At 46.7% G+C, this 144,179-nt stretch overlaps 1 long non-coding RNA gene and 4 pseudogenes across 1 annotated transcript, besides 2 other annotated features; 4 read left to right on the top strand and 1 right to left on the bottom strand.

Moving 5' to 3' along the window:
- Positions 25,305-25,990: an enhancer, noted in NCBI's record as "H3K27ac-H3K4me1 hESC enhancer chr15:21317525-21318210 (GRCh37/hg19 assembly coordinates)". NCBI's record gives its function as "activates a minimal SCP1, AML or CMV promoter by ChIP-STARR-seq in primed H9 embryonic stem cells {active_cell/tissue: H9 hESC(primed)}" and the evidence as "EXISTENCE:reporter gene assay evidence [ECO:0000049][PMID:30033119]".
- Positions 27,367-28,054: an enhancer, noted in NCBI's record as "H3K27ac-H3K4me1 hESC enhancer chr15:21315461-21316148 (GRCh37/hg19 assembly coordinates)". NCBI's record gives its function as "activates a minimal SCP1, AML or CMV promoter by ChIP-STARR-seq in primed H9 embryonic stem cells {active_cell/tissue: H9 hESC(primed)}" and the evidence as "EXISTENCE:reporter gene assay evidence [ECO:0000049][PMID:30033119]".
- Positions 35,048-35,343, top strand: RN7SL400P (RNA, 7SL, cytoplasmic 400, pseudogene; annotated as a pseudogene).
- Positions 56,597-57,373, top strand: BCAR1P2 (BCAR1 pseudogene 2; annotated as a pseudogene).
- LOC283804 (disintegrin and metalloproteinase domain-containing protein 21-like) lies at positions 83,181-85,184 on the top strand (annotated as a pseudogene).
- On the bottom strand, positions 88,350-134,909 carry FAM30C (family with sequence similarity 30 member C). The gene is made up of 4 exons (NR_145444.1): positions 134,427-134,909; positions 117,629-117,774; positions 92,793-92,826; positions 88,350-90,325 (listed from the first exon to the last, which is right to left on the bottom strand). It is a non-coding gene; the product is annotated as a family with sequence similarity 30 member C (long non-coding RNA).
- Positions 127,577-127,763, top strand: IGHD5OR15-5B (immunoglobulin heavy diversity 5/OR15-5B (non-functional); annotated as a pseudogene).
- Positions 134,910-144,179: the final 9,270 nt, after the last annotated feature.

Genomic DNA, 144,179 nt, shown 5'->3' with positions numbered 1-144,179 from the left:
TTCATTGGGTAATAAGTTCTCATTCTTAACTTATAATACTCAAAATGTCCTTTAATTTTTAATTTTTGATAGTCATATCATTATCCCTAGGTATTTTAGCTTCTATCTTAAATTCTAAAATGATTTTGAAACAGGAGAAAGTATTCTTTATTACTATATGTATTAAACATCATGGTTTTCAAATTTAACTGCAAATGTATCTTTTCATTGCTTCTTGATGACACCCTTCACCCTATCCATATTGTCACTACCAAGTGGTGATTACTTTTCAGGTTCACATACTTATTCTTTAGAAAAATCTTCTCTGTGCTTTATAAAGAATATGATTGTTGGCATTCAAAAGCCAGTGAAGTATACATTATTAGCCTGTTGCATAACTCATTTCTTTAAGAAACTAACTAATTACCCACATACTTATGTTTTTATTTCCTCATTATTTCTGGAGAAAACAAATACTGCTAACATGATATTTGTAAGAGAGAAAAAAGTCTTTTCTTGAAAAGTGCTGTCATTGTAGTACTAACTTATAGTATCAACTTCTTTATCAACTCCTTATACACTTTTTATTCTGAGAGAAATAAAAAAGCTAAAAGTGAAATGACTTTTTTACTCTCCATATTATAAGCACCCATCTTGGTCATTTAGGGTCTTTATAGTTAGGGTAAGTTGTGTCATACCGAGGTTACAAAATAAAAAATATTTTGTCTCTTTGGGCCTTTCCTTATTCAGTAATACTGTCAGTTTGGCTTTTTTTGTAGGTCAACTTATTGAACTCAGTATTCTGAAATAATATGTCTACTATCTTTTGATAAGCATTTAAAATATCAGATTTATTGTTACTCTTCTGCTTTTATTGGGCTGGAAGAATAATTGTTTCACTCCACAAAAGCCAAGTTGCAGAGAAAAACACATAGACATTCAACTGCAAAGCAGAGAAACTTGACTATTTTCTGCAATTTTAAAGTGTATATTGAATAAAACCATCTTTTTATTTTCTTTTTTGCTCACTGGCAAATATTAACAACATCAAGTGTATTATTATAATGTTATCTAGTTAAAAATCTCAAAAAGTTTTCATAATTACCATTTAAAAATATATAAATAGGTGACCTAATGTTAATTTTTATTGTCTGAGACCATGTCTGTTATTTCACTCTTTAAATTCAGTTAGTAATGCAGAACCTAGCACTTAGTAGATACTCAAAAATTATTTGCTGAATAAAAAAAGGTTAAACATAATATATACAAAATGTACTGGAAAAAATGCACCAAACAATTTTGTTATACCAGTTTAATGTAAATATTGCCTTTAAAAGATAATATAGTTTTCAGGTGTCTACAGTGATTTTGTAATATTTGTGCACATATAAAATAATATTTCCAAAAATGTAATCCAGTGGGGAAATATACTTTCTAAATTCTAGATTTATAATTTAGGGTTTAAATTATAAAATCATTAAATAAGACACAAGTGAAATATAGTCAAATATCCCCTTGGAAAAAAATTAAGTGGCCTCTAAAGTGAGGTATTAATATATGTAATTTTACAATCCTCTAGTGATAGAATTAAATACATCACCAAATTGATTATCTCCTACAGTGTTAAAAGAGAAGCACTAACAATGCCAGTGACCATGTAACATGGATTTAAGCTACAAGTCATAGAAATGTGATGAGAAGCCTCAGCGCTGTAAAACAGAGGGTGGAGGAAAGATTTTCCTCTCTCAAATGAGCTTTGCGAGGTATACTTCTTGAAGGATAGAAGTTGAAGTGTTCAGGACTTTTATGTCTATTCTACTTTGGCTTAGTTTACATGATTCTTAGTTTATTAGCCTAGAAATGGCCAAGAAAACTTAAGGTTCAATAATTAGTTATAAATATGAAATATCCCCAATTTTTAAGACAAAAACAACTTATAAATGTATTTGTCTGTAAAAATTGTGTATATTTTTACAGAACATCTATTTCTTTCTTTTTTTATTTTTTAATTATACTTTAAATTCTAGGGTACACATGCACAATGTGCAGGTTTGTTGCATATGTATACATGTGCCATGTTGGTGTGCTGCACCCATTAACTCATCATTTATATTAGGCATATCTCCTAATGCTATCCCTCCCCCCTCCCCCCACCCCACAACAGGCCCTGGTGTGTGATGTTCCCCTTCCTGTGTCCAAGTGTTCTCATTGTTCAATTCCCACCTATGAGTGAGAACATGCGGTGTTTGGTTTTTTGTCCTTGCGATAGTTTGCTGAGAATGATGGTTTCCAGCTTCATCTGTGTCCCTACAAAGGACATGAACTCATCATTTTTTATGGATGCATAGTATTCCATGGTGTATATGTGCCACATTTTCTTCATCCAGTCTATCATTGTTGGACATTTGGGTTGGTTCCAAGTCTTTGCTATTGTGAATAGTGCCGCAATAAACATACGTGTGCATGTGTCTTTATAGCAGCACAATTTATAATCCTTTGGGTATATACCCAGTAGTGGGATGGCTGGGTCAAATGGTATTTCTAGTTCTAGATCCCTGAGGAATGGCCACACTGTCTTCCACAGTGGTTGAACTAGTTTACAGTCCCACCAACAGTGTGAAAGTGTTCCTATTTCTCCACATCCTCTCCAGCACCTGTTGTTTCCTGACTTTTTAATGATCACCACTCTAACTGGTGTGAGATGGTATCTCATTGTGGTTTTGATTTGCATTTCTCTGATGGGTCTATTTCTTTAAAACAAAAGGAGGGGAGTCTCTCATTTACATTAGTTTTTTTCATAGCCTTTTGAACTTTGCAATTTCTATGTTTCAGAACCGATTTCTTACAGTTTTTCTATGCTAAACTCTGTCCTAGTCAGTTCTAGAGTGTATGAAGAACCAAATGATGTAATTGTATGCGACCTGGCTGTAGTGGAACAAATTTGACTCTAAAGTATGCAGGCTCCAATTTTCCTGTGTGGTTTTGGTAAGTATTCCTTACATAGGTTTTTTCTTTGAAAATCTGGGATTGAGAGGTTGATGAATGAAAATTAATCCTTTCACTTTGTTGTATATAGGTTTGCAATAATTAAGTCAGAGTGGAGTTTTAAGGTCATGGAGGGGTCTGATGACTTACAAATGGGCTCTGATTGGGCAACTACTCATCTGAGTTCCTTCCATTTGACCTAATTAAGCTTGTGAAATTTACACTAAGCCATGAGCTCATCTTTAAAAAGTTTTATTAAAAGATTTTCAGCTGTTCCAAATGGGACTTATTAGTGGAATGTGTTTTAAAGGATCATATCAGATGAATGAAAGGTATTTGATCCTTCGTTTCCTTAATAATAAAATGATGGTTTGGAAAAATAGGCTGCAGTCTAACCACAGTGCTATTATTAGGCTTTCATGTTAAACATAGGTCTAAGCCTAAGTATGTCAATACAACAAATACTTACTGTTTCATTTCTAGTAATGAAAAAAAAAAAAACAAGTCTTTCTGGCATAAGGATGATTTTCATCTGGTCATTTTGAAACATTTTTGTAAAATAAATTTACATCTATAAAGAACATTTTTATTTGTAAGGAGGGGTATGTCTCTGTGCACTGGAAGAGAGGGAGGACTAAATCACTGGGAAGTCTTATGATAAAGAAGCCATTGGCTTAAATCAGCAAAGCAAGCCGTCCCTTGGTTTAAGGTGTTTTTCCTGGCCATCCTGTCTTGACTAGAACTTTACCTACACCTTCCTTTTTGGTTTAGGCAAATTATAGTATCTAAAACTGAAGTCTCAGCTCTGTGTCTTTGAGATATAAATGTTCTACCATGTCTTCTCTGGAACCTGATAACTATCTATCTCTTTAAAATGCAAGTCTAGGGAGATGACTCATCAGAAAAAGAAGAAAAAAGAGGTATTTGGAAATTGTGCAAATTAAAGCAGCCCCTGATGCCAAAGTCTACACATTCCTGAGTGAGTCAGTTCTGGCCAGTTCTAGCTGGATCAAGAGAGCTCTGCTGGGCAGGCCTGAAGAGCACCTGGATGGCAGACACCTGAGGAGCCAGGTGCCTGAAACTTCCTCCACCTACTTGAGGAGCGCCAAAGCCCAGGTGCTGGCTGGACAACCCCTTCTGGCTGCCTAAGCAGATGGCAGAAGAAGGAAACAAGGTCAGAGGCGGAGTGTTGAACCCTGCCTCCCAGGTGGGTGGAAGATGCCTGTCGCCAAACTAGGGCCCAGCTTGCCAGGTGAGATGGGTGAACTGGTGATCCCCCGAGAGAGTGGACGTCAGAACTACATGTTCCCGGACTTCACCTCGGCCAGCGAAGGAGAGAGAGGGTTAATGTTAACTGCACGAGGCTCACTCTAGCCTTAAATTCTGTAATTCAAACCCTTCCCTTGGAGACAAAACAAACATGACAAGGAATTCTGAGGTCAGGGGAGACGAATCACAAGTTCCCTAGTGGGAGACTGAGGAGGCAGTGTCCTTCCTGCCCTTGGTCTACTGGCTAAGAACCTTCCTTAGCCTCACCTTTGCACATTGCACTTTCAGCTCTGTTTGCAATTTTCCTCCTTTAGTGCTGAGGGAATCCCAGTGTTCGATCCTGAAATCTATAGGTTCCTAATGGGTGGTTAAAAAAAACCTCAGCGAGAGAAGCAGAAAATGTTTCCTCTTCCTGAAAAACTGTAGAAAGGCAGGCACCATTCTGGGTGAGGACATGGTCCTTGCAAATGTCTTTGTGTTTTTTTTTTTTTTTTTTTGAGATGAAGTTTTGCTCTTGTTGCCCAGACTGGAGTGCAGTGGTGTGATCTCTGCTCATTGCAACCTCCGCCTCCTGGGTTCAAGCAGTTCTCCTACCTCAGCCTCCCAAGTAGCTGGAATTACAGGCACCTGCCACCACACCTGGCTAATTTTTTGTATTTTTAGTAGAGATGGGGTTTTGCCATGTTGGCCATGTTGGTCTCGAACTCCTGACCTCAAGTGAGCCCCCCGCTTCTGCCTCCCAAAGTGCTGGGATTACAGGAGTGAGCCACCGCATGCAGCCTGCAAACGTCTTTAAAGACAGCATGTTTCAGAGGCTGTGACAGTGCCCTGTGAACATGCCAATTCTCGCAGTCCCGGCAGCTCTGAGGAGCAGGCTCGGCTCCTTGCCAGGCTGATGGTACTGAAACTCTGCTCTCCAAGACATAACCTGATGGCCGTGCAAGATTTCTTAATCGACTGTGGACCGTGAGAGTCTGCATCTCATTTTAATTAAGATGGGAAAAGAAAGAACAAAAGAGCAACTCCCAGGTTATAGAGAAACTGGATTTTAGTATAATATTCAAGTGTAACATTGCTAATAATAACAAACCTTTCCCCTCCCAAACGGTAAACACTTGCACTGCCTATTATACAAAAATTCAACCACCCTCTCTGTTCCCCCGATATCTCCTGCCCAGTGACCCCCGTTTCATGCGGCCTCATGAGCCTGGCCAGTGGTGAATGGCAGTTTCATGGGCATGAGACTCCACGTGAGTGGGACTCAGCTGGGACCCCTCTCCACGTGGGAGCTGGAGAAGCCACCCTAGTAGCAGCTTAAAGTGTCCGTGATGTCCCTGCTGCTGAGCTAGGGGCCGCCTCTGAGCTGGTATCGGGGTGTGAGCTGCTGCTGGTAGTGGGCTCTGCCCTGAGTGCCTGGTGGCTGGTCAGAACGGCAGGCACACATGGGTGACTCCCCAGGAACTCAGGCCACCTCCCCACCACAGCCCTGCACCGTGTGCTCCAGGCATGTGCTGAGTGCCTGGTCAATCACCAGTGCCCTATTGATCCCAGTCTCCAGAGAGATCATTTAGTGTCACTCCACAGAGGGGGAAACTGAGGCCCAGAGAAGTAAGGTGACTCTCCCCAGTCACAGGGCTGGTCAGCAGTAGGATGGGAGGCTAGTCCCTTGCTGTCTGACTCCCTGAGCCCACCCATATCCCAAGGCAGCCAACCTCTGCCCGCCCTGGTTCAGGACCCGACTGGCTCCTGTGGTGGGTGATGTCTATCTTCCTGGCCTTTGTGCTCCCAGCCAACTGGGATGGAGCCTCCAGCTGGCATGACATGTTGTAGCTATGGACAGAAGAGTGGCTGTGAGGCTGCCAGGAATCTCACCAGGGCCCCCTCCCAGGGCCTGTCCAGAGTGAGGTCTGGGTACCCCAGGCATTGCCAGACCACAGGATCTGATGTTGACCAAGAGGCCATGGCCACAGGCTTTCTGAGGCTGGCCCCCAGGGAGAGTTCAATCCCACTATCCCAATTCCTGCCCTGGCCTTACCTCTCAGTCTCACCGAGCCGCTTCATGGTCCCAAACCAGGACCCAAAGTGCTGCTTGGGCTCAAGGTTGTAATTATATGCAGCCAACTGGAGCAGCGGACCTCCTTGCTTACTTTGAATTCCTGGGTCCAGAGGGAAAAACTGGGTGGTGACAGGGACTGGACAGGGATGCCACAGGGGCCCTGTGGGGGTGTTAGATTGGGTGGTGGCCAGTCTTTGCTCATAGGGGACACCCTTCTCCTCTCCAGTCCTGTCCCCACCTGTTCTCAGAGCTGGCTCAAACAGCAGCTCCTCCAGGAAGGTGTCCTTGGTTTCAACCTGGTACTCCCACCTGCAGGTCTTCCTGGAGTGTCTCCTCTTTCTCTCTGTCTCCCCATAAATCTAAGATGAGGGGGATGGATTTGCCCACCGCTACTCACCGTATGACTCTTGTGAGGTTGATCAGTCTCCCCTGGAAGGCCAACAGCTGAAGTCCATCAGAAAGGGTCCTCTGGCCCAGAGCCAGCCCCTGCCCACCCCTGTCATGCTGCACCCAGGGTGCAAGCCCCAGATCAGGTCTGGGTGACAGGAGGGGTATAGAGGGGCTGAGGCTCAGGGGCCTTCTAGCCTAACTTGTCTGGAGACAGTTGGGGAAACTGAGACCCCAAGCAGGTAGGTATGGCTCCGAGAGATTATTCTCGTTAACCTGGAACATTTTTGCAAGCTGTTAGGTATAGGAAGTCTGTCACAGGTAAGAGAAATGCTTTTTGAGAGCATGAGAGACAGCAGGGCTGTGACAATATTGAAACACCACCGTGCAGATTCACCAATTGCCACCACCGGGAGCCCCCTGAGAGTCATTGCAGATGCACAGCCCTCCCCTGCAACCCCTGGACCTCCCCATGGTCTGGCACCTAAAGGGTTATGCCTCATGGCAGGAATCAGGGCCCTCAGGATGCCCTGCCCACTCCAAGGTCTGCCTCTGCTCTGATTGGTCACTGACATTCAGATTGTCACCCAAATATAAGGACGTTAGCAGAAAGACTCATTCAATACAAGTGGACTCAGACATAGATAGGAATTGAGTTGCAAAAAGCCCCTTTTGTTTCTTTTATTTTGGAAAAAACTTTTATTGTGAAATTCACATATATATATATGGAAAAAAAACTGAATCAATGCAAAAGGATAGACAATGAACAAATGAATTCCCCTTCCACTCCAGATCCCCAACTCAGATCCAGACCTCCTGAGCCCACTTCCCCCATCTCATCACAGATCCAGACCTCCTGAGCCCACTTTCCCCATCTCATCACAGATCCAGACCTCCTGAGCCCACTTTCCCCATCTCATCACAGATCCAGACCTCCCCCACTTTCCCCATCTCATCACAGATCCAGACCTCCTGAGCCCACTTCCCCATCTCATCACCAGTGATTTCTTGGGCTCTGCATTAGTTTTCTATTGCTGCTGCAGCAAACAGCTACAGACTCAGTGGCTTCCATTTCCGTCTTATAGTTCTGGTTGCCAAAAGTCCTAAGAGGATCTCACTGGGCTAAAGTCAAGGTGCTGGTGGGGCTATGTCCCTTCTGGAGGCTCAAGGGATGAATCAGGTCCCTGCGTTTTCTAGCTTCTAGGGGCTCCAGCTTCTGGGTTTGTGGCCTCCTTCCTCCATCCTCAAAGCCAGCAACAGCAGGTGAAGTCCTCGCCCATCGTGCATCACTCTCCCTTCTGCCTCCTTCAACTTTTTTTTTTATATTTAGGGGGAACGAGTATAGGATTCTTACATAGTCAAAAAGCTCCTTATAGAGAAGCTCAGAACTTTCAATACAGCTTTGCCTTTTTTGCCATTTTAATTTTCCGTTTAATTTAAATGTATTCTCTCATTTGACCTTCATACTCTGTGGAGAAATATTCCTGTTTTGGCTTGTATTGACAAGTTGTTTTCACACAGCCCCCACATCACCCAACCAACCAGCAGAGATCCTCCTTCCCAAGAAACAGATAAAGAAACTGAGGCCCAGGAAGGCTAAGAGTCCTGCCAGGATTATTCACCTTTCAAGGTAAGGAGCCAGTTCCAGACCTGGGTTTGTGCAGCTCCAAGCTCCCCCGTCTTTCTACAATGCTAGATTTAGACTAAAGCAATCTAGCAAGTGTGGCCACACAATGGTCAAGTTGGATTTAGATGATGTTCTCTATAAATCCATTCTCCTCTCCCGTGTAAGCAAGGCAAAGTACTCCAGGCCATGGGGAGTCCCTGAAGACTCGATGAACTGCAGTGGCCACATCAGGAGGTTGCAGGTTAACCAGAACTCACCGACACAGCAGGAGAGCAGCTTGGAACCTGCAACCTAGCCAAAACCTAGTGCCTTGGATTGGGGGAGAAAACATGCAGCCATTCCTCTCTCTCTGCTGGCTAGAGGGGATTCTGGCTTTTCCTGCCAGAGCCACCCCTTTCCCTCCTCCTAAAGTTGATGGTGGTTCTTTAAGGAAAGGGAGAAGTGCACGGTGTGATAGGGCAGGAAGAGAAGAAAACGGAGGAGAGGAGGGGACTTTCCCATAAGCAGGCAGAAGAAAAGGCAGCTGTGGTGTGTGATGGACATGGATGCAGTGGTGTCCAATGTGGGGTCAGCCCTAGAGGAGAGACAGAGAGAGAGACAGAAAAGTGAGAGAGTCCTGACCCTTATTATTAACATGGGATCTGCCTGCAAATGCTGTTTAGGGTCATCGCCTCTTCCTGTACCACTATTTTTGAGAGTGATGCTCCTGAGCCCCACGACCCAGTCAAATTTGATGTCCCCTTGAGCCAGATTCAGTGCTGGGAGTCCAGTGTGATCTGCCTGGATCTTGCTGCATTGAGAACAGGCCAGATCTTGACCCCAATACAGGGGCTGGATATGAACAGGCAACAGCTGAGTTTCTGAGTCAGAAAGACTTGGTTAATTGCTAATTGCTTAGGCAAGTAATTTAACTTTGTTGCATCAGATTCCTCAGCTACAAAATGCACATGACAGTACTTATTCCTCCAGGTTGTGGGGAAAATGGAGATTCTAAGCACGATGTCCATTTCACAGAAAGATACCAATTTGGTGGCTTATTTCCTTTCTACCTTCAGAAGTGGCTATCCCTGCCACCCAAACAGACCCTTGACTCTCAAGTGGATGTCCCATTTGCACAGGGGGAGACCTTACAGCCTACGTTGAGTCTATACTTACCACTTAGTGAGCATGGTATCTGCTCAGGGGCCTCTGTGGGCATCTGTCTCCTCTGCAGCATCTTTCCTCCCCACTGCTGGGTCTGCACATGACCCCCTCCTTGGGTTAGGCCTCTGATCAGTGATGACGTTGGTATGGTGGTAATGGTCAGTCTTGGCATCAAATGAGCCAGTTTATATCATCAGCTATTCAATAAAATACTAATCTAGGTGTCACCGTGAAAGTATTTTGTGACATTGTTATGTACATATTGTTACAAATGTGCATGATGCATTTACTACAGCATAGAATTTTGCCTGGGTGCCACCCTGAAGTCTGTCCGACAGATCATAGCCATGTTAGTCCCACAGTCGCAGGGGCCAATTGATTAAATTATTTTATCTCCCTTGAGAACTAAAACTAAAATCCTAAGCCCCCCACCCAACTTAACAGACCCCCTGTTGGCCAACGGAACCTCAAATAAATCTTAAAATTCAGTTCTTGGCCATGACAGGACAGGAAGTCAGACATACCTCCCTGTACCTCCCTCCCTCTTATGGTTTAGACCCAACAACTGAACAGCATTGATGTTAAAATAGAGATCATGAGACTGACAGAACAGACTCTTTGTGGCAATAAGACCTCAAATTATAAACAGGACCTAGGGCCATGCCAGGCGAGGGTTAAGTCTTGTACCCTACTCTTAAAGAATTAACTAGATTCTAGCTACCACATGGGTTTTATTTTTCTCTAGCAGCCAAGCAAGCACTGGCTGTGAGAGATGGCTGTGAGAGAAGATTAAAACAATTACAACTCACCCAGTTCACAGATGCTGAGTAACTGATCTCCTGCCCCACTAACCTTAACGACAGCTTTCTCTGGACAAGGGACTGATTTCAGTAACTTTCTCCTGATAAGAGACCATCCTCCATGGACTGGTTCTGGCCAGTTTTAGAGGCTGTGCCTTTACGAGGCTGAGTACCTTCATGTCCCTGCTTCACTTTTTGATGTGTAGGGCCTAATTATAATACATTTAAATGTCAAGTCTCCACCCCAGAATGAACATGCATGTTTATTGAATATGCATGTGTTAGGACCTCTTTTATGAGTATTCTCATAAAATGATATAGCTCCTCTGATATCCTATTGAGTATGTATATGTAGCCAACTCATTTGGCTCAAATTCCTGTCCTCTCCCTCCCTCCCTGGAAATGCCTGCCTCTGGCCTTGGCTGTAGGCCACACTTCCCAGCCTGTCATAATGGCCACCTTGCAGGCTGCAAACCTTTATAAGAAATAAAGCTCTCTTTTCTAAATTTATAAAATTGTGTGATTTTTCAGTTGATCCTCTCTTTCTACACACACACACACACACACACACACACATGCAATTTATACAGAAGGAAATCTGGAGAATATATGTGGGAATGGATATTAAGTGTGTGGCACCATGGTGAAAGTAACATAAAGTTGGATTAGGCTAAATTTATTAATGTTGGCCCACTAAACAGAGATTCTGGACTCAGAGTTGTAGGTCAAAGCTTTAGAAAGGGCTCCAAGGGTTGGTTTGATCGGTTACTTGGTTGGTTGCTTGCTTGGTTGGTGGTGCTTGTTTCCTTGCTTGGTTGTTTGGTTGGTTTGTTGCTTGCTTGTTTGCTTGTTGGTTGATTGGTTGGCTGTTTGCTTATTTGTTTGGTGACTTGGTTGGTTGGCTGAAACAGAATCAGAGTTTACCTAAGGTACATAAAGTTGAGATGCCACAACTTCCTTGGTTTATGTGTACAGAAAGGTATGCAAAAACTCAGGGAGACTGGATTTATTATGTCAGACCTGCTCACTCACACTGAAGGGTCTACAGAACATACTCCTCACAACGATCATGAGAAAGAATATTGTGAGATGAGCCCAGTATCCTGGAAGAGCTTTGAGCTTGTGCTCTCAGTAGGCAAAATGTTACAGCAGGAACTGCAGCCACTGGACTGGTATCTTTAAGTAAAATGAGGATAATTGAATCCTGGGGTGGCAGGGAACATGGGCTGTCCTTAATCACCAAAGATGAGGTGGGTGTGGTCACCACAGTGGAAAGCAGTGTCAAAGCAGCAGTCAGAATGGTTTGACTCACAGACACCCATGGCATTGTGTAGTCCATGGTATCCACAGGGAGAGCTAATGGGCTGTACCAAAGTCTTAGTTGTTGTTTAAAAAATGAAGAATTCTAGGTCAACTGAATAAAAGACTAACTCAAATTAATGAAACACAGATCTAAAACCCTCAATCAATTCCCAGACTTGAGCCAGTTCACAGGCCCACAACCCCTTAAGTGAAGGGGAGGCTGGGTGATCTTGGGGAAGTACGCTGCTACATTGCCAAAAATTTACATTGTTAATCTTTTTCCCAGTCTTCCCCAAAGGGACCTACAGCCTTCTGCCAGGATGACTGTGACTTAAAGAAAAGAAAATTCTCAGATATTTGGGGAATTACTGGACACTGGCTCTCATTTGACACTATTATCACTATGTTGCCTAGGATGGATTCATGCTTCTGGGTTCGAGCAGTCCTCCTACCTCAGCCTCCCAAAGTGCTGGGATGACAGACATGAGCCACCGTGGCCAGCAGAGCTTTGAAACTAGAACATGGAGGTCCAGTGGTAAATATTTGACAAGTCTGGGAAGAGATTGGGCCAAGGCAATGTTGATGATTCCTTTTTTTTTTTTTTTTTTTTTTTTGCAACAGATTCTCACTCTGTTGTCTAGGCTGGAGTGCAATGGTGCAATCTCGGCTCACTGCAACCTCTGCCTCTGGGGTGCAAGCAATTCTCCTGCCTCAGCCTCCTGAGTAGCTGGGATTACAGGTGCCCACCGCCACACCAGGCTAATTTTTTATTATTTTAATTTTTTTGAGACAGAGTCTCACTCTATATCGCCCAGGCTGGAGTGCAGTGGCGCAATCTGGGCTCACTGCAAACCCCACCTCTCAGGTTCACGCCATTCTCCTGCCTCAGTCTCACGAGTAGCTGGGACTACAGGTGCCTGCCACCGTGCCTGGCTAATTTTTTGTATTTTTAGTAGAGACAGGGTTTCACCATGTTAGCCAGGATGGTCTTGATCTCCTGACCTCATGATCCGCCCGCCTCAGCCTCCCACAGTGCTGGGATTACAGGGATGAGCCACCATGCCCAGCCATACCAAGCTAATTTTTGTATTTTTTTTTAGTTGAGACAGGGTTTCACCATGTTGGCCAGGCTGGTCCCTGACCTTGTGATCCGCCCGCCTCAGCTTCCCAAAGTGCTGAGATGACAGACATGAGCCACCGTGCCTGGCCAATGTTGATGATTCTAAGCAGCCGCTAATGTGAAAACCATCCAACTGGAAGACCTGGCCTTTCCCAGAGGACACAGTCTGGGTGGTGGGCAGAGACTTCAGCTGACTTCCAAGGCAAGCAGCTCCTTGCTGCCCGCTTGCTGGGGATTTTACTTACGGGGCAGAAGCTGGCAAGTGATTTGGGGGCAGGAATTGCTTCCTGGATGGTATAGGATGAACCACACTCCCCAGGAAGGCACTCATCCTGGTGGCCTAACAGAAGTAGCCCTCACCTCAAAAGGTAATGCTGCTCCACTAGTTTTATGGGGTGACTCCTTCCTGTAGGTTCCTTCCAGCTTTACCAGAAACACAGAACATCTTTCCTGACAGGGCATTGGTTTTGTTTTTGAACAGAGAGATCCTTCTTTTAAAAAGTTAGTTTTTTCTTTTTTTTTTTTGTAATGGAATCAACCTAGGTCCTAAGCCTAGCAGGTTATTATTATTATTTTTATGATTATTTTTTGAGATGGAGTCCCACTCTGTGGCCCAGGCTGGAGGGCAGTGGCACGATCTCGGCTCACTGCAATGTCTGCCTCCTGGGTTCAAGAGATTCTCCTGCCTCAACCTACAGAGGAGCCGGGATTACAGGCGTGCACCACCATGCCCGGCTAATTTTTGTACTTTTAGTAGAGATAGGGTTTTGCCATGTTGGCCAGGCTGATCTCAAACTCCTGACCTCAGGTGATCCACCCACCTCAGCCTCCCAAACTGCTGAGAATACAGGTGTGAGCTGCCACACCCAGCCACAGGTTATTTTTGCTGATCTTCTCCCTCCTCCCACCCTCTACCCTCAAAGAAAATGTGGTACATCTACACCATGGAATACTACGCAACCCTGAAAAGGAACAAAATCATTTTTTTGTTTTTTTTGTTTGTTTGTTTTTGCAGCAACATGGATGTAGCTGGAGGCCATTATCTTTTTTAATTATTTTTATTATTTTTTATTTTTTCTATTCTACTTTAAGTTCTGGGGTATATGTGCAGAATGTGCAGGATTGTTACATAGATATATATGTGCCATAGCGGTTTGCTGCACCCATCAACCCATCATCTACATTAGATATTTCTCATAATGCTGTCCCTCCCCCAGTCCCCCACCCCTGCAACAGGCCCCAGTGTGTGATGTTCCCCTCTCCGGGTCGATGTGTTCTCATTGTTCACTTCCCTCTTATGGTGAGAACATGCACTGTTTGGTTTTCTGTTCCTGTTTCACTTTGCTGAACATGAGGGTTTCCAGCTTCATCCATGTCCCTGCAAAGGACATGAACTCATCCTTTTTCATGGCTGCATAGTATTCCACAGTGTCTATGTGCTGCATTTTGTTTATCCAGTCTATCACTGATGAGCATTTGGGTTGGTTCCACATCTTTGCTATTGTGAACAGTGTGGAGGCCATTATCTTAAGTAAATTAACAGAATGCTGCATGTTCTCACTATAAGTGGGAGCTAAATGTTGTGTATAGGTAGACACAGAGAAGGGAACAGATACTGGGTTCTAGTTAGGGGGAGAGAGGAAGGTAGAAGGACAAGAGTTGAAAAAACCAACTGTGGGGTATTATGCTCACTATCTGGGTGATGGGATCACTCATACCCCAGACCTCAGCATCACACATCGTCCGCATGTAAGAAACCTGTACATGTACCTCCTGAATCCAAACTGCTCCACCATTTGCACCAGCAATTCCAAGACTGGGCATCTACCCAGAGGAAAAGAAGTCATTCTACCAAAAAGATACATGCATGGTAAAGTTCCTTTTTTTTTGTTTGTTTTTTGAGATGGCGTCTCGCTCTATTGCCCATGCTGGAGTGCAGTAGCAATCTTGGCTCACTGCAACCTCTGCCTCCTGGGTTAAAGTGATTCTCCTGCCTCAGCCTCCTGAGCAGCTGGGATTACAGGCATGCGCCACCATGCCTGGCTAGTTTTTGTATTTTTAGTAGAGATAGGGTTTCACCATGTTGACCAGGCTGGTCTTGAACTCCTGACCTCAGGTGATCTGCCCACCTTGGCCCTCCAGAGTGCTGGGATTATAGTGCCCAGCCCTGTAAGGTTTGTCACAGCATGACTTACAATAGGAAAGTCATGGAATCAACCTAGTTGCCCATCAGTAGGGTACCGGATAAAGCAAAAGTGGTTCTTCTACAGCATCGAATACTACACAGCCATGAAAAAGAATAAAATCACATCCTTTGCAGCCACATGGATGTAGCTGGAGGGCATTATGCTTAATGAATTAAGAACAGAAAATCAAATACCACATGTTCTTGACTGGATAAAGCAATTGTGGCCCTTCTACGCCATGGAATACTGCACAGCCATGAAAAAGAATAAAATCATGTCTTTGCAGCCACATGGATGCAGCTGAAGGGAATTATGCTTAGTGAATTAATGCCAGGAAAAGAAAATCGAATACCACATGTTCTCCACTAGATAAAGCAAATGTGGTCTTTCTGCATCATGGAATACTACGCAGCCATGAAAAAGAATAATATCATGTCCTTTGCAGCCACATGGACACAGCTGAAGGACATTATGCTTAGTGAATTAATGCCAGGAACAGAAAATGAAATACTACATGTCCTCAACTGGATAAAGCAAATGTGGCCCTTCTACACCACGGAATACTACACAGTGATGAAAAAAATAAAATCTTGTCTTTGCAGCCACATGGATGCAGCCAGAGGGCATTATGCTTAGTGAATCAATATGAGGAACAGAAAATCAAAGACCACATGTTCTTCACTAGATAAAGCAAATGTGGTCCTTCTGCATCATGGAATACTACACAGCCATGAACAAGAATAAAATCATGCCCTTTGCAGCAACATGGATGAAGCTGAAGGGCATTATGCTTAGTGAATTAATGCCAGAAACAAAATCAAATACCACATGTTCTCAATTAGATAAAGCAAATGTGGTCCTTCCGCATCATGGAATACTACACAGCCATGAACAAGAATAAAATCATGCCCTTTGTAGTCACGTGGATGAAGCTGAAGGGCACTATGCTTAGTGAATTAACGCCAGGAACAGAAAATCAAATACCACATGTTCTCGCTTATAGGTGGGAGCTAAACATTGCCTGCACCTGGACACAATGAAGGGGCACCACAGACCCTCAGTACTAATAGAGCAGGAAGCAGGGGCGGGGGTACAAGGGTTGAAAAACTACCCTGAGATTCTTTGAATTTCAGGCAGAAAGCAGCAACTGGAGAGAGCTTTGGGTCACGGATTTTTCTGTTGCATTTTCTTGCTTGTTTGTTTTCTCTCTCGCTCTTTTTTTTTTTTTTTTTTTTTTTTTGAGATGGAGTCTCGCTCTGTGACCCAGGCTGGAGTGCAGTGGTGCAATCTCGGCTCCCTGCAACTTCTGCCTCCTGGATTCAAGCAATTCTTCTACCTCAGCCTCCCAAGTAGCTGGGATTACAGGCACCCGCCACCACACCTGGTTAATTTTTGTATTTTTAGCAGAGACGGGCTTTCACCATGTTGGCCAGGCTGGTCTCGAACTCCTGACCTCAGGTGATCTGCCTGCCTCGGCCTCCCAAAGTGCTGGGATTACAGGCATGAGCCACTGCACCTGGACCTCTTCTTATATATTCTAGAACTCCTCTAGAATTTGGGGTTTGTTTTTCTTAATTACAAGGAATCAAGTTGAATCATTAGTGCATATATAAATATGCATTTTATTTTTAGTACACATTATATACCTCAGGAATGTACAATGCTCAGTGCCTGGGTGACGGGATTATTCATACCCCAAACCTCAGCAACGTACAATATCCTCAGGTCACAAAGCTGCCCGTGGATCCCCTGAATCTATAATAATAATAATAAATAAAAAGTGACTTTGTCATTCGCAGGGAAATGCAAATGACATTCACTCTGCCTCTCAGGCCCTTGGATTCCCAAAATTTGTTTTCATCACGCCCAGGGGACACTCAGAATCTCATTTTCAGAACATGGGTTGTTTTTCTTAGAAACACTTTGCAAAACAAAATAGGAAGCAAAATCTTTCTCACTCCTTCCACTCCGTAATAGACAAAATAAAATGAGGGGTCAGGAATCCAGAGACTTTGACTGCAGTTGGCAGATTTATTGTGGTACAGACATGAAGGCAAACAGTGTTCTCTCTGATTCTACAAACCGTACAGCCCGGGCCGGCTGCCTTCTGCTTTCTGGATGGTGCAGGCATGAGCTCCAAGCCCAAATTTCACCGGAGCTCCAGGAATCGAGCCTGGCCCAGGCACTCACTGCACGGGGGCCAAGCGTGAAACCAGTGATCACTCCAGCAAGGTAACAGGACAGCTTGGTGATCCTTCTTGCCGGCCACAAAAGGTTATAGCCAGAATTCCACCGAATGTGGTCTTTCTGTGTCTCTCCCCAGACAGCGAAGCTGGACAAACCTGGGGGTGGGGGGTGGGGGGTGCTGACCTCAGTGGGGTGTCCTGGAGGGGCAGGAACCAGGGTTTACAGGGTGCAGATCCTACTGAAGCAAATGGACGTGGCATCCGCGGGCAGAGCTGGCTGTGGCGTCCCCCCTCTGCCTGCGGTGTCACCAAATGTACCCAGAGACCGCTTGTAAACCTGGAGGGTGTGCTAACGTCAGTGGGGTGTCCTGGAGAGGCAGGAACCTGGGAATCCAAGGTACAGATTCTACTAAAGCAAATGGACGTGGCATCCGCGGGCAGAGCTGGCTGTGGCGTCCCCCCTTCTGCCTGGGGTGTCACCACATTTCACCAAGAGACCCCTTCTAAACCTGGGCAGTGTGCTGACCTCAGTGGGGTGTCCTGGAGAGGCAGGAACCAGGGTTTACAGGATGCAGATCCTACTGAAGCAAATGGACATGGCATCTGCGGGCAGAGCTAGGTGTGGCTGGCCTTCCAGCCTGGATGTCCCCCCCCTGCCTGGGGTGTCACCAAATGCACCCAGAGACCCCTTCTAAACCTGGGGGGATGTGCTGACCTCAGTGGGGTTTCCTGGAGAGGCAGGAACCTGGGTTACCAGGGTGCATATCCTACTGAAGCAAATGGACGTGGCATCCTTGAGCAGAGCTGGCTGTGGCTGGCCTTCCAGCCTGGACGTCTCCCCCACTGCCTGGGGTGTCACCAAATGCACCCAGAGACCTCTCTTCTGAAAGCCCATTCATGGGAAGCCTCCAGGTCTCCTCGGTAGGCAGCATCACGTCTGATTTAACTGCGTTATCAGGTAATGCAGGCCTGTTCTACCTGTGTGAGTGAGCGCGTGGGTGCCGTGTGGGAGTGTGTGTGTTGATGTGGGTGTGGGTGTGTGCTTGTGTGGCTGTGTGTGCCTGTTTATGTGATGATGAGTGTTTCTGTGAGTCTGTAAGACAACGTGTGTTTCCATGCATGTTTCTGTGTGAGCGTGCATTCCTGTGTTTTATGGAAGTGTGTTTTTGTGATGGTGTTTGTGTGTGCCCCTGTGTTTATCGTATTTGTGTGTTTGTGAATATGAATGTATGTGTGTGAATCTGTATGGCAATGTATAAATTCTTTTTTTTTTTTTGAGACGGAGTCTCGCTCTGTCACCCATACTGGAGTGCAAAGGCACAATCTCAGCTCACAGCAACCTCCGCCTCCCGGGTTCAAATGATTCTTCTGCCTCAGCCTCCTGAGTACCTGGGATTACAGGCACCCACCACCACATCTGGCTAATTTTTCTTTTTTGATACAGAGTCTCGTTCTGTTGCCCAGGCTGGAGTGCAGTGGCGTAATCTTGGCTCACTGCAACCTCTGCCTCCCGGGTTCAAATGATTCTCCTGCCTCAGCCTCCTGAGTAGCTGGGATTACAGGCATACGCCACCACATCTGGCTAATTTTTGTATTTTTGAGTAGAGACGGGGTCTCACCATGTTGGCCAGGCTGGTCTGGAACTCCCGACCTCAAGTTATCTGCCCGCCTCGGCCTCCCAAAGTTCTGGGAGTACAGGCGTGAGCCACCTTGCCCGGCCCCGGTGTGTGAATTTTTATGTTTGTGTGTCCACATGATTATGTGAGTCTTTTTGTGACTGTGTTTGCATGAGTGTGTGACTGTATTTATGTGTTTGTGTGTGCTTGTGTGATTCTGAGTGTGTGTATGAGTGTGTATGACATATGTGAGTGTCTTTGTGGGTGAGTAGCCATCCACGTGTTTATATGAGAGTGTTTTCATGATTCTGTTTATGAGTGTCTTTGTATGTATACATGTTTGTGTGCTTTGTGAGAATGTCAATGTGCATGTGCACCCACGTGTGCAAAAAAACACACATTTTTGTAATTGTGTTTGTGTGTGTGTCCCTGCGTTTGTGTGAGTGTGCATGTCTTTGTGTGTCCATGTGTTTCTATGAGTGTGTTTTGTGATTCTGTCTTCGTGTTGATGTGTGTTTGTGTAAGTGTGTGGTTGCATTTGTGTCAGTGATTCTGGAGCAGGTGAGTTGATCACAAGCCTGAGCTGAGAATCCATGGAGCTCATTTACAACAGAAGCCAGGACCCTGTGCAAATCCTTCTGAAATATCCCCGGTTTACAGAGCTCCTAGGGGTGGGGAAGAAAAATTCCCTGACTTTTCGGCCTCAGGGAAAGAGAGAGACACCCCACTGGCCATACGCCTCTGCTGTTTCTCAGAAAACGGATGGGGCATCACTCTTTCCCAAATGACGGTGATTTTGAGAACGGTTCACCTTTTGAAGAGACGTTTCTGCCCTGGCGATCCATACATATTGAACCAAAATGAATATTTTTTAATTAAAAATTTTTATATAAATATACATTGTGTATACTTTATATTAATATATTGATATAAATAAATATATTTTATTAATATAAACATATGATTTTTATAGTTCATATAAATAATAAAGTTATATATAGTGTATATGTAAAATATACTTTTATTTGTAATACATAATTTTATAGATTAAATTTTATATACTAAGCAAAGTTATATGTGATATATACATGCCATATAACATCATTTATATCATATATACCTTTATGTAAATAAGTATATAATAAAATTGATCTTATATTTGTTAATACATAATTATGTATATATACTATGTAAAAATAAAATTATATGTTGTATGTGCATAATTATATTTCCATAAATACATGCTTAGGTGTGTATTTATACATGAATGCCTGTGTTTGTGTGAGTACATCAGTGAGTGCGTGAATGTGTGTGTGCACATGTGTGCCTGTGTTTGTGTGAGTGTAAGAGTGTTGTACATTTATACACACACATTTTGTTTTCTGGTTAATAACAAGATCTATCTTTGATTTAGGATATGAAGAATTCTTATAAGCAACCCCCCCACACACACAATTTGTATTTATCTTAAAATATTCTTAAAATATGGGTTCTTTTATTTTTGCACAAACAGACAAGAGTGTTTTTTCTTTCCAAAACTTTTATTTCAAATTCTGACCCTGAGGAGGAGAAAAAGAAGAAAACATTGTGTAACCTTATATACATTAGAAACATAGGTAGTTACTAAATGCAATACAGATTTTGACAACATGCATTTAGGAAAAATGAGGAATTCAAACTCGTAGCTGCCTCAATATTGAACTTTCTAATGTTTAATTTTTTTTAATTAAAAAGTATTCGTTTGGATTCAATATGTATGGATCTCCAGGGCAGAAATGTCTCTCCAAAAAGTGAACCACTCTGAAAATCACCGTCATTTGGGAAAGGGTGATGCCCCAGGTGTCTTCTGAAAAATAGCAGAGGCTTCCGGCCAGTGGGATGTCTCTCTCTTTCCCTGAGGCCGAAATGTCAGGGAATTTTTCTTCCCCACCCCTAGGAGCCCAGTAAACGGGGGATATTTCAGAAGGATTTGCACAGGGTCCTGGCTTCTGCTATTTATGAGCTCCATGGATTCTTGGCTCAGGCTTGTGATCAGCTCACCTGCTCCAGAATCACTTCCCGTCTTAGCTTCTGGGCTAAGACACCTCAAAACCAGCAAAGGAAAGTCCTCACTGGTCAACGTGTCCATCCCAACTCCCCCATCTCCCCTTAGGGTGGGTTTGGGGTTCGGGACTGCTTTACTGTTCCTTTCAAAGCAGACTGGGAGGTAAGATTTTATTCTGCTTCCAGAGGTTCAGGATTTCTGCAGACGGTCAGCAACTCTTTGCATCCTACTGGTAAAAGTTTTATATACTTTGTATTTATATAAATATGCATTGTGTATATTTTATATGAATAGATTGATATAAATATATTTTATTAACTTAACCATGTGACTTTTATATTTTTATATAAATAAAGTTATATGTAGTGTATATGTAAAATACACTTTTATTTGTAATACATAATTTTATAGATTAAATTTAATATATTAAGCAAAAATATATGTAATATATATAACATATAACATCATTTATATAATATGTAACTTAATGTAAATAAGTATATAAAATTATTATTATATTTGTTAATACATAATTATGCATATATACTATGTAAAAATAAAATTACATATTGTATATGCATAATTATATTTCTATAAATACAATTATATACTATATATAATTATGTACAAAATAATTGTATAATAAAATTATATAATAAATTTTGAAACGTTATAAATTATTATACATAGTATTTTATTGTATTAAATTTAGAAATGTGTTATATGTTTTATTATAATAAATGTAGATTATATAAAATTTTATTTATAATAAATTATCTTATGTATAATTATAATATGAGAAAATAATTATATATCATTGTATTATAATAAATTTAGAAATGTTATACATTATTATATATAAAATTTCATTATATTAAATTTAGAAATATATGCAATAAAATGGTATTATATTAAAATTTTTATGTAACATTTTATACATGTATAATTTTATAAAATGTTTTATAATATATAGAATATAAGTACACAGCATATAAGTACAAAAATATTTATATACAGCTACACGTAATATAAATACATCAGTGTAAGATGTTTTGTGTGTGTGAGATGGAGTCTCGCTCTGTTGCCCAGGCTGGAGTGCAGCGACACGATCTCGGCTCACTGCAACCTCTGCCTCCTGGGTTCAAGCGATTCTCCTGCCTCAGCCTCCCGAGTAGCTGGGATTACAGGCATGCACCACCACACCCAATCAATTTTTGTATTTTTAGTAGAGATGGGGTTTCACTGTGTTAGCCAGGATGGTCTCAAACTCCTGACCTCAGGTGATCCACCCGCCTTGGCCTCCCAAAGTGCTGGGATTACAGGCATGAGCCACAGTGTAAGATACTGGCTATTAAAAAATAAATAAATATATATATTGCAACAGCTGATTTGTCTGGAAGAGTCTGGTCAGAAGACAGTGTATTAAGAAGACTGTGAGTCCCCAGAGGAATATAAGAATATACATCATGTTGATATATTATATATAACATAAATAGCTAACTACATCTGTGTATATAGTATAAACAAAAGTACAAAAATATTTGTATATAACTATATGTAATATAAATATATCAGTGTAAGATATTAGCTATTAAAAAATATATATATAGAGAGAGAGAGAGCAACCAGTGATTTGTCTGGAATATTCTAGTCAGAAGACAGTGTATTAAGAAGACAGTGAGTCCCCAGAAGAATATAAGGATATACATCATGTTAATATATTATATATAACATAAATACCTAACGACATCTGTATATATAGTATAAACATAAACTACAAAAATATTAGTATGTAACTATATGTAATATAAATATATCAGTGTAAGATATTAGCTATTAAAATATACATATGTGCGTATGTATGTGTATATGTGTATATAAATATTATATATATATATATAGTAACAGCTGATTTGTGTGGAAGACTTTGGTCAGAAGACAGTGTATTAAGAAGACAGTGGGTCCTCACAGGAAAATAAGAATATACATCATGTTTATATTACATATAACATAAACAACTAATTACATCTGTATATACAGCATAAACATAAAGTACAAAAATATTTGTATATAATCATATGTAATATAAATATACCAGTGTAAGATATTAGCTATTAAAATATACATGTGTGTATGTATGTGTATATGTGTATATATAATATATATATACATATATAACATATATAATATATGATATAGCATAATAATATAATATATTATATATAATATGTAATGTATATTATATAATTAATATATAATATATAATATATTCTATGCTATATAATATATTATATATTCTATGCAGTAAAATATATAGCATATATATATATATATATATATATATATATATATATATATAGCAACAGCTGATTTGTCTGGAAGAATTTGGTCAGAAGACAGTTTATTAAGACAGTGAGTCCCCAGAGAAATATAAGAATATACATCATGTTTATATTATATATAACATAAATAGCTAACTACATCTGTATATATAGCATAAACATAAAGTACAAAAATATTTATATATAATATAAATATATCAGTGTAAGATATTAGCTATTAAAAAAAATATATATATATATAGCAACCGGTGATTTGTCTGGAAGACTGGTCAGAAGACAGTGTATTAGGAAGACAGGCAGTCCCCGCAGGAAGCATGGTGCAGGTGGGATCTGGAGGTGACTCTGGGCTGCCAGAAGACGCCCTACTGCTTTGCGGCAGACACAGGTGGAGAGGTCCTCTCTGTAGCTTCAGCGTGGACACTGTGTGTGTCTTGTTGTGGGAACACTTCTTTCTGCTTCCCTCTCCACTGTGACCATCACACTCACTGACCTGCCCTCCTCCTTCCTCTCGCTCTCTGGGGCCCCTGTGGAAAGAGGGTCTTCCCTCCATGCAGCAGGAACCCCCAGGACCCTCCCCATTCTCCTGGGTTCTGAACTTCAGGGACATGTGATCCTACCTGACCGGGCACAGGCTCTGTTCACCCTCAGGAACCCCTGTCCTCCCAGGACACCGTGGACTGGAGAACTGGCCTCCTGAAAATCCAGAGAGAACTTAGCACTCACAACTTCTTTTTTTCTTTTTTCTTTGAGACGGGATCTTGCTCTGTCCCCCAGGCTGGAGTGCAATGGCATGATCTCAGCTCACTGCAACCTCCTCCTCCCAGGTTCAAGCAGTTCGTCCTGCCTCTGTCTCCCGAGTTTCTGGGATCATAGGTATCCACCCCTGCAGCCAACTAATTTCTGTATTTTTAGTAGAGACGGTGTTTCACCATGTTGGCCAGGCTGGTCTCGAACTCTTGACCTCAAGTGATCCACCCACCTCGGCCTCCCAAAGTACTGGGATGACATATATTAGCATGATGTATATTATTCTATTCCTCCGGGGACTCACTGTCTTCTTGGGCAGTAAACCACTGTGCCCGGACTTCTCTGTCCACATCTACACACGTCTAAACCTCTGTAGATTCTGAATTGTTTTTCCTTTGCACAGAATGAGAGGAACTGAAGTCGGGAGGCCCAGCCCCAACATGGTCCCTCTGGCTCTGTGCTCAGGTGGTTTATGGCTGACAAGGACTTGGGGGGTTGAGGGCTTCCTATCAGCCCAGGAGACATTACCCGGGTCTGGGAAGCCTGCTCTGCACTTGTGGGTCTCGAATTGTCTGTTGCATTTACCTGCCTCATTATTTTTTCTCCCTGTCTCTCTTCTTACATATTTCTTTCGAATTTGGAGCTTGTTTTTCTTAACTACAATCAACCTGAATCATTACTGCATATATAAATATAAATTTTATATTGAGTAGACATTATATACTCAATCTATTACACATTCCAACACGGGCCATATCTAAGATGAATATATTTAATGTTTAAAATATGTTTACATTTCATATGGAAAAATATATTTATATTTAATATATATGTGTATATTTAATACAGGAAATACATATTTATATTTAATATATAAAATATATATTTATATTTGACATAAAAATATATGTTTATATTTAATATGGGAAATATATGTTTATGTTTAATATACAAAATACATGTTAATATTTAATATAGACAATGTATAGTTATATTTACTATCCAAAATACATGTTTATATTTAATATAGAAAATGTTTATATTTAATGTACAGAATACATATTTATATTTAATATAGAAAATACATATTTATATTTAACATATACAGTATTTATATTTAATGTATAAAATATGTTTACATTTAATGTGCTGAATATATGCTTATATTTAATGTCTAAAATGTCTATATTTAATGTATTGTATACATTAAATGTACCAAATGTATTCTTATATTTAATGTATACAAGATGTTTATATTTAATGTATATGTTTACATTTAATGTATAAAATGTTTATGTTTGATGTATAAAAGATGTTTATATTTAATGTATACAATGTTTATATTTAATGTACCAAATATATTATATTTAATGTCCAAGCCACCCAGCCAGCCAAGCCAGCCAAGCCACACAGCCAGCCAAGACACCCAGCCAGCCAAGCCCGCCATGCCAGCCAGCCAGCCAAGACAGCCAGCCAGCCAAGCCAACCAAGCCACCCAGCCAGCCAAGCCAGCCAGCCAGCCAGCCAGCCAGCCAGTCAGGCAGCCAAGCCAGTGGGCCGCCCAGCCAGCCAAGCCAGCCAAGCCACCCAGCCAGCAAAGCCAGCCAAGCCACTCAGCCAGCCAAGCTGGCCAAGCCACCCAAACAGTCAAGCCAGCGAAGCCAACCATGCCAGTCAGCCAGCCAAGCCAGCCAGCCAGCCAAGCCAGCCAAGCAACCCAGCCAAGCCAACCAGCCAGCCAAGCAAGCCAAGCCCCCCAAGCCACCCAGCCAGCCACCCTAGCCAGCCAAGCCACCCAAGCCAGCCAAGCCAGACAAGCCACCCAGCCGGCCACCCTAGCCAGCCAAGCCACCTAAACCAGCCAAGCCAGCCAAGCCACCCAGCCACCCAGCCTAGCCAGCCAAGCCACCCAAGCCAGCCAAGCCAGCCAAGCCACCCAGCCACCCAGCCTAGCCAGCCAAGCCAGCCAAGCCAGCCAGCCCCCCAAGCCAGCCAAGCCAGCCAGCCACCCTAGCCAGCCAAGCCACCCAAGCCAGCCAAGCCAGCCAAGCCACCCAGCCACCCAGCCTAGCCAGCCAAGCCAGCCAAGCCAGCCAGCCCCCAAAGCCAGCCAAGCCAGCCAGCCACCCTAGCGAGCCAAGCCACCCAAGCCAGCCAAGCCAGCCAAGCCACCCAGCCAGCCAAGCCAGACAGCCACCCAGCCTAGCCAGCCAAGCCACCCAAGCCAGCCAAGCCAGCCAAGCCACCCAGCCAGCCAAGCCAGACAGCCACCCAGCCAGCCAAGCCAGCCAAGCCACCCAGCCAGCCAAGCCAGCCAAGGAAGCCAGCCAGCCAAGCCAGCCAAGCCACCCAGACAGCCAAGCCAGCCAAGCCACCCAGACAGCCAAGCCAGCGAAGCCAGGCAAGCCAGCCAAGCCACCCAAGCCAGCCAAGCCAGCCAAGCCACCTAGCCAGCCAAGCCAGCCAAGCCACCCAGACAGCCAAGCCAGCCAAGCCACCTAGCCAGCCAAGCCAGCGAAGCCACCCAGCCAGCCAAGCCAGCCAAGCCACCCAGCCAGCCAAGCCAGCCAGCCACCCAGCCAGCCAAGCCTGCCAAGCCACGCAGCCAGCCAAGCCACCCAGCCAGCCAAGCCAGCCAGCCACCCAGCCAGCCAAGCCAGCCAAACCACCCAGACAGCCAAGCCCGCCAGCCACCCAGTCAGCCAAGCCAGCCATGCCAGCCAGCCACACAAGACAGCCAGCCAGCCAAGCCAGCCAAGCCAGCCAGCCGTGTAAACCAGCCCAGCCGGCCAGCCAATCCAGCCAAGCCACCCAGCCACCCAAGCCAGCCAAGCCAGCCAAGCCACCCAGCCAGCCAAGCCAGCCAGGCACCCAGTCAGCCAAGCCAGCCATGCCAGCTAGAAAGCCAAGACAGCCAGCCAGCCAAGGCAGCCAACCCACTCAGCCAACCAAGCCAGCCAGCCAAGCTAGGCAAACCAGCCAGCCAGCCAAGCCACCCAGCCAGCCAAGCCAGCCAAGCCAGCCCAGCCAGCCAGCCAGCAAAGCCAGCCAAGCCAGCCAGCCAGCCAAGCCAGCCAAGGCAGCCAAGCCAGCCCAGCCAGCCAGCCAGCCAAGCCGGGCAAGCCAGCCAGCGAGCCCAGCCAGCCCAGCCAGCCCAGCCGGGCAAGCCAGCCAGCGAGCCCAGCCAGCCCAGCCAGTCAGCCAGCCAAACCAGACCACCAGCCAAGCCAGCCAGCCACCCAGCAAAGCCAGCCACCCAGCCAAGCCAGCCAAGAGAGCAAAGCCAGCCAAGCCGGTCAGTCAAGCCAGCCAAGCCAGCCAAGCCAGCCAACCAGCCAGACAGCCCAGCCAGCCAGACAGCACAGGCAGCTAAGCCAGACAAGCCAGCCAACCAGCCAGACAGCCCAGCCAGCCAGCCAGCACAGGCAGCCAAGCAAGCCATGCCAGCCAGCCAGCCAAGCCGGCCAAGACAGCCAGCCAGCCAACCCAGCCAAGCCAGCCAAGCCTGCCAGCCAGCCAAGCCAGCCAAGCCACCCAAGCCAGCCAGCCAAGCCGACCAAGCCAGCCAAGCCAGTAAGCCAGCCAAGCCAGCCAAGCCAGCCAGCCAGCCAAGCCAGCCAAGCCACCCAGCCAGGCAAGCCAGCCAAGCCACCCAGCCGGCCAAGCCACCCTGCTGGCCAAGCCAGCCAAGCCACCCAGCCAGCCAAGCCAGCCAGCCAGCCAGCCAAGCCAGCCAAGCCAATCAAGCAAGCCAAGCCAGCCAGCCAGCCAGGCCAGCCAAGCCACCTAGCCAGCCAAGCCAGCCAAGCCACCCAGCCAGCCAAGCCAGCCAAGCCACACAGCCAGCCAAGACACCCAGCCAGCCAAGCCCGCCAGCCACCCAGTCAGCCAAGCCAGCCATGCCAGCCAGCCAGCCAAGACAGCCAGCCAGCCAAGCCAACCAAGCCACCCAGCCAGCCAAGCCAGCCAGCCAGCCAGCCAGCCAGCCAGTCAGGCAGCCAAGCCAGTGGGCCGCCCAGCCAGCCAAGCCAGCCAAGCCACCCAGCCAGCAAAGCCAGCCAAGCCACTCAGCCAGCCAAGCTGGCCAAGCCACCCAAACAGTCAAGCCAGCGAAGCCAACCATGCCAGTCAGCCAGCCAAGCCAGCCAGCCAGCCCAGCCGGCCAAGCCAGCCAGCCAAGCCACCCAGCCACCCAAGCCAGCCAAGCCAGCCAAGCCACCCAGCCAGCCAAGCCAGCCAGGCACCCAGTCAGCCAAGCCAGCCATGCCAGCTAGAAAGCCAAGACAGCCAGCCAGCCAAGGCAGCCAACCCACCCAGCCAGCCAAGCCAGCCAGCCAAGCTAGGCAAACCAGCCAGCCAGCCAAGCCACCCAGCCAGCCAAGCCAGCCAAGCCAGCCCAGCCAGCCAGCCAGCAAAGCCGGGCAAGCCAGCCAGCGAGCCCAGCCAGCCCAGCCAGCCAAGCTGGGCAAGCCAGCCAGCGAGCCCAGCCAGCCCAGCCAGTCAGCCAGCCAAACCAGACCACCAGCCAAGCCAGCCAGCCACCCAGCAAAGCCAGCCACCCAGCCAAGCCAGCCAAGAGAGCAAAGCCAGCCAAGCCGGTCAGTCAAGCCAGCCAAGCCAGCCAAGCCAGCCAACCAGCCAGACAGCCCAGCCAGCCAGCCAGCACAGGCAGCTAAGCCAGACAAGCCAGCCAACCAGCCAGACAGCCCAGCCAGCCAGCCAGCACAGGCAGCCAAGCAAGCCAAGCCGGCCAAGACAGCCAGCCAGCCAACCCAGCCAAGCCAGCCAAGCCTGCCAGCCAGCCAAGCCAGCCAAGCCACCCAAGCCAGCCAGCCAAGCCGACCAAGCCAGCCAAGCCAGTAAGCCAGAAAAGCCAGGCAAGCCTGCCAGCCGGCCAAGCCAGCCAAGCCAGCCAAGCCAGCCAAGCCAGCCAGCCAAGCCAGACAAGCCAGCCAGCCAGCCAAGCCAGCCAAGCCAGCCAGCCAAGCCAGCGAAGCCAACCATGCCAGTCAGCCAGCCAAGCCAGCCAGCCAGCCAAGCCAGCCAAGCCAGCCAAGCCAGCCAGCCCCCTAAGCCACCCAGCCAGCCACCCTAGCCAGCCAAGCCACCCAAGCCAGCCAAGCCAGCCAAGCCACCCAGCCAGCCACCCTAGCCAGCCAAGCCACCCAAGCCACCCAAGCCAGCCAAGCCACCCAGCCACCCAGCCTAGCCAGCCAAGCCACCCAAGCCAGCCAAGCCAGCCAAGCCACCCAGCCACCCAGCCTAGCCAGCCAAGCCAGCCAAGCCAGCCAGCCCCCCAAGCCAGCCAAGCCAGCCAGCCACCCTAGCCAGCCAAGCCACCCAAGCCAGCCAAGCCAGCCAAGCCAACCTGCCAGCCAAGCCAGACAGCCACCCAGCCTAGCCAGCCAAGCCACCCAAGCCAGCCAAGCCAGCCAGGCACCCAGTCAGCCAGCCAAGCCAGCCATGCCAGCTAGAAAGCCAAGACAGCCAGCCAGCCAAGCCAGTCAAGCCACCCAGCCAGCCAAGCCAGCCAGCCACCCAGCCAGCCAAGCCAGCCAGCCACCGAGGCAGCCAAGCCAGCCAGCCAACCAAGCCGGCCAAGCCACCCAGCCATCCAAGCCGGCCAAGCCACCCAAACAGTCAAGCCAGCGAAGCCAGCCAAGCCAGTCAGCCAGCGAAGCCAACCAAGCCAGCCAGCCAGCCAAGCCACCCAGACAGCCAAGCAAGCCAAGCCAGCCAGCCATCCAAGCCAGCCAAGCCAGCCAAGCCAGCCAGCCCACCAACCCAGCCAAGCCACCCATCCAGCCAAGCCAGCTAGCCAGCCAAGCCACCCAAACCAGCCAAGCCAGCCAGCCATCCAAGCCAGCCAAGCCAGCCAGCCAGCCTAGCCAGCCAAGACACCCAAGCCAGCCAAGCCAGCCAAGACACCCAGCTGGCCAAGCCAGCCAGCCACCCAGCCAGCCAAGCCAGCCAAGCCAGCCAAGCCAGGCAAGCTAGCCAAGCCAGCCAAGCCAGCCAGCCAGCCAAGCCAGCCTAGCCACCCATCCTGCCAAGCCAGCCAAGCCACCCAGCCAGCCAAGCCACCCAAGCCACCCAGCCAGCCAAGCCAGTCAAGCCACCCAGCCGGACAAGCCGGCCAAGCCAGCCAGCCAGCCAAGCCGGCCAAGCCTGCCAGCCAGCCAAGCCGGCCAAACCAGGCAAGCCAGCCAATCCAGCCAAGCCTGCCAGAGAGCCAATCCAGCCAAGCCTGCCAGAGAGCCAAGCCAGCCAAGCCAGCCAAGCCACCCAGCCAGCCAAGTCAGCCAGCCACCCAGCCAGCCAAGCCAGCCAGCCACCCAGGCCGGCCAAGCCAGCCAGCCAGCCAAGCCGGCCAAGCCACCCAGCCAGCCAAGCCGGTCAAGCCACCTAGTCAGCCAAGCCAGCCATGCCAGCCAGCCAGCCAAGACAGCCAGCCAGCCAAGCCACCCAAGCCACCCAGCCAGCCAAGCGAGCCAGCCATGCTAGCCAAGCCAGCCAGCCAGCCAAGCCATCCAGGCCAGCCAATCCAGCCAAGCCTGCCAGCCAGCCAAGGTAGCCAAGCCAGCCATTCCAGCCAAGCCTGCCAGCCAGCCAAGCCAGCCAAGCCAGCCAGCCAGCCAGCCAAGCCAGCCAAGCCACCCAGCCAGCCAATCCAGCCAAGCCTGCCAGCCAGCCAAGGTAGCCAAGCCGGCCAGCCAGCCAAGCCAGCCAAGCCACCCAGCCAGCCAAGCCAGCCAAGCCAGCCAGCCAACCAAGCCAGCCAAGCCAGCCATTCCAGCCAAGCCTGCCAGCCAGCCAAGCCAGCCAAGCCAGCCATTCCAGCCAAGCCTGCCAGCCAGCCAAGCCAGCCAATCCAGTCATTCCAGCCAAGCCTGCCAGCCAGCCAAGCCAGCCAAGCCAGCCAGCCAGCCAGCCAAGCCAGCCAAGCCACCCAGCCACCGAAGCCAGCCAGCCAGCCAGCCAAGCCACCCAGCCAAGCCAGCCAGCCAGCCCAGCCACCCAAGCCACCCAGCCACACTCCATCTGAAAAAAAGAAGCACTCCATCCAGCCTGGGCAGTAGAGCGAGAGTCCATCTCCAAAAAAAAAAAAACAAAACAAAACACCAGCCTGGCCAATATAGTGGAACCCCGTCTCTAATAAATATACAAAAAAATCAGCTGGGCGTGGTGGCACACGCCTGTAATCCCAGCTACTTGGGAGGCCCAGGCAGGAAGATCTGTTGAACCCGGGAGGTGGAGGTCGCAGCGAACCAAGATTGCACCACTGCACTCCAGCCTGGGCAACAGGGCGAGACTCCCTCTCAGAAAAAAAAAAAAAAAAAAAAAAAAAAAAAGACCAGCCTGGCCAACTTGGTGAAACCTCGTCTCTACTAAATATACAAAGAAATTAGCTGGGCGTGGTGGCACACACCTGTAATCCCAGCTACTCAGGAGGCCCAGGCAGGAGGATCGCTTGAACCCGGGAAGTGGAGGCTGCAGCAAGCCAAGATTGCACAACTGTACTCCAGCCTCGGCAACAGAGTGAGACTCCATCTGAAAAAAAAGAAGCACTCCATCCAGCCTGGGCAGTAAAGCGAGATTCCATCTCCAAAAAAAAAAAAAAACCAAAAAAAAAAAAAAAAAACACACCAGCCTGGCCAACATGGTGAAACCCCGTCTCTACTAAATATACAAAAAAATTAGCTGGGCGTGGTGGCACAGGCCTGTAATCCCAGCTACTCGGGAGGCCCAGGCAGGAGGATCACTTGAACCCAGGAGGTGGAGGCTGCAGCGAGCCAAGATTGCGCCACTGTACTCCAGCCTGGGCAACAGAGTGAGACTCCATTTCAAAAAAAAGAAGCACTCCAGCCTGGGCAACAGAGTGAGACTCCATCTGAAAAAAAGAAGCACTCCAGCCTCGGCAATAGAGCAAGACTCCATCTCAAAAAAATAAGAGAAACACCAGCCTGGCCAACATAGCGGAACCCTGTCTCTAATAAATATACAAAAAAATTAGCTGGGCATGGTGGCACATGCCTGTAATCCCAGCTACTCAGGAGGCCCAAGCAGGAGGATCGCTTGAACCCTGGAGGTGGAGGTTGCAGTGCACCAAGATTGCACAACTGCACTCCAGCCTGGACAACAGAGCCAGACTCCATCTCAGAAAAAAAAGAAAAAAGAAAAAAAGACCAGCCTGGCCAACATGGTGAAACCCCGTCTCTACTAAATATACAACAAAATTAGCTGGGCGTGCTGGCACACGCCTGTAACCCCAGGTACTCAGGAGGCCCAGGCAGGAGGATCGCTTGAACCCGGGAGGTGGAGGTTTCAGCGAACCAAGATTGCACCTCTGCACTCCAGCCTGGGCAACAGAGCAAGATTCCATCTCAGAAAAACAAAACAAACAAACAAACAAAAAAAAGACCAGCCAGGTCAACATGGTGAAACCCCGTCTCTACTAAATATACAAGAAAATTAGCTGGGCGTGCTGGCACACGCCTGTAACCCCAGCTACTCGGGAGGCCCAGGGAGGAGAATTGCTTGAACCCGGGAGTTGGAGGTTGCAGCGAACGAAGATTGCACCACTGCACTCCAGCCTGGGCAACAGAGCAAGATTCCATCTGAGAAAAAAAAAAAAAAGACCAGGTTGGCAAACATGGTGAAAACCCGTCTCTACTAAATATACAAGAAAATTAGCTGGGCTAATTTTAGTTATCACATCTGTAAAATGGCACTAAGTTACAGGGATATTGTCCAGATGAATGTGTCTGGTACATAGTAGCAATAAAAAAGACGTTAGCTGGCCAGGCATGGTGGCTCACGCCTGTTATCCTAACAATTTGGGAGGCCAAGGAGGGTGGATCACTTGAGGCCAGGAGTAGGAGACCAGCCTGGCCAACACAGTGAAACACTGTCTCTACTAAAAATACAAAAATTAGCTGGCGAAGTGGCTTGTGCCTGTAATCCCAGCTACATGGGAGGCTGAGGCAGGAGAATTGCTTGAATCTGGGAAGTGGAGGTTGAAGTGAGCTGAGATTGGGCCATGGCACTCCAGCCTGGGCGACAGAGCGAGATTCTGTCTCAAAAAAAGGGAAACATTAGCTAACATTACCCTCAGCATGGATATTCCTACCAGTCTGATGTTCTGTTTTAGGTACTTAGTACCATAATAGCCTCATTGTTGGAGCACTGACTATGTTCCAGGTACTACGCTAAGTGCTTCACAAGCATTGTTTCATTTCATCCTCCCAACATCTCTCAAATAGGTACTAGCACTGTCCTCACTATTCAGGGGAGAAGTCTGCAGTTCAGAGGGGTGAAGTGATTCCTCTAAGACTGCATAACTTGTAAGTGGCAGAGCTAGGACCTGTCAGACTCTAAGAGCTTCATACCACACCTACAGGAAATATCTAGCAGCCAGTTCCATGCTCAGTTTCTTGAAGCATGAGATTCCAGGCCCCTAATATGGCACATAACTGTGGGCAGTAGAGGCCTCAATTCTCCCATCTGAACCATGAGGAAGGTCCCCCCGCCCTGAATCCCCTACAGGGCTGAGAGGAGGGCTCTAGAAACCTTGAAAAGGACTTTGTAGACTCTGAGCTGGGCACCCTCAAAGGCTTGGTTAGGAAGGAGACAAGAGAAAGAATTAATCCACTTCCTGCCAAGGAAGCCAAGAGCTGAAGGAGAAATGGTCCGTGTCCTCCTCCAGGGCCTGCCCCTTAGCATGGTTCCTCCCTGTTAGGAGGGTTAAGAACTTGGCCAAGTCTCAGCTCCACTCATCTCTGGCTGTATGTTCTTTGTACTTCCCCTCTCTGAGTGTCGGGCTTCTCAACTGTGAAATGGGGGTGATAATGATAACAGCCTTACCAGGACTGTAGTAAGGACAAGCCTTGGCCCATCGGTTCATTGTCTTAGTCTGCTCCTGTTGTTATAACAAAATACCTCAGACTCAGTAATATATAAACAACAGAAATATGTTGCTCATAGTTCTAGAGGCCGAGAAATCCACGAACAAGGCGTCAGTAGATTGGGTGTCAATGAGGGCCTGTTCCTCATAGAGGACGTCTTCTATGTGTCCTTACATGGTAGAAGGGGTGAACAAACTCCCTCAGGCTTCTTTTATAAGGGCACTAATCCCATTTATAAGGATGGAGCTTCATGAAGTGATCGCCCCCAAAAGTCCCACCTCTTAATACTACCACATTGCAGATTATGTTTCAATATATAAATTGGAGGAGACACATTGAGACACATGGATATTGGTTGAATAATTATCTTTTTTTTAATTTTTTTATTATTTTTTGAGACAGAGTCTTACTCTGTTGCCTAGACTGGAGTGCAATGGCACGATCTTGGCTCACTGCAACCTCTACCTCCTGGATTCAAGTGATTCTTCTGTCTCAGCCTCCCAAGTGTCTGGTATTACAGATGCATGCCACCACGCCTGGCTGATTTTTGCATTATTAGTAGAGGCAGGGTTTCACCATGTTGGCCAGGCTGGTCTCAAACTCCTGACTTCAAGTGATCCACCCACCTCGGCCTCCCAAAGTGCTGGGATTACAGGCATGAGCCACCATGCCTGCCCTGAATAATTATCTTTTGACACCTGGTCTGCAATTCTCATGGAGTTTCCGGTCTGGAAGAAGAGTCTGTATGTAATGTGTTTGGCACAGGTAGGTGCCCAATGGGTGGGTAGATGGATGGATGGATGGATGGGTGGATGGATGAGATGAGTGACTTACTGCAGGTCTCACAGTTATAAAGTAACTCTTCCTGATAGCTCACACTGGCCACCAAAGACACATTAAACACTGATTTGAGAGGTACTCCGTGGACCAAATTACATGAGCAAAGTCTTAGAATTAGGAATTATTGCAGCATGGATGAGAGGCACTCATTTTATGTTCTCTTTCAGTATTTTTCCCAACAAGATCCTGAGAAGGAGGATCTGGATGGAGGTTCTGCCAGAGCCCCCTGGAGCAGAGCCAGGAGGTTGAGTAGGGAGTTGCGCCCCACAGCCCATATGAGCAGGCAGGAGCAGGCCAAGCCTGAGGGTTGGGCCTCAGAGGCCTGGTCTGGCCGTATTTGGTTTTCAAGGAACTGGAAGGCTTCTCACCTCCTCTGCTGTCCAGGCACAGAAGCAAAGCCACCCACAGTTGCTGAGTCAGGGAGGCCCCTAGGGCAGGAACAGAGGCCCCACAACGGGGTAACTTGAACACAGTGGTTCAGAGCCTGGTCTCTTAGTGTCAAGAAGATATGGTGCCGGGAACAGTGGTGTGTCCCTGTGGTTCCTGCTCCTCAGAAGGCTGAGGCAGGAGGATAAGCCTAGGGATTCTTGAGCCCAAGAGTTCTAGGCTGTAGTGTGCTATATTGATCGAGTGTCTGTGCTAAGTTCAGCTTCAATATGTGACCTCCTGTAAGCAAGGGTGTCTAAGGAGGGGTGAACAGGCCCAGGATGAAAATGGAGCAGGTCAAAACTGTGCTGATCAGTGGAGGGATTGTGACTGTGAATAGCCACTGCATTCCACCCTAGACAACATAGTGAGACTCCGTCTCTAAAAGCAAATAAATAGGCTGGGTGCAGTGGGCTCACGCCTGTAATCCCAGCACTTTAGGAGGCCAAGGTGGGCGGATCACTTGAGGTCAGGAGTTCAAGACCAGCCTGGCCAATATGGCGAAACCCTGTCTTTACTAAAAATATAAAAATTAGCTGGTCATGATTTCATGTGCCTGTGGTCCCAGCTACTCAGGAGGCTAAGGCAGGAGAATCACTTGAACCTGGGAGGCAGAGGTTGCAGTGAGCCGAGATCACATCACTGCACTGCAGCCTGGGCAATGAGTGAGAACCTATCTCAAAAAAAAAAAAAAATTAAATTTAAAAATGTAAGTAAATAAGTAAATAAATAAATAAATAAATAAATAAATAAATAAAAGCTGTGGGTTCAAATCCTGCTCAACAACCAATAGCTGTGTGCCTGGCCTACATATCACCTATCAGAGCCTTTGTTTTTTTAATCTGTAAAAACAACAAAAATAGCAGTAAAAACAAGCACCATTACTGAGTTCATTATGTACAAGCCTCTGCTAAGCACCTTACCTGCATTATCTTATTTAATTGTCATCACAGTAAACAAGTTTTATTATTGTCCTCGTGAAACAAAATACATGAGAACAGTGTCTCTCATCCATGCTGCCATAATTTCTAACCCAAGCCGTTGCTCATGCAGTCCCATCTACCTGGAGTGTATCTCTCTTTTTTTTTTTTGGAGACGGAGTCTTGCTCTGTCTCCAGCTGGAGTGCAGTGGCACAATCTTTGCTCACTGCAGCCTCTGCCTCCCGGGTTCCAGAGATTCTCCTGCCTCAGCCTCCCGAGTAGCTGGGATTACAGGCAAGTGCCACCACACCTGGCTAATTTTTGTATTTTTAATAGAGTCGGGGTTTCACCATGTTGGCCAGGCTGGTCTCAAACTCCTGTCTTCAGATGAGCCACCTACCTCGGCCTCCCAAAGTGCTAGGATTACAGGCATGAGCCACTGCGCCCAGCATGTAACCAACTCTTATGCAACCTTCAGTGTTCAGTGTAAGGTAACCAAAAAGTTACTTCCTGACTCTGAGACCTGGATTTCCAAATGAGGAAGCTGAGGCACACAGGGTGAGATCACATTCAAGTAAGAGACAGAGCTAGAGGCTGGGTGCAGTGGCTCACACCTGTAATCACAGCACTTTGGGAGGCTGAGGCGGGTGGATCACCTGAGGTCGGGAGTTTGAGACCAGCCTGATCAACATGGAGAAACCCCGTCTCTACTAAAAATACAAAATTAGCTGGGCATGGTGGCGCATGCCTGTAATCCCAGCTACTCGGGAGGCCGAGGCAGGAGAATCGCTTGAACCCGGGAGGTGGATCCCAGCTAGTCAGGAGGCTGAGGCAGGAGAATCGCTTGAACCCGGGAGGTGGAGGTTGCCGTGAGCCGAGATCACGCCATTGCACTTTACCCTGGGCAACAAGAGTGAAACTCCGTCTCAAAAAAAAAAAAAAAGACAGAGCTAGGAAGTGCTTACAACTTCCTCATGCTTACCTACATTTCAATTTCTGTTATTGAATCTTTTCCCCCTCAAATATACCCTATCAGCTTCTATTTTATTTTTATTTTTTGTGATGGAGTCTTGCTCTGTTGCTCAGGCTGGAGTGCAGTGGTGCGATCTTGGCTCACTGCAACCTCCACCTCCCACGTTCAAGCGATTCTTCTGCCTCAGCCTCCTGAGTAGCTGGAATTACAGGCACATGCAATGACACTGGGCTAATTTTTGTATTTTTAGTAGAGATGTGGTTTCACCATGTTGGCCAGGCTGGTCTCAAACTCCTGACCTCAGGTGATTCACCCACCTCAGCCTCCCAAAGTGCTGGGATTACAGACGTGAGCCACCGCGCCTGGCCTACATTTTTTTTTAAGTGCTGTCAAATGCATACCTTCTACTTTTCTTCAATAAATGTCAACTCTTTACCCATTATGTGCCAGTCCCTGTGGGGTGTGCCAAGCAGAAAAAGCACTGATCTAAGATGTGTGGCTCAGTTATGTGTAGATCCATGACCTTGCTGGGCTTTAGGATCCTTATCTATAAAATGGATATCATTATATCTTACCAGTAAGAACTGCTGAGGATAAAGGCAGACCGTACTTGTGAAAGTGTTCTGTAATACAAACTAGGGTTGTTCATTTTCCTTCTGCAGTGCTCAGCTCTGGCCTCACCTCTCCTGTTTGCATTTTCCGTTTCCTTCCTGCCTGTGTTCAGGCCTGCAGACTTCTGTCTGTCCTCCCTGGTCTAACTCCCTTATCCTACTTGCCAAGCCTTACTGTGATGTCATTTAATAAATTCTGGAGACACAAGGAGTGCCTCGTAGAGATGGACAATTTCCTTCAGTAGTCTCCTGCTGTTTTTAGAGTTGCCTCCAGGTGCCTGGGCCTGTGGGTGTTGGGCAGGAGAACCCTCCTCCCATGGCAGAAATAAGTGGGAGAAGTAGGGATTGCCTTCCTCCAATAATAATGCTTTGGCCCTAAAAACGAAACTCTTGAACCCCATAGAATATTTTATTTTATTTTTTTGAGACAGAGTCTCACTCTGTCACCCAGACTGGAGTACAGTTGCACGATCTTGGTTCACACAATCTCTACCTCCCAGATTCAAGCAATTCTCATGCCTCAGCCTCCCAAGCAGCTGGGACTACAGTGATGCACCACCACGCCTGGCTAATTTTTGTATTTTTAGTAGAGATGGGGTTTCACCGTGTTACCATGCTGGTGTCGAACTCCTGGCTTCAAGTGATCCGCCCTCCTTGGCCTCCCAAAGTGCTGGGATTACAGGTATGAGCCACCATGCCCGGCCAAACCCCATAGAATATTGAAGAAGCCCAAATGGATACTTGTGTCTTACTGAGTGGACAAACTTTAAAGTTACTTCAAAACATGAAAGGATGACTTGCTCCATATCAAACCTCCTAATTAATCCAACAGCAATTTTATTTTATTTTGTTTTATTTTATTTTTTGAGACAGGGTCTTGCTCTGTTGCCCAGGCTGGAGTGCAGTGGCACAATCACAGCTCACTGCAGCCTCAACCTCTTAGGCTGAAGTGATCCTCCCAGCTCAGTTTCCTGAGTAGCTGGGACTACAGGTGTATGCCACCATGCCTGGCTAATTTTTGTATTTTTTTGTAAAGACAGAGTTTTGCCATGTTGCCGAGGCCGCTCTTGAACTCCTAAGCTCAAGCAATCCACCGACCTCGTCCTGCCAAAGTGCTGGGATTACAGGTGTGAGCCACCACACCTGGTCTGCAATTTTTATCTAAGGCAGGATTTACTGATTTATTTAGAGACAGAGTCTGTCTCTGTTGCCCAGGCTGGAGTGCAGTGGTGTGATCATGACTCAGTGCAAGCTTAAACTCCTGGACTCAAACAATCTTCCTACTTCAGCCTCTTGAGTAGCTGGGACTACAGGCACACACCACCATGCCCAGAAAGGTTGTTTTTTTTTTTTGACATGGAGTCTTGCTCTGTCATCAGGCTGGAGTGCAGTGGCATGATCTTAGCTCGCTGCAATCTCCACCTCCCAGGTTCAAGCAATTCTCCTGCCTCAGCCTCCTGAGTAGCTGGGACTACAGGTGAGTGCCACCACACCGAGCTAATTTTTGTATTTTTAGTGGAGATGGGGTTTCACCATGTCGGCCAGGATGATCTTGATCTCTTGACCTCGTGATCCTCCCCCTTAGGCCTCCCAAAGTGCTGGGATTACAGGCATGAGACACCAAGCCCGGCACACCTGCTTCTTCTTTTTTTTTTTTTTTGAGACAAGTCTTGCTCTGTTGCCCAGGCTGGAGTGCAGTGGCACGATCTTGGCTCACTGCAAGCTCTGCCTCCTGGGTTCATGCCATCCTCCTGCCTCAGCCTCCTGAGTAGCTGGGACTACAGGCGCCGGCCACCATGCCCGGTGAATTTTTTTTTGTATTTTTAGTAGAGACAGGGTTTCACCGTGTTAGCCAGAATGGTTTCGATCTCCTGACCTTGTGATCCGCCTGCCTCAGCCTCCCAAAGTGCTGGGATTACAGGCGTGAACCACCGCACCCGGCCCACACCTGCTTCTTAAAGGACCAAGTCCTGGCTGGGCTCAGTGGCTCATGCCTATAATCCCAGCACTTTGGGAGGCCGAGGTGGGCAGATCTCTTGAGTCCAAGAGTTTAAGACCAGCCTGGGCATAGTGAAATCTCATCTCTACAAACCATTAAAAAATGTTTTGGCCAGGCATGGTGGCTCACATTTGTAATCCCAGCACTTTGGGAGGCCGAGGCATGTGGATCACCTGAGGTCAGGAGTTTGAGACCAATAGGCCAATATGGTGAAACCCCATCTCTATTAAAAATACAAAATTTAGCTGGGTGTGGTGGTGGACGCCTGTAATCCCAGCTACTCGGGAGGCTGAGGCAGGAGAATCACTTGAACCTGGGAGGTGGAGGTTGCAGTGAGCCAAGACCGTGCCATTGCACTCTAGCCTGGGTGACAAAAGTGAAACTCCATCTCAAAAAAAAAAATGTTTTAAAGGGACCAAGTCCTTTTAGGGGAGCTTCTGATCATTTAAATCTCCAATAACAGAAGAGGTTTTCAAATGTTACCCCGGGGATTCCTCATTGCCCGCTCCCAGTATTTTCCAAGAAAGACCTGAGGCTCCTTTCTGAGCTTCATTCCCTTGTTCTCCTCCCAGCCCCTCAGCTGTCTTTTGTACCAATTGGGTAGTTATTAATTGCTCCCTAATTGCAAATTGGCTGCCTCCTTACTGGCTCCCACCCATGCTGGCTGGCTGACCCAGGGGTCACATGCATCCTTCAGGGAAAGCTGTTTTGTGAATCCAGTGGTTCAGTTGTTCCACACATGTGTGTTGAGCCCCTTCGTTGATGCCAGATCCTTTCTAGGTCCTGGGGACCCTGTTGAGCGAGACAAACCCAAGTCCCTGGCTTCTCAGAGCTCACAGTCTAGCAGGAGACAACAAAAAAATTAATCATTTCCGATCGTCAGTGCTGTGATGGGGAGTAATTACAGTACAGAGTAATTTTGGGGAGCTTCAGATACGTGCTCTGGGAAGACTTTTCTAAGGAGGTGACGTGTGAGTTAAGATCTGAATGGTAATCCGGAGCCAGCCAGAGTGAAGATGAGGTCGAAGAGCACAGTCCCGGGGGAGAAGAAAGCAAAGGCAGAGGCCAGGTGAGAGGAAGCAGCATGGCCTCTCTCAGGGGCATTCATTTCATCTATGAAGCCCTAAGGGATTCTGAAGTCAAACATCAGGTTGGGGCTAGTTGTAAGGTTTAGGGCAAAACACCCCTCCTACTCCCTGTTGTTAGAGACCAGAGGCGGCGTTTGCCCCCACCTGGCCCCGCTCCAGAAGGAGGGGTTATTATACGTCTGATTGAATCAGCTTCCAGCATCCTTATTGGTCCTTGGAGGTAATTAGGGCACTGTCGCTTCAAAGTCCCAAATTCAGGCGCCCCACTGGGGACTACAGTGACCGCTCCCCACCCCACCCACCGCAAGCTCAGAGGTTGGAGAGAACTGCCTCCCCGAAGGAACCCAGACCCAGGCTTGAGACTTTGCAAAGAGACACAAGATGCGGGTTGCCATGTGAAGTTTCCGGATTTTTTAAAATGTTAGAACGATGAATTGGAAAAGCTTTAAAACACTGCACAGGCCAAACAACATGTCTATGGGCAGGACCTGGCCAGCTGGCCTGGGTGCGGTGGGGCTTGGTGAATGCCTAGAGGTAGGGATGAGGGAGAGAAGGAGTCAGGAAGGATGCTAACTGCATCCTGGACTCTGGGACACCCATGCCCTGGCAGAGATGTGCCCTAAGAGGAACGAACTCACGGCCACAGGCACAGATTGAGCATCTACTGTGTGCATGGCTCTGTGCTAGGATGGGGGATACAAAACACTTCAGAGGACTGCACCTTCGCTCAGGGCTGGATGGGCCAACCTCAGGAAACCTGGGTTCCAGCCTTGACTTGCTCTCCTATAATTGCTGTGTGAACTTGGGTTGAGTCATCATCTCTCTGGGATTCAGCACACAGCCTTTGTTGACATTAGATTAACTAAATCCAGTAAGGGAAGATTTTGAAGGGCCTCTGGGTGTCTGGATAGGGAATCTGGGCTGGGTCTAATAGGAAGTAGGAACCACCCCAGGTTCTTGAGCAGGGGAGTGACATGTTTAAGAGGAAAGTGAAGCAGGCCACCTGTGCAGAGACACACATCATCCAGGTGTGGGGTAGTGACGACAGCAACTAAAGCGTATGCAAATCAGATCTCATCACCTCTAGCTCAAAAACCTTCCATGGGTCCCTGCAGCCCTCACATGAAAGTCCTTTCCTCTTACTATGGTCCATGAGCAGGGCCAGCTTCATGCAATGAAGGGTCAGTGTAATGCTCTGCTGTCACTATCTTGAAATACTTAATAATTTTTGAACAAGGAGCTCCTTTTTCTCATTTTGCACCAGGTCCTGCAAATTATGAAGGTTCCCACAGGGGCCTTTCAGTCTGGGCCTTTTCCCCTCTCCCCATCCAAACCCCACTTCTCCCTTACCCTTCATACTTCACTCACGTTGGTCTTCCATCAGTTTCTGGAGATTGTTCCTGCCTTGGGACATTTGCGTAGTCTGTTCCCCTTGCCTGGAACACCCCCACCCCCACGTCGAGACCAACTTAGTTTTTTGTTCAACAATTTCTTATCTTCCAGACTTGAGCATAATTATCTCCTGAGAGATAACTCCTCTGGCCTCCCAGAACTACCTGTTCAAAACAAAACTTTAAAAATTATTTAAGCCAGCCAGGCACGATGGCTCATGCCTGTAATCCCAGCACTTTGGGAGGCCCAGGTGGGCGGATCACTTGAGGTCAGGGGTTCAAGACCAGCCTGGCCAACATCATGAAACCCCGTCTCTACTAAAAATACAAAAATTAACCGGGTGTGGTGGAATGCACCTGTAGTCCCAGCTACTTGGGAGGCTGAGGCAGGAGGATTGCTTGAACCCGGGAAGCAGAGGTTGCAGGGAGCTGAGATCACGCCACTGCACTCCAGCCTGGGCGACAGAGTAAAACTCTGTCTCAAAAAAAAAAAAAAAAGAAAAAAAGATTTAAGCCTGAGTGCAGTGGGTCACTCCTGTAATCCCAATACTTTGGGAGGCAAGGCAGGAGTATTGCTGAGGCCAGGAGTTCCAGACCAGTCTGGGCAACACAGCAAGATCTCATCTGTACAAAAAATAAGAAAATTAGCCAGACATGGTGGTGTGTGCCTGTAGTCCCAGCTACTTCGGTGGCTGAGGCAGGAGGATTGCTTGCACCCAGGAGTTCAAGGCTTCAGTGAGCCATGATTGCGCCACTGCACTCCTACCTGTGCAACAGAGCTAGACCCTGTCTCAAAAAAAAATGCAGTAATGGAGGCATTTCAGACATCTGTCAGCAGCCATAGGTGTTCAGGGGCTTTGTGCTTATAAAGGTTTATTCAGTAACAAATATTCAGCTGGAGCGGGCATCATGGCTCACACCTGTAATCCTAGCACTTTGGGAGGCTGAGGCAGGAGGATTGCTTGAGCCCAGGAGTTTGAGACCAGCTGGGCAACAAAGTGAGACCTGATCTCTACCAAAAACAAAATACATAAAATTAGCTGGGCATAGTGGCATGCACCGGCTGAGGTGGGAGTATCGCTTGAGCCCAGGAGGTCGAGGCTGCAGTGAGCTGTGATCACACCATTGCACTCCAGCCTGAGAGACAGAGTGAGACCCTGTCTCAAAAAATTAAAAACTTAATTAATTAAAAAAAATTCAACTGGGGAAATAGTTCTAGCTCTCTCTTTCTCTCTCTCTCTCTTTTTTTTTTTGGAGGCAGAGTTTCACTCCGATACCCAATCTGGAGTGCAGTGGCATGATCTCAGCTCACTGCAACCTCCACCTTCCAGGCTCAAGGGATTCTCCCACCTCAGCCTCCCAAGTGGCTGGGACTATAGGTGGGTGCCACCACACCCAGCTCATTTTTGTACTTTTTGTAGAGATGGGGTTTTGCCATGTTGCCCAGGCTGGTCTTGAACTCCTGGACTCAAGCGATCCTCCCACCTCAGCCCCCCAAAGTGCTGGGATTACAGGCATGAGCCACCACACTTAGCCAAATTGCCATCTCTTAATGAAGTAAATAAAACCATTTACACCACAAGAGACAGAGGGAAGGGATAGGATTTATCGAAAACATAATAAATCCCCTTGGCCAAATTCATGGACCCTGGCAGGGTAAGATCAGAGATAGCATCATTTCTGCCTATGTGGCTGACATTCATTATGTAAGGCCCATGTACCAGGATCCCCATCCCATGCAAGCTCTGTGAATGATCACTCCCAACCTTATAAGGTTGGAAGTATTAGCTCCCCACTTTGTGGATGAGGAAACTGAGGCCTAGAGAAATTAAGTAACTTGCCAAATGTCACACAGTGAAGAATTGACAGAGTTGGGATTTGTACCTAGATCTGTCCAACTCCAGATCTCCCTGAGCCCTTCACTACCGCAAAATAGCTACTCAACTGGCTTGCTGTATGATTTGGGGCAAGTTCCTCAACCTTTCTGAGTCTCAGATTCTTTTTTTCTTTTTCTTTTTTTGAGATGGAATTTCCCTCTTTTCACCCAGGCTGGAGCGCAATGGCATGATCTCAGTTCACTGCAACCTCCGCCTTCCAGGTTCAAACCATTTTCCTGCCTCAGCCTCCCAAGTAGCTGGGATTACAGGTGCCCACCACCACGCCTGGCTAATTTTTGTATTTTTAGTACAGACCGGGTTTCACCATCTTGGCCAGGCTTGTCTCGAACTCCTGACCTCTGGTGATCTGCCCGCCTCAGCCCCCCAGAGTGCTGGGATTACAGGCATGAGCCACTGTGCCCAGCCTCTTTCTTTTTTTTAAGACAAGGTCTTATTCTGCCACCCAGGCTGGAATGCAGTGGGCAATCTCTGCTTACTGCAGCCTCAACCTCCTAGGGTCAAGTGATCCTCCCACTTCAGCCTCCCAAGTAGCTGGGACTACAGGCATGCGGCACCAGGCCCAGTTAAGCTGAGCCTCAAATTCTTTACCTATAACTTGTCCCTTATTTAAGCTAACACATGGTAGGTGCTGAAGTTGATTCTCTCTCTCTCTCTCTCTTTTTTTTTTTTTTCTTGAGACACGGTCTTGCTCTGTCACCCAGGCTGGAGTGCAATGGCATGATCTCAGTTCAGTGCAGCCTCAACCTCCTGAGCTCAAGCAATCCTCCTGCCTCAGCTCCCCAGAGTAGTGGGATTACAGGCATGCACCACTGTTGATTCTTTATAGATGTTAATTCTCTACTTAACACACACGCCCCTCCAACTCCCACCACACATACAGACACAGACACACACACACACACACACACACACACGCATGCATGCACGCACACCAGCCCCACAACAGGAGGAATGTAACAGAAGCAATGCTTTGTGTTCTGTAACCTGTTTCCTTTTCCTGGACACACAGGAAGGTCATGTTCTCATTTTTCCTGCAGTTAGTAGAGTCATGTGACTACATAAAGGCCAATGAAATTATACGTGACCCCTGCGCAAAGGCAGTTAAGTGTGGATGTGCCTCCTTTGATTTTCTGATTCCCTTTCCACATGCAGAGGATTCAGGAATAGATTCCATGGAGAGCCTGGGGTGGAGGCAGGATTGGGGGGCAAGGTCACTGCTTGGAAAAGAGCTCCCTGGGAGAGCCCCAACCTATATCAGACTTTGCAGGAGTGAGAAATAAACTCTGATTGGGTTAAACCACTGAGATATTTTGTTTGTTACAGCAGCCAGCATTAATTACACTGAATAAAACTGTGTATCAGTTATCAATTGCCACAACAATGCTACATAACAAACCACCCCAAAACTTAGTGCCTTAAAACAGCAACCATTTTTTTAGCTCAAGATTTCATGGACTGGCACTTTAGCCTGGGCTCAGCTAAAGATTTTTCTGGTCTCAGTTGGGCTTACTCATGTATCTGTGGTCAGCTATTGGATTAGATGGTGACTGACTAGGACAGCTTCAGCTAGGATAACTAGTCCCTGTTCCAGTGGTCTCTTAGGCAGGATAGCCCAGGCTTGTTCACATAACAGCTGCGAGAGTTCCAAGAGAATGAGTGGAATCTCTTAAGGCCCAATCTCTTAACACCCAGGCTTCGAACTGGCAATGCCACTTCCATATATTCTATTGGCCAAAAATAGTCACATGCCTGGCTGGGAATGGTGGCTCACACCTGTGTAATTCCAGCACTTTGGGAGGCTGAGGTGGACGGATTACTTGAAACTAGGAGTTTGAGACCAGCCTGGACAACATGGGGAAACTCCATCTCTATAAAAATTTGTCAGGTGTGGTGGTGAGTGCCTGTAGTCCCAGCTACTCGGGAGGCTGAGGTGAGAGGATCACCTGAGCCCAGACAGGTCAAGGCTGTAGTGTGCCATGATCACACCACTGCACTCCAGCTTGGGTGACAGAGATCCTGTCTTAAAAAATAAAAAAGAGCTCAGCCTCTAGAACCACAGCCCTGGGCTTAAGTCCTGACTCACTTGCTATTGATTTTGGGCAAGTGCCGCTCCTCTCTGAGACTCACATTTCCCTTCTATAAAACAGGTGCTGGGGCCGGGCATGGTGGCTCTCACCTGTAATCCCAGCACTTTGGGAGGCCAAGGCAGGCGAATCACCTGAGTTCAGGAGTTCAAGACTAGCCTGGACAACATGGTGAAATCCCGTCTCTACTAAAAATATAAAACTTAGCCAGGCGTGGTGGCGCACGCCAGTAATCCTAGCTACTCACTACTCAGGAGGCTGAGGCAGGAGAATCGCTTGAACCCAGGAAGCGGAGGTTGCAGTGAGCTGAGATTGTGCCATTGCACTCCAGCCTGGGCAACAAGAGTGAAACTGTCTAAAAAAAAAAACAAACAAAAAAACACAACAACCAAAAAACACAGGTGCTGGAAGAGAGGAGTCCTAACATTGGGGGCTATTGTGAGAATTGACTGAGGGAATGCACCATGGAAATGTGTGCTGTAAATTACCTATTTTATTACACCCAACGTGGGCTTAATAGCTGTCAGGGAGTGTTAGTATTATCTCCCCCAAACCCTCAATTTACAGAGGAGAAAACAGAGGCTCAGGCAGGTGATGTGACTTGCCAAGGCTGCATAGCTAAGGAGCAGTGATGAACCCACCGTACTTAAGTTTGTCTGTTTCCAGAATCTAAGGTCTTAGCCTCGCTACAGTTAGAAAGTCCTAGGTTTGAGTCTCGACTCTGTCCATTATAGCTGTGTGACCTTGGGCAAGTCACTTTTCTCTCTGGGCCTCATTTTTTTCTTCGTCTAAAGAAATTAGCATCTGTCTCATAATGCCATGGGGAATCAATGGGAAAATACAAAGAAAGTGCTTAGCAGAGTGCCAAGGAGGGACAGTATGCATGCTCAGCAATTGAAGGCTGCCAAGTTCCTGTTATCATCAGGGGCAGTGTTCCATCCATCAAAAGGGCTAAGAATAGTCTTAGCCTGGCCAGGCACAGTGGCTCATGCCTGTAATCCCAGCATTTTGGGAGGCCGAGGCAGATGGATCACCTCAGTTCAGGAGTTCAAGACCAGCCTGGCCAACATGTCGAAACCCCGTCTCTACTGAAAATACAAAAATTAGCCAGGCGTGGTGACGGGCCCCTGTAATCCCAGCTAATTGGGAGGCTGAGGCAGGAGAATCACTTGAAGCCAGGAGGCAGGGGTTTCAGTGAGCCGAGATTGCGCCACTGCACTCTAGCCTGGGTGACAGAGTGAGACTCTGTCTTAAAAAAAAAAAAAAAAGAAATAGTCTTAGCCAGTGGGGGTAGGGTGAGGAATAAGTAAGTTACTGTGGGCTATGCTTTAGCACAGTGCCCAGCACATATTATAAACTTCATAAGCAGTTGCTATTTTAAAGGGTTTTTGTTTTGTTTTGTTTTTGTTTTTGAGACAAGACCTCACTCTGTCGCCCAGGCTGGAGTGCAGTACTTTTAAAGTTCTGAACCCTGTTGGAGGCCAACATGAGACCATGGGGGACCCCAGGCTCCAACTGGCAGTGGCTCCAGGCACTGCCTCTGCTGCCGTTTGGCTATTATTAGGCCCGGCGTCCTCATCTCAAATCCAGGTGGGGAGCGAGAAGGGTGGTAGGGCAGGGCCTGGCTGGCGGAAGGCTGGGAACACGGCTTGGAGGCTGGGTTAGGGTTTGGGCCCCACCCTGCCTGCCTTCCCTTGTTTGCAGCTGGTCCAGCCACCATGTCTACACTTGGCTCTGAGGTTGGTGCAGAGCACTGCCTCCCACCATGGCCGCCTCCTCTGGGAAGATTCAGAGCCCTTCTGCAGCCTCAGCACTTTTCTGCCTGCCCCAGAGAGGCCAGGCCTGCGTGGAAACTCTGAATTGGACACTGCGCGCCTTCAGAACCAGCAAAGGAGCCATCCACCCTGCTGTCTACAGGTCTTCATGCCTCCAGTGAGGCTTACTGGATCTGCTGAGGGGGAAGGGCCTATATACCTGGGTTCAAATCCCTTCCCTACCACCAACATGCAGTGTCAACTTGGACAAATGACTTCCCCTCTCTGAGCCTCAGTTTCTTTGCCCATAAAAGGGACAGACTATTAGCATCTGCTTTATAGGGCTGTGGTGATGGTTACATGAGTGCATGGTATGCCATAGGCACTCAATATGTGTCAGTTATTTCATGCTTAAGTGTGCCAGGACCTGAGGAGGAAACAAAGTTTTGGGAGGTTGAGAATCTGGGATGCAGAATGGCTCTGCTCCTGATTTGCTACACTACCTGAAGCCTGTCCCTTGTCCTCTCTGGGACTCAGTTACCTATTTGAACCATAAGGTGGGTATCCAGGACTCTGTGATGCCAAGATTCAGGTGCTATGTTCAGAAGTAGAGAGAAGGGTTTGCTGGGATCCCACACTGACAGGTTGGTAAAATATTCATTCTCGGACTGGACTCTGGAGCCAAAATACCCTCGGCCCCTGAGCTGCTCCAGATACTCCCTACTCTGCCAGTCCAGGGCTGAACCTGGAAGAATCTAGACCCTTCTTGTTACAGTTTTTTGCCCTAGGAGGGCCTGAAGGAAGCCAGTCAAACCCCCTCATTTTACAGATGGGCAGACTGAGGCCCAGGTCTCCCCAGTGCTCAGGCTTCATCCAAGCGGAGCTTCCAAATGGTGGATGGTAGAATATGGTGATTAAGAACAAATGTTCTGGCCAGGCGCAGTGGCTCACGCCTGTAATCTTAGCACTTCAGAAGGTCAAGGCAGGAGGATTGCTTGAACCCAGGAGTTCAAGACTAGCCCTGGCAACACAGGGAGACCCTTGTCTCTACAAAAAATAAAAAAAATTAGCCGGGCATGGTGGCATGTGTCTGTAGTCCCACTGTGAGCCTGGGAGGTCAAGGCTGCAGTAAGCCATGGTTGTGCCACTCCACTCTCCAGCCTGGGCGACAGAGTGAGACTCTGTCTCAAAGACAAAACAAAACAAAAAAAAACAACAAAAGAACGAGGGTTCTGAGTCTGTCTCCTTATCTGTATAATGGTGGTCCTACCTCACAGGACTCAAGCTGTGAAGGTCATAGTGGTAACAAAATTGCCACACATGTAGTATAAGCATGATCAGGAGCCAGTGTCCAACCCATCAGGTAGCAATTACATAGTGTCCCACCATGAGCCTAGACCCCCACTCCCTGCGCCCAGGCATCAGGGACTCCCAGAAGTCTAAAGAGGTCCAGGCTGGCACATCCAGAACTCTCTCCTTCCTGTTCCAGCCCCTTGCCTCTCCTTTGTCTGTGAGGCTGGGTCTCCTGGAATTCATTGCTGCCCAGTGGGCATCTGAGGCCCTTTCTCCTCCTGCAGGGCCAGAAGTTTGCCTGGCACTATTGCCCAGAGAACACAGTGGCTGGATGACATCATGGAGATGATGGCCTTGCCAAACTGGTTTCCCAACAGGTCCTCAGTCCCACTCCGAGGGCTGCTGGCCATGACCTAGGGCTCACCCAGTTCTGCACATAAGGAGGAAGGTCATACCCCTTGGATCCAGCCAACCCCAACAAGAACCATCCACTTCTAGGGACTCCATTCTCCAGCCTCACCTGCCTGTCTGTTGCCCAACAAGGTCCTCACAATCCTACTTCCGTTCCTTTGCTAATGCTGTTCCCATCTCCAGAATGACAGTGCTGTCCTGGGGAGAGAGGCTTAGAGAGCCCAAGGCACAGCTCCTCCATTGTGCATATGAGCAAGTTGAGGCTCCAAGAGGGCCAACCCTTACCTAGGGTGGAGCCAGGGGTAAGACACCCATCACCCTTCTTGCCTCCTGACCCAAGGCCTGGGTTTTCCCTGCAGGACCCTGACTGGGTGGAGGGTTAGCCAGGGTGACTTAGGGATGCAATGCAGACAGCTTGGTAAAATAGTCATTCTCAGACTTGGGCTCTGGAGCAAAATATTACCCCTAGCCTCTGAGCTGCTCCAGCCACTTCCCATTCTGCCTTTCTGGGGTTGAACCTGGAAGAACCTAGAGTAGACCCTTTCTGTGACAGCCCCTTGCCCTAGGAAGGCCTGAAGCAGACCAGTCTAATCACCTCATTTTACAGGGGCAGGCTGAGGCCCAGGCCTCTCTGGCGCCCACAAGATACATTCGTCCTGCTCACCTGGCATTCAGAATCCTTTGCCAAGAGAAGCACCCACATTTCCTGCTCCACCCACAGCCTATCCTCCTCCTTTTCCCAGACTATTGGTCTTTGCTCACACTGTTCCTCTGCCACAAATGCCCTTTCATGCCTTTCCCCCTCTTCTACGTGGGATGAATTTTAAAAATTAGTTGGGCGTGGTGGTGTTTGCCTGTAGTCCTAGCCTCTTGGGAGGCTGAGATGGGAGGATTGCTTGAGCCAGGAGTTTGAGGCCATGGTAAGCTGTGATCATGCGACTGCACTCCAGCCTGTGGGACACAGCAAGACCCTGTCTCCAAAAAAAAAAAAAAAAACAACAACAAGTATGACACACAGTTTATATGCCACTTCCCTAAGAAGTCTTCCAGAGCTTCCCCCATCCGAGTGGCAGCAAAGTAGAGGGAAGGGGCTGGAGTGCAGTGGCACCATCATGGCGTGAACCTTGAGAACCTCATGCTTTTTGTCACAATAAGAAAAAAAAACTTTAAAATTACTAAGTTCTCTCTCTCTCTCTTTTTTTTTGAGACCGAGTTTTGCTCTGTCACCCAGGCTGGAGTGCAGTGGCACGATCTCGGCTCACTGAAAGCTCCGCTTCCTGGGTTCACGCCACATTCTCCTGCCTCAGCCTCCCGAGTAGCTGGGACTACAGGTGCCCGCCACCACACCCGGCTAATTTTTTTTTGTAGTTTTAGTAGAGACAGGTTTTCACCATGTTAGCCAGGACAGTCTCGATCTCCTGACCTCGTGATCTGCCCACCTGGGCCTCCCAAAGTGCTGGGATTACAGGCGTGAGCCACTGCGCCCAGCCTTTTTTTTTTTTTTTTTTTTGACATGGCGTCTTGCTCTGTCATCAGGCTGGAGTGCAGTGGTGTGACCTCGGCTCACTGAAACCTCTGACTCCCTGGTTCAAGTGATTCTCCTGCATCAGCCTGGCAAGTAGCTGGGATTACAGGCATGTGCCACCACGCACAGTTAATTTTTGTATTTTTAGTAGAGATGGGGTTTTACTATGTTGACCAGGATTGTCTCAGTCTCCTCAGCTGAGGTCAGGAGTTCGAGACCAGCCTGGCCAATATGGTGAAACCCTGTCTCTACCAAAAATACAAAAATTAGCTGGGTGTGGTGGCGCATGCCTGTAATCCCAGCTACTGAGGAGACTGAGGCAGGAGAATTTATTGAACCCAACTGGCAGAGGTTGCAGTGAGCCAAGATTGCACCACTGCACTCCAACCTGAGCAACAGAGCAAGACTCCGTCTTAAAAAAATAGGTCAGGTGCAGTGGCTCATGCCTGTAATCCCAGCACTTTGGGAGGCTGAGGTGGGCAGATCACAATGTCAGGAGTTCGAGACCAGCCTGGCCAACTTGGTGAAACCCCATCTCTACTAAAATACAAAAACTAGCCAGGTGTGGTGGCGGGTGCCTGTAGTCCCAGCTACTCGGGAGGCTGAGGTAAAAGAATGGCATGAACCTGGGAAGCGGAGCTTGTGGTGAGCCGAAATTGCGTCACTGCACTCCAGCCTGGGCGAAAGAGCAAAACTCCATCTCAAAAATAAAATAAAATAATGTAAAATAAAATAAAATAAAATATACAAAAACTAGCCAGGCTTGTGGTACATGCCTGTAATCATAGCTACTCGGGGGGCTGAAGCAGGAGAATCACTTGAACCAGGAGGTGGAGGTCACAGTGAACTGAGATCGTGCCACTGCACTCCAGGCTGGGTGAGGGAGTGAGACTCTGTCTCAAAAAAAAAAAAAAAAAAAAAAAAAAGAAAGAAACAAAAATTAGCTGTGCATGGTGGTGTGTGGCTGTAGTCCCAGATGCTTGGGAGGCTGAGGCAGGAGAATCACTTGAACTAGGAGGCGGAGGTTGCAGTGAGCAGAGATTGCGCCACTGCACTCCAGCCTGGGAGGCAGAGTGAGACACTGTCTAAAAAAAAGAAAAGTTTCCTGTCCTCTCCAAGCCCTGACCTTACCTATCACCCCAAATCCCCCAAATGAATCTTCAGGCCTCCTTCTAATGCCTTCCTTCCTCTTATACTACAAACATGCATTCCTTCCTCTTATACTACAGAGTCTCCCTCTGTCACCCAGGCTGCAGTGCAATGGCTCAATCTTGGCTCACTGCAACCTCTCCCGGAATCAGGCGATTTTCCTGCCTCAGCCTCCCAAGTATCTGGGAATACAGGTGCGCACAACCAAGTCTGGCTAATTTTTTTTGTATTTTTAATAGAGACGGGGTTTCACCATGTTGGCCAGGCTGGTCTCGGAACACCTGACCTTATTATCCACCCACCTCAGTCCCCCAAAGTGCTGGGATTATGGGTGTGACCCACTGTGCCCGGCTGACACTTTCAAACTCATTCATTGAGGCCAATATTTTCCTGGTACCAAAACCAAAGGCATCATGAGAAAAGAAAAATAATAACCAATATTTCTCATAAAGACCAAAAAAAAAAAAAACTGCAACAAAATACTAGCAAGCCAAGTCCAGTAATACATAAAAAGATTCTATAACATGACCAAGTAGGATTCATGCCTGCTTGGAGTAACACCCAAAAATCAACTGATATAATGCACCATAAAAGTAGAATAAAAAGCAAAAACCACATGATCTTCTCAATAAACACAAAAATTTTCTGACAAAATCCAACACCCTTTCATGATAGAAACAGTCCACAAGCTAGGAATAGAAAGAAACTTTCTTTACTTGCTAAAGGCATCTATGAAAAACCCACAGCTAACAATGTATTAAATGGGGAAAACAAAGCTTTCCCCCTAAGATCAGGAACTAGGCAAGTACATCTACTCTTGTCACTTATAATCTACATTATATTGAAAGTTCCAGTCCGGGCACGGTGGCTCATGCCTATAATCCCAGCACTTTGGGAGGCCAAGGTGGGTGGATCACCTGAGGTCAGTGGTTCGAGACCTGCCTGACTAACATGGTGAAACCCAGTCTCTACTAAAAATACAAAAATTAGCCAGATGTGATGGTGCATGCCTATAATCCCAGCTACTCGGGAGGCTGAGGCAGGAGAGTCACTTGAACTTGGGAGGTGGACGTTGCAGTGAGCCAAGATCATGCCACTGCACCTCAGAGCCTGGGCAACAAGAGAAAAACTCGGTCTCAAAAAAAAAGAGGAAGTTCCAGCCAGGACAATTAGGCACACAAAAAAAAATAAAATAAATGGCATCTATATTAGAAATGAAAAAGTAAAACTATATTTCCAGACGATGTGATCTTTTTATTTGTTTATTTACTTTTGAGACGGAGTTTTGCTCTTGTTGCCCAGGCCGGAGTGTGGTGGCGCGATCTTGCCTCACTGCAACCTCTGCCTCCTGGATTCAAGTGATTCTCCTGCCTCAGCTTCCTGAGTAGCTGGGATACAGGCACCCACCATTATGCCCAGCCAATTGTATTTTTTTTAGTAGAGACAGGGTTTCATCATGTTGGCCAGGCTGGTCTCGAACTCCTGACTTCAGGTGACCCATCCACCTCGGCCTCCCAAAGTGCTGAGATTACAGGCGTGAGCCACTGTGCCCGGCAGATGTGATCTTGTATATAGAAAGCCTAAGAAAGTTTCCCCCACCCACACACACACTAGAGACAGAGAGAGAAAGAGAAAACACATGCTAATAAACAAGTTCAGCAAGGTCAAAGGCACAAGATCCATACACAAAGATCAATTATATTTCATACACTAGTAATGAACTATCCAAAAATGAAATTAAGAAATTCCATTTGTAATAACATCTGAAAGAATAAAACACATAGGAAATAATTCAAAAAAAGAGGTCTGAGACTCATATACTGAAAACTCTGAAACATTGTTGAAAAAAATTAAAGAACACCTGACCAGGCCCAGTGGCTCATGCTTTTAAGCTCAGCACTTTGGGAGGCTGAGGCGGGTGGATTGCTTTGAGATCAGGAGCTCAAGACCATCCTGGGCAACATGGTAAAACCTCATCCCTACAAAAAATACAAAAATTAGCCAGGTGGGGTGGTGCATGACTGTAGTCCCAGCTACTAAGGAGGCTGAGGTAGGAGGATGGCTTGAGCCCAGGAGGCAGAGGTTGCAGTGAGCTGAGATCATGCACTTCAGCCTGGGTAACAGAGGGAGACCTCATCTCACCACCACCAACAAAAAAAAAAATTAAAGAAGACCTAAATCAAGACATCTCATATTCATGGATTGGAAGACTAAACATGGTTATGACAACAATAATCCCCAAACTAATCTACAGATTCAATGCAACCTCTATCAAAATCCCAGCTGCCTTTCTGGCAGAAATGGAGAAGCTGATCCTAAAATTCATATAGCAATGCAAAGAACCCAGATTAGACAAAACAATCTTGAAAGAGGAGAACAAAGTTGGAGAATTTATACTTTCCAATCTTAAAACCTACTAAGCTACAATAATCAAGACTGTGATGTGACTTCAGTTTACCAGTAAGAAGAAAGGAAAAAAAAGGCTCTGGTACTGGCCTATAGGTAGAGGTACAGTCCAGTGTAACAGAAATGAGAGTCCGGATATAAATCAAAATATCTACGATTAATTGATTTTTGACAAGAACAGAGACCCGGTGCAGTGGCTCACGCCTGTAATCCCAGCACAGGATCACTTGAGGCCAGGAGTTCAAGACAAGCCCAGTCAACATGCCAAAACCCTGTCTCTACCAAAAATACCTAAATTAACCAGGCGTGGTGGCACCCGCCTGTAGTCCCAGCTCCTTGGGAGGCTGAGGCAGGAGAATTGCTTGAACCCGGGAGGCGGAGGTTGTAGTGAGCCAAGATGGTGCTATTGCACTCCAACCTGGGCAACAGAGCAAGACTCCATCTCTCTCTCTCTCACACACACACACACACACACACACACACACACAAATTATTTCTTTTAAAAAATAATTTTTAAATTTTTATGTTTTAAAAAAATTACCTATTCTGGGTGAATATGCCATACAAATGGCCAAAAAAGCATATGAAAAGATGGTCACCATCACTAATCAGAGAAATAAACCACAGTGAGCTATCACCTCATACCCATTAGGTTGGCTACCATCAAAAACAATAAGTGGACCAGGCATAGTGACTCACACCTGTAATCCCAGCCCTCCCCGCTTTCCCCACCCGTGAGACAGAGTCTTGCTATGTCACCCAGGCTGGAGTGCAATGGTGCAATCTCAGCTCTCTGCAACCTCTGCCTCCCAGGTTCAAGTAATTCTCCTGCCTCACCCTCCCAAGTAGCTGGGATTACAGGCACGCTCTACCATGCCTGGCTAATTTTTGTATTTTTAGTAGAGACGGGGCTTCAACATATTGTCCAGGCTGGTCTCAAACTCCTGACTTCGGGATCTGCCCGACTCAGCCTCCCAAAGTGCTGGGATTACAGGTATGAGCCACCACACCCGGCCAATCCCAGCACTTTGAGCAGCCCAGGCAAGAGGATCACTTGAAGCTACGTGTTTGGGGCCAGCCTGGGCAACATAATGAAATACTGTCTCTACAAAAGAATTTAAAATTAGCCTCATTTGGCTCGTCATGGTGGTTCACGCCTGTAATCCCAGCACATTGGGAGGCTGAGGCAGGTGGATCATCTGAGGCCAAGAGTTGGAGACCAACCTGGGCAACATGGCAAAACCCTGTTGCTACCAAAAATACAAAAATTAGCTGGGTGTGGTGGTGCATGCCTGTAGTCCAGCTACTCAGGAGGCTGAAGCAGGTGGATCCCTTGAGCCCAGGAGCTCCAGGCTGCAATAAACTATGATCATGTCACTGTGCTCCAGCCTGGGCATCAGGATAAGCCTCTGTCTCAAAAAAAAAAAAAAGAAAAAGAAAAAAACACAAACAAGCATTTTTGAGGATGTAGAGAAACCAGAAGCTTTGTGTGCCGTTAGTGGGATTGTAAAATGATGCAGCTATTATGGTTATGGGAAACAGTACGGAGGGTCCTCAAAAAATGAAACATAGAACTACCATATGATCTAGCAATCCCACTTCTGGATATATAATCAAAGAATTAAAAGCAGGGTCTCAAAGAGATTGTTTGCACATCCACGTTCACAGCACCATTGTTCACAATCACAAGAGATAGAAGCAACCCAAAGGCCATGAATGGATGAATGGATACACAAAATGTGATTTATACATACAATGGAGTAGTATTCAGCCTTAAAAAGGAAGAAAATCTTGTCACGTGCTGTAACATACGTAAGCCTTGACGACATTATGTTAAGGGAAATAAGCCAGTCACAAACAATAAATACTGCATGATTCCACTATATAAGGTATCTAAAGTAGTCAAATTCATAGAAACAGAAAGTGGAATGATAGTTACCAGTGGCTGGGAGAAGGGGAACTGGGGAATCGCTGTTTAATGGGTACAGGGATTCCGTTTCACAAGATGAAAAGGTCCCGGAGATGTTTCACAGCAATGTCAATATACATAATTCTACTGAATAGTACATTTACAAATGGTTAAGACAGTTAATCTTATATGCTTTTTGTCACAATAAGAAAAAAAAACTTAAGGGACCGGCTGTGGATGGCCGAGGCGGCAGCTGCGCGGCGGCACCGGGGCGGCTGCGGCGCGCTCGGAGCCCCGAGGGCACGCGGCCCGGGCAGCTCGGTGTGTGCCCCCACGGGAGCCGGGGCCCCAGGCCCGCCGGACACCATGAACCACCTGAATGTGCTGGCCAAAGCCCTCTATGACAATGTGGCCGAGTCCCCGGATGAGCTCTCCTTCCGCAAGGGCGACATCATGACGGTGCTGGAGCAGGACACGCAGGGCCTGGATGGCTGGTGGCTCTGCTCGCTGCACGGGCGCCAGGGCATCATGCCTGGGAACCACCTCAAGATCTTGGTGGGTATGTATGATAAGAAGCCAGCAGGGCCTGGCCCCGGCCCTCCCGCCACCCCGGCCCAGCCTCAGCCTGGCCTCCATGCCCCAGTGCCTCCGGCCTCCCAGTACACGCCCATGCTCCCCAACACCTACCAGCCCCAGCCCGACAGCGTCTACCTGGTGCCCACTCCCAGCAAGGCTCAGCAAGGCCTCTACCAAGTCCCGGGTCCCAGCCCTCAGTTCCAGTCGCCCCCAGCCAAGCAGACATCCACCTTCTCGAAGCAGACGCCCCATCACCCGTTTCCCAGCCCGGCCACAGACCTGTACCAGGTGTCCCCAGGGCCTGGAGGCCCTGCCCAGGATATTTACCAGGTGCCACCTTCTGCCGGGATGGGGCATGACATCTACCAGGTCCCCTCGTCCATGGACACACGCAGCTGGGAGGGCACGAAGCCCCCAGCAAAGGTAAGGCTGTCCTGGCACAGTCGTGCAGCCCCACAGGTATAGCCCAGGCCCTGCTTTGTGGGCACAGAAGGGCCCAGCCACCCTCAGTCACCGGCACTCCAGGAGTGGCTGTGTGTTTGGTCTGGGGTCAAAGTGGCAAGTGAGTGTTTGGGGAGTGTTCATTTGTCCAGGGAAGATGGATGTGAATGGACCTAGAGGGGAGATGCTCCGCTGGCCTCAGCCAAGCCGACCCGAGTGGTGGTGTCACCACAGGGAGCAGTCTGTTGAGGCTTTCCAGCGGGCAGGCGGGGCTTGGCACATGGAGTCAGCAGTTGCTGGGCCCCCGCGAGGGAGAGGCCAGCCACTTCATGCTCAGGCTCCCCTGTGCCATTTGGGTTTAGGTGTCAGCCTGTAGATGGGGTTCCGGCACATATTCTGGCCACCCCTGCCTCCACAGGCCAACCCCTCTCCACTTATGGGACATGCTAGGGGCCAGCAGGTACGTATGGTGATCTGGATGTGACTCCTGGGAGGACGCTGCCCCTGAGATTGCTAGAGGAGTGCTGCCCTGAGAGCCTCCTGGGCTCTTGCTGATGGGATGCCGGGCCTGGGGACAAGGCCTCTGGCCTCCAGACCCTGAGCCCGCTCCCCAAGTCCACAGGGTCCCTGCCTCCCAAGCTCACCTGCCTGTAGGAAGGACTCAGCACTGGACACTCAGCCCAGGGCTGAGGTGGAGACCTCATTGGTGCCAGCTGAGCAGTGAGTCAGCAGGGAGTTACCCCCACCCCCACCCATGGGTGGCCTGGTACCCAGGAGACATGGCTGGAGGTCATTGGCAGGTGGGGGACTCCATGGACATGGGCCACCAAGCCTGGCCACCAGGGGAACCTGGGTCACTGGCTCACACTTCCTGCTCTACCTGCTCCTTCAGCCATCTGGTCAGAGGCGAGCCTGGTTGGCTTGGGGCTGCCTGGGTGGGGCTGCTCCCAAACTGGCTTTAGCAAGAGGAGCAGGGTCCTGTTAGCCCCTGGGGAGGCGGCAGGGAGCAGTGTCCTGTGGGGGAGCCTCAGGCCACGGTCCACGTATACCCACACCCCACACAGATGAACACACGTGCATGATACCTGTACCCCACAGATACGAACACCCATGCACTCACCATATGCTGTAACACACACATGCGCTACATGAATGTGCATGAATACATGCACATATCTGCATCCCATACCCCATAAATGGACACATGTATATGCCCACACATGCGCACATCATATGTATGAACACGTGCACACCCAAACCCCATATGTGTAAACACACGTGCATACACACCCCACACACAGACACATGTACGTCCACACATACAAAGCTTGTGCACCCACCAGTATCCCACAAACGTACAAATGTATGTGCATATGCACACGCACACACAGTCCACACTGCACACGCCCCAAGGTAAGGCACATCCCCTCCCCTCCTCTCCCGCCTTTGCAGTGAAGCTTGTCCTGGTGCGGCTGGAAGCCCTGTGGGCTGGGGAGCAGCAGCGAGACCCCCAGACAGAGCCTGGCCTCAAGGCTGTGTTTTGGCAGCTGTTCTGTCTCCCTCTCCGGCAAGGGGCCTGCCCTCAATTGCATCAGGGGCTCAACCAGCTGGGTCCTTCTCTGCCCATGCCCACTGGTAGAGCTGCCCAGACCTGTGCCTCAAGGGCCCTGACCTGGCTGATGTCCCAGGAAGGAGAGCCCTGCATCCTGGGCCTGGCTGCTCTCCCCCAGGAAACCTCCCCCAGTCTTGATTGTGTCTGCTTGTATTTTATGATCACAAAAGCAATGCTTGTTTGCTGTAGAAAATGCATAATGTATGGAAAAGTCTGGAGATGAAATTTTCCAATCGAGGTAATCACTGGGAAATTCTGGCATATTTTGTCTAGCATCTGCCCTGTGTTTCACAGATTTGTACATGTAGTTTTGCATTTCAAAGTTGTAAATCCAACATTAGATATCAAAAGAAAGGAAAAAAACCTTTAAAATCACTAAGTTCTCTCTCTCTCTTTTTTTTTTGAGACCGAGTTTCGCTCTGTCACCCAGGCTGGAGTGCAGTGGCATGATCTCGGCTCACTGAAAGCTCCGCCTCCTGGGTTCATGCCACATTCTCCTGCCTCAGCCTCCCGAGTAGCTGGGACTACAGGTGCCCGCCACCACACCCGGCTAATTTTTTTTTGTAGTTTTAGTAGAGACAGGTTTTCACCATGTTAGCCAGGACAGTCTCGATCTCCTGACCTCGTGATCTGCCCACCTCAGCCTCCCAAAGTGCTGGGATTACAGGCGTGAGCCACCGCGCCCAGCCCTTTTTTTTTTTTTTTTTTTTTTTTTTTTTTGACACGGAGTCTTGCTCTGTCATCAGGCTGGAGTGCAGTGGTGTGACCTCGGCTCACTGAAACCTCTGACTCCCTGGTTCAAGTGATTCTCCTGCATCAGCCTGGCAAGTAGCTGGGATTACAGGCATGTGCCACCACGCACAGTTAATTTTTGTATTTTTAGTAGAGATGGGGTTTTACTATGTTGACCAGGATTGTCTCAGTCTCCTCAGCTGAGGTCAGGAGTTCGAGACCAGCCTGGCCAATATGGTGAAACCCTGTCTCTACCAAAAATACAAAAATTAGCTGGGTGTGGTGGCACATGCCTGTAATCCCAGCTACTGAGGAGACTGAGGCAGGAGAATTGATTGAACCCAAGTGGCAGAGGTTGCAGTGAGCCGAGATTGCACCACTGCACTCCAACCTGAGCAACAGAGCAAGATTCTGTCTTAAAAAAATAGGTCAGGTGCAGTGGCTCATGCCTGTAATCCCAGCACTTTGGGAGGCTGAGGTGGGCAGATCACGATGTCAGGAGTTCAAGACCAGCCTGGCCAACTTGGTGAAACCCTGTCTCTACTAAAATACAAAAACTAGCCAGGTGTGGTGGCGGGTGCCTGTAGTCTCAGCTACTCAGGAGGCTGAGGCAGGAGAATTGCTTGAACCTGGGAGACGGAGGTTGCAGTGAGCTGAGATCATGCCATTGCCTCCAGCCTGGGCAATAGAGTGAGACTCCATCTCCAAATAAATAAATAAATAAATGAATAAATGAATGAATGAATAAGTAAATGGAAAAAGAGTGGCCAGTAGGGGAAGGCAAAAGGAAAAACAAGCGGGAAGAGAGAGCATATTGAAAAGCCAAGCATTTGTGTTCCTTTTAGTCTTTGATCAGCATTCATGGAACCCACATTTTACATGCGGAAAGAAAAGGGTGGAGGAATAGTCAATTATGTATTCATCTTGCACTCAGTGAATCTGCATTTTTACAGAAGAAAAATACACATAGACTACAGGAAACAGTCAGATATGCTTTTGTCTCCAGTGTGCAGATGGATGACTTTTAAATCTGTCCTTTGTCCCTTACCTGTGAAGACAAGTTTTTCATTTATGTTGTCAGGGTGAGATTCAACATAACTGTTTTGGCTGGGTATGGTGGCTCATGCCTGTAATCCCAGTTCTTTAGGAGGCTGAGGTAGGTGAATTGCATGAGGCTAGGAGTTGGAGACCAGCCTGGCCAATATGGTGAAACCCTGTCTCTACTACAAATACAAAAATTACCCGAGTATGGTGGTGCATGCCTGTAATACTAGCTACTGAGGAGGCTGAGGCAGGAGAATTGCTTGAACCAGGAGGCAGAGGTTGCAGTGAGCCAAGATCACACCATTGCACTCTAGCCTGGGCAATAGAGCAAGACTCTGTCTCAAAAACTAAACAAAACAAAACCCAGAACTGTTTTAGATGAAATTCAAAAAATTCAACAGAGCTGTTTGTTTTCCTTTCACACATTCAATGTCAGTAACTCATCTTTCTGGGTTTGAGATACTGAATGAGCAATGTATGGTCTCATCCAAACCCTGGTAGATTTCTCGCCTAAGAAATTTTGAGTATCAAGACCATACCCTCTTCCCTGAATAATGACTGCTAAAGGCAAAGAAATCTCAGGACCACCAACTCACTAAGCCAAAAGCAAAAGTCAAGCTGGAAACTGGATCATGCAAACCTGCCTCCCCCATTTTGTTCCTAAATAGATACCTACAAAGATTTTTTTAAAAAGCTACATACTTCCCTCACAATTTGCCCATGAAGAAATTCCTCGTGGGCCTCAAGATTTTGACCTTAGAACAGTTCTGTTGAATTTCCCTGACAATGTAAATTGATAGCTTATCCTTGCAGGACAAAGGACAGAACTCAAGGTCATCCCTCTGCTCACCTGGGACAAATGCATATCTGACTGCTTCCTCTGCCCCATGTTTACTTTATCTTTTTTTTTAATTAAAAAAAAATAGAGACAGAATCTCACTATGTTGCCTAAGCTGGTCTCAAACTCCTGACCTCAAGTGATCTGCCTGCCTTGGCCTCCCAAAGTGCAGGGATTACAGGCATGAGCCACTATGCCCGGCCGCTGTCCTGAGTTTCATGACTTCATGACATAGGCATGATTTGGTTTTTAGTTTGTTTTTTGTTTCGTTTCATTTTGTTTTGTTTTTGAGACGGGGTCTAGCTCTGTCACCCAAGCTGGCATGCAGTGCTGCAATCATAGCTGGCTGCAGCCTTGATCTCCTGGACTCAATTGATCATCCCACCTCTGCCTCCTGAGTAGCTGGACCACAGGCATGCACTACCATGCCTGGCTATTTTTTTTTTATTTGTAGAGATGAATTCTCAGTATGTTGCCCAGGCTGGTCTCAAACTCCTGGCCTCAAGTGATCTTCCCGCCTTGGCCTCCCAAAATGCTGGGATTTCAGACATGAGCCACCCACGATGGCCACATAAGCACGACTGATTAAATCATTGACCACTGGTGATCAACTCAACCTTCAGCTCCTCCCCATCCCTGGAAATCAGGGGATAGGGGGCTGAAAAGTTTAACCCCGTAATCACGAGGTTGGTTCCCCTGGCCACCAGTCCTTTGGGAGTCCCCAGAAATCAGTCGTCTCATTAGCATCCATAAAGACACATCACTTGGGAGATTCCAAGGGTTTCAGGAGCTGTGCACCAGGAGACAGGGACAGAGACCATATATGTGTGTTTGTGTGTATGTGTGTGTGTGCGAGTGTGTGTATTCTTTTTCTGTGTTATTTTCTTTTACACTGTAGCTCTCAGATCTTACAAATATACATTTCTTATTATTTCATGTTTATATTATAAAAGAAAAATAAAATCTTGGGATCTCAGACTCACTACGCTACAGGGAAAAGGCTAGCTGGGAACTGTGTCACACAAACCTGTCTCTCATTTTTTTTTTTTTCCTAAATACATAACTATAAAGATAAAAGGCTACATACCTCCCACAGAATTTGCTCAAAGGAAATTCCTTGTGGGTCTCAAGATATTGACCCTAAAAGAGTTGTGTTGAGGCTGGTGCAGTGGCTAGCACCTACAATCCCAGCACTTTGGGAGGCTGAGACAGGTGGATCACCTGAGGTCAGGAGTTCGAGACCAGCCTGACCACCATGGTGAACGGTGAAACCCCATCTCTACTAAAAATACAAAAAAATTAGCCAGGCGTGGTGGCAGGTGCCTGTAATTCCAGGTACTCAGGAGGCTGAGGCAGGAGAATGGCTTGAACCTGGGAAGCAGGTGCTTACACCCACCTGCTAACACAGGGAGAGTCATCATCATAGTCAAGTCTTTCAGTGGTCAGTGTGAGCATTCCGTGAGCATAGCTCATTTCTCAGAGCTGAGAGGGTGGTCCTGACTGGCTTGCTCCCTCCCAGTGCGCCTCTGTCTCCTCTCCACGCTGCCTGCCTCCCCGGGGCCTGGGCAGCCCCTCCTTCCTGCTGATTTACCTCAGCCCAGCTCCTGCTCGGGGGGAGCCCTGCAGAGCCCTCACTGGGCACCTCTCTCAGAGGCACTGGGCCCCACAGGTAACTGAGCAGGTGCAGCCATCGCTCAGTACAGCTCCTGGGGACAGGTCAGGTGGGTTAGGCTGGGGCTCTGGTGAGGTCAGGCCACACCAACCAGGGGAGACAAGAGCTGAGACACCTCACTTCCCATGTCTCTCTTTTCACGTCTTTTAGGGCCGTCTTCCCCCAGCTGTGTAGCTCAGGAAGAACTCTCAGGATTCATGTGGAGAAAGAGGCTGTGACCACCCCAGAGGCCTCTTCTCCAGTGAGAAGCAGGGGGACACCCCGGAGTAGCAGGCATTCTAAAGCTGCCCATGAGCCCTGCGACTGGCTCTGTTCCCAGCAGGGAGGTGGAGAGGATGCCACTCAGAAATCACCTCGGAGCCCCGAGAAGAGGGAGGTCTAGAAGTTGATTTCTTGGGAAAGGGCTGTGAGCTCAAAGATGGGCTTAGGAATATGGAACACAGAAAAAAATTTGATGTGCAAAAATGAAAAAAATATGACTTTTATTAAATCATAAAACTATGATGAAACAGGTGACATCAGTGGAGCAGCCTGCACCTTTTCCATCCAGGCATCGTTGAGTCTAGACACGTGTCCCAATTATAGACCATTCAGGCATCTTTGAGTCTAGACACGGTTCCCAATTATAGGCCATCCAGGCATCTTTGAGTCTAGACACATGTCCCAAATTATAGACCATCCAGGCATCTTTGAGTCTAGACACGTGTCCCAATTATAGACCATCCAGCCATCTTTGAGTCTAGACACATGTCCCAATTATAGACCATCCAGGCATCTTTGAGTCTAGACACGTGTCCCAATTATAGACCATTCCCACACAGGTGCAAATAATCCATAATGTCTGTGTGCCAACTGGGGCATATCAGACAATGCTTGGCCAGTGTAAGGACAAGACATCAGATCCTTCTAGCAGATGAAGGTCTAAGGAACTCCATCTTTGTGGAAAGCAGAGAGTGGGGTTTCAGTGCAGGGCACGTGTCTCTGACAAGTGATGCAGTCATGAGAATGCTCAGGCAAAATAACAATAGTAACAGCAAGAAATGAATCCTGTGGATATGAAAGCTGTTTGGAAACTGGGATGCTAACAGCCTGCAGGAGCTCCCCTGTGCAGCTGTGTGAGCAGGAGGGAAGGGAGCAGGTCTTGTCCAGCCCCTCAGGCAGCTCTGGGAAAGGCTGGGGACACACACGTGGTGGCTGGCTCAGGCTATGGACTGGAAACTCCAGTTCTCCTCCTTGATTTTGGGAAAAGGGAAAGAATTTGGGGATAGAGGGACCACGGGACATGGAATCGTTTGCTGTAATTTCCTATGTGCTGGAGGCAGATGTTTGCATTCTCATTTCTTGGACATCAACTGGGTCTTTCACAGCTGTGCTGGGCACAGCCAGTGGAGTCCAGGGTTCCTCACAGGATTTCTCCCTGGTGTGACTCTTCCCAGCACAGTGCAGCCACGAATGCATCCCTCATGATGGTTACCATATTTTAGAAATTTCCTGCACAGCACACAGTGCCAGTAGGATGACAGTTCTCTTCACAGTTTCAGTGAAATCCGAGAGATGAGGAAAAAGAACTGTGATGTCACATATGCTCATACAGAATCTTAAACATCTCCATTGTGCTTGCATCTCAGGTGCCTCAGGCCACTCCGTAGCCCAGATATAAAGCAGAGGTTCCATGGCTCAGATGCTGTTCATTAAGGAAAGGAAACCCTGGGTGATGATTCCCTCCCCATATGCCCTCCTTGGTTGCATATGCCCTGAGGCTGGGCCCTGGGGGCCCCTGCCATCCAGGTCCCAGGCACCCCTGCAGTGAGGTTTGTGTCTGGGCCCACACTGGGATCTCCTCTCTGTGTCTCTTACACAGTCATACAGGGCTGTGTCCTCAGTAGTCACAAAACTCAGCTGCAAGGAGAACCGGATGTATCCTGAATGCATCTCTGGAGATGGATACTCAACTTTGATGGTAGGGATAAACTATATGCTCCCTCCATAACAGAGGTGAGCAATCCATTGCATTCCAACCTTTCCCTGCAGGTCGGGGGATCCACCCCCGCTGAGTAACCCCTGGTAACAGAGCAGCGGGAAGCAGCATGGGACACGGAGATTGCCTGCGAGGGCTTTGCCCCTCCTACGGCTGCACCTGGGACAGGACACCTGGGAACAGAGAGGATTGCAGGGAGCTGTGTGCTCAGATGCAGCACCCCCATATCGTCACGTCTGACTCTTTGAGGCTTTCCCATCTGGAAGCTGCCACAGATCCAACGTGCAACATGAGGAAGTTAATAAGGGTGCATTGCATCCAGGACTTTGCTAACTGAGGTTATAGCTGTTCTTGCCAAATGGGGGAGGTGGGTAAATCTGTAAGTTGAGGGCTGCATTAATTTATTTCACTATAGTCATCATTTTACTGTATATATTTATTCCATATCATGTTGTATGTCTTAGATATACATAATACAATTTATTTTTTGAAAAAGAAAATGTAATTGTCAATCTCTACAATGAAATAACAGAATGTCACAAAAATAATATGTCATCTTAAAAAGTATTCTTGTTTTCAGCCATTGCTTACAAATCCCAAAATAATAAAAATAACCATTCCCCATATATTTGGATTCATCTCAGGCAAAACATTAGAAAACAGCCAGATTCATCCATGTAATCTTATCCTTCCTACCACGGATGTGTGTCTCTCTGAAGATGTGACACAGCTCTAGTCATGAGGACAGGAGAGTTGGTCGATTGAGGCATTTCTGATCCTTCCGAAGAGCATTTCAGAGGGAATGCCCTCTCTTCATCCAGCCCATCACTATGTCGGAATGTGACTTTTAAAACTGCTGTCATCATGCCCATAAATAAAGCCTCATAAATAAAGGCAATAAAAGTTGCCTTTCCTTCAATTTGTACTGAAATAGCCACATATAATAATGGAAATAATCTTGAAGTAAAAATTAAATTAAACCAAACAGATTGAAACATTAACCTGAACTTCATGTGAGTTCAAATTTAGTGTGTAGTGAGTAGTGAGACAGGCAGGAGGCGTGGCAGAATATCAAGCTGTGCTCACCCCGTCTCATCTTAGTGAGGAAACTGCCTGCATATTGCTTAGGTGTATTACAGACTCCCATTGGTAATGTGAGCCTCACAATATGTGCTGATGGATCACATCTCAAAACTGAAACTGCATGTTATGGAGAAGGAGGTACCATCACCATCAGCTGAAGTAAACCCACGCTGAATAGTAGAATTTAAGCCAGTGACTAGAATGTGTAAGCTAGCCAAATCTCAAAAATAGACAAAGAGACTGATATCTAGAAGGTAAGTGTTGAAATAGTGCATGATTTGGGGATGTTTTCAGGGAAAAAGAAGACTTGATGAAACATACCCCAATACTGGACAAGAAGGAAGGAGATCGACTGTCATTTACAACAACATGGATAGATCCAGAGGACGTAGTGCTAAGTGAAATGAGCCAGACACAAGATAAAAATACAGCAAGTTCTCACTTACATGTAAAATCTTTAAAAATATCAAATCCATAGAAACAGAGAGTGAAATGATGGCTACCAGGGGTGTGGAGAGGTAGGAAATGGGGAGAAATAGGTGAAAGTTAACACATTTGCAGTCACGCAGAAGCTACAGAAGTTAGAGTTTGCAGTTATGCAGACGCTACACAAGAAAGAGCTTGCAGTTATAAAATCAAGAGCTCTTGTGTGCAGCAGGTAGGCTGTAGTTATATTTTATTGTATACTGAACATTTGCTAAAAGAGTAGAATTTAGTTTCTCCTGCTACAAAACGGTAACCATAAAAGGAAATTGATTGGTTAATTTGCTGCTAGGTTGTGGTAACCTTTTTACTATGCATGTGTATATCTAAACACCATGTTGTACACTCTTAATGTACACAGCAGAAAACATTGAAAACAAGTAGAACATAATCATCACCAAAAAAGATGGACAATGTTAAGGAACCTTTAAATACACACCTCCTTTCCCTGTGCTGGCTGATGTGAAGATTGGCACCCACACAAATTAGGTAGTAAGGAAGTGAAAGAGCATACTCCAGCAGATTATTATTCAAAACTAGTCGCTGTAACCTAGGTTATAATCCTATTTAAACATTCAAGTGATCAAGCTCTGGAGGCATTCAGAAAGCCATTACAGAATATGAATGTTTAACTCCTGATTTTAAATTTAAAATAATAGAAAAATCTGGTTGTGTAACTAACTCTGATAATTTCTTTGTTTTTCTTTTTTCTTTTATTTTTATTATACTTTAAGTTCTAGGGTATACGTGCACAATGTGCAGGTTTGTTACATATGTATACATGTGCCACATTGGTGTGCTGCACCCATTAACTCGTCATTTACATTAGGTATATCTCCTAGTGCTATCCCCCCCCCTCCCCCCACACCACTACAGGCCCCAGTGTGTGACGTTCCCCTTCCTGTGTCCAAGTGTTCTCTTTGTTCAATTCCCACCTCTGAGCGAGAACACGTGGTGTTTGATTTTTTGTCCTTGCGATAGTTTGCTGAGAATGTTGGTTTCCAGTCTCATCCATGTCCCTACAAAGGACATGAACTCATCCTTTTTTATGGCTGCATAGTATTCCATGGTGTATATGTGCCACATTTTCTTAATCCAGTCTATCATTGCTGGACATTTAGGTTGGTTCCAAGTCTTTGCTATTGTGAACAGTGCCACAATAAACATACGTGTGCATGTGTCTTTATAGCAGCGTGATTTATAGTCCTTTGGGTATATACCCAGTAATGGGATGGCTGGGCCAAATGGTATTTCTAGTCCTAGATCCCTAAGGAATCGCCACACTGACTTCCACAATGGTTGAACTAGTTTACAGTCCCACCAGCAGTGTAAAAGTGTTCCTATTTCTCCACATCCTCTCCAACACCTGTTGTTTCCTGACTTTTTAATGATCGCCATTCTAACTGGTGTGAGATGGTATCTCATTGTGGTTTTGATCTGCATTTCTCTGATGGCTAGTGATGAGGAGCATTTTTTCATGTGTCTTTTGGCTGCATAAATGTCTTCTTTTGAGAAGTGTCTATTCATATCCTTCGCCCACTTTTTGATGGCGTTGTTTTTTTCTTGTAAATTTGTTTGCTAACTCTGGTAATTTATGAAGCTCTCAAGATACATGCTTGGTGGGACCAGATGAGCTCAAGTAGATGTTATCTTGATTTCTCCATGAAACCATGATTTCTCCACGAATCTTGAGGTGTATGGTAATTGGTTATTGTCTCCAATCAACATCTGATGGTAAAATCTAAAGTCACAGCTGTGGTTGTCGTTGCATCAGTTGTGACCAGTCAACAACATCGTGCTGGTAAAAGAGTGATGGTAACCCTGGGGAGAAACCAAAGCTCAAAAATACTTTGAACACAGTTAAAATGATTTAACCCAAGAATTATCCACTTGGAGTTTGGGTATGTGTTATTTATGGTGTGACTACATTCAGAATGGCTTGAAGCATCTCCTTGCCAAAAGGCTACAGGTGTTTGTTTGTTTGTTTGTTTGTTTGTTTGTTTGTTTGTTTTTGAGATGGAGTTGCCCAGGCTGGAGTGCAATGGCAAGATCTCCGCTCACTGCAACCTCAGCCTCCCTGGTTCAAGCTGTTCTCCTGCCTTAGCCCTCCAAGTAGCTGTGATTACAGGCATGCGCCACCACACTCTGCCAATGTTGTATTTTTAGTAGAGACAGGGTTTCTCCATGTTGGTCAGGCTGGTCTCGAACTCCCGACTTCAGGTGATCCGCCCACGCTGGCCTCCCAAAGTGCTGGGATTACAGGTTTGAGCCACCGTGCCAGGCCAGGCTACAGCTCTTAGAGTTACTACAAAGATGTTTGATTTTGTGTTTCAAACAGGAACATCTCAGAGATGTATCCCACTTTATCATGCATTTCTGGTGGTGGGATAGGTTCCTTTTATTGTGCTGTTGAATTTGATTTGCTGGGTTTTGTTGAATTTTGTACCTATACAAATTAGGGATATGAACTGTAGTTCTCTTTTCTTAAATGGCCTTTGCCTGTCTTTGGTATCAGACTGAGAGTGCTCACATAAAAATATTTTGAAAGTGTTCCTTTAACTTTCTAGGAGAGTTTAGAGTTATTAGTTTTAGTTCTTCTTTAAACATTTGGTAGAATTCACTGGAGAAACCACTTGAACTTGATTTTCAAATCTTCTTGATTGGGAGATTTTTGATTGCTGTTTCAATCTCCTTGTTCATTTTTGGTCTCTTCAGGTTTTCTATTTCTTTATGATTCAGTCTTGGTAGAATGTATGTTTTGAGGAATTTACCCATTTCTTCTAGGTTATCCAGTGTGTTGGTGTTTATTCAATAATGATTTATAGTCGTCTCCATGTATGAGTCTGTTTTTGCCCTACTATTAATACCTGAGTCAGGGTAATTTATGAAAAAAAAAAAAGAAGTTCTGCAGGCTGTACAGAAAGCATGGCAAGATCTGCATCTGGGGAGGCCTCAGGAAACTCAGTCACGGTGGAAGGTAAAGGAGAACCTCTTCCATGGCTGAAGCAGGAGCAAGAGAGAGAACCGGAGGTGCTGCATGCTTTATTTATTTATTTATTTTTTCTATTATTTAATTAATTATTTATTTTTTCTATTATTTATTTATTTATTTTATTTTTTTCTATTATTTATTTATTTATTTTTTAGACACAGTCTCACTCTGTGGCCCAGGCTGGAGTGCAGTGGCACGATTTCAGCTCACTGCAAACTCTGCCTACCGGCTTCACGCCATTCTCCTGCCTCAGCCTCCTGACTAGCTGGGACTACAGGCACTCCCCACCACGCCTGGCTAATTTTTTGTATTTCTTCGTGGAGACAGGGTTTCACCGTGTTAGCCAGGATGGTCTCCTCCTGACCTCGCGATCCGCCCACCACGGCCTCCCAGAGTGCTGGGATTACAGGCGTGAACCACCGCATCCGGCCACGCTACATGCTTTTAAACAACCAGATCTCAGGAGAACTCACTATTGGACGACAGCACCAAGGGGCATGGTGTTAAACCATGAGAAACCAACCTTCTCCCATGATCCAATCACCTCCCGCTGAGCCCCAACCTCCAACACTGAGGATTACAACTGAACATGACATTTGGTTGGGGACACAGATCCAGATCATATCACATCATGATCATTTTTATTTCTGTAGCATCAGTTGTAATGTCTCCTTGATCAGTTCTGATGCTATTTATTTGAGTATTCTTTTTTTGTAGTCTAGCTAAAGTTTTGTCAATTTTGTCTTTTTTTTCAAAAGCCCTTAGTTTGTTGATTTTTCCTATTATTTTTCTGTTTTGTATTTCATTAATTTCTACTCTAATCTTTATTATTTCATTCTAACTTAGGACTTACTTATTCTTTCTCTAAATCCGGAGGTGTAAGATTAATAAGATTAATTTAGGTTCTTTCTCTTCTTTTTTTTTATTTTTCTATTTAATGCTAGATGACACATTAGTGGGTGCAGCGCACCAGCATGGCACATGTATACATATGTAACTAACCTGCACAATGTGCACATGTACCCTAAAACTTAGAGTATAAAAAAAAAAAAAAACAAAAAAACTTTGGATCTTTACCAGTCTAGTAATGAATAATAGTTATCTTGGTATCCTTGTCTTTGTATTATTATGAGTGAACGTGGACATTGTTTCATTCATTTAAGAGACATATTTATTTCTCTAATGTAAATTAAGTGCTTATATATTTTTGTCAATTGCATAATGTGTTATTAGACTTTTGAAACTGATTTGTAGATACTCTTTATGTTTGAAATGGGAGATAAACTCTTAATGACAAAAAAAAAAGATTAATAAGATTAATTTAGGTTCTTTCTCTTCTTTTTTTTATTTTTCTATTATTTTTTTCAAACTCTTTTTTTTATACTTTAAGTTCTAGGGTACATGTGCACAACGTGCAGGTTTGTTACAAATGTATACATGCACCATGTTGGTGTGCTGCACCCATTAACTCATCATTTACATTAGGTATATCTCCTAAGGCTATCCCTCCCCCCTCCCCCCACCCCATGACAGGCCCTGGTGTGTGATGTTCCCCACCCTATGTCCAAGTGTTCTCATTGTTCAATTCCCACCCATGAGTGAGAACATGCGGTTTTTGGTTTTTTATCCTTGTGATAGTTTGCTGAGAATGATGGTTTCCAGCTTCATCCATGTCCCTACAAAGGACATGAACTCATCCTTTTCTATGGCTGCATAGTATTCCATGGTGTATATGTGCCACATTTTCTTAAGCCAGTCTATCATTGCTGGACATTTGGGTTGGTTCCAAGTCTTTGCTGTTGTGAATAGTGCCGCAATAAACATCGAGTGCAGTGGTGCAATGTCGGCTCACCACAACCTCCACCTCCTGAGTAGTTTGGATTATAGGCATGAGTCACCACACCCAGGTAATTTTTGTATTTTTGTATTTTTAGTAGAGACAGGGCTTCACCATGTTGGCCAGGCTGGTCTTGAGCTCCTGACCTCAAATTATCCACCAACCTCAGCCTCTCAAAGTGCTAGGATTACAGGTGAGAGCCACCATGTCCAGCCCCTTTCTTCTCTTTTAATGTAGGTGGGCATCATTATGAATTTCCCTCTTAGTACTGCTTTTGCAGTATCCCATGTTTCAATGTAGTGCGTTTTCACTGTCATTTATTTCAAAATATTTTCTACCTTATCTTTTAAGTTTGCTTAGCTTATACTTCTTTGTAAATTTTCAACTTTTTCCCTATTAGTGATTTCTAGTTTCAATCCATTGTCAGAAATGATACTTGATGCGATTCAGTCTTCTTAATTTTGTTGAGTCTTCTTTGTGACCTAACATGTGAGGTAATCATTCCTCAGCCTTTTGGCTAAGGTCATGTGTAGTACCTAGCACGTGATCTATCCTGAAGAATGTTCCCTGTGCATTTGGGGAGAATGCATGCTCTGCTGGACTTGAATTGAATGTTCTGTATCTATCTGTTAGGTCAATTTGGTCTCTAGTGCTATTCAGGTCTGCTGTTTCCCTACTGATTTTCTGTCTGTATGTTCTATCTATTGATGAACGTGGGGTGTTGAAATCTCCTAATTGTATTGTATTGCTTTCTGTGTCTCCTCTCTGATCTGTAAATGATAGTTTTATATGTCTAGGTACTTCGATGTTGGATGCATGTGTGTGTGTGCATAACTGTATCTTTCTGATAAGTGAAACTTTGTATCACATATAATAATTATATAAGACAAAGATCTTTGTCTTTTGTGAGAGCTTTTTACTTAAAATCTATTTTTTTCTGATATATATGTAGATACTCCCACCTCACTCTCTTTTGGTTAACATTTACATGAAATGTCTTCTTTCATTCCTTCTTTTCAGTTTCAGTGTATGTGTGTCCTTTAGTCTGACAGTCTTGAGTGATCATCCAGGAGCAAGATGGCGGAATAGGACTCTCCAGTGATGGTTCCCTGCCGGAACATTAATCTGAACAACTATCCACGTCCAAAAATCCTTCACAAGAGCTAAGGAAGCCAAGTGAGAGATCCCCATACCTGGTTACAGCCTAAAAGTAAGAAACGACACACTGAAGAGAATAAGAACAACAGTTCAGCATGACCTGTGTCACTCCTGTCCCAACGCCAGGTAGCATAGTGTGAGGAGCGATGCCGTCTAGTTGGGGGAAAAGAGAAGGAAGGAGCAACCACTGCCATTTTGTTGCCCATTTTCTGGCAGTTTTGAGACTCCTGTCTCCCTTCCTTCCTTTCTTCCTTCCTTCCTTCCTTCCTTCCTTCCTTCCTTCCTTCCTTCTTCCCTCCCTCCCTCCCTCTTTCTTTCTTTCTTTCTTTCTCTTTCTTTCTTTCTTTCTTCCTTCCTTCCTTCCTTCCTTCCTTCCTTCTTTCTTTCTTTTTCTTGTTTTTGTGGTTCAGTGATTTTCTTCAGTAGAATTTGTTGCTTCTGATTTTTAGTGAATCAGTTATAGGTTTTTGTGCTGTGGTCATCATGAGTCTTAAAAGAAACACCTTATAGATATGAGAAGTTATTTAAAGGAGACGACAACTCAAATGAAAGAACAGAAACAAGCAAAGGCAAAAAAGACACAGAAAAATTCTACATTTTGACTCCATCCGCTGGGTTTCTCCATGTACCTAATTTTACCAGTGGGTTTTATATTTATAAAAGTTTTGTTTTATTCTTTAGCATTTTTTTCTTTGAGATTTAAGAACTCCCTTTAGCATTTCTTGTAAGATGGGCCCGAGGGTGGTGAATCCTCTCATCTTTTTTCTGTTTAGGAAAGTCTTTATCTCTCCTTTCAATTGGAGGGGTAATTTGCTGAAGAATATATTCTTGGATGGCAGGTTTTTTTTCTTTTGAGCACTTAAAAAATGTCAATCCATTCCCTCCTGGCCTGTGTAATCTGCATTGAGAAGCCTGTTGCCAGAGGAATTGGAATGCCTTCATATGTTATTTGTTTCTTTCCTCTTGCTGGTTTTAGGATCCATTTTTTGTCCTTGTCTTTGAAAGTGTGATTAGTATATGTCTTGTAGTAGTCTTATTTTTGTTGATTCTGTTTGGTGTTGTCATGCCTTCCTGTACCTGGATATTTATATCTTTCTCAAGTTTTGGAAATTTATCTGTTATTATTTCTTTAAGTAAGCTTTCTACACCTTACTCTTGCTCAGCTCCCTGTTAAACAGCAAGAATTCTTTTGAGTTCTTCCTTGTCTGATGGAGAATAGTACTGATTTTTTCCAGCTGGATTACACACTTGTGCCACCCACTCCAGTCTGCTGGACACAGCTCAAGCTATTGTTAGCGAAGGTGAAACCAGAGTCTTTGCAGAAGGCTCAGAGAATGCCCAGGGCAGCCTCATGTGTCCTCGACCTCCCCCAGCTGAAGTTCACAAGGGAGTCCTGGAAGCACAGAGAAAACACACTGAGAGCAGCCCTGTGTGGGGCAGCCACAAGTGAGCCTGCTGCAGGAGGGATGCTCCCTCAACAGTGATGAGCAGGCACAGGCTCCATGGTGGGGATGCTGAGGAGGGACCCAAACATGGGCTGGCTCCTCACCAGGGCCTGCAGGACAGCGGATGAGCTGCTTCTCATGAGAGGGAGCAGAGCTGCATTTCTGTGACATTCTCTCTGCGGACATGTGTGCACTGCTCAGCGGGGCTCCTCCCTTCCCTGCCTCTGGATGTTAGGAAGGGCAGCTGGCAAAGGTACCCTGGGACTGGATGCTCAGGGCGTCTCTGCCCATCAGCCTTTGTTTTCCTTTCATGTGGACACTGTCTTGGAATCTGTCTGGATGAACGCTTACTACCAATGAAATCCAGTAAAGTCACAGAAAGGAAACTTGCACAAAGAAAGTGGCTATTCGACTCTAGTCAGCTCTAGCACACTGTGGAGGGCTGTAGAACACTGTCCTCAACCAGAAGGCAAAGTGCCTGAGTAAAAGGAAAAGAATTGTAGGTCTGTATATAGCCAAGACTGGAGCATGTAATTCCAGGAGTCATGAGCTCAGGCTGTCTCCTTTTCCATAACATCCCAGGGTCAGGTCACTGCAAGATGCCTCTTTGTACACCCCCTGTGGAGTGTGGGAAGAGGGTGACAAGGTTCACTGCGTCTGGGAGAAGAATATGGGGACTCCTGGTGACAATGCTGTGACCTACCCTTGGTGCTGCTACTGTGGTTTCTCCTTCTGTGGGGACAAGTGGTCCTAGGGATAGAGTCCCCATGTGCCCTGGACAGATCACTTGGAATGACCACCACAGATGAAAGAATCACTGCTCAATCTTATTTGAGTGTATGGTGAAAATAACACTCAGACACTACCAGGAGGGCTCAGGATGCAGAAGGGGGGGCTCAAAACCAGGGGGCTCAGACACCACCAAAGGGGCTCAGGACCCACCAGTAGGGCTCAGACACTAATAGAGGGGCTCAGGACATCACAAGCGGGGTTCAGACACCACCAGGGTGGCTCAGACCACGAGGGGGAGCTGAGGGCAGGCAGAGGGGCTCAGACACCAGTAGAGCGGCTCAGACACCACCAGGGAAGCTGAGGGAACCAGAGGAGATCAGACACCAGGGGACGATCAGCGCCAGCAGGGGGTGCTCAGGACCTGGCTCGGGAGCAGATGCAAGGTGAAGCTGACATTTCCTTTTTCTCCTTGGTAATTCCTTGGCCTGCCCTGCAAAAATCTTGCTCAGCAGATATTATTGTTTCTTCCCTGTAACTTCTTAGTTCCTCTCATCTGAAAAGGACTAACTTGGAACAGAAATCCCATTTAACTTTTCATACTTCATTTTCAGTCTCCTTCTAGCAATATTTCACTAAAATGTTAATAAGAAACAATGAAGCCACAGTCCAAATGTTAGCACCATGCAAAGATTTGTATGTTTTCTCCACTTTGTCGATTACGACTTAGGAAACTCTTCCCTCAATCCACTGTCTGGTATACACTATGGCGTTGTGTTTCACTTTCTTTCATTGGTTTTGCAAGGAGATGAAGCACCATTTAATGGGATGTGTCCTCTTTTTCTGGTTGGCTCCCCGTGGTGTCCACCTCAGATGGTTTTGCCACCACGATTAATCCGTTAATGCCTTCAGTCACCCTCACTATCCATGTAATGAAGCAATGAGTCCCTTTACTTCATCTACTTGTGTCTCCATGAGTCAGTTCACTCCTCTCCATTCTCACAAAGGACAGCCACCCTCAGGCCACTGCTTCAGAGCCTCATGTAGCCTTGGGTGGTAAACCTATAAAAAGCTCTGGCTATTTAGAAAGAATGTATATTGGAAACTTAATCCCAAATTCCATAGTGTCCAGAGGTAAGAACTTTCAGGAATGATTAGGTCGTGAGGGCTCTGCCCTCATGAAGCAATTAATGCCATTATTGGCAGAGTGGGTTACTCATAGAGGGAGTAGATTAGTTACTACAGGCCTGGGGTCCTCATTAAAAGATGAATTTAGCCCCATTTCTCTCCTTCGCACATGCTTTCCTGCCTCCCACATAGGTGTCACAGCAAGAAGGCCCCTGCAAGATGCTAGCACCTTGATATTGGACTTCCCAGGCTCTAGAACTGTGAGAACACAAATTTCTTTTACTTATACTTAGTCAGTCTGTCGTATTGCCTCATTGCACCACAAAGTGGACTAAGACAAAAAAATCAGTATCAAGAGGTGGGGCTTTTGTGATTACAAATACTCCAAAATGTAGAAGTGGATGTAGTAATGCACAAAGTCTGGAATAATTTGGAGGATCAGACTATAAAAAGTCTAGATTGCCCTGAATAGAACACTAGAGGTGATTCTTTTGAGGACTCAGAAGAAGAGAGTTGCGAGGAAATTCTGAAACTTCTTAGAGATTATTCAAGTGATGACCATTAGAATGTTGGTAGAACCATGGACAATAAAGGCCGTTCTGATGACGTCTCAGGAGAAAAAGAAGAATAGCTCATCAGAAAATGGAGCAAAGGCCATCCTTGCCATAAAGTGGCAAAGAATGTGGCTGAATTGTGCTCATCCCTAGGTCTTTCTGTAAAGTGGAAGTTCAGAGCCATAAACGAGGATATATGATGGAAGAAATTTGAAGCAAATCTATGGCCTCACTTCTAGCAGGCACTTTAGGACTCTGTTCCCTGTGTCCAGGCACAGCACTCCTTGGCTGCCCATGCTGTGGCTCAGGAGGACCTAGGTGTGGCTCAAGCCATCACTTCAATGGTACAAGTCATCAACTTCCATGGCATCCATGTGTTGTTAATTCTGCAGGTGTGCAGAATAGAAGAACCACGAGGGCATGGCTTTCTCCACGTAGATTTCAAAGAATGCTGTGGACAGCCTAAGGTCTCGGGCAGTGAGTTGTTGCAGAGACAGAGTCACCACACTGAGCCCTCAGCACAATGCCAAGCAGAAATATGGGTTTGGAGGCACCACAAAGGGTATCCAGTCCACCTAGGAGAGCTAGAGGCTTGACAGTCCCACCTGTGAGAGAGGCTGAGTGGACTGAACCCAGAAAATCCATAGAGGCAAGACTGCCGGAGGCCTTGGGGGCCCATCCCCCTCCCCAGTGTGCACAGGATGCAGTCAAGGAGGATTTTTTCCAGCTTTAAGGCTTAATGTTGTTTCCCATGTTGGGTTTTGGACTATGCACCCCTTCTCCTTGCCTCTCTCTGAGCTTTGAAATGGGAATTTCTATCCCATACCTGCCTCATCATTCACTGTATTTGAAAGTAGATAACTTATTTTGATTTTATAGGCTCACAGATGGAAACAATTTATATCAGACTAAATTGTGCCTTCAGTGTCACTCATATCTGATTTAGATGAGACTTTGGACTTCATACTTTTGCATTGATGCTGGATGAGTTAAGACTTTGAAGACAGTTGGGATGGAATGTATGTAGTTTACATTGTAATTGGGACATACATTTTAGTATTAGGAATGGAATGCTATGGTTTAAATGTGTCACCCAAAGTTTATGATTTGGAAAAAATCTTTAATGCAACAGTGTTGAGAGGTGGGACTTTATTATGTGATCAGGTCATGAAGTCTCTGTCCTCATGAATGGATTACTGTCACTATCATGGGAGTGGGCTAGTTATTACAGGAGCGAGTTTCTAATAAAAGATGGCCTCTTTTTTTCTCACAGACAAGTGGTCTCTTGCTCATCCTCCTCTGCTGTTAGATGATGCAGTGAGAAGGCCTTTTTCAGATGCCAGCCCCTTGATATTGGGCTTCTCTGACTCAAGTACCGTTAAGTATAAATTCCTTTTCTTTAAAAATTGCCCAGTCTCCATGTTGTGGGTGCCTGTAGTCCCAGCTACTCGGGAGGCTGAGGCAGGAGAATGGGGTGAACCCGGGAGACGGAGCTGGCAGTGAACGGAGATCATGCCACTGACCTTCAGCCTGGGAAACAGAGCGAGGCTCTGTCTCAAAAAAAAGAAATGCCCAGTCTCTGGTATTCTGTTATAGCAACACAAAAACAGACTCAGACTAAGCCATTGTAAGATGTGTGAGGTGATATCTCATCCCAGTTTTAATTTGCATTTCCCTGATGATTAGTGAGTGATGTTGAGCGTTTAAATGTCTTTATGTTGAGTGAAATAAGCCTGGTATAAAAATTACTCCATGATCTCACTTACACATGCAATCTAAAAATGTTGAACTCAGAGAAGTAGAGAGTAGAATGTTGCCTACCAGGAGCTGGCGTTAGGAGGATGTAAAAGCTGAGGCCCTGGTGAAAGGGTACAGAGTTTTGGTTAGACAGAAGGAATTCGTTTGAAGATCTATTGCACACCATGGTCAGACCTCAGTGATACTAATGTACTATATATACTTGAAAACTGATAAGAGAGTAGATTTTACACATTTACACCATAAAAAAAGCAGTATGTGAGGTGACAGACATGTTTATTTACTTGATTTAATAATTTCACAATGCACGCATATATCAAAACATCACGTTGTATGCCCATAATATATGAAATACAATATATTTTTCTAGTAAGTGTGATGCCTCTGTTTCTTCAACAACAGTTTCTGGAGATTGTTTTTTCCTTGGTGTGGACAATGTTTCCTCTCTGCTGTCTTTATACAGTTTTCCTTTCCCATGGGTTGATTTAAGACAGTGACAATTTATTTATTCTATATCTGGTAATTTCACTGAGAAACCTAATGAATAGCCACTTGAAACCATCTGGTGCCACCGAGAAACCATCTGAAGGACACAGATTTTCTGAGTGTAGGCCACAACCATATTTTAACACTTTTTAAATTCAAAATCAGGGTTTAAATTTTGATATTTTACAATGGCTTCTTTGATTCCCTCCCAAGATCCAACCGTTGAGCGTGTGAAAAGGGCTGGAACCCAGGTTACGGCTGTGCTTGGCATGATGATGTCCTGCAGAAATTCCTTTGGCTTTCTACATGTAGCTCAGCCTCCATATCAGCCAGCTCACTTGGAGGTCAGAGTACTTCTCAAAGATCCTCAGTGTGTTGTTTCATTTTGAGAGGTTTCCAGCCCTTGTGAGACACCCCTTGGTTTTACAATCACCACGAAGTTGTTTATGATTCCAAAAACATACCTGCCATCTGTCCATATGTTTGTTCTGCAGCTTTTGATTTCCTAAAATGCTGTAGTAACTGCAATAAGTTCTACCATCTGGATTAATTTTCACCTCAGTTGGAAGAGTGTATTTTAAGATAAAGATAAAATAGTAATAGTATATCCTCCTTGGTAATATCCAGTTCTATACTTTGGGCTATGGTCTGTCAATAAATAATGTTATGTCAGGGTCCTCAATGGAGTGCCTGAACATCTAAGGAAGGTACAGAAGTTTCCCTAACTAAGATAGAAACCATGGTGAGCACAAGTTTGCTATGCACCCATGTCTCCGGTCTGTCTCACTATGCACCTGACACTCATTTTAACCTCACCAGGAAGTCAGTTAACTTCCAAATCAGTTTATTGTAATGCTTCTAGGTAATTATATGTGGCAATTTCTGGCAGAGATGAATAAAAATATTCACCAGAGAATCTAATACAGAAGAAAGCAAGAGGCCCTGGGCTTGTTTTCATAAAAGCATCATACACCAGGCAGTTGATTCTTTCGGCTGTCGGCACTGGCACACCCAGCATTCCGGCTTCATCCCTTAAGTAAGCTTCATCGTGCATGGATAGGCTGGAACCTTTCCCGAGGCCATATGCCGATGGATATGCAGCATTGTACCACATGTCCACAGAGATACAAAATCCCCTATGGGAAGAACGAGGCTGGATCAACGGGACTGGCAGTTTCTCACTGAGAAAATGTGAGGTCAGCTTCTATGGCGGGCAATTCAGGAAATTACGCAGCAGTTTTGTAATTGATGGTTATGGAAAAATGAACCATTGAGATGACTAATGACTTACATTCCATTATTCCAAGTAAGAAATGGACATCACAGTTCGCCGCAACTAAATTTTCATAACCTAAATGGATTACTTTAAACTTCTTCCTACATCTTCTCTTAATAATTTTTAATAACGAATGTGTCTTACCTATATTCCCAATATTTAAAACTGGGCTGCCAAGAGAGTCTAGAGAATTTGAGAACTAAGAACAGTGAAACTTCTGTATGTTCAGCAGCTGCCAAAGCAACACAATATTCCCCAGGAACACTGTTCTGTGCTTCAGCACAAATCATGCTTGTGTATTTCCTAATGGCTCCAATAGTGACCCTCCATTCCCATCAAACATTTGGCCTCCCCTTTCTCCACGTCCCCTCCATTCACACATTATACTCTCAGCTCTGTCTAGGTATCGTAAAAGCCAGCAAATGGACCCTCCTGATCTCCTGAACATGAAACCCAACACTATCATGTGATCAGCTTTCTTGGCATGGTGACTTTCAAAGGCATCTCATTTAAATAATCACCATTTTTTTCCTTCTGTAACAAACTGTTTCTTTCCATTGTGCCTTCCCATAAGCATTTTAACATAATTTACTGTCCGACCGCAGTTATTAATACACACAAATGCCACAACCTCTTTCTAGCCCAAGAGACCTGATTAATTTTTCTTTGGGGATGAGCACACCCTAGAAACACATCCCATTCACATAAACACGGGCACACCGATGACTTGTTCTTTTGTGTAAGCAAGAGTTTACACCATTCTCTGTCCAACTCCATGAGCCCCCGAAGACCAAGACACACTCTTTCACACCAGTGCAAGCTCCGGCCCAGGGACAGCCTGCTGAGGAATGGGCTCAGCTGGGTCTGGGTGCTGGGTTCATCTCTTCCCCTCTCCTGTCCCATAGCAGGTCCATCACCCTGCTCAGGTCTGAACAGGAGTGTCTAGGTTTGTCTGGCCATCCGACTTTTTCAATTTTTAGAAGATCTCCTATTACCTACTGTATTCATTTTATAGGGCTTTTATAATGAAATACCACAGATTGGATGGCTTACAATACAAAACCAATTTCCTCACACTTATGGAGGATGAAAGCCTAAGATCAAGCTGCCAGCTGGGTGGGTTTCCTCTGAAGTCTCACTCCCTGGTGTGCAGATGGCGCCTTCTCGCTGTTCTGTGGTAACATGGCCGTCCCTCAGGGCGTGTGCACCCTCCCTCCTGCTTCCCCTTCTTATAACAACAGTCAGATTGCATTAGGGCCCCACTCCAGGAATCTCACTTTAACTTATTCACCTCTTTAAAAGACACTGATCCAAGTATGATTTCATTCTGAAGGACCAAGGGTTGGGACTTCAGCACAAAAATTTAGGAGGGACACAGTCTACCCTAACAGCCTCCTTCAGGGATGTCAAATATTTTCCTTCGCTCCCTGTGAAAACCCTAAAGGGGTAGGGAAAGGGCGTCCAACCTGCACGCTCGTAGAGGGGAAACCAGCTTCATTAGTAATCGTACATTTGTGGTAAAAAGGCAGGATTTGAAGCGGTGGAAGATGGGAGTACGGGGCATTGGAACACAAAGTGCCACACAACGCAGCCTTCGAAACACACTATGGTCATGTTAAGTTTAAATGGAGTGACCACATTCGCCAGGAAAGGGAAATATTTACACTTTTGAGGAAACAGTAATTTGTGTTTCTGATTATGATCTGGCATTGGATTTTCCCTCCCCTCATAAGCAATGACAGAATCAGCAGAAATATGTGAAACATTAGTTCTCAGACATGAGACACCCGGAGAGGGCCCCCTCTGTCCTTCCCTGAGAGCTGATCAGCTCCTGCATCTGAAGAAATGACCAAAGACCAGGAGAGAACCACACAGAAGCATCGGAGGGACAGCACCTGGGGCTCTCATGGGGTCAGGAATAGTGTCTGCTCCCAATAGATGGACTAAGTAAAAAGTATCATAATTCACAAGGGTTTTACATAGCACAGAAGAAAAAGTTACCCTATATCAACTGTTGATCTTGTGAATCCAGGAACTCTGGATTCAAGGTGGTCGGGCACATCTTGATTTAGGCATTTCAGGGACACATGAGACATCAATCAATATAAGTAAGAAGGACACTAGTTCCATCCAGAAAGGCTGAGACAACTCAAAGCAAGTCCTCCCCACTTAGGGCTTCCAGGTCACAGGTAGGTGAGAGACAGATGGTTGCATTCTTTTGAGTTTCTGATAAGTGTTTGCAAAGGAGGTCATGAGAATATTCATCTGTCTCTGTGAGCAGAGGGACAACTTTAAATAGACTGGGAGGCAGATTTGCCCTGAGTGGTTCTCAGCTTGATGGGGCCCAAGATATTTTCCTTTCACAATCTGGTAACTTCAAACAAAACTTCAAAGCCACAACAAAACAATACAACAACAAAAAGAATAAGACATGGGTACTTATTAAGAGTAGAAAAACATTCAGTCCCCAAGGAAAATATTGGCAGTGCCCACCTCCACATGACAAAGGAGTAAGCAGTGTAAGCCACAGAAAGGAGCATATTAACCCACAGAGTGACCGAGAATAACACGGGTGATGCGAGGGCATTGAACACACATCATTGCATTTTGTAGATTCAGAAAGCAACAGAAAAGATTGACGGTGGTAAAAGAGACAGCCCTGCTTCCCTCTCCCTTTTCCCTTCCCAATGAGCCCTCACAGCCGTGACCCTCAGCCTCATCCCGCAGTGCAGCAGCTGCCGTCCTGTCCAGACCCACCTCCTGCCCCTCCCTGGGACTGTTACCTCATTCCCTCCCAGAGTCCAGGTGCCCCGCGGTTTGGTGCGGGAGCCTGGGGAGGCCCTTTGTTCTCTGTCAGGGTCTCCCTGGGAGGGACGCAGCCACCGCAGCTGGTTGGGGCCTGGCTTCACCGAGGACAGTCCTTTCCTTTCCCATTGTCGTTGGGTAATTATTGCTGGGCTGGGACATGAGGCAGGCAGAGGTGCGGGTCACCCTTAGGGCCCCCCTCTTCCTGCTGGGGCTCTGGGCGCTCCTGGCTCCAGTCCGGTGTTCTCAAGGCCGTCCCTTGTGGCACTACGCCTCCTCCGAGGTGGTGATTCCCAGGAAGGAGACGCACCACGGCAAAGGCCTTCAGTTTCCCGGCTGGCTGTCCCACAGCCTGCGTTTTGGGGGTCAAAGACACGTCATTCACATGCGGAGGAAACACCTTCTTTGGCCCAGACATCTGCTGGTGACAACTCAGGATGACCAAGGAGCCTTGCCGATGGATGGCCCCTACATTCCACCAGACTGCTACTACCTCGGCTACCTGGAGGAGGTGCCTCAGTCCATGGTCACCATCGACACGTGCTATGGGGGCCTCAGAGGCATCATGAAGCTGGACGACCTTGCCTACGAAATCAAACCCCTCCAGGATTCCCGCAGGTTTGAACATGTTGTTTCTCAGATAGTGGCTGAGCCCAATGCAACGGTGCCCACATTTAGAGATGGTGACAATGAGGAGACAGACCCCCTGTTCTCTGAAGCAAATAACAGCATGAATCCCAGGATATCTAATTCGCTGTATAGTTCTCATAGAGGCAATATAAAGGGCCACGTTCAATGTTCCAATTCATATTATCATATATATGGCAATATTACCACCTGTTCCAAAGAGGTGGTCCAGATGTTCAGTCTCATTGACAGCATTGTTCAAAATATTGATCTGTGGTACTATATTTATCTTTTGACCATATATAATAATCGTGACCCAGCCCCTGTGAATCAATATCGAATTCAGAGTGCAATGTTTACCTATTTTAAAACAACCTTTTTTGATACTTTTCATGTTCATTCATCCACACTACTTATTAAAGACGCACCACATGAATCCAACTATGAACCTGAAAGGTATAGCTTCTGTACACATTTAGGCCTATTACACATTGGTACTCTAGGCAGACATTATTTATTGGTAGCCATCATAATAACCCAGACACAGATGAGAAGTATTGGTCTGGAGTATGATGATAACTACTGCACATGTTAGAGAAGGGCCTCCTGCATTATGCAGAGATTTCCTGGGATGACAGATGCATTCAGTAACTGTTCTTATGGACATGCACGAAATTGTTTTATACGTCCAGGCCGGTGTGTTTTCAAAACACTTTCTCCTGTGTATAATGAAACCATGACAACGGTTCGCTGTGGAAACCTCATAGTGGAGGGGAGGGAGGAATGTGACTGTGGCTCCTTCAAGCAGTGTTATGCCAGTTATTGCTGCCAAAGTGACTGTCACTTAACACCGGGGAGCACCTGTCATATAGGAGAGTGCTGTACAAACTTCAGCTTCTCCCCACCAGGGACTCTCTGCAGACCTATCCAAAATATATGTGACCTTCCAGAGTACTGTCACGGGACCACCGTGACATGCCCAGCAAACTTTTATATGCAAGATGGAACCCTGTGCATGGAAGAAGGCTACTGTTATCATGGGAACTGCACTGACCGCAATGTGCTCTGCAAGGCGATGTTTGGTGTCAGTGCTGAGGATGCTCCTAAGGTCTGCTATGACATAAATCTTGAAAGCTACCGATTTGGACATTGTATTAGACAACAAACATATCTCAGCTACCAGGCTTGTACAGGAATAGATAAGTTTTGTGGAGGACTGCAGTGTACCAATGTGACCCATCTTCCCCAGCTGCAGGAACATGTTTCATTCCATCACTCAGTGAGAGGAGGGTTTCAGTGTTTTAGACTGGATGAACACCATGCAACAGACATGACTGATGTTGGGCGTGTGATAGATGGCACTCCTTGTGTTCATGGAAACTTCTGTAATAACACCCGGTGCAATGCAACTATCACTTCACTGGGCTACGACTGTCGCCTTGAGAAGTGCAGTCATAGAGGGGTCTGCAACAACAGAAGGAACTGCCATTGCCATATAGGCTGGGATCCTCCACTGTGCCTAAGAAGAGGTGCTGGTGGGAGTGTCGACAGCGGGCCACCTCCAAAAAGAACATGTTCTCTCAGACAAAGCCAACAATCAGAGATGTATCTGAGAGTGGTCTTTGGTCGTATTTACGCCTTCATAATTGCACTGCTCTTTGGGACAGCCACAAATGTGCAAACTTATCAGGACCACCACCGGTTAGGAAGAGACAGTTACTAACCCTGAATAAGACTAATTCAGCCTCCCGATCCCTGTAAAGATACAGAGAATATAACAGCAAAATCTATGAAATAGGATCAGGCGAAGGGATGGCAAAGCTCAAGTCCACATTTCTTGAAGTCCACAGGAGGCACATGGTCCTGTCTCACGTCACAGGGAAAGGGGAGGCATTGGCTTCTATCCCAGGTTCTTGTAGGTCGCTGATGTTCACTCTGAAATAAATCTTCAAAAACACACATTGGTGCCTTCCACATTTTCTTAGACTCCTCTGGGAGCCCAAACTTGGCCAGAACCTCTGGCCTGGAGAGACATGAATGAGCATCTGGCTCTTGACCTGAGGTCGCTGGTCCCGGAATTAACGGAAGTTGCCACCAGCTCCTTACAGGGCACGTTCATGACATTTCTCCAGAAGAGAGCTCCAGAGCAATAAGCTTCCTCATTCCCCAGGTAATCAGTCCTTCTCTAAACCCGAAGTCAGTTTAGGGTGATCCAGGGCTACTCCCTGTTCCCTGTCTGTTCCTTACAGGGGTGCTGTGGGCTTTGCAGTGAGAGGGACTTGGGTTCAAATCCCCCACCAAGCAAATCCCCCTACCTGGGGCCGAGCTTCCCGTATGTGGGAAAATGAATCCCTCAGGTTGATTGCTGCAAGCAATGAAATTCAACTAGAAAAATAGGTAGACGTGAGGGCAAGCTGTCTGTCATTTAGTGTGAGCTCTGTGAGTGGCAGCTGCCCCCTTTCTTCTTGCCCCCACATTTTCTTGAACTGAAACAGGAAGGGAAGCTGAGTAAGTCATGATGAGGAAGAGAAACCAGGCTTGTAGCAGCACAGGCTGGTCTGGGTGGAAAACAGGGCTAGGTGTGTCGCTAAGTTGTTGTAAAGGAAAATGGAAGTTAAATGTATAAATAACTGAATGAGATAACATTTTATTTTAACTTACAATTCACAATAATATTGACGTTTAAAATGCAGTGTAGATATGTCACAGAGAATGTCAAAGGCAAAGCCCACCAACGGAAGATATCACCCTTCCCATACCATCAACAGAAAACTGCTGGTATTCTAGAGTAGTACTGAGATCTAGCATTTTTCTGAATACATCTGTGGTTCTAGATGTCCTGCTTCCACAGATATTGTTTAGAATTCCCACCCCTTTCTCCAAACACAGCTTGATATCCTTTCTCTGAACCTGCTTAGAAATTTCCTCCATTCAGCTGTCATAAAAATGCGAGTAATGCATTCCTGTGCCTCTCTCAGGGTGTTCTATTATTTTGTGGGTGAACGCTAATGGACAGTGAAGTGTGAGGTCAGTGAATACAATGCCCTCGCCCTGTGTGTCCTTCGGGTGTGAGGGGTTTTGCTGATAGAACAGCAGGCCCCGTCCCACCCTTTATGCATCTCCACCCTCCACCTCATGCACCCAGCTGACCTCTTCCCTGTGGCCTGGGGGGTTCCCTGGGGGAATGACCTCCCCTCTCTCCAGGGCCCACCCACTCAGTGCCCGTGCAAGACCACCAAGCTTGGCACAGCCCCACATTGTGTCAGGGCCTGTGTCCCCTTCCTCACCCCCTAAACAGATGGACCCACTGGGACACTGCTCAGCGCAGGGGGCGGTGGTATGTGCAGAAGGAAGGCAAATGTGCACTCTGTTGGAGAAATATTATAGGTAGTTTGAGCAAAAAATCTAATGCCATGTGAACTTTTAGAATGATACATATTTTAACAAAGAACATGACCAATAGAGTTTGTATTGAAGCCAGGTAAACACTATTTAGAGCAACAACAATATCAAAAACAAGCCAACAGTTCACCAAGAAAAACCACAATTAACCCCATGGAAATGGTCTTCCAAGAGCATCAGCACTTAAATCCTCGAAATCTGCCTGCCTCAGCACCTGTTGTCCTGACCTGCCCTCCTGTGTGTCCTAATCACTCCTATACACGGGGCCTGCACTGTGGGAGATTCGAGCTGTGCCAGGTGGAGGGAGCAGGACAACTGCTACCGGGTTGTTGGTGTGGATGCCGAGGCTACCCAAGCAGGTGTAAACTCCCACCTGTGGGCCAGGGAAGAGTACACAGGAGACATGTCCTGGGAATAGGGTGAGGGAGAGCTGTGGGGGCTCTGGGTTCTGAAGAGGGTTCTGGCCTGGCAGGGATAAGACCAACCAGCATGTGAGGCCAGGCTGGAGTCTGGACTTCTGAAGCTGCAAGGGTCGTGGGTTGCTTGGCCCAAGGGGCTGTCCTGGTTCTCTATGGAGCACTTTCAAACATTCCTTCTTCCTCCCACCCCCTCCTTCTCTCTTTCTGGGGTGGGTCCTCTGCCAGAGCCTGCAACTCCCAAATCCTCTTTGCCGGGTCCTCGGCTTCACTCTGCATCCGTCCTGAGCATCGATCTTCCAATTCCATCCTCTTCTCTTCTGCTGTGTCTAAGCTGCTGTGAAGCCACCTGCTGTAATTTACTGTTTTATATTTAATATTGTACCGTACATCTGTTCTGTTTCCTTCATCATAAACGCTTCATTTCACACTCAGCATCTGGGAACACAAGGCCTTGTCAGCTGTCACCTCCTTCCATTCTCTGTTTCCTTCCTCCTCTCCCCATGTTTGCTCATCATGGCCAGTCTCCTGCCATCCTGAATGCTTCTGATGGAAGGTCCAAGATGTCTCATGAGCATTGTGAAGATTCTTTGTAATGCGACCTTGTTCCAGGCAGGAATTCTCCCTCACCCACCCCTGGAAGCCAAGTATAGGGAGATTGCCATGTTTAATCAAAGACTGAGCTAACTTAACACTGGCTTTGGTTTTAAGGTTTCTCCAATCCCCAGGGCACAGGATTTCAGGGAGTTCAGGTGACAGTCTGGGTGTTACCCTTCAGGAGGTTGTAAAGACCATTTCACATAGTTTACACCACAGACTATGGAAACTATATATATATATATCTAGTGCTGTCCCTCTAGAGAACCCTAGTATGTATATATATAATATATAATATGTATTATATATTATATATATGTAGGAGTTTATTGAGGAGTATTAAACTCACACAACTGCAAGGTCCCACAGTAGGCCACCTGCAAGCTGAGGAGCAAGGAAGCCAGTCCGAATCCCAAAGCTGAAGAATTTGAAGTCTGATGTTCGAGGGCAGGAAGCATCCAGCACAGGAGAAAGATGTAGGCTGGGAGGCTAAGCCAGTCTAGTCTTTTCATGTTTTCTGCCTGCTTTATACCCTGGCCACACTGGCAGCTGATTAGATGGTGCCCACCAAGATTAAGGGTAGGTCTGCCTTTCCCAGCTCACTGGCTCAAATGTTAATCTCCTTTGGCAACACCCTCACAGACACACCCAGGATCAATACTTTGCATGCTTCAATCCAATCAAGTTGACACTCTGTATTAACCATCACAAGTCCAACCCTTGTCAACTTGAACCCATACGAATCTCCTGAGATCATACATAATCTTCAAATAAAGACAATAATAAGGTCATAATTACACCTAATGTAATACAACTATCTTTTGTACAACCAGAAATGCACCAATCCCCAACCCAAGTGCTATTATGTAAAGTTAAGAACACTTAAATGCTGATATGAAGTCAATAAATTTTATGTCACATGATAAAGGAAAAAAGAAATAAAATGAAGGAATTTTCTTAGTACAAGTGTGTACATGCACAAACATGTTTTTAACAAAAGAAGAAGGAAATACTGATGACAATTACAGTCCTCATTTCTGCAACAGATCACGTGGTTGTAGCTGGTATTGATGACTACTTCTTCTACTACCGATTCTGTATTCCCTTTGCCTTCAGCAAGCATCACAGCAGGTAGAGTTTTTTCTCCTAGTGGAGTGATGCAAACCTTCATTCCTGAAGGGTCTGGGCCATTTGTAGTCCTGCCTGGATTGGGCTGTTGTAGTTTCCCGTTGACCTTAATGACAGGGCAGGGTAATGTTAAGAGATGCCCTAATGGATCTCCTGTATTCCATACATATTCTTCCTTACCTCCATTGTGGAGTAATAGACTGATTGCATCTTGATAGTTCAGGTCAATCAGCCCAGTCAACACTGTAACTCCCTTCTTAGCCTGTGGACTTGAAGGTAGGAGCGGCCCAAAGTGGCCAGGTGGAAATCTTAACTTCCAGTTTAATGGAATTGTTGTTGTTTCTCCTGATGGCAGCATTATTCCCACTGGAATTAAGACCTCTAGGCCAACAGAATGTAATGTCATGGGACCAGGAAGCAAAAATTTTGCTAGGGGATCACTAGGGGTGATGGTGAATGGTGCCATTTCCACTCCCACCCCTTGATTCCTGGATCCATGAATTATGGCTATGGGAGAAACAGTACCATATGTTGGATGCTAATTTGGAGCATACATGGCCTTTTGGATAGCTTTGCCCCAGCTCTGCAAAGTATTGGAGCCTAGTTGGCATTGTAATTGTGATTTTGAAAGGCCATTCCATTCTTCTATCAATCCAGCTGCTTCAGGATGATGGGGAACATGGTAAGACAAGTGAATCCCATGAGCATGAGCCCACTGCCACACTTCTTTAGCCGTAAAGGGAGTGCCTTGGTCAGAGGCAATGCTATATGGAATACTGTGACAGTGGATAAGGCATTCCATGACTCCACAGATGGTAGTCTTGGCAGAAGCATTGCATGCATATCTGCAGTAAGTGTCTATTTCAGTGAGGACAAACCTCTGCCCTTTCCAGGATGGAAGAGGTCCAATATAATCCAACCTGCCATCAGGTAGCTCGCTGATCACCCTGAGGAATGGTGTCATTTGGGTAGAGACCCACAGCCAAACCAGATCACGCCACCCCAACCCCTCCCAAATCTCATGTCCTCTTTGCATTTCAAAACCAATCGTGCCTTCCCAACAGTCCCCCAACATCTTAACTCATTTCAGCATTAACTCAAAAGTCCAAATCCAAAGTCACATTGGAGACAAGGCAAGTCCCTTTCATCTATGAACCTGTAAAATGAAAAACAAGTCAGTTACTTCCAAGACAAAATGGGGGTACAGGCATTAGATACATGCTCCCATTTCAGTTGGGAGAAATGGGCCAGAATAAAGGGGCTACAGGTCACATGCAAGCCCAAACTCCAGTGGGGCAGTCATGAAATCTTAAAGCTTCAAAATAATCTCCTTTGACTCCATTCCTCACATTCAGGGCATGCTTATGCAAAGTGGGGGCTCCCACAACCTTGGGAAGCTCTCACCCTGTGGCTTTGCAGCTCTGATCCCATGGCTGCTCTCATGGGCTTTGCAGAGTTCAGCCCTCCTGGCTGCTCTCATTGAGTGCCTGCAGCTTTTCCAGGTGCACAGTGCAAGCTGTTAATAGATCTACCATTCTGGGGTCTGAAGGATGGTGGCCCTCTTCTCACAACCCCATTAGTCACTGTCTCCGGTGGGGACTCTGTGTGGGGGTTCCAACCCCACATTTCCCTTCTGCACTGCCCTAGCAGAGGCTCTCCATGAGGGCTTTGCCCCTGGCACAGACTTCTGGCTGGACATCCAGTCATTTCTATAAATCCTCTGAGATCTAGGCAGAGGATCACAAAGCTGAACTCTTCTCTTCTGCACACCCATAGGCCCAACATCATGTAGAAGCCACCAATGATTGGGGCTTTCTGAAGCAATGGCCTGAGCTGTACATTGGACTTTTTTAGCCACAGCTAGACCTGGAGCAGCTGGGACACAGGGCACCAAGTCCCAAGGCTCCAAAGAGCAGCTGGGCCCTGGACCCAGCCCATGAAACCATTTTTCCCTGATAGGCCTCCAGGCCTGTGATTGGAAGGGCTGCTGCAAAGATCTCTGACATGGCCTGGAAACATTTTCCCCATTGTCTTGGTTATTAATATTCATCTCTTCATTATTTATGCAAATTTCTGCAGCCAACTTGAATTTCTCCCTAGCAAATGTGTTTTTCTTTACTACCACATGGCCAGGCTGCAAACTTTCCAAACTTTTATGCTCTGTTTCCCTTTTAAACATAAGTTCCTATTTCAGATCATCTCTCTCAAGGGCAAAGTTCCACAGATTTCTAGGGCAGGGAAAAATTCCATCAAGCTTGGTTTTATACAGGCATGAGACATCAATCAAATACATTTAAGAGATACATTGGTTTGGTCCAGAAAGGTGGAACAACTCAAAGCGAGGGCTTCCAGGCTATTGGTGAATTTAAACATTTTCTGGTTGACAATTGGTTGAGTTTGTCTAAAGACCTGGGATAGATAGAAAGGTAATGTTCAGGTTAAGATAAAGATTCTAGAGTCCAAAGTTCTTTTGAAGTCTTATAGTGGCTGCCCTTAGAGATAATAGGTGACAAATGTTTCCTATTCAGATCTTAGTTCAACTCTTTAGGATTGGGAGGTTCTAGAAGAAAAAGATCTAGCCATGTTAATAGAGATTCTTTACAGATGCAAATTTTCCCCCACAAAGAACAGCTTTGCAGGGCCCTTTCTTTCTTTCTTTCTTTCTTTCTTTCTTTCTTTCTTTCTTTCTTTCTTTTCTTTCTCTTTCCTTCCTTCCTTCCTTCCTTCCTTCCTTCCTTCCTTCCTTCCTTCCTTCCTTCCTTCCTTCTCTCTCTCTCTCTCTCTCTTTCTTTCTTTCTTTTTAGAGGGAGTTTTGCTCTTGTTGCCCAGGCTGGAGTACAATGGCACGATCTTGTCTCACCACAACCTCCACTGCCTGGGTTCAAGCAATTCTCCTGCCTCAGTCTCCTGAGTAGCTACGATTACAGGCATGCACCACCACACCCGGCTAATTCTGTATTTTCAGTAGACACAGGGTTTCTCCATGTTGGTGAGGCTGGTCTCGAACTCCCAACCTCAGGTGATCCGCCCACCTCAGCCTCTCAAAGTGCTGGGATTACAGGCATGAGCCACCATGCCCGGCCTGCAGGGCCATCTCAGAGTATGGCAAAGAAACATGTTTTGGGGTAAAATATTTTGATTTTCTTATTTGTCTCATAATGTTATGCCAGAGTCAGTTTGGAAAGTAAATCATGATATATAGGTTTAAATAAAACCTATCTGATGAGAATTTATGATTTGTAGAGCATGCCTCCCCAGACTCTTTAGATAGGAATTTGGGCAAGATAAAAAAAAAATCAGAGTTTAGTCCTCACCATCTAAGACCAGCTCAGCTTGGACTTCGCTGTTCATGTCACTATCAGCATTTTAGTCAAAACCACTCAATAAGTCTCTAGGAAGTTCCAAACTTTCCCACATCTTCCCCTCTTCTTTCAAGTTCTCCAAACTGTTCCAACCTCTGTCAGGAGGTACCCGGTTCCAAAGTTGCTTCCAGATTTTCAGTTATCTTTATAACAGTTCCCCACTCCTGGTACCAATTTACTATATTAGTCTGTTTTCACAGTGCTATAAAGAACTGCCCAAAAGTGGATAATTTGTAAAGAAAAGAGGTTTAATTGACTCACAGTTCTGTGTGGTTAGGGTCGGGGGCTCAGGAAACTTGCAATCATGGTGGAAGTGGAAGCAGGCATGTGACACATGGCAGCAGGTGAGAGACAGAGAGAGAGAGAGAAAGAGAGAGAGAGGGAATGAAGGAGGAACCACCATACATTGATAAAACCATCAGATCACATGAGCACTCACTCACTATCAGGAGACCATGAGGACAGCATGGGGGAAATCACCCCCATGACCAAGTCACCTCCCACCAGGTCCATCCCTTGACACATGAGGATTACTATTTTTTTTTTTTTTTTGAGATGGAGTCTCGCTCTGACGCCCAGGCTGGAGTGCAGTGGCGGGATCTCGGCTCACTGCAAGCTCCGCCTCCCGGGTTCACGCCATTCTCCTGCCTCAGCCTCCCAAGTAGCTGGGACTACAGGCGCCCGCCAGTACGCCCGGCTAATTTTTTGTATTTTTAGTAGAGACGGGGTTTCACCGTTTTAGCCGGGATGGTCTCGATCTCCTGACCTCGTGATCCGCCCGCCTCAGCCTCCCAAAGTGCCGGGATTACAGGCGTGAGCCACCGCGCCCGGCCGAGGATTACTATTTGAGATGAGATTTGTTTAATGACACAGAGCAAAACCACATCAGCATGTGACAAAGGTCTAATATCAAGAATCTATGAGGGGGCAGTTCCAAGATGGCTGAATAGGAACAGCTCCAGTCTGCAGCTCCCAGCATGAGCTATGCAGAAGACGGGTGATTTCTGCATTTCCAACTGAGGTTCTGGGTTCATCTCATGGGGGCTTGTTGGACAGTGGGGGCAGGACAGTGTGTGCAGACCACCAAGAGTGAGCTGAAGCAGGGTGAGGCATTGCCTAACCCAGGAAGTGCAAGGGGTCAGGGAATTCCCATTCCTAGCCAAGGGAAGTGGTGATGGACGGCACCTGGAAAATCCAGTCACTCCCACCCTAATACTGCACTTTTCCAATGGTCTTAGCAAACGGCACACCAGGAGATTATATCCCATGCCTGTCTTGGAGGGTCCCACACCCACAGAGCCTCGCTCATTGCTAGCACAGCAGTCTGAGATCAAACTGCAAGGTGGCAGCGAGGCTGGGGGAGGGGTGCCCATCATTGCTGAGGCTTGAGTAGGTAAACAAAGTGGCCCAGAAGCTCAAACTGGGTGGAGTCCACTGCAGCTCAAGGAGGCCTGTCTGCCTCTGTAGACTCCACCTCTGGGGGCAGGGCATAGCTGAACAAAAGGCAGCAGAAACCTCTGCAGACTTAAAGGTCCCTGTCTGACAGCTTTGAAGAGAGTAGTGGTTCTCCCACATGGACTTTGAGATCTGAGAATGGACAGACTGTCTCAAGTGGGTCCCTGACACCCAAGTAGCCTAACTGGGAGGCACCCTCCAGTAGGGGCAGACTGACACCTCACACGGCCGGGTGCCTCTCTGAGATGAAGCTTCCAGAGGAATTATCAGGCAGCAACATTTGCTGTTCAGCAATACTCGCTGTTCTGCAGCCTCTGCTGCTGATACCCAGCAAAATAGGGTCTGCAGTAGAGCTCCAGCAAACTCCAACAGACCTGCAGCTGAGGGTCCTGACTGTTAGAAGGAAAACTAACAAACAGAAAGGACATCCACATGAAAACCCCATCTGTACGTCACCATCATCAAAGACCAAAGGTAGATAAAACCACAAAGATGGGGGAAAAACAGAGCAGAAAAGCTGAAAATTCTAAAAATCAAAGTGCCTTTCCCCCTCCAAAGGAACGCAGCTCCTCGCCCGCAATGGAACAAAGCTGGATGGAGAAAGACTTTGACGAGTTGAGAGAAGAAGGCTTCAGATGATCAAACTACTCCGAGCTAAAGGAGGAAGTTGGAACCCATTGCAAAGAAGCTAAAAACCTTGAAAAAAGATCAGATGAATAGCTAACTAGAATAACCAGTGTAGAGAAGTCCTTAAATGACCTGATGGAGCTGAAAACCATGGCACAAGAACTACGTGATGAATGCACAAGCTTCAGTAGCTGATTCGATCAACTGGGAGAAAGGGTATCAGTGATTGAAGATCAAATGAAAGAAATGAAGGGAGAAGAGAAGTTTAGAGAAAAAAGAGTAAAAAGAAAGAAACAAACCCTCCAAGAAATATCAGACTATGTGAAAAGACCAAATCTATGTCTGATTGGTGTACCTGAAAGTGACAGGGAGAATGGAACCAATTTGGAAAACACTCTGCAGGATATTATCCAGGAGAACTTCCCCAACCTAGCAAGACAGGCCAACATTCAAATTCAGGAAATACAGAGAATGTCACAAAGATACTCCTCGAGAAGAGCAACTCCAAGACACATAATTGTCAGATTCACCAAAGTTGAAATGAAAAAAAAATATTAAGGGCAGCCAGAGAGAAAGGTTGGGTTACCCACAAAGGGAGGCCCATCAGACTAATAGCTGATCTCTCAGCAGAAACTCTACAAGCCAGAAGAGAATGGGGGCCAATATCCAACATTCTTAAAGAAAAGAAATTTCAACCCAGAATTTCATATCCAGCCAAACTAAGCTTCATAAGTGAAGGAGAAATAAAATCCTTTACAGACAAACAAATGCTGATACACTTTGTCATCACCAGGCCTGCCCTACAGGAGCTCCTGAAGGAAGCACTAAAAGTGGAAAGGAACAACTTGTACCAGCCACTGCAAAAACATGCCAAATTGTAAAGACCACCAAGGCTAGGAAGAAACTGCATCAACTAATGAGCCAAATGACCAACTAACATCATAATGACAGGATCAAATTCACACATAACAATATTAACGTTAAATGTAAATGGGCTAAATGCTCCAATTAAAAGACACAGACTGGCAAATTGGATAAAGAGTCAAGACCCATCAGCGTGCTGTTTTCAGGAGACCGATCTCACATGCAGAGACACACATAGGCTCAAAATAAAGGGATGGAGGAAGATCTACCAAGCAAATGGAAAACAAAAATAGGCAGGAGATGCAATCCTAGTCTCTGATAAAACAGACTTCAAACCAACAAAGATCAAAAGAGACAAGGAAGACCATTACATAATGGTAAAGGGATAAATTCAACAAGAAGAGCTAACTATCCTAAATATATATGCACCCAATACAGGAGCGCCCAGATTCATAAAGCAAGTCCTTAGAGATCTACAAAGAGACTTAGACTCCCACACAATAATCATAGGAGACTTTAACACCCCACTGTCAACATTAGACAGATCAACGAGACAGAAAGTTAACAAGGATATCCAGGAACTGAACTCGGCTCTGCACCAAGCAGACCTAATAGACATCTACAGAACTCTCCACGCCAAATCAACAGAATATACATTCTTTTCAGCACCACACCACACCTATTCCAAAATTGACCACATAGTTGGAAGTAAAGCACTCCTCAGCAAATGTAAAAGAATAGAAATTATAACAAACTGTCTCTCAGACCACAGTGCAATCAAACTAGAACTCAGGATTAAGAAACTCACTCAAAACGGCTCAACTACATGGAAACTGAACAACCTGCTCCTGAATGACTACTGGGTACACAACGAAATGAAGGCAGAAATAAAGATGTTCTTTGAAACCAATGAGAACAAAGACACAACATACTAGAATATCTGAGACACATTCAAAGCAGTGTGTAGAGGGAAATTTATAGCACTAAATGCCCACAAGAGAAAGCAGGAAAGATCTAAAATTGACACCCTAACATCACAATTAAAAGAGCTACAGAAGCAAGAGCAAACACATTCAAAAGCCCGCAGAAGGCAAGAAATAACTAAGATCAGAGCAGAACTGAAAGAAACAGAGACACAAAACACCCTTCAAAAAATCAATGAATCCAGGAGTTGGTTTTTTTTAAAAGATCAACAAAATTGATAGACCGCTAGCAAGACTAATAAAGAAGAAAAGAGAGAAGAATCAAATAGATGCAATAAAAAATGATAAAGGGGATATCACCACTGATCCCACAGAAATACAAACTACCATCAGAGAATACTATAAACACCTCTATGCAAATAAACTAGAAAATATGGAAGAAATGGATAAATTCCTCGACACATTCACCATCCCAAGACTAAACCAGGAAGAAGTTGAATCTCTGAATAGACCAATAACAGGCTCTGAAATTGAGGCAGTAATTAATAGCTTACCAACCAAAAAAAGTCCAGGACCAGATGGATTCACAGCCGAATTCTACCAGAGGTACAAGGAGGAGCTGGTACCACTCCTTCTGAAACTATTCCAATCAATAGAAAAAGAGGGAATCCTCCCTAACTCATTTTATGAGGCCAGCATCATCCTGATACCAAAGCCTGGCAGAGACACAACAAAAAAAAGAGAATTTTAGACGAATAACCCTGATGAACATAGATGCAAAAATCCTCAATAAAATACTGGCAAACTGAATCCAGCAGCACATCAAAAAGCTTATCCACCATGATCAAGTGGGCTTCATACCTGGGATGCAAGGCTGGTTCAACATACACAAATCAATAAACGTAATCCAGCGTATAAACAGAACCAACAACAAAAAACACATGATATCTCAATAGATGCAGAAAAGGCCTTTGACAAAATTCAACAACGCTTCATGCTAAAAACTCTCAATAAATTAGGTATTGATGGGATGTATCTCAAAATAATAACAGCTATCTATGACAAACCCACAGCCAATATCATACTGAATGGGCAAAAACTACAAGCATTCCCTTTGAAAGCTGGCACAACACAGCGACACCCTCTCTCACCACTCCTATTCAACATAGTGTTGGAAGTTCTGGCCAGGGCAATCAAACAGGAGAAGGAAATAAAGGGTATTCAATTCGGAAAAGAGGAAGTCAAATTGTCGCTGTTTGCAGATAACATGATTGTATATCTAGAAAACCCCATCGTCTCAGCCCAAAATCTCCTTAAGCTGATAAGCAACTTCAGCAAAGTCTCAGGATACAAAATCAATGTGCAAAAATCACAAGCATTTCTATAACCCAATAACAGAAAAACAGAAAGCCAAATCAGGAGTGAACTCCCATTCACAATTGCTTCAAAGAGAATAAAATACCTTGGAATCCAACTTACAAGGGACGTGAAGGACCTCTTCAAGGAGAACTACAAACCACTGCTCAATGAAATAAGAGGATACAAACAAATGGAAAAACATTCCATGATTATGGGTAGGAAGGATCAATATCCTGAAAATGGCCATACTGCCCAATGTAATTTATAGATTCATTGCCATCCCCATCAAGCTACCAATGACTTTCTTCACAGAATTGGAAAAAATTATTTTAAAGTTCATATGGAACCCAAAAAGAGCCCACATTGCCAAGTCAATCCTAAGCCAAAAGAACAAAGCTGGAGGCATCAAGCTACCTGACTTCAAACTATACTACAAAGCTACAGTAACCAAAACAGCATGGTACTGGTACCAAAACAGAGATATAGACCAATGGAACAGAACAGAGCCCTCAGAAATAATGCCGCATATCTACAACTATCTGATTTTTGACAAACCTGACAAAAATAAGAAATGGGGAAATGATTAGCTATTTAATAAATGGTGCTGGGAAAACAGGCTAGCCATATGTAGAAAGCTGAAACTGGATCCCTTCCTTACACCTTATACAAAAATTAATTCACGATGGATTAAAGACTTAAATGTTAGGCCTAAAACCATGAAAACCCTAGAAGAAAACCTAGGCATTATCATTCAGGACATAGGCATGGGCAAGGACTTCATGTCTAAAACACCAAAAGCAATGACAACCAAAGCCAAAATTGACAAATGGGATCTAATTAAACTAAAGAGCTTCTGCACAGCAAAAGAAACTACCATCAGAGTAAACAGGCAACCTACAGAATGGGAGAAAATTTTTGCAATCTACTCATCTGACAAAGGGCTAATATCCAGAATCTACAATGAACTCAAACAAATTTACAAGAAAAACAAACAACCCCATTAAAAGTGGGCAAAGGATATGAATAGACACTTCTCAAAAGAAGACATTTATGCAGCCAAAAGACACATGAAAAAATGCTCATCATCACTAGCCATCAGAGAAATGCAAATCAAAACCGCAATGAGATACCATCTCACACCAGTTAGAATGGCAATCATTAAAAAGTCAGGAAACAACAGGTGCTGGAGAAGATGTGTAGAAATAGGAACACTTTTACACTGTTGGTGGGACTGTAAACTAGTTCAACCATTGTGGAAGTCAGTGTGGCGATTCCTCAGGGATCTAGAACTAGAAATACCATTTGACCCAGCCATCCCATTACTGGGTATATACCCAAAGGATTATAAATCATGCTGCTATAAAGACACATGCACACATATGTTTATTGCGGCACTATTCACAATAGCAAAGACTTGGAACCAACCCATATGTCCAACAATGATAGACTGGATTAAGAAACTGTGGCACATATACACCATGGAATACTACACAGCCATAAAAAAGGATGAGTTCATGTCCTTTGTAGGGACATGGATGAAGCTGGAAACCATCATTCTCACCGAACTATCGCAAGGACAAAAAGCAAACACCACATGTTCTCACTCATTGGTGGGAATTGAACAATGAGAACACTTGGACACAGGAAGGGGAACATCATACACCGGGGCCTGTTGTGGGGTGGGGGGAGGGGGGAGGGATAGCATTAGGAGATATACCTAATGTTAAATGATGAGTTAATGGGTGTAGCACACAAACATGGCACATATATACATATGTAACAAACCTGCACGTTGTGCACATGTACCCTAAAACTTAAAGTATAATAAAAAAATTAAAAAAAAAGAAACACCTGCTTTTTCCTGTTTTCCATTTGCTTTGTTGATTTTTCTCCATTTTTTTACTTTGAGCCTGTGGATGTCACTGCATGTGAGATGGGTCTCTTGAAGACAGCATACATTTGGGTCTTGCTTCTTTATCCAACTTGGCAATTCTGTGCCCTTTAATTGGGGCATTTAGTCCATTTACATTCAAGATTAATATTGATATGTGCATATTTCATCCTGTTATCATGTTGTTAGCTGCTCAATATGCAGATTTGATTGTATAGTTGATTTATAGTGGCAATCGTTATGTACTTAAGTGTGTTTTTGTGGTGGTCAGTAACATTCTTCCATTATCATATTTAGCAATCCCTTAAGGACCTCTTGTAAGGGAAATATAGTGGTGATGAATACCCTTAGCATTTGCTTGTCTGAAAAGGATCTTATTTCTCCTTCACTTGTGAAGCTTAGTTTGGCTAGATATGAAATTCTTGCTTGGAATTTCTTTTCTTTAAGAATGCTGAATATAGGCCCCTAATCTCTTCTGGATTGTACAGTTTCTGGTGAAACATCCACTGTTAGCCTCATTGGGTTCCCTTTGTATGCGACCTGAACCTTCTTTCTAGCTGCCTCTAACATTTTTTTTCCTTTCAACCTTTAAGAGTCTGATGGCTATATGTCTTAGGGATGGTTGTCATGTATAATATCTTGCAGAGGTTCTTTGCATTTCTTGAATTTGAATGTTGGCCTCTCTGGTGAGGTTGGAGAAATTTTCATGGAGGATAGCCTGAAATGTTTTTCAAGTTGCTTTGTTTCTCTTTCTCTTTTTAAGGGATACCAATGTGTCATAGATCTGATCTTTTTACATAATCACCCATTTCTCTGAGGTTTTATGCCTTCTTTTTTGTTCTCTTTTCCTTTATTTTTGTCTGACTGAGTTAATTCAGAGAATCAGTTTTTAAGCTCTGTGATTCTTTCCTCAGCTTGGTCTATTCTGCGGTTAATACTTGTAGTTGTATTCTGAAATTCTTGAAGTGAGTTTTTTAGCTCTATCAAATCATTTTGATTCTTTCTTAAAATGGCCACTTCATCTTTCAGCTTCTGTATCATTTTACTTTATTTCTTAGCTCCCTTGGATTGGGTTTCAACATTCTCCTGAATCTCAGTTATCTTCTTTCCTATCCATATTCTGAATTCTATGTCTGTCATTTCAGCCATTTCAGTCAGGTTAAGAACCATTGCTGGGAAACCAGTGTGGTCGTTTGGAGGTAAGAAGACACTCTGGATTTTAGAGTTGCAGAGTTTCTTGCATTAATTCTTTCTCATCTTTGTGGGCTGTTTCTTTAATCTTTGAAGTGGCTGTCCTTTGGATGTTTTTTTCTTTTTTGTTGTTTTTTGGTGTGTGTTTTTGTTTGTTTGTTCATTTGTTTGTTTTTTGCTCTTATCTTCTTTGATACTCTTGCAGGTTTGATTGTGGTATAAAGTGGGTTCAGTTAGCTGTGTTTCTTGAAAATCTTAGGGGGTCCAGGCTGACCTCAGCACTCTTGTGGTGTGTTCTCTGCTCTGGGACTGGGCCCCTGGCTTTATTCTCTGGCCCCTTGAGTTTAGAAACTTGCTGCATTGGAGGGGCTGAGTTTTTCCCAGTCCACTGGCCACAACACTATAGTAGGTGGTGCCGGCCAAAGCACTTCATTAGAGTGGTGGCAGTGGGATCCATTCTCACTCATAGGTGCCAGCAGTTGTGGTGTCATGGCAGGGTGCACATGCCTCTGCTGGGGTGGGGGTACTGGCAGGAGCAGGGTGGCAGCATCCCTACATAGGTTCCTGCTGGCAGTCACAGGACAGTGAGGTGCCTGTGTGTTGGCAGGGACAGGGTGGCGGGGTGCACATGCACATGCTTGCTGGTGGTAGAGGGAGTTGTGATCCGCTGTGCACTCATGCCAGCAAAGCAGTTGGGAGGTGCTATGGGTGGACTGGTGCACATCAGCAGAGGCTGGCTTGCTGGAGGTCCCCAATGGTTAGGCATGGTCTGCTGGCAAAGGAGCTATGATGAGGGCCCCCAGGAAACACCCTGGTTGGGCTTCCAAGGCTGTACTGCAAGCAGGCACAGCCAGCCTGGGGCCCCAGGAGAGGCCAGAAGGCAAGGAAATGCTCATTTCAGATGGGCCCTGTCCCATGGACAAGACCACCCTGCTATATTCAGCTCCAATAGTCACTCTAAGGTTAAAATCTCCTAGAGGAGGTTGGTGAGCCTTGGGGGATGGGTGTCACCTGGCTGTGCTCCACTACAGCCATTCTCATGTCAAACACTCTGGGCTTTACACAGACTGGAGTCCTACCCTTGGTATCCCTCTAAGCAGCTGTCCCTGCCAGCACAAGTGTCCATGGGGGTCATGGGGTCTCCTGCTGCTAGGATTCTGGAGGCCCATGGCAACAGCAGGCCACTCCTCACCTGTTCAACTCAACCTTTCCCCAGGAGTTGCTGGGAGCCAGGAATGAGTCCTGGTGCTCGGCATCCCCATGCAGGGTTCCCATCTTCCTCCACCTTCAGCCCGGCATCTCTCAGTCCACTCTCAATGCCTTCCCTTTAAAGATCTGCTTGGAAAGCACCAGTCTTCCTGATGTCTCACTCCCTCCATGGCAGATGTTCCTCCTGGCTGCATCTAGTCAGCCATCTTGACTCACCTCCAAAGTCTTTTTAATTACCACTTTGGTTAAATTAGTAACTATCATTTTACAATGGCCTGTGATTCTGTTTTGATCAAATATTTTGAGCCTTTTAGCATCTATAACAAATGTTCTCAAAAATCAAAATTCTAAATCAAGTCTCTGAGACCCTTGAAAGGGTGTGAGAGACAACATGGTTTCACCTGCCTTCATGTGTCCCAACCCATCCCTGTGGATGCCTCTGTCCACCTCAGCTTGCCCACTGTCTTTCCTTCCGAAATGTATGCCCTGCTGACTTCTGGCCTCAGTGACAGATGCAAAGACAAGGCGACAGCCCCACATAGACCATTTAACCAGCCCCACATTTGCATAGGCTAAATGGTCATGTCACAGTCTGTTGCTCAGACTGGTCTCAAATCCTGGGCTCAAGTGATCCACCCACCTTGACCCCCAAGGTGCTGGGATTACAGGCTTGAGCCACAGTGCCCAGCCAAGAACCCGTTTTTGACTGGGCACCTTGGCACACACCTGTAAATGCAACACTTTGGGAGGCCAAGGTGGGAGGGTGGCTTGAGGCCAGGAGGTTGAGGTTGCACTGAGCTATGATGGCACCACCTCACTTCAGTGTGGGTGGCAGGCAGAGTGAGATCCTTTCGAAAAAATAAAAAACAAAACTTGTTTTCTCTGCAGCCGGGCTCCGTAAGCAAACACAAACACAAACTTCCTCTCCAGAGGGTCCAGGAGTTGCTGGGCTGCAGGAGGTGCTTAGGGCCTCTTAGGGAATGGTAAGTGACCACCCAACGCAGGAACTCAGTCCCAGGGGCATATGCAAAGAAAGGCTGGGAGGACACTTTCAGTGACTGGGGTTACAAACCCCAACCATAAGCCATTGCTGGCTCTGTGAGCTGAAACCTCCAGAAATCTCCCACTTAGTTCTTAGCACTAATCCACTCTTCCTTTTTCCTACTCTCAATCCCTAGAGGATGCCCTCCTTTCTCAGGCTCAGACCAAGCTACCAGCTCCACTCTAGACCTGAACACATAACTCCTCCCTCTGTCTCCACCTGGAAATCTCATCAGTGCCTCACATTTACACTCCTGAAAATCAGGTCCTGCCCACCCACCCTCTTGCTCCACCTGATTCCTGCCCTGTTTCACCCAGAGGCCTTGCAGTCTCCTTTAACTCTCAAACCCACCCATGTCATGTGAGCATACTGACTGTGTTCTATGTAAGAAAGAGCAGTTTCTTGGTTGTCCTGCGGTTTTATTAGTCTATAGGCAAAGTGTTGGCAGAGCTGGTTCCTTCTGAACCCTGGGAGGGAGATTCTGTTTTCATGCCTTTTCCAGATTCTAGAACCCATATTCCTTGCTCTGTGTCCCCTTCTTCCATCTTCAAAGGCCATCCTCTCATTTCTGTGTCCATCATCACATCACCCTTCCCCTGACTCTGGCTCTCCTGCTTCCACTTATAAGCACCCTTGTGATTATGTCATACCCACCCAGAAAATGCAGGGTCATATTCTCCCCTCTCGAGATTAATTTAATCACATCTACAAAGTTCCTCGTGCCATATGAGGTCACAAATCCACATGTTCTGGGAGTTTGAATGTAAACATTTGGGGGATGCATTATTCAGCCACCCACAAGCACTGCTCCCCACTGGCCACACACTATGCACAGCTGAGATCGTGCAAGTGAAGCACATTCATCAACAGCAGCTTCAGCAAGAAACTGTATGCTCCACTTTCCTGCCATTTGTATCTGGATTTTTTTTTGCTATCATTGTAGAAAGAGTGGTATTGTAAAATTAAAGATGGATTATTTTCTTCCTAGAGCACTTTGGCAATCTGTCCAACATTATTTATCCCCTTCTGAGTGTCAAGTGTGAGGTCATTCTTTCATTGAGAGCTCAATGCCTACAATTATGATAATGCATATTGGGTACTTTCACACATCAGAAAGTTCTTCTTTCTTAAAATCTGTTCTTGAATTATTCATTCTTCTCTAGCTTTTTGTTGATCTATTTTATAATTTTAGAAAAATCAGAAAGTAACTTGAAGTATCTGTCATCTCTAGAGGTTTACCTCCCTCTTTGTGGTCTTCAGAATGCCATAACAGGCTTTTCCCATGCTCATCACATGGTTTCTATGTATGAGACCTCACCACAGGAGCTGTGGTCCGCCGGGAGCAGGCATCTGTGGATGGCGCCTTATTCCGGGCTGCTGGGACCTGTGCGCTGCCAGTGGCACTCCACGGCGGTGATTTCCTAGCTCAGTGTTGCAGCTCCAGATGGTGGGTGAGACACTAGGACCACTTTGTGAACAGCGAGGGCTTGGGGTTTGCTTTTCTACCATGTCCAGGGCTGCTCTTCATGGGGAATGTTTCTCACCTGACGTCATGGCTGAAGCCAACTTAGAACCTCTCTAGCCGTATGGGGAGTATGTGAGTGATACAGATGTTAATTAGCTCAGTGGAGCCACTCCCCTATGTAGACATGTTACAAAACATTATGCTGTACAGAATAAATATAGGTCATTTTTATGTGTCAATCAAAAGAGAAACTAATTATTAAAAAAAAAACCTCTCTACTAAAGCAGAAACCTCAGCTCCAGTCCCAGAAGACACACAAGGCTGCTCCTGTCCTGTGTATGTTAAACCTACCTCAGAAATGCAAGGGGCATTCAGGTTTCATTCTCAATTCAAATGCCCTTTTTAATTTTGTCTATTCCTAGCACCTGGCAACATCCAGCTCTTTTTTTGGGGCTCATTCATTATTTAAACCATGTATAATTTTTCACCCAACATTCTAACACATGTAGTACTGTAGAGAATCCTTCCCTAGGAGGATCTGCAGCATTAGAAAAGAATTAAGAAGTCCAACATTTACAAGAAGGAAAAAGCAAAGAAGAGATCAAAAAATGGGCAACTTCTAGAAATAGAAAACCCTCATGAGTATGATGATAAATCGCTGGCACACATGTGAATAGTTACTTGATGCTTATAGTGATGTCTGGGAAAATGACATGAAATACTTATAATCTGTTTCTCACACATGTAATTCAAAAGAATAAAGAGAAGATGATTTGAAATATTCTTGAGTTTGCAGGAAAAAAGCTACTTCCATATGCATAATTGCATGTATTTTGATACTGCCATTATTAATAACTATCTAAGAGGGTCCATTAAAAATAAAATTTCTTGGCTGGGCATGATGGCTCATGCCTGTATCCCGGCACTTTGGAAGGCTGAGGCAGGTGGATCACCTGAGGTCAGAAGTTCAAAACCAGCCTGGCCAACATGGTGAAACCCTGTCTCTACCAAAAATACAAAAATTAGCTGGGCGTGGTGGCGTGCACCTGTAGTCCGAGCTACTTGGGGGGCTGAGGCAGGATAATCGTTTGAACCCAAGAGGTGTAGGTTGCAGTGAGCTAAGATCACATCACCGCACTCCAGCCTGAGAGACAAAGTAAGACTCTGTCTCAAAAATATTAAAATAAAATTTCTCATTCCTATTACAGAGTAATTTAATTCATTAATGCCCTGCCCTGTTACAAAACTCATTTGTAAAATACTAATTGTAATTGTGAAAAAATGGCAATTGATACTAATTTTAAATTCTAAAAACAGGGCACCCATATTAAAGATTATTCTGCAGTAAGAGAATTAGCTATAACATTTTGTAATAAGGTGGAGAAAACATTCTCCAACTTACAATGGTTGGTGAGAAGAAAGTTTCCAGCACAGTAGATGGACCCTAAGAGACTTTGTTGAAATAATAAGACAAAAAGATATACAGAGAGATGGGCCAGATGAAGGGAGACAGAGAGAGAGAGAGAGAGGCAGAAATGAGAGATACAAAGTGAAAGAGGGCAACCTGTGGGGTCATCAGGGATTTGTTTTCTGTTTTGTTTATTCTAACATAAAGGCAATGGTGAGTCATCAATGTATTTAGAGTTTGCACAATCACTGTGGAACACAGACAGACACGGGGGAAGAGGAGAAACACAGGGCGGTAGCTTGCCCTTGGACTGTTCTAAGTTCCTCAAAACATAGCAGTTTTGCCCAACCTAAGGGAACTTTCAGCAGCTGCTCTTCTGCCATAGGCCTCTTTCCTGCCTTGTTTTCATGTGGCTGTTTCTGTTCCTGCAGGTCTTAGCTCATCAGACAGGCATTTATTACCTCTGTGTCAACAGTGGGAGCTTCCATTACTCTCTAGCATTACACTCCCCTTCCTCTTTCAGGAAACTTAACATGGAAGTGAGTTTGCCATCGGCCTTCTCCCCACAGTGTTAATAGTGGTGAGGAAGCCAGCCTGTTCCACCTTGCCCCTCCCATGATTCCAACACTGAGTTCAGACTTGTCACATGGAACTTATCCTTGCATGTTTGCCGCACAGACAGATGGACCCAACCATGGATTAGTGGATGGATGGATGGATGGATGGATGGATGGATGGATGGATGAATGGCTGAGTAGGTGTGTGGATGGAAGAGTGGAAAGATAGATGGATGCATGTATGGGTGGATGGGTAGGTTGATGGATGCATGGGTGGGTGGATGAATGAGTGGGTAGGTGGGTGGCTACATGCATGGATGAGTACTTGGATAGATAAGTGAGTGGATGGTTGGATGGATGGATGGATGGATGAATGGGTATGTGAAGGGATGGATGTATTAGAGTGGGTAGTTAGGCAGGCATGAGCTGATAGTCAAGTGATTGTTAAACTGCCTCTCTAAAATAATAATTGGTCTCGGCTGGACATGGTGGCTCACGCCTGTAATACCAACACTTTGGGAGGCTGAGGCGGGTGGATCACAAGGTCAAGAGATCGAAACCATCCTGGCCAACATGGCGAAACCCTGTCTTTACTAAAAATACAAAAATTAGCTGGGCGTGGTGGCGTGCATCTATAGTTCCAGCTACTCGGGAGGCTGAGGCAGGAGAATTGCTTGAACCTGGGAGGCAGAGGCTGCAGTGAGCTGAGATTGCGCCACCACACTCCAGCCTGGTGGTAGAGCAAAGCCCTGTCTCAAATAATAATAATAATAATAAATAATAATAATTGATCTCAGCGGGCACCAAGAAAAGGCAGTCTCCCAATAGATAGAAAACACCCGAAACTGGTCATCAGCAGCTTCCCGATAAGATCTCAGGAGTTGGATGAGTGGGCTCAAGCATATGCACTAAGAGGCAAAGTGGCAGAGTTTAACTGGCACATAATCTTCCTCTAGGAACACTCTAAAAGTAAGAGAAAAACACCTCAAATGAGCATGTGCACATTTCATTAAACCCATTGTGTACGCGGCCCCTCCGAAGCACTGGCAGGCCACTGTACATGTGGACATCCCACCCCAAAGGAAAAATCAAGGGAGAAGAAATACAAATCCCAGAACCATGCCAATGTATAAAACCCCAAGTCAAGGGCCAGGCAGAGCACTTAGATCTCTCAAGTCACCCACTTAGCCATCTTCCAAGTGTACTTTACTTCCTTTCGTTCCCACTCTAAAACTTTAATAAACATTTACTCCTGCTCTAAAACTTGCTTGGGTCTCTCACTCTTCTGCATGCCCCTTGGCCAAATTCTTTCCTCCAAGGAGGCGAGAATCAAGTTGCTGCAGACCTGTATGGATTCGCTCCTGCTAACAGATGGCTGGATGGGTGGACAGATGCATGAATTAGTGGATGGATGTTTGGATGTGTGGGTGGGTGGGTGGATTGTGGGATGGCTGGATGAATGCATGGCTGGGTGGGTGGATGGATGCATGGATAAGTGATGGATGGATGGATGGGTGAGTGGATGGGTGGATGTGTGTGTGGATGGGTGGATGGGAAAACCCTTTAATTGATTACAGGGTTCAGTGTGTGCTTCAACATCATGATGGCATCATCACATTGGTCTCTGTATGAAGCAGTGGGGGAGGAGAGTGTACCAGGGGAGCAGGAATGACTTTTCTCCAGAATCAACCTCTCCCACCCTGCAGCCTGGGCTGTGCAGGCCACATTGGAGAAGGTGGGCTCGACTACTCCTAAATGTTGTTGTGTTCAATGGCTTGTTGACGTTGATGTAGGAATGAGCCTACACCTCCACCATAGATGGAACTGTTTGGGTCCCCAAAGCAGAAAGCCTCTTCTGTTGCAGGTGCTGAAGTTTCCATCTTCTTCTGCTTATACGGAAGCTCACGCATCCCTTGGGTGGCAGGCGTCAGGTTCCTGTGCGCACTGAGCTCCTCCCTTACGTGCTTTGGACAGAAGTGTGAGGCATGCAAGATTGCTGCAGGAAGTCCACCTGTGGGGATGCTGTGACTTCTCCAGCAAGAACACAAGTCTGCTCATTGACCGTCACCACACATAACAAATTAAGTATCCCTTTTTTGATAACATGTCATTGTTTCACAGAGTATTCTTTTAAAGTGTATAAGTTGACTGCAGTTATTATTTTTTGCTTCTGTTACTAATTTACACATGATTAGGCACAATTTACACTTAAGAAATTTCTTAATAGTTTTTTCCTCCTTAAGGTGAGCTATAGTCAGATAACATACTTATCAATTGTCTCTAGCTCTTGTCAGAAAAAAATATAGGGGTGTGTGTGTGTGTGTGTGTTTTGGCCTTTCCAATGATGAATTAAGATGTGCATTGAGAAGGCGTTCACTTTATTTGACGTTAAGGAAGTACCAAGAAGACGCTCTCCACAGGCCCTGGGAAAGCCAGCAGCTGCACCCCGAGGCTGTGCCAAGCAGGGAACAAGGAGGCAGCACCACCTGCTGGGCAGGGAAAAAGCCCTCCCAGTCCCTGCCGCTTCTCTGCAGAGGCACAAAGAGCTGACCCTTCTCCTGGGCCTTCTCCTGGGCTGATGAGATTGCTCCCTGATATGCCAAATTAGGGTTGTGCATCTGAGGCTCTCTCTAGACTCTCAGCTCCTTCCTACTCCTGCGAAGTGAAGAAAACAATGCCAAGGGTTCCTGGAGGCGTCTCTTCCCCTGGAGAGTTTTGACTCCTTTCAATAGTCTCCACTAACCAGCCCTCACTCCATGTCCTCCGTTTCTCCCTAAAGCGGTGCCCAGTCTGATTCCACCGTGGCAGGGATAACAAGGGGCCAGGACATCAGGGGAGAGAAGTTTCTACCTGAGTCACAGCAGCGGCTGCCCTGCAGACTCCTGAAGACACAAGACACATTTCCATCCCAGAGACTCGGCGAAATGCAACCTCAGGCTAGAGAGAGCCAGTTATTTTTTCTTGTTCTGTCCTGGAGAGGCCACTGGGAAAGTCGTGCCCCTTGTTGAGGAAAATATGAGATCTCTCTGCGTCGTCCTCTGCCTGATGGCTATACTTCCATGTGAGTGTCTCAGAGATTTCAGAACTGGGGCTGTGGGCTGTGGTGTCCGTTTGCGACTCATGTCTTTGCTTCTTGGCCCTGAGTGTCCTGCATCAAGTGCAGCTACTAGAGTCATGCCCAGGGCTGGTGAGGTCCTCACAGACCTCTGGGCCTGGACCCAGCAGCACTCTGGGAAGGCACTGGGGCACCTCAGCTCCAGGGGCAGCACACACTTCAGCCCACCCTTCTGGGCCAACTGTCCATCTGCAGAGACACATCCAAGGCCCAGTTATCCCTGCAGCTGAGCTCCGTGATGGCCAAGGGCAGGGCCACACATTCCCGTGGGAGACAGAATGGGTACCTCAGTGTGAGCCCAGACACAAACCTCCCTGCAGGGAAGCACAAGACCACCAGGCGGCGCTCCAGACCACAGAGAAGAAAATCTGTGTCTATATATAGACAGCCTAGGATGCATGAGGCCTCTCACCCCTGGGAACGCTGAGCAGCCACCAGGAGCCCACACTTTGAGGTACAGCAGGAGCCATGCGCTCTCACTCTTGCTCACTCACGCTCCTGCACACAGCCACTGACACATGCCCTCATGCACGTTGCAGATTAACTCCACTGGCCTTGCACTTGCAACGCTGGAGGCTGAGAGGTATCCACAGGTTCTTTTCTCATGAGAGGGGAGGGCTGACTTTCACTTGTGGAGAGGCAGCTCCACGAACACTGGCTGTCCTGAGTGGATGCACCTGGCTCTGGAATTCCTGTCATTTTTTTTGGATCCAGGAGCCCCTGCCTCATGTAGCTACTTAACAGAAAGGAGGAATCCACCCAGGACATGCCCAGACAGGAGCCTCACAGGACGGACAGTGGTGTCTGGGGTCACGGGCAGCCCTGACCCAGCAGCACCAGCACCAGCACACCCAGTGGGGAAGGCAGGGAGGCCGAAATGCCACCCACGGTTTGTTATTTCACTGGGTGGGACCTGGCACCCCTGCCTTCCTGACACCCTGGAATCCCTGCCTCCTCCTAGAGCCTCCAAGCCCGTCTCCCTCAGAGCCTCCAGAGACAGACCTGGGGAGCCATTTCCTCAGGCCCTGGACAAGGAAACGGAATTCCAGGTTATGGGTGCCTGGGGCAGGTCTCAGGCAGGTGCTGGGAACCAGAGACAGCAGTCACCACGAGGCCTTAGGCCTGGCACCAGCACTTTGAGCCTCAGTTTACCAGCCCACGAGGTGCTGAGTCTGGACTGGATGACCTTCCCACCCCCAGTGACCTCTGACCTTTCCCGAGCATGTCAGCTCTGCACCAGCATCCTGGTGTGAGCCCAATGCCACTTTTTTTTCTCAACAAATAAGAAAGGAGGAAGGTGCCCCCAGGGCCCTGTGCCCTGAGGATGCCTGTGTGGAGGGGTCCATTTCATCACTGGTGTCACTCACAGGAAGGGACGAAGCCACCTGCCTTGACGGAGCTTACTCCACCTCCGCGGAAGGCCGGGGAGGTCCCTCACAGCGAACCTGAGGCCCAGCAGGCTGCAGAGGTGCTGACAGGGAATGACTGCTCAGACGCCGGGGGCCGGCAGAGAGGACGGATATGGGGATGCACACTGAGGAGCCTCTCCTTGGAGATGGAGACACGTGGACCACATGGACCAGGACACACTCCATGAAGCCTCACACTCCCCTGAGCTGCAGCTCAAGGGCCTCTCTCTGAGCCCACGGTCCCACCCCTGGGAGGCAGCTGCCCCAGCTCTGAGGGAGGAGGGCATCCACCAGACCCTCCATCTCCTGGGGGCACCAGCCCAGCCCAGCGGCTCTGCAGGACTCTGCACCCCCAATTCATGGCCAGGACTTTCTGGATGTATCTTAAGGACTGAGGACTCCACATCAGGGACCACACAAGACCGGGGTCCCGGACATGGGGGTTGGGGGTGAGCATGTCACCGGGATGGGCTGTGGCATCACTCTGGTGCTTCATCCGGACAGCCAGGGACCAAAGCCACGCCCTCAGCCCCACCCCACCCCTACCTCACATGGCAACCCAGGGTCTGCAGATGCAGGAGAATGAGAAGCATGGTAGCCAGGCAGACTAGAGGACCCGAGCTGGGGTTGAGCACATCCCTGTCTACCCAGGGCATGGCCTGTGAGGCTGCAGGTGGCCTAGTGTGTGCTGCAGGCTCAAGGTCCTGCCCCAGGGAGCATGACATTCAGGCCAAGAAATTGCATCATGCTGCACACGGCCCAAGGGGATAACCCTGTGATGTTCAGGTCACCAGCAGGCTTGGGGTCAAGACCGAACTGCAGAGGACAGGTTTCTGGAAGGCACAACATCATGGGTGGAGGGACTTGGAGCAAGGTCCTTAGCCCCGGGACCAGTGAATGTGTGCCCTTATAGGGAAAGGGGGTCTTTGCAGAAGGAAGTTAGCTGAAAATCATGAAGTGGAGAGGTGCTCCTGGATTAAAGAGGTGAGCCCTAATATAATCACAGGTGTCCTTCTAGGAGGATGGCAGAGGGAGACTGACATAGACAGAAGCCAGATGAGGTCGGAAGCAGAGGCAGAGGCTGAGAGAGCAGATGCTACGCCCTGGCCCTGAAGACGGAGGAGGAGCCGAGAGCTCAGGGATGCAGAGACTAGAAGAGGCAGGGAAGTTCTCCCCGCAAGCCTGGAGGGAGCATGGCCTCCAGCACACCTAGACCTTGGCCCTGTAGGATTCATCTGGACCTGTGGTATAAATGTGTGGTGTTTAAGCCACTGGGCTGTGCAAATTGTCATAGCAGCCATGGCGCATTCCTAGAGGGAGCCCTGGTGGGGACCCAGCAGGCAGCGACGGGGCCCTCACAAGCCTGTGAGCCACTCAGAGCGGTGAGAGTGGCTAGGCTTGGTGAGGTGCAGGCCACGCACAACTCCACTAAGGCAGCCTTAGAGCCCACACCTCCTCTCTCTCTCTCTCTCTCTCTGTCTCTTTCCCTCCCTCCTTCCCTCCCTCCCTTTCTCTCAGTTGGACAGCTCTCCATCATGCCCCGGGACATGACCGCCTCCCAAGGCCAAGCTGGGGCACTTTGCTCGAGGTGAGCACTGACATCCTGGGGGTGTGAGGGGCACCTACCCAGCAGCCCTGTGTGAAGGATGGGCGGTGGGCCCTAGCTGGCACTGGGCATGTGGCCCGGCTGGTGCCCGCAGGCTGCAGCCTTTCTGGGTGGCCAGGATCAGTGAAGGCCTGCAGAGTCTGGGCCTGGGATCCCTGCAGCACTGGCTGAGGACAGGCAGGGTTGGGCAGTGAGGGCACTGGGTCACTGTCACCACCCACGGTTTGTTACTTCACTGGGTTCCCTGCAGTGCTGGCTGGGGACAGGCAGGGCTGGGCAGCGAGGGCGCTGGGTCACTGTCACCACCCACGGCTTGTTACTTCACTGGGTGGGACCTTGCACCCCTGCCTTCCTAACACCCTGGAATCCCTGCCTCCTCCTAGAGCCCCCAAGCCCATCTCCCTCAGAGCCTCCAGAGACAGACCTGGGGAGGCATTTCTTCTGTCCCCAGCAGAAGCCCAGGAGGCCCGGAAGGCACAGTGGGTCTAAAGGAGAGGATCCTGCCACTGCCTGAGGGGTGACTCAGACAAGACAAGCATGGAGCCCACTAGAAGTGGGGTGGGAGCCCCACCAGGGATGGGCTAGTTCCTCATGAAGGACCAGGGCCCAGGAAGGACAAGGGGGCCTGCTGGGGCAGGGTCTGCTATGGCGGAGTCCCTGTGAGCCTGGCCCAGACCTGCGTCTCTCTTTCCTCATTGGTCCCCACAGGTCCGTGGCGGTTGCCGTATTGGGAGGCCCCGTGGTGGCAGGGGTGGGACACCCGGTATACGTTGCCAGGTGTGTCCGATAGGCTCATGCTCACACCTTCGCCTGGCACCTGGGCAGAGCTGGAGCACCCGGGCACTGAAGTGAGGGCAAGGTCTCGGGGCCCCACAGGGTGGCTGAGGAGACAGCTGCAGGGTACCTGGGACCCCTGGACTCAGGAAGTAGAAGGATACAGCCTAAAAATGCACACCACAGGCTCACCAGCCGGTGCAGGCCCACAGAACTCGAGGAGGCAGCCCTGAGCCTCCCAGGGAGAGATGCTCTGTGCACGCCAGCACAGGCCCTGGGTTACAAACCCTAGGCACAGCCCAGGAGAGGCCCAGGCCCCAGGCCAGCAAGGGGTTGCAGGAAGCAAGAGGCCCCAGCCACAGCATGAGATGAGCCCATCAAGCCAGGGCCAGGTGGGCAATGGGAGGCAGGCAGGGCTTGGGGGTGGGTCCCTGCTGCAGCACCTTCCACTGTCAACCGGAGGAGTTTCTTCACTGTGCGGAGTCCACGGGCCTCCTGTGAGTGTGTGCATGGGCCCAAGTGTGTGTGTGCCTCTGCTGTGTGTCTGTACACAAGTATGTTTTGGGGTTTTTTTGTGTCTCAGACCACAGAGTCTGCCCCTCTCACCAAAGCCCAGGCAGAAGGATGAACTCACGCCCCTGGGGCCCAGGCCTCAGCAGCCTCTGTGGGATCATTGTTCCCGGTTGTCACTTGCCTTTGGCACAGCCCTATTTCTCCACAATTCCTTAAAGTCCTCAACATGCTTTAAGGCACAAAGGTGAAAGTACCCAGAAACATCTGACTCTGCTGTGGAACCCAGGAGTAAGCTGGGTTAGCTAAGGAGCGGGGCCGTTGGCAGAGGCTGGGGTCCAGGCTGAACTTTGGAGGAGGCATGTCCCAGCATGGGCTCCTGACTATGTCCTCCTGGGACAAACCCAAACCCACTCTTTGAATATGGGAGGGACTTTGCTGGCCCTGGCCCTGACCGCAGCACTTGGAAACTAAGGAGTGGTCGCCTCCCCCCTGTCACAGCTGCCCGTTCACCATCATAGAAGCAACTCTGTCACCTCCATGGGCCCCTCTGTGGCTGCTGCCTGGGTCCAAGCTGAGCCCAGCTGCCCAGGCCCAGAAGGAAAGCCCAGGCCAGGCGCCCAGCACAGAGGCAGTCACGTACCCCAGGGAGAGCCACAGCAAGCAGCCAATGTTGCCCAGGAGAGGAGTAGCTGACAAGGCAGAACGTGAGCTGCCATCGGCTTGAGAGGCTTTGCTGGTCCTCCTGGGCTGTGGACATGACCTGGAGGAGCGAGGGAAGAAGTCGTATGGTGGTCCCATCCCAGGGCCTGATGGCAGCTGGCCACCCGTCCCAGAGTGGCAGCCAGATGCCAGCGCCATTCCCACAGTCACATCATTGGTCACAGACTGCAGGACATAGAGCGTCTTCTTTCCATCACAGTGCTGTCCAAACCCATAGCCTAGGGTAGACCTGGAAGATTCAATGTCCACACCCGGGGCTGGAGCACAGCCATGAGCCAGGCCCACTGCCCGTGCATGGAAAGCCAGCCCAAGCCCTGCTCCATCCCTAGCCAATGTCAGTGTCCTTTCCCCTTCTCCCAAGTGAGCTCTAGCCACCTGCCTACCCTGCCATCTGAGGATGACAACCTTCATTCCATTGGAATCTGGCTCTGCCACCAGCAGGCTTGCAGTCTTGGGCAGACTCCGTCACCTCTCTATGCCTCAGCTTTTCCATCTGCACAGGAGGATGATGATGATGGTGGTGATGAAGATGGCAATGGCTTCCTTTTGCATTTGAGGCAAGGACTAATTGAGATGATACACATCAGGCACTGGGTATGATGCTGGTCCTTCCTGAGCACTCAATCTATGTGAGCTGTCCTTGTGAAATGGATGTCACCACATTTCCCCATGCAGAACATCCTTTGTTTGCCATACTTGAAACGTCTGCCCCAATACTAACAGCTCCTCGTGGAAGATGTGCACAAACCCACCCGCCCTCATACTCCCAAAGGTACCCATGCCTTATCAAGCCAAAGTCCAGCCAGGAACTTTATAGCAGCATCCCTTTCCCTCTCCATGCACCAAGGAGCAAGGCAAAGCACTGCATCTTCTATCTGGAGGCAATACCACCCTCTTCTCCCATTTTCACTGCCATTCCTAAGAGGCAGTGCTTCCCCCGCAAGGTTCCATGGTGGCCTGCCTACAGCAACTCTGTTCACATGAGTTTCAGCATCCTTGCAGTGGCTCCCCTGCCATGCTCTGGCTCTTCATTCACCCTCATCTCCTGCTCCCCGTGACAGGCATAGATTCTGAGTGATCTGGATACATTGCTTTGTTTAATAACATTACAGCTTCTGTGCTGGGGAAGACACAGCAGATACAGAAGGCAATTGTTGAACACAAAATAGTGACGGCAGAGATGACGGCAAGTTGGCATTTTTCTTTTCTAGCAATAAAACTTAAAACTGACTCAAGAAGAAATGGAAATCGTAGTTGGAACAATAATCCTCAAGAAAGCATTAAGATTATTAAATAATTGCCCTCACAGATGACTTCAGGCCAAGATGGCTTTATGGGTGAAGTTTAGACTTTCACAAAACTAATCAGTTCCCATAAGAACTGCTCCAGGATTTGGAGAAACATGGAAAAGTCTATGAACGGGATCACACTCCACAGTCTCCAGAGTAAAACATGGGTTACTTGCATTTTGGCAAAGAGCCAAATGTTATAAATGACATCCTAGAAGGCCAAATTCTGTCCATCTCATTGAACAAGGACTTACACCGGGAATTAAGAACTATTTATAGCTCATCCCACCACTCAGGCCAATGATGACCCATGATCATCTCACCAGAAATGGAAAGACTCACTTGATTAATAGAGTCTCAATTCCTCTGAGACATCTAAGAGCCCAGCCCAAGCCCAGACCCAGGAGGGCACCCAGGCCTGGAGAGAGAACACTATCACACCAGCCCTCCAGAGGGAAGCAGAGACTCCTTCAAGCTCTGGAAACACAGGCCCAGACAGCTGCCCAAAGTTGGGCAGGCTTCACCGCATACCCAAATCATGAAGCTAGGTAACACCTTTACAGATTCTTTACATTTAAAAATCATCAAAACTTAACAGTAAATAATAAACTCAAATAATATTAATCTAATATGTAAAGGTCTTGTACCATTATTAGGCAAACAACATACATAAGCTAATAAGAAAAAGAACAAATCCCTTAAGAAATCAGCAAAGGATATAACACAATTTCCAAAAGAAAACAAGTGGCTAGCACACATGAGGAAAACACTTTGTGAACAGACATTCTTCAGACCATTATTTATAATTATAAAATAGTTGAAAGCAAGATAGTGCCTGAAGAAATTATGGTGCATACATTAATGGGACTATTCTGCAAACATTCCCAATTATACTTGTCACATATCTGTGATAACGTGACAGCCAGCATTCATGGGGTGACCTCATTTGATAAAAGGGTGCAAAGCTCAACACACACTGTGAGATGACTGTGGTGTAAATACAAAGACCAAACCGTGAAAAGGAGTCCATCAATTAACTGATGCTTACCTTCAGTTTTGGGCTGATTTTTAAAGTATGCTATAAGCATATGCTCCTGTTATAACAGAATGGAGGGATTATGAGAGATGATGTAGGTGTGTCCTGGGCCTCCCCGGCCCACTGGGCCCTACAGATGCCTTCCCAGGCACTGCTGTCAGGGCTTCCCTCAGAGGGAGTCCTGTATTGACCTCACCACTAAGATCTGGAGCAGGGGATCCTTAGATATGGGTAGGGGTTATCTCACCTTAGGTCTGAATACGGGGTTGTCTTAGACTGTTTTGTGATGTTGTAATAGAACACCCAAGACTGGGAAGTTTATACTGAACGGAAATTTATTTCTCACAGTTCTAGAGGCTGTGAAGTCCAAGAGCAAGGTGCCAGAGCAAGTCCAAGAGCAAGGGAAAGTCCAAAGCAAGTCCAGGAGCATCTGGCAAGGACCTTCTTGCTGTGTCATCATATGGCAGAAGGCAAGAAAGAGAGCAAGAGGGGGCCGAACTCACCCTTTTATAACAGCGCCAATCCCACCCATGAGGTGGGGACCTTATGACCTAATCACTCTTCATACTGTTACAATGGCAATGAAATTTCAACATGAGTTTTGGAGGAGAGAAGCATTCAAACCACAGCAAGCGTGCTCCTACCTCCTCTCTCAGGGCATCTGCAGAAAGAGCTGCAACTGCACGTCCTTCCTCCGTCCATCCTCCGTCCCTTCCCGATGTCTGTGCATTTCCTGTGACCCAGGAGGTCTGGTGTAGGGGGTGCTCCTGCCTTAGGTCTGAGGCCCTGTCTGAAGAGGGGTAGGTGAGGAGGCCACCTGATTGTCTGGGCCAAGACAGTCACAGGATGAATCATTCATCATCAAGGAGGCTGAGGGTTGAGTCTCCAGGTCCAGGGAACTCCCCACAAAGTGCGAACCCTGCCCAGCTCCACACAGCCTCTGCTGGGGGACCCTGCTCTGGCACAGAGCCTGGGAACAGGTCTTGAGCTCAGCCAGAGTCTGCCTCCCTGTCATTTAGGAATTAAACCTAGCGGCAGGATGCTGGAGCCCAGCCCCCATCTGACCTTACAGGGCCAAGCCTGGGGCCCTGGGTTCCCCTCAAGGCGCAGCAGGACTGGAGCCCCAGGCAGTGCAGGAGTGGCCAAAGCTGGGGCTTCCTCCAGAGCCACCAAGCATCACGGCATCAGGAAGGGTAGGACCCTGGCCTCAGAAATTGGCACCAAAGCCCCAGAAGCTACCCTGGACACCATGGAGAGAGGCCTGGAGGGGAAGCACCAGGCACTGCCCCCCCCTTCTGATCCCACATGAGGTGGCTGCCAAGCCCAGAGAGCAGCTCTGATGTCCCCCAGCCCTGCAGCCCAGGGACACCTGTACTGTGCCCCTGTGGGACCCCTGGCCAGTCTGTGCAAAGAAGTCACCACCCTATACTCAGAGACAGTGGGGGTCCTCTTCCCACATCCTCAGAGCATGGCCCGGCTGCTGCAGGGATGGTCTCCTGGAGGCCCCCCAGTGCTCTATTGTCAGGGCTCCCTCCACCCCACTGCACCAAGAGAGAGCCAGACCCCAGCAAGGCTTCCAGTGGCTTCAGGTCACACCCCTAGGCTGACCCCAGCCCCATCAACACCTGCCTGAGAAAGCTCAATGCACCAGAACTGACCGTTTGCTCCAACTCTCGACCTCCCATTCTCAGAGCATCTGCTGTAAAGGCTGCAACTGCACATCCTTCCTCTGTCCCTTCCTGATGTCTGTGTGTCTCCTGTGGCCAGGAAGGTCTTTCTCGGGACCTGAGAGCCACTCCCTGAAGTGTCCCCATTGGGAAGGATGGGGCCTGTGTCTCCAGGCTCTGGGAGGACAGAATCCTGACCTCAACAGTGGCCAGCACGGACACAGCGGGCCCCATCCCAGGGACGCTGACCAGCACTGGGCAAATTTTCCCTTCCCCGACGACTGAGCCCCGAGCACCCTCCCTGCTCCCTCTACCCCCTCCCTTTTCAAGGCTGTGGCCTCTGCACAGACGACAATGGAGCTTGGCTCATTCCCCTAGAGTCGGTAGAGAGTTAATGACAAAACTGTTTCCTCCGCCTGAACTCAGGTCTGCCTGTGTTTACCTGATCACAGCTGGTGGACAGTTTGGACAAACTTGCACACTCAGAGACACAGACCCTTCTAGAAATCATTATCTCCCCGCCCCTGGGACCCCTCTCCCGTGGAAGTCTGCTAGGCACTGGCCTGGGCCCTCCTGCTGTCCTAGGAGGCTGCTGACCTCCTGCCTGGCTCCTGTCCCCAGGTCCAGAGTCAGAGCAGACTCCAGGGATGCTGAAGGCTAGGAAGCCGCCCCTCCAGGCCAGGGTCTAGTGCAGGTGCCCAGGACAAGAAAGATTGTGAATGCAGGAATGACTGGGCCACACCCCTCCCATGCATGCCCCCTCCTGCCCTGCACCCCACAGCCCAGCCCCCCATGCTAGATGCCCCCCACAGCAGAGGTGCTGTTCTGTGATCCCCTGGGAAAGAAGCCCTCAACCTCCACCCTGTCCCATGGCCCAAGGAAGACAAGACACAGGCCCTCTCCTCACAGTCTCCCCACCTGGCTCCTGTTGGGATCTTCAAGGTGTGAACAGGGAGGATGGTTGTCTGCGTGGCCCCTAGGAGCCCAGATCTTTGCTCCACAGACCCCAACCCAAGCACCCCCTTCTGCAGGGCCCAGCTCATCTGCCTCTTCCTCCCTTTGCTCTCCTCTCTTCGCCTCTGTGGGAAATCCGGGACTCAGCAGTAACCCTCAGGAAGCAGGGCCGAGGTGCCGTTTAATAGGAGGCTTCGTCACAATGAAACTCTTAGAAAGACTTGACTACGATGATGACCGTGGCGTGGCTGTGAACACTGTCAGCTCCCACAGTTGCCGCAGCAAAAAATGTCCATAGACAGGGTGGGGGCCCGGGGTCATCTGCTGTCCTGCTCAGCCCACAGCATGCATGGAAAATCTGAGGTGCCACACCTGACACCCAGACCAGAACATGCCTCCCTCCAGGGTGACCTGCCATGTCCTGCATTGCTGGAGGGACAGGGGCAGCCTGTGAGGATCTGGGGCCAGGAGATGAATCCCATTAACCCAGAGGAAAACAAGCAGGACCTGAGCACCCTCCCCATTGAAGCTGACCTGCGCAGAGGGGCCTGGGCCCACCCCACACACTGGGGCGGAATGTGTGCAGGCCCCAGTCTCTGTGGGTGTTCTGCTAGCTGGGGCTTCCAGTGCTCACCCCACAACCAAAGTGAGCCACAGCCTCCAGAGCCCCCAAAGGAGATCCTGCCCACAAGCCCAGCCCCCACCCAGGAGGCCCCAGAGCTCAGGGCACCTGGGCAGATTCTGAACAGCCCCGAGTCACAGTGGGTATAACTGGAACAACCACTGTGAGAAAAGCTTTGTCCAAAACCGTCTCCTGGCCACTGCCGGAGGCCATGCCAGAGAGGGGAACAGCCGCCCCGAACCTAGGTCCTGCTCAGCTCACATGACCCCCAGCAGCCAGAGCACAACGGAGTCCCCATTGAATGGTGAGGATGGGGACCAGGGCTCCAGGGGGTCATGGAAGGGGCTGGACCCCATCCTACTGCTATGGCGCCAGTGCCCCTGGCCAGAACTGACCCTACCACCGACAAGAGTCCCTCAGGGAAACGGGTCACTGGCACCTCCCAACATCAACCCCAGGCAGCACAGGCATAAACCCCACATCCAGAGCAGACTCCAGGAGCACATTCACCCCAATACCCTGGGGGACACCGACCCTGATGACTCCCCACTGGAATCCACCCCAGAGTCCACCAGGATCAGAAACCCCTCCCCGTCTCTGTCCCTCACTCAGGACCTGCTGCGGGGCGGGCCCTGAGAGCAGACTGGGGCTTAGGGAACACCACTGTGGCCCCAACCTCGACCAGGACACAGGCCCTTCCTTCCTGCCCTGTGGCGGCACAGACTTTGGGGTCTGCGCAGGGAGGAAGCACAGAAGCCCCAGGCTGAGGTGGTGGGGGTGGAAGACCCCCAGGAGGTGGCCCACTTCCCTTCCTCCCAGCTGGAACACACCATGTCCTTCCTAAAATAGGGGTGTCATCCGAGGCAGGTCCTCCATGGAGCTCCCTTCAGGCTCCTCCTGGTACTCACTAGGCCTCAGTCCCAGATATGGGAATGCAGCCACCACAGGCACACCAGGCAGCCCAGACCCAGCCAGCCTGCAGTCCCCAAGCCCACATTCTGGAGCAGAGCAGGCTGTGTCTGGGAGAGTCTGGGCTCCCCACTCCCCACCTGCACACAGCCACCCACCCCTGTCCAGGCCCTATGCAGGAGGGTCAGAGCCCCCCATAGGGTACAGACTTAGGGTCACACTCACGTGCCTCCCCTCCTGGGTGAAGGGGTCTCATGACCAGATCCCCGCAGCAGCGCTGGTCAAAGGTGGAGGCAGTGTCCCCAGGGCTACCCTGACCTGGCCCCTCAGGCTCCTCTAGCCCTGGCTGCCCTGCTATCCCTGGGAGGCCTGGACTCCACCAGACCACAGGTCCAGGGCACCACCCATAGGTGCCGCCCACACTCAGTTCACAGGAAGAAGATAAGCTCCAGACCCCCAAGACCAGGACTTGCCTTCCTGCCACCGCTTGTAGCTCCAGACCTCCATGTCTCCCCTGACCACTTACACATGGGCCAGGGAGCTATTCCACACAGATCAACCCCAAACCGGGACCGCCTGGCATGCAGGTCGCTGCCACTTCCCTCTCCATTTGCTCCCAGCACCTCTGTGCTCCTTCCCTCCTCCCTCCTTCAGGGGGACAGCCTGTGCAGCCCCTCCCTGCACCCCACACCCTGGGGACGCCCAACCCTGCCTCCAGCCCTTTCTACCCCGCTGCTCTTCCTGCCCATCCAGACAACCCTGGGGTCCCATCCCTGCAGCCCACACCCTGAGAAGACTGGACCCTGCCTTGGGCCCTTTCTGCCCTGCTGCTCTTGCCGCCCACCCAGACAATCCTGGGGTCCTGTCCCTGCAGTCACCACCCTGGTCTCCACCCAGACCCCTGTCTCTCCCTCCAGACACCCCTCCCAGGCCAACCCTGCACATGCAGGCCCTCCCCTCTTCTGCTGCCAGAGCCTCAGTTTCTCCCCCCTGTGCCTACCCACTGCCTCCTCCTGCCCACAACTTGAGCTCTTCCTCTCCTGGGGCCTCTGAGCCATGGCACTGACCGTGCACTCCCACCCACACACTGCCCTCACCTTCCTCCTGGACACTTTGGCTCCACTCCCCTCTTGGACATGGCCCTGGTATTTCCAGGACGAAGGCTCACCCAAGTCTTCCCCACACAGACCCTTGCCCTCACTCCCCATTTACAGGGAAATCTCCTGTGCACAGAAGCAGGGAGCTCAGCTCTTCCACAGGCAGAAGGCAATGAAAGAAATCGGCCTCCAGCGCCCTGATGCACATCCGCCTGTGTCTCTCACTGCCCACACCTGCAGGGAGGCTCGGCACTCCCTTTAAAGATGAGGGATCCAGGCAGCAACATCACGGGAGAATGCAGGGCTCCCAGACATCCCAACCCTCTTGCAGGCCTCTCCTGGGAAGAGACCTGCAGCCACCACCAAACAGCCATGGAGCCCGCTGCATAGTAACTGAGTCAGTGACTGACCTGGAGGGCAGGGGAGCAGTGAGCCGGAGCCCAGACCATAGGGACCGAGACCAGCCGCTGACATCCCGAGCCCCTCACTGGTGGCCCCAGAAAACTCATGGAAACAGGACGGACCCACATTCCCAGCTGGACCAGGGCGGAGACTGCTGAGCCCCGAGCACCAGCCCCAAGAAACACCAGGCAAAATCATCAGAGGAGGCTCCTGAGAAAGAGAGGAGGGGAGGTCTCCCTCACCAGCAAATGCTTCCCTTAACCAAACACAGGGTCCACGCAACTCCCCCAGGACAAAGGAGGAGCCCCCTGTACAGCACTGGGCTCAGAGTCCTCTCCAAGACACCCTGAGTTTCAGACAAAAACCCCCTGGAAATCACAGTATCAGCAGGAGAACTGGCCAGAGACAGCAAGGGGGGACTCCGTGACACCCATGGGGACAGGAGGATTTTGTGGGGGCTTGTGTCACTGTGAGAATATTGTAATAGTACTACTTTCTATGCCCACAGTGACACAGCCCCCAGTCCCAAAGCCCTGCTGTAAATGCTTCCACTTCTGGAGCTGAGGGGGAGCGTCTGGGAAGTAGGGCCTAGGGGTGTCCACCAATGCCAAAACACACCAGACTTCCCCCCAGACATCACCCCCACCAGCCAGCGAGCAGAGTAAACAGAAAATGAGAAGCAAGCTGGGGAAGCTGGCACAGGCCCCAAGGAAAGAGCTTTGGTGGGTGTGCAAGAGAAGATGCAGGCAGAGCCTGAGCAGGGCCTTTTACTGTTTCTGCTTTCCTGGGCAGAGAATTCCATAAACTGGTGTTCGAGATAAATGGCTGGGAGTGAGCCCAGGAGGACAGTGTGGGAAGGGCACAGGGAAGGAGGAGCAGCCTCTATCCCACACTGTCATCTTTCGAAAGTTTGCCCTGTGCCCACACTGCTGCATCATGGGATGCTTAACAGCTGATGTAGACACAGCTAAAGAGAGAATCAGTGAGAAGGATTTGCAGCACAGATCTGAATAAATTCTCCAGAATGTGGAGCCACACAGAAGCAAGCAAACAGAAAGTGCCTGATGCAAGGGCAAAGTACAGTGTGTACCTTCAGGCATTGCTGCTGGGCACAGACACTCTGAAAAGCCCTGGCAGGAACTCCCTGCAACAAAGCAGAGCCCTGCAGGCAATGCCAGCCCCAGAGCCCTCCCTGAGAACCTCATGGGCAAAGATGTGCAGAACATATGTTTGTCATAGCCCTAAACTGAGAATGAAGCAAACATCCATCTGAAGGAAAACAGGCAAATAAACGATGGCAGGTTCATGAAATGCAAACCCAGACAGCCACGAGGACAACAGTACAGGGTTACGGGCAACTCTGTGGTTGAGTTCATGACAATGCTGAGTAATTGGAGTAACAAAGGAAACTCCAAAAAATACTTTCAATATGATTTCTTCTAAATAAAATTTACACCCGGCAAAATGAACTATCTTCTTAAGGGATAAACTTTCCACTAGAAAAACTATAAGGAAAATCAAGAAAACGATGATCACATAAACACAGTTGTGGTTACTTCTACTGGGGAAGGAAGAGGGTGTGAACAGAGACACACAGGTTTGGCAAGTCTCCTAACAAGAACAGAACAAATACATTACAGTACCTTGAAAACAGCAGTTAAACTTCTAAATCGCAAGAAGAGGAAAATGTACACAGCTGTGTTTAGAAAATTCTCACTCCGGCACTGTTCATAATAGCAAAGACATTAACCCAGGTTGGATAAATAAACGATGACACAGGCAATTGCACAGTGATACAGACATACATTCAGTATATGAGACATCGATGATGTATCCCCAAAGAAATGACTTTAAAGAGAAAAGGCCTGATGTGTGGTAGCACTCATCTCCCTGGGCATCCCCGGACAGGCTGCAGGCTCACTGTGTGGCAGGGCAGGCCGGTACCTGCTGGCAGCTCCTGGGGCCAGATGTGGAGCAGGCACAGAGCCGTATCCCCCCGAGAACATATACCCCCAAGGATGGCACAGTCGGCACATTCCAGAGAGAAGCAACTGAGCCACACTCCCAGGCCAGAGCCCGAGAGGGACGCCCATGCACAGGGAAGCAGAGCCCAGCTCCTCCACAGCCAGCACCACCTGTGCAGGGGCTGCCATCTGGCAGGCACAGAGCGTGGGCTGGGAGGAGGGGCAGGGACACCAGGCAGGGTTGGCACCGACTGAAAATTACAGAAGTCTCATACATCTACCTCAGCCTTGCCTGACCTGGGCCACACCTGACCTGGACCTCACTTGGCCTGGACCTCACCTGGCCTAAGCCTCACCTGGCCTGGACCTCACCTCTGGGCTTCACCTGACCTCGGCCTCACCTGACTTGGACCTTGCCTGTCCCGAGCTCACATGATCTGGGCCTCACCTGACCTGGGTTTCACCTGACCTGGGCTTCACCTGACCTGGGCCTCATCTGACCTGGGCATCACTGGCCTGGATCTCACCTGGCCTGGGCTTCACCTGGCCTCGGGCCTCACCTGCACCTGCTCCAGGTGTTGCTGGAACCTCAGTAGCACTGAGGCTGCAAGGGCTCATCCAGGGTTGCAGAATGACTCTGGAACTCTCCCACATCTCACCTTTCTGGGTGGAGGCACCTGGTGGCCCAGGGAATATAAAAAGCCTGAGTGATGCCTGCGTGATTTGGGGGCAATTTATAAACCCAAAAGGACATGGCTATGGAATGGGTAGGGACAGTACAGACAGATATCAGCCTGAAATGGAGCCTCAGGACACAGGTGGGCACAGACACTGTCCACCTAAGCGAGGGGCAGACCCGAGTGTCCCCGCAGCAGACCTGAGAGCGCTGGGCCCACAGCCTCCCCTCGGTGCCCTGCTACCTCCTCAGGTCAGCCCTGGACATCCCGAGTTTCCCCGGACCTGGCAGTAGGTTTGGGGTGAGGTCTGTGTCACTGTGGTATTATGATTTTTGGACTGGTTATTATACCCACAGTGTCACAGAGTCCATCAAAAACCCATCCCTGGGAGCCTTCTGCCATAGCCCTCCCCACAGTGGACCACCACATGCCGCGTTAGGATTTTGATCGAGGCCACAGCACCATGGGTGTAGTGGCTACCACAGCAGTGCAACCTGTGTCCCAAACACACAGGGCAGCAGGCACAATGGACAAGCCCAAGAGTGACCACCCTGAGCTCCTGCCCGCCAGCCCCGGAGACCATGAAACAGATGGCCAGGATTATCCCATAGGTCAGCCAGACCTGAGTCCAACAGGTCTGCATCGCTGCTGCCCTCTAGTACCAGTCCAGATGGGGACAGGCACCCAGCAGTCCCGGAAGCCCCTCCCTCAAGGCTGAGCCACATGTGTGGACCCTGAGAACCCCCCAGGTCCGAGTAGGGGCAGGAGGGCGGGGCTGGTCCTGTGCACTGTCCCTGCCCCTGTGGTCCCTGGCCTGCCTGGCTCTGACACCTGAGCCTCTCCTGGGTCATTTCCAAGACAGAAGGCATTCCCGGGACAGCCGGAGCTGGGAGTCGCTCATCCTGCCTGGCCGTCCTGAGTCCTGCTCCTTTCCAAACCTCACCCGGGAAGCCAACAGAGGACTCACCTCTCACAGTCAGAGACAAAGAACCTTCCAGAAATCCCTGTCTCTCTCCCCAGTGGGCACCCTCTTCCAGGACAGTCCTCAGTGATATCACATCGGGAACCCACATCTGGATCAGGACGGCACCCAGAACACAAGATGGCCCATGGGGACAGCCCCACAGCCCAGCCCTTCCCAGACCCCTAAAAGGTGTCCCACCCCCTGCACCTACCCCAGGACTAAAAATCCAGGAGGCCTGACTCCTGCACATGCTCTGACCGGATGTCACCTCAGCCCCTCCTGGAGGGGACAGGAGCCCTGGAGGGTGAGTCAGACCCTCCTGCCCTCGACGGCAGGCGGGGAAGATTCAGACCGGTCTGAGATCCCCAGGATGCAGCACCACTGTCAATGGGGGCCCCAGACGCCTGGACCAGCACCTGCGTGGGAAATGCCTCTGGGCTCACTGAGGGGCTTTTTGTGAAGGCCCTCCTGCTATGTGACTATGGTGCTAACTACCACAGTGATGAACCCAGCAGCAAAAACTGACCGGACTCCCAGGGTTTATGCACACTTCTCGGCTCAGAGTTCTCCAGGATAAGAAGAGCCAGGCCCAAGGATTTCTGCCCAGACCCTCGGCCTCTAGGGACACCTTGGCCATGAAAGCCCATGGGCTGGTGCCCCACACTTCATCTGCCTTCAAACAAGGGCTTCAGAGGGCTCTGAGGTGACCTCACTCATGACCACAGGTGCCTGCCAGCTGCACCGAACCCTGTCCCAACAGCTGCCACAGTTCCAACAGCCAATTCCTAGGGCCGGGAATTGCTGTAGACACCAGCCTTGTTCCAGCACCTCCTGCCAATTGCCTGGATTCCCATCCTGGCTGGAATCAAGAGGGCAGCATCCGCCAGGCTCCCAATAGGCAGGACTCCCACACACCCTCCTCTGAGAGGCCACTATGTTTCGTAGGGCCAGGCCCTGGACAGTCTCCCTCACCTGCCACTAGAGAAACACCTGCCTTTGACGTCCCCATATGGCAAAGACCACTCATGGAGCCCCCAGCCCCAGGTACAGCTGTAGAGACAGTCCCCGAGGGATCTAAGAAGGAGCCATGCCCAGTTCTGCCCAGACCCTCGGCCAGGCTGACAGGAGCGGACGCTGGAGCTGGGCCTGCACTGGGCCACATAGGAGCTCACCAGTGAGGGCAGGAGAGCACATGTCGGGGAGCACCCAGCCTCCTGCTGACTGGAGGCCCGTCCCAGAGCCCAGGAGGCTGCAGAGGCCTCTCCAGGGGGACACTGTGCATGTCTGGTCCCTGAGCAGCCCCCCACGTCCCCAGTCCTGGGGGCCCCTGGCACAGCTGTCTGGACCCTCCTTGCTCCCTGGGAAGCTCCTCCTGACAGCCCCGCCTCCAGTTCCAGGTGTGGTTATTGTCAGGGGGTGTCAGACTGTGGTGGATATAGTGTCTACGATTACCACAGTGGGGCCACCCATAGCAGCAACCAGGCCAAGTAGATGAGCCACTGCCATGCAGCCCCAGGCCTCCAGCTCACCTGCTTCTCCTGGTGCTCTCAAGGTCACTGTTGTCTGCACTCTGCCCTCTGTGGGGAGGGTTCCCTCAGTGGGAGGTCTGTTCTCAGCTTCCCAGGGCCTCATGACTGCATGGAAGGTCAAGGGCTGGGCCTGCCAGGGGCACGGCACCCTCACATGCTACACCTAAGATAGGGTGGGCAGTCTGGTGGGGACAGGACATACTGCTGGGGTGTCTGTCACTGTGCCTAGTGGGGCACTGGCTCCCAAACAATTCGGTCCTTGCCAAAATCCCCACTGCCTCCCCTGCTAGGGGCTGGCCTGGTCCCCTGCTGTCCTAGGCAGCTGCTGACCTCCAGAATGGCTCCATCCCCAGTTCCAGGGCCAGAGCAGATCCCAGGCAGGCTGCTGTCTGGGAGGCCACCCCCTCCTTGCCAGGGTTCACTGCAGGTGACCAGGGCAGGAAATGGCCTGAACACAGGGATGACTGCACCATCCCCCAACAGAATCTGCCCCCTCCTGCTCTGCACCCCGCACCCCCCAGGCCAGTCCACGAAAACCAGGCCCCACATCAGAGTCACTGCCTGGCCCTGCCCTGGGGTGGACCCCTCAGCCCCCACCCTGTCTAGAGGACTGGGGAGGACAGGACACAAGCCCTCTCCTTATGGTTCCCCACCTGGCTCCGGCTGGGACCCTCGGGGTGTGGACAGAAAAGACGCCTGCCTGATTGGCCCCCAGGAACCCAGAACTTCTCTCCAGGGACCCCAGCCCGAGCACCGCCTTACCCAGGACCCAACCCTGCCCCTCCTCCCCTCTGCTCTCCTCTCATCACCCCATGGGAATCCAGAATCCAGATTCCTCACGAATGGCTTAGTGCCATCCACTTGGTAATGAGTGAGTTCTCACATAGTTAGATCACTCAGGATCTGATTTTTTAAGAGAGACTTGGATCTCCCCCTTTCCTTCTTCCCCCTGCTCACCATGTGACACTCCTTCTTCCCCTGTGCCTTTTACCATAAATATAAGGTTTTTGAAGCCCTCACCAGAAGCAGATGGCAGAACCACACTTCCTGTACAGCCTTCAAAACCGTCAGCCAAATTAGATTTTTTATAAATTACTCATCCCCAGGAATACTTTTATAGCAATTAAGAAATTTCTTTTTTTATTTTATGAATGTTTCATTGCCACTTAAAAAAGAATGAGTTGTTATGTTCAGACATACACACACATATTTCTACCTTATCAATTACGATATTTAGGTATTTTTTAGTCTTGCTTAATTTTGGTCCTCTTGATGTTTAATGAACTAAAACACATGAATTAAATAATTAAGATGCTGTGTTTTCTATATTTTTTCTTGTTTCCCCTATAGCTCTTCTCTGTGAATGCTGATGCTCTGTTACCTGGTGCACAGTTATTCATAACTTTTTTTTTGAGACAGACTCTTGCTCTGTCACCCTGGCTGGAGTGCAGCGGCACAATTTCGGCTCACCACAGCCTCTGCCTCCCAGGTTCAAGTGATTCTCATACCTCAGCCTCTCTACATATAGATAGTTATGTATCTATCCTATTATCAAGGTTTACAACTCCAACATTTAATTTTCAAATCAAAATCCCTATATTAGTCTTGGCCTCCTATAGGTAATTAGATTCAATGCTTACTGCCATTTTTGGTTGTTTTTCTCATTAATCTCCTAGTTATCTGAGTTTATCTTCTAACAGTATTCAGAAGTAATCACTATGCTAACTTTTGACACTGGTCTTGATTGCTGTTTTTGAAATTTTGAAATGGAATGTACAACCTCTGCCTTGAGTCTTTCATTCAACATTGTTTGTGAGATTCATATAGGTAATACATGTCAGTGGTTAATTGATTTTCATTACTGAAAATCAGTAATATGTTTAGATAATTAGTAATATGTTTAGATATTTTTCTAGTCTTTATTCTGTTCAGTTGTTCTGCCTATATCTTTATATTAATATTAAACTACTGTAGCTGTAGAGCAGGGTGTCCAATCTTTTGGCTTCCCTGGGCTACATTGAAAGAACAATTGACTTGGGCCACACATAAAATACACTAACACTAAAAATAGCTGATGAGCTAAAAAATAATAATAATAAAAATCACAAAGGAAGTTTGCAAATTTCTGTCGGGCTGCTTTCTATAAGAAAGAAAGTACTGAATTTTAAAGGAGATGATGAGGGTGAAACATCAGAATGAAATTACTGACCTCATAAGTAAAGACACCAGACAGCCTCTCTCTCTCTCTATTTCTCTCTCTCTCTCTCTCACACACATGCACACACACACACATGCCCTACAATGAAATGATCATATGAAAAAGTAACAATATGATGGCTGCTCTGAGCCAAAAGTGGAAGCCTCAAAATAAAACCTATCTTGTCAGCATCTTGATCTTGGAGTTCACAGCACTGATAAATGAAATAAAATTAATGTTGCATGAGTCACCAAATATGATAGTTTGTAATGGCATCTTAAACTGACAAAAGAAAATTTGGGGTTAGGAAGTGGAAATCTGATGTTACAATTATTTGAAAATTGTGAAAGTAGCTTGGAATTGGGTTATGTGTAAAAGGATGGGTACCTTTGACATATATGAAGAAATTTGTATGTTGAGGGTCATGCTGATAGACAGAAATGAGTAGAGTGGTTTTGGAAAATGGAGCAATAGTCATCCTTATCATAAAGTTTTTAAAAAAATCTTGGCTGGACAGTGATACAATATTTAGTGAAAGAGAAGTTGCGAGTAGTGAGAACTTGTGAGTAGCTGAGAATAGTTCTAAGTAAAGTGTTGAAGATATTTTGCTTGGTTCCTCCTGAGTGCTTATAACAAGTGAGGTAGATAAATTAAAATCAGAAAAAAATATAAATGAAAAAGAATAAAAAACCTGAGCACTTAGAAAATTCTCAACCTATCCATATTGCCAAAATCAGAAACTGTATTCTACAAAGAACACTGAGTATATGACTGAAATATCACTCAGTAAGAAGCCTAAGATACTCTATGAAAAGAAATATTTCAGGTTTTAAAGAATGAGAATTGACCTGAGACAAATCTGATGAAAACTGTTAGATTTTTCAGATTTAATGGCCTGGAATAATAGAGCTACTTGGCAGCAAATGTACATGATACTTCTGGAAGGGAGAAAAAATAAGCTTTAAATTTATTTAGAAACTATCAGACCACTGCCTTTATTTCAACAGACCAGAAAGCCTGTTTCTAAAATCTTGAGGAAGAAACCACCCAACAGAGGCTTGGGCTTGGGAGCAACCAGCCAGCCCTGTGTGTAGGGCTGCATGAGGCCTTTGACATGGGAGCTGGGCCTAGCAGTGCTTCAGGAGCGGTGCCTCTGCCTGCAGCCTTGGAGCTGACTCTGCCACCCAAATAAGCTGAGAAGGAAAAAGATTGTTTCAGAGATGATTGCAGCGGAGCCTTAAAGCATATGGCAATTTGTTTTCCTATGCATTGTATTTGCTGGAGACATACCACCCATTTTACCCCCTACTTTTTTTCTTTGGCAATGAAGCTGTCTATTCTATGCCTAACTCAACAGGACACAGCCGAGACTGTATCCAGTTTGACAAGATTCAGCACGAAAGGTTCCTATTACCTGAGCCAGATGCATCACTGATATGCGGCCACCAGTTCCTTAGGTTCATATCACTTTAAGGGACCAAATACAAATGTCAGTAGCGTATGTCATTCTTAAGCTGCAGATATGGTGTCAAAGAAGAATGTGGAGATAAGAGAGCAGGAGGAATTATGAAAATCCAGACAGCATCTTCTCTTCTAGAGTGGAAGGTACACTAGTAATTTTATGAAACAATAACATAAATGAAATGTGTCATCATCATGGAGTGTCTCACAGTGGCAGTGCACAAATAAATTTCTAAAAATTCCATAAGGTAGGTGTGATGGATGCGGCTTATTTCCACCCAGGGAGCCCATAAATACCCAGATAGGTAAAAAATCCAACACCTGGAAAGAAAAACACCTCATCTTGACATCACAAACACATCTCAGTAAGTCCAAGGAGTAATGTGGAAATGAAATGGATAATTCACAGACACATTTATTGTGAAATTTTTAGCACATGCTTGAACATCAAAACAGAATTGTCCACAATTTTAGGAAAACCACCCCATGACCACGAATCACTACACTCATAGAAACACCACTGAGTCAACAGAGTTCTAACTGTGAGCAGGTCACTACTGAGGCCTCAGGAGAATCAAGGCTCTAGGGTACATTTTACAGAACCCAGAATTGAGCCACACAATCTATAGCCAAATGATCTTTGACAAACTTAACAAAAACATACACCAGAAAAAGGACACCCCATTCAATAAATGGTGCTGGGGAAATTGGAAATGAACATGCAGAAGAACAAAACTAGACCCCTACCCTCAACACATACATACTCAACACAAAATGAATTAAAGACTTAGATATGAGACCTCAAACTATAAATGTACTCAAAGAAAATACGAGGACAACTCTTCTGGGCACTGGGCGAGGTGAAGAATTTATGACTAACACCACAAAACACACCCAAGAAAAAAATAGACAAGTGAGAATTAAACTATAGAGGTATTTCACAGCAACAGACTGAACAGGCAAGTTGCAGAATGACAGAAAATTTTCGCACACCTTGCCTGTGACAAGGAACTAACATGAAGAATTTACAAGGAATTAAACTATACAACAACAGGAAGAAGAACCAAATAACCCTATTAAAATGAGCAAAGGACGTGAGTAGACATTTCCAAAGAACACATACAAATGGATAATAAATATATAAACAATGCTCAACATCACTAACCATCAGGGAAATGCAAATTAAAACTACAGTAAGATATTATCTTACAAAAGCCACAGTGACTATTATTAAAAACTCAAAAGTATCAGATGTTGGTGAGGATGGAAAGTAACAGGAACTCATCGACACTGTAGATGAGGATGTGGACTAGGACAACCTCTATGGAAAATGGTATGGAGTCTTCCCAAAACACTGGAAATAGAACTGCCATTTGATCCAGCAATCCGACTACGGGGTAACTACCCAAAGGAAAATAAATCATTACTTCAAAAAGATATCCATGCTTCTATGTTTACCACAAAACTATTCTTAATAACACACATGTCAACCTGAGTGTCCACCAACAGATGATTTTATAAAAGAACACAGCACATATGCACAATTCAATACTAGTCAACCACAATAAGAAATGAAACTGTGTCTTTTGCAGCAAGATGCCTAGAACTGGGGACAATATAATTAGTGAACTAACTCACAAACAGAAAGTCATATGCCACACGTTATTATTTGTAAGTGGGAGGTAACAATGTGTCCACAAGGATATGGAGAGAGAAATGATGGACACCGGAGACTTAGAAGGATGGGAGGTGGAAGGTGGGAGCATGAGGAGACATTACCTAGTGGGTACAATGTACATTATTTGGGTGATATTACACTAAAAGCCAAGACCACTATGGAATATATCCATGTGCAAAAGTTGCACTCATAGCCCTTAAATTTATCAAATAAATGTACACACAAAAAAGTTAAAAATATAAAATAATTAACAGTTGACCAATGATCTTAAAATTAAAATTTAGACCGGGCATAGTGTCTCACGCTTGTAATCCCAGCACTTTGGGAGGTCGAAGCAGATGGATCATGAGGTCAGGAGTTTGAGACCAGCCTGGCCAACATGGTGAAACCCCATCTACTAAAAATACAAAAATTAACCAGATGTGGTGGCAGGCACCTGTAATCCCAGCTACTCGGGAGGCTGAGGCAGGAGAATTGCTTGAACCCAGGAGGCAGAGTTTGCAATGAGCCAAGATCGTGCCACTGCACTCTAGTCTGGGTGACACAGCAAGACGCCATCTCAAATAAAATAAAATAAAATAATATAATATAATATAATATGTAAAAAATGATCAATAAATGAAATTACTATCAGTTGAAACTCATTAAATTTAAAGACGTTTTCTACTCAAGTAACTATAAGAACATGAATGTCAAGTTTCAGATGGGAAACTATTTTCAAATCACATAACCACCAATTTAATTAGAATAAGAACTCTCAAGACTCAACTGTGAAAAAGAAATAAGAAAGAAACAACCCATGGATAAAATAGGCAAAGGTTTGTGCAGACATTTCATCAAATGAGATGTGCAGATGACACATAAGCATATAAACAGGCTGTTAACAGGATTTTCCATTAAAGGAATTCAAATCAAGCCCACAATGAGACACCACTATACACTTTTTAGAATGGCTGAAATTAAGAAGAAATACAGGTAATACCAATGCTGATGAGCATACCAAGTTCCTAGTGTCTACGACATTGTTAATGGGAATGCAAAATGAAACAGCTACTCGGGAAAATAATTTTTAGTTTTTTCTGCAATCAAACATGCCCTTAACACATGACCTAAATATCCCACTCTTGAATTTTGCTTCAGAGAAATACAATCTTATTTTCACACAAAACCTCTATTCAAATATTCAAGATATTACATGTGTGTGTGTTAGAAATGAAAAATAACATAAATGTCTCAAAATTTGAGTAGGTGAAAAAACTAGGAAGCATCTATAAATTGAATCCATCAGCAATAAAAAATATCAAATGATCGATTCACAAACCATTACAGTTGAACTCCAGGCATTATGCTAAGTGAGAGAAACCAGTCTCAAAGATCAAAGGAACACATCTGTAAGCAGCACTGTCAACCCCAGGTGTCAGTGGTTTGGGCTGGGCTCTCTCTGTCTCTCTCCTGACCAGACCCAGATGTTGAGCTCTGCCACTTGCAGATGGAAAATTGTACTATTTTCAATCATGCACTGAGGTTTGAATTACTTCACAGACTGAACCAAACAAACATGGGCTCCATTGAAGAGTGTCTGGCATTTATTTCAACCACAAGAGAACTTTCCCCAGCTCTCCCTTGTCCTCGGTTCTCTCCTGCAAGCCAGCAGCCCTGCAGTGTAGCCTGCATCTCCCATGCATCCACCCGTCTCCTTCCAAGGGCTTTCCACCACACCATCCACTGTTTTTGAGAGCACTGGCAGGCTTTCAATTTGTCCACAATCTGCTGTTACTGAAGTTAGGATTTTTAGGACTAATTAAGGATCATATTTTATGACTGAATTCCATTGCCCCCTCTCTCCTGGGACAGAGCTCCTAAACAAGGTTCTGCAGGTGTAGACAAAGTTGAGCTGTTTTATTCCTCAGCCTAGGAGCTGAGCTCTCAGTGGAGGGTCGGGCAGGAGCTTCCCACCTTCTCAGCACTTCGGTTATTGTGGGGTGGAACCTCTGCCATAGGACAGAGCTAGAAACCAGAGACCCAGTGTTCCCAGTGGCACTGGACCCGGGACAGAGCCTCCATCCATGAGTGGGGCTCCATGGAAGAAGTGAATCTCTGGCTCTCAGTAGCTCTTGTTCAGCACTGAACCTCAGCATCATGTGCTGTGTGCAGGGTCAGAGGGCCAACGTACTGGGTCCTGGGGAAGAGTTTCCTCTGGTGGGAGTTGGTAGAAGGTGACCTGTCTTCTTGGCTGCATCTGTCCGCAGTGGAGTTTACATCATGCTGAGCTGGGATGTGGAAGGAAGGAAGAGCATCTTAGATCAAGTATGATGACTGGCCTTACTGAGTTTTCTAGATTTTCTTGAATAAATATTTCTTCACTTGCTTTATGTTGTTAGAGCCTTTCCAAACCCTGTAATTTTTCAAAATAATTTTCACTGGTCTCATGAGGGCCTGGATTCACTGAAACCCTCATGCTGTCAAAGAGAAATAGAATTTTTTTTCACTTTTTAGAGAACACCCATGCGTTATAAAATAATGGGTTGACTTTTCATCCAACACTTTACAGATACCATCAACTTTCCTCTTGCTTGTAAGGTTTTAACCAGAAGAATGCTGTCATCATCTTTTCTGTTCTTTTGGAAGGAATGCCCCCTCTGCTCACCTCCACTTGCCTGCGTATATTTCTATTTGTCTTTCCTTTTCAGCAGTTTTAATAAGATTTACCTAAATGTGTGTGGGGGGGATCAGTGGGTGTAATTCTGCTGTTCTCTGTTCTCTGAGATGCATGGATTCACGGTTTACTCTGTCTCCATTTTGGGGAACACAATTAGAAAAAATGTCAGTATGAGCCCAGAAACAAGCCTCCCTGAAGAGGGAACAGGACCAGCTGGGGGCACTCAGGACCCACTGAGCACAAAAGCCAGCCTCAGGGCAGGTGCAGAGGGAGGCTAAGGTCTGGTTTCCTGTCAGCCCTGTGGCTTCCTCTCCATGAAACAGTTTCCTCTGGGGCACTTCTCTGGATTCCTTATCCTGTTCTTCCTGAAGAAGAAACATTTGTGGTGACAAGAGAAAAATTTTCTCACATGCACCAAAGGCAGAGTCACCTACAATCACTCCTGTTTCTCAATGTGAATAAATTATCAATGCTTCTGAATTCAATCAGCTAAATCTATAAAAGGTGTGGTGTTTAACTCAACACTGCAGCCCAGCTCAACAGAACTCCAAGGGTCAGTGAGCAGCAGGCAGGATAAAGTGCATGCTGGGCACTGGGGCAGAGGGAGTTAGCATCCAGTGCAAAAGAAGAAAGGCCCCGTGGTGGTCACTGTCAGGACTCCAAACCCATAGTTCCAATTGTAGGTGACCCCATGCAAAAGAAGAGAGAGCCCACCAATTGTTAGTGTGGATGTCAGGTCTGATAGTGCCACACTCACACCTCAGGTGGTTATGAAAAGATTTACCAACTCTATTATTGTCTGCTGAGAGCAGCACAGGCCTCTCAAGAAATTCCAAACTGGAATTTCTTCAATGGAACAGGAAAGGAGGCTGGCTCAGGGCTTTATAATGATTTGGTGGTGGGGTTGGGGGTAGGGGCACGTTTCTACTCAGGAGAAGGAGCTTGTGTGATTTAAACCTCACACTGGCATCAGATAAGGGAGCTTCTACGATTTCTTACTAGATTTCCCATATGTGGGGGACAAGGAAGAAGAAGAATAAACCTTAATTCATCAGCAGTGAGCACCAAAATAGGACCTGACACTTTATTCTCCCTAGCAGTTTAAGAAAATGAGTGAAAAAGAGAGATAAGAGTCCACTATGTGTGAAAAGCAAACAGATCTAAAGACAATAAAAATTTTTATTATGGTAAGCACATAATAAAAAGAAAGAGAAGAAGGAATGAGACAGGCAGGGGTGCTCAATCAATGTCCTGGGTGGGGCCTTTTCATTATCCACAGTGATCAGTTTATTCTGAAGGTCTCAGGTCAGCTTCCTGCTTCAAAATATCACAGGCCCTTATAGGGTATATAAAAATTATTATAGGATATCCACAGTTTGTCATACTTTACTAAAGTAGTCTAATAATTAGATGAAGTTCTGAATTTAATATTCAGTTGTATTAAATATTTAAAAATACCACAATCTACAAATTAGGAAACTGAGACTATATTTTTATCAAGGGTTACAGCCATCCTATACACTGGAAAGCATAGATTTGGTAAAAATGAGAGACAGGCACTCCCAAGAAGAAGGGGTTGGGCAGAAGCTTTATGCTGAACTGTTTGGTTAAACAGACTTAATCAACAGGTTACAGGAGGTGCTATGGATGTTCATGGAGGTTGTCCTGACACACGCATACTGAACAAACACACATGAAGCTTATGAGCCCTGTTCACTCACCAGTGGTGACTTAGCATTTAAATCCATTACAGTCAGGCCCTATGTGCAAATAGCAGAAGCAGAGACACAAAGGCACTCAGGGTGCACATTCTGTAAACGGCCAGAGCCAGGCCATGGTCAGTGGCCTCTGATCAGGAAAAAGATCCTGATAGCAAATGTTCAATCAAAGCTGGGGTTATGGCTTGTGGAACAGGGGGTCAGTTCATCAGGGGATGGGCTGCAATTGTCTTCATAGTGCTTGTCTCAGTGCCAGTGCTTACTGAGCCACTAGAGAAAAGGAATAACCTATTGGCAGTTAAAACATAGTTTATCTTTTAAGTGTAGAAGTGAGTGGCAAAATCCTTGCCTGGCAAGGCCTTAGGTCTTGTTTATAATTTGACATCTTACTGCCACTCTTCTGTCAGTCTTAAGATCTCTATTTTAACATGAGTGTTGGTCACTGCTGTGACTAAACCACAAAGGGGAGTAGGTATAACGAGGCGTGTCTGATCTCTTGTTTAGTCATGGTTGGAAAAAGTTTTTAGATTTTTAGGGGGTTCCCTAGGCCAAGAGATGGACTATTTAATCAGTGGTGGGTTTTAGGGATTTATTTTTAGGTTACAGTTTATAAATATGAACCCAACTATTGACTTTCTGCAATTTCACTGCTGTGTTGTGGTTAAAAGTACCTGGTAAAATTCCTTCCAAAGTGGTTCAAGAGCAATATTCTACCCTGATAAATAAAATAAATAAAATATTTTAGCCTAATGACATCCAAACATTACTTCCTTCTGAGCCCCTAAAGGGCAGATTCTAATTCCATCTATAGTAATATCAGTCAAAATATTCACAAATGCATTCTTCTAAATGCCTAATATTTTTACCTAAATAAGGTATCACCAAAAACGTGATGGGTCAATTTATTGAGTTTTAGATAATAGAATATCTCCCCCTAAAAATTGGACAGGGCAATGGTGTACTTGTGGATACACTGCTTAAGTTCAAAAAATAAAATCAATGGCAGTTCATTGTCATTTGTTGCTAAAAGAATGTGAAAATAACATGAAGGAAAATTTTTAAAGGAAAAAAGCATTTATAGTTCAATTGCTCTAATGTATCTATTTTTGTTAATATGTCTGTTTCATGTGATTTAATGTTGAACTTGCTCCCATTTATAGCAAGTTTTCATAATTATCATTCTTAGAAAGCATAATATTTTATTGAACTAACATGCCATGAATTGTGAATTTTTATGTGGGGAGATGAACATTGTCCTAGACGAAGGGCCTTCTTTCCAAGAAGCTAAGAGCTGACTAGCAAAAGGGAATTTTCAGAAGGGATATTAGGAGAAAAATGAATGCCTCTACTACACAAGAATGACTTCTCACAGAATTTGTACTGTGGCATTCTGGGGTAAGGTTACTGAACACTCCAACACCTTCCTTCCTTCTACCACCAATTTTTTTGATGAACATTACAGTTATCCCATTTTTTGTTATAAAATAATATCTCAATAAAATCTCCATAAAGATTTGCCTTGATAATATTTTGCAAACCTGAATTAGGACTCATCATCTAATCTGAAACAGACTGTCCCAGAAAATACAGAATATAAGAATATGATGTATGTGCAACAATTTTCCTTTCAGATTTTTTGTCTTATAACAGTTTATTGGGAAAGAGATCATTATTCAGTTCAAAAGGTAGGAATGCATTTGTGAATTGGGGCCTGGACATTCCAGGTAGAACAATTATTTGCTCCTTTGATGTAAGACAGTATCAAGCTTTTAGTCAATCTTATTAGAACTCTGCCATATCTCTCACTTGTATAGCCGCTGAGGATCTTTCCTGTTTCCATACTCCTTTCCAGGGTATATGACTTTTAAGTTACCTGAGTTCTGATCAGCAAATGGACTCAGGAAGAACAGGTAGTCAAGGCAGGCAATATTTCCACCACAGTTTCAGAACTCCCTACTTTGTGGTACTAAGTTAATACATTTGTGCAGCCACTACCTTTTCAAAGGTTTCTTCTTACAACCTCAAATACTATGACTGGTTCACAACCTTTTCCATAGTGCTAAATTATTTGACCAAACACCGCATATATACCATATTTTTTCAAAGCCAAACTGTATCCCAAAGAGAGAGAAGGAGAGAGAAAGAATAGCAGTAAAAATACAGTGTTATTTCAGGTTGATATTTAAAAACAATTGTGCTGGTTAATGGTTTCCTCGGGGGAAATGACAATTGAAAGTCGGTATTTTCTACTTTCAAATACAAGTCATGGTGTTTATTCGCTGCCTTTACAACTGAATAGATGGAATTCGCTGAACAAACTTTGATTCTACCCTCAATTACAACTAATTCCCTCACAAAGCAAAATTTATTTCACAACTAAACATTATGTACATTCAAGATTACTAGAAAACTTAGGACATAAGGTGCAAGTGCGACAATATTAGGAGAAAAGAAAGAGTGTGTATCAGTTTAACAGGTTTTCACATGCAAATTCACCACCACAGGGTTCGCTGTCTTGGCAACATTGAAAATAATAATAATTAACGTTTTAAGACACCTATTTTGTGTCAGGCAATGTTCCAAGTCTTTTCTATGTATTATTTTATTTCCTACTTATGAAACCCAAAGAAATTGGGTTGGTATTATTGTATCTCTAATTTTTGAAGAGTGAAACAGGCAGAAAAGGTAACTTGCCTAGTTGGAGATGGCATCTGATCTCAGGCAGGCTAACAATGGAGCCCACAGTTTTTACTACTATTAGGGGAAAAGACCAACACTATCGAATGAAATAGATTGGATCAAATCTAAGTCACTGATTGTGTGAGCTTATGCAAATTATTTGACCTTTCTGCCTAGATTTGTTTAGACTATAAAATAGAACTAATGATAATACTTTTGTCAGACAGTGGATTTGATGATTAAATGCGGTAAATCAAGGTAGGATCTTACACATAGTATTTATGGAATCTATTTCAGTTAATATTATTAATGTCTTTCATTTGTAGGGCTCTTCAGCATTTCCCAAACACTTTTATATAGTTGTTCAGTTCATCCTCACAAATTCTGTCATCACACAGTTAAGGTAGACATTCCCATACTCATTTCACTGATGAGATTCAAAGAAATCAAGTATACTGTCCAAGGTCACCCATAGTAAGTGAAGGAACCAGTTCTTCTGACTTCAAGTTCAGTAAGAATTCTGCTGTACCATACATCCTATTCTGGGAAATGTGGCTAAGTCCTGTGTAGCTAACTTCAGAACTACATGGCCATGCAAGCCAAAGAGCTGGATTTACCCCAGAAATGAATACTGTAGAGAAGAAATGAGTGAAGTAGAAGAACTAAGGGATTTCTTTCCAGTAGTTTTAAGGTAATAACTAGTCAAATTATACAAATATTTATGTAAAACGTATTTCACGTGCAAAATATGTCACTGAGTGAAAATGGCAGATCATGAAACAATAGTATTATATAATCTTACACAAACATGAAGTCATGGGATTATGGGTAATTAAGATTCGTTGTTTCCTCTTTTATGCTAATATCTTTATTTCCTAATTTTTCCATGACAAATATGCATTTTTTGTTCAATTTACAAACAACATGGAGTTAACAAAAAATTAGTGTTTACAAATGGATGCATAATTTAAAGCAATGCTTTTAGACACACCACTTACCCACACTTCCCCTCCACTTTGTGTGTAAGGGAAAGGATAATGCTACTGTCTTTGGTAAGCTTTTACCATGTCTTTACAGAGCTTCTCAAGTACTTTTCCATGTGGGGTCACTTTGTGGAGAGGAGTTAATTTGGCACCCTAGTCCTTCTATTTCACTCAGAACCAGCTTTTTCTGAAAAGGAAAGAGTGGTCCTTGATAGCAAACCCTGGCCTTGTGGTTTTCATTCTAGATGCTTAGAACAACAACAACAAAAACAAAAGACAGAGACAGAGAGAATGGAGGAACATGTCATACAATCAAATGAACCTTCCCAATCAAGAACTTTACCTGGGAACCTCCCATCTACACTTGTACACATCTCTCCCCCCAAGCTCCCTGCTTACTACTAATACAAGAACCAACTTTAATTAAAAGAGGGTTTGAATTGTTATGTTTTTGATACCTACCTTTTTTTTATTATACTTTGTTTTAGGGTACATGTGCACAACCTGCAGGTGTGTTCCATATGTATACATGTGCCATGTTGGTGTGCTGCACCCATTAACTTGTCATTTAGCATTAGGTATATCTCCTAATGCTATCCCTCCCCACTCCCCCCACCCCACAACAGGCCCCGGTGTGTGATGTTCCCCTTCCTGTGTCCATGTGTTCTCATTGTTCAATTCCCACCTATGAGTGAGAACATGCGGTGTTTGGTTTTTTTGTCCTTGCGATAGTTTGCTGAGAATGATGGTTTCCAGCTTCATCCATGTCTCTACAAAGGACATGAACTCATCATTTTTTATGGCTGCATAGTATTCCATGGTGTATATGTGCCACATGAACTCAAACAAATTTACAAGAAAAAAACTAACAACCCCATCAAAAAGTGGGCAAAGGATATGAACAGACACTTCTCAAAAGAAGACATTTATGCAGCCAAAAGAAACATGAAAACATGCTCATCATCACTGGCCATCAGAGAAATGCAAATCAAAGCCACAATGAGATACCATCTCACACCAGTTAGAATGGCGATCATTAAAAAGTCAGGAAACAACAGGTGCTGGAGAGGATGTGGAGAAATGGGAACACTTTTACACTGTTGGTGGGACTGTAAACTAGTTGAATCATTGTGGAAGTCAGTGTGGCGATTCCTCAGGGATCTAGAACTAGAATTACCATTTGACCCAGCCATCGCATTACTGGTTATATACTCAAAGGATTATAAATCATGCTGCTATAAAGACACATGCACATGTATGTTTACTGCAGCACTATTCACAATAGCAAAGACTTGGAACCAACCCAAATGGCCAATAATGATAGACTGGATTAAGAAAATGTGGCACATGTACACCATGGATACCTACGTTTTATTTATCTGTGTTTATTATAAGAACATATTTTAAACGTTTATCTCTTCCGAGTTTTTATTATGAGCAAACTGGGCACTCATCTCTTTTAAAGAACATAAGCCATTTATCTATCAAAAGTATATACTACTAGTCATCTTAATAAAAACAGAACCATTTTTAAAAGATAATAATTCAACTATGGCCAAAGAAGCAAAGTATCTATGGTTGGAATAAATAATTATTACTTTTTATTAAGTAGTTCAATTACTCCACATTTTACTTAAGTGTTGGAAACTCAAGATCTATCCAGGGACTCAAATTTGCTGCACATAGTAGACTTAGATTCAGCTGCATATAATAGAAACTCAAGCTACAGTAATTTATGCAACATAAAGGTTTAGTTTTCTTCTCTCATGCGTGCTTCTAAAGATAATCAGTCCACTGCAGTCCAGAGGTGGGCAGTGCCAAGATATCATCAGGGACCTAGGCTTCCCTGCCTTTTTGACAAATCTTTTGTAGTATGTGTTTCTTTCCTTAAGTTCACCTTATTACCTGAAGATGGCTGCTGAAGTGTCAGACAGCGGCAAAACTATATTCCGTTTATATATCGGAACATAAGCATGTCAAATGATAATCACCATAAACAGAAGAGACTGCAACATCTAATTTTTTAAACTGGGCACATTCTCAAATTGAATAAAATTGAGGTTGTATTAGTTAGGAAGATAATAAAATTGGGTGTTAAATATGTAGCTAACAAACTTTGCCACACATGTATTGGGTATAAAATTAAGAAAATGGACATAAGTGATAGAAGTTTAGAAGTAGCCCCTCTTCTCAAAAGCCTCACTCTAGGAGGTTGATACACCTCTTAAGCAAAACTTTATACCCAAATGAACTGCAAAAGAGACAGAGTTGGTGGATAGAAAAGTTTTTAAAAAACAAAAATGTTGATAAGCCAAAAAAAAAAAAAAAGACACTACAAAAACTCTTGCAAATGTGTATGGAAAAAAATAAATTTAAATTTATTTCCCCTATTCTCCACAGAACAAAAGGCCCACATACGGTGCTTGAAAAATAAATGCTTGGAATGGTGCTGGGAAAACTGGCTAGCCATATGTAGAAAGCTGAAACTGGATCCCTTCCTTACACCTTATACAAAAATCAATTCAAGATGGATTAAAGACTTAAACGTTAGACCTAAAACCATAAAAACCCTAGAAGAAAACCTAGGCATTACCACTCAGGACACAGGCATGGGCAAGGACTTCATGTCTAAAACACCAAAAGCAATGGCAACAAAAGACAAAATTGACAAATGGGATCTAATTAAACTAAAGAGCTTCTGCTCAGCAAAAGAAACTACCATCAGAGTGAACAGGCAACATACAAAATGGGAGAAAATTTTCACAATCTACTCATCTGACAAAGGGCTAATATCCAGAATCTACAATGAACTCAAACAAATTTACAAGAAAAAAACTAACAACCCCATCAAAAAGTGGGTGAAGGACATGAATAGACACTTCTCAAAAGAAGACATTTATGCAGCCAAAAAACACATGAAAAAATGCTCACCATCACTGGCCATCAGAGAAATGCAAATCAAAACCACAATGAGATACCATCTCATACCAGTTAGAATGGCAATCATTAAAAAGTCAGGAAACAACAGGTGCTGG

Source organism: Homo sapiens, chromosome 15 (genome assembly GCF_000001405.40).
Source record: "Homo sapiens chromosome 15, GRCh38.p14 Primary Assembly".
NCBI lineage: Eukaryota > Metazoa > Chordata > Mammalia > Primates > Hominidae > Homo > Homo sapiens.
This window is presented reverse-complemented; position numbering and strand designations above follow the sequence as displayed.